General features: G+C 39.0%; 1 protein-coding gene and 1 long non-coding RNA gene across 4 annotated transcripts; one reads left to right on the top strand and one right to left on the bottom strand.

Moving 5' to 3' along the window:
* Positions 1–43,194: 43,194 nt before the first annotated feature.
* LOC136877141 (golgin subfamily A member 7) lies at positions 43,195–108,110 on the bottom strand. 3 transcript variants are annotated; one of them, XM_067150952.2, is made up of 5 exons: positions 107,924–108,110; positions 107,086–107,238; positions 97,775–97,927; positions 59,021–59,122; positions 43,195–43,657 (listed from the first exon to the last, which is right to left on the bottom strand). In XM_067150952.2, the coding sequence occupies exons 1-5, from the start codon at positions 107,930–107,932 to the stop codon at positions 43,613–43,615; spliced, it is 462 nt and encodes a 153-aa protein (XP_067007053.1). In that variant the 5' UTR covers positions 107,933–108,110; the 3' UTR covers positions 43,195–43,612. The 3 variants fall into 3 exon arrangements, with proteins under 3 accessions (XP_067007053.1, XP_067007054.1, XP_067007055.1); XM_067150953.2 differs by lacking the exon at positions 107,924–108,110 and adding an exon at positions 107,657–107,728; XM_067150954.2 differs by lacking the exon at positions 107,924–108,110 and adding an exon at positions 107,361–107,422.
* LOC137501500 (uncharacterized) lies at positions 86,223–87,681 on the top strand. The gene is made up of 3 exons (XR_011018579.1): positions 86,223–86,556; positions 86,879–87,037; positions 87,325–87,681. It is a non-coding gene; the product is annotated as an uncharacterized lncRNA (long non-coding RNA).
* Positions 108,111–144,179: the final 36,069 nt, after the last annotated feature.

The raw sequence follows: 144,179 nt of genomic DNA, 5'->3' as shown, positions 1-144,179 counted from the left end.
TCTTTTTCTGATTTTAATTCATTTTAAAATACACAAATTATAACCGTTTTTTCCACCAGGCGATGCCCTTGCTGGTGAGATGTAGTGTTTACAGTGCACTATGTCTTCTGGTATGGGCTATATCAAATTTGTTACTTTCATTGACCTATCTCAGTCTCATCCTTGGCTTTGACAATATGAAAGTGACTGAGGTATGAGTGATGCTAGTAATACCATTGCTTATGCAGCCAGTCCCTGTTATGAATGGTGTGAAGATATCGCTCATAGGGTCGGTCGGTGCCTCCATTTCAGTGGGCATGGCAGACTGATATGTAATAGCAGCGGCTGGCTCGGTGAGGAAAGCAACGGGAAACTACCTCACTCCTCATTTCCCTAGTACGCCTCTTCAGTGACGCCTAGGCTATTTATGACAGCTGTTGGCGGAGCTGCAGAGGATCAAACCAGCCTTCGGGCTGAATACCCAACATACACATTTCCACCAGGCGAATCGGCCATGCGGTTAGGGCGCGCAGCTGTGAGCTTGCATCCGGGAGGTATTGGGTTCGAACCCGACTGTCGGCAGCCCTGAAGATGGTTTTCCGTGGTTTCCTATTTTCACTTTCTTTCTTAATCTGTTTACCCTCCAGGGTCGGTTATTTTCTCGGACTCAGCGAGGGATCCCATCTCCACCGCCTCAAGGGCAGTGCCCTGGAACGTGAGACTATGGATCGGGGATACAAGTGGGAAGGAGGACTAGTACCTCGCCGAGGCGGCCTCACCTGCAATGCTGAACAGGGGCCTAGATGAGGGATGGGAAGATTGGAAGGGATAGACAAGAAAAGAGGGAAGGAAGCGGCCGTGGCTTTAAGTACCATCCCGATATTTGCCTGGAGGAGAAGTAGGAAACCACGGAAAACCACTTCCAGGATGGCTGAGGTTGGAATCGAACTCATCTCTCCTCAGTTAAGCTCCCGAGGCTGATTGGACCCCGTTCCACCCCTCGTACGACTTTTCGAATTTCGTGGCAGAAACGGGAATCGAACACGGGCCTCCAGGGGTGGCATTTAATCATGCTAAACAGTAAACCACAGAGGCTGTACCTTACTTGAAACCACCACCGTTTCCTTCCCACTCGTAGGCCTTTCCTGTCCCATCATCGCCAGAGACCCCGGGTTCGATTCCCGGCCTGGTCAGGTACTTTTACGTGGATCTGATGGCTGGTTCTACGTCACTCAGTCTACGTGATTACAATTGAGGAGCTATCTGACGATGATATGGTGTCCCCGGTCAAGAAAGCCAAGAATTATGACCAAGAGGACTCACCGTGCTTACTATACGACTCTTTGTAATCTGCAGGCCGGCTGAACACCGGTCACTTGGTAGGTCATGCCTCTTCGGGGATATTGCGCCATGGGGTTGGGTTGGGTTGGGTTGGGTTGGGTTGGGTTGGGTTGGGTTGGGTTGGGTTGGGTTGGGTTGGGTTGGGTTGGGTTGGGTTGGGTTGGGTTGGGTTGGGTTGGGTTGGGTTGGGTTGGGTTGGGTTGGGTTGGGTTTCTCAAAAGTTGTATTGCATAATGCATTAGATAGTATTGATTGAATTTCTGTTCTATTGAATAAATTATATTCTGTATCTCACAAGCTATTTTTCTTGCGGATTTCTCCAATCGACCCACGTTCCTTCGCGAGCCAGGGATTACAAGTGCAGCCGCTCGCGGCAGCTATAGTCATGGTGACTTTTAGAGGCTACCCGGAGTGCGGTACAACTCGAGATTTTAGCCCTAATGAATTAAGTAAATATTGTATAATTAAGTTACTACACGTAGTGTCTACAGACAGATCCACGGTAACATATACAGTCGAACCTCGATATCTCGAACCACCATTACTCGAATTTTCAGTATCTCGAAGTAACTTAATTTTCCCGTGTATTTACTCGAAATTGAGTTACTCGAATTTCTCGATTCCTCGAAGCAAACATTTCTTCCCTCGAAGGAAAAAATAGTCTGTAACTCGAATTTTGTGCAACATTAACTGTGCAATACGGCAATTGTAGTTTGTGAGGAACAGCTAACAAATAATGAAAGGTTTACAGTGATGCTGGGAGCTAATAAGTGGCTGCCTGGCCGAGGCGATAAAGGCGTGCTCGGTTCTCTCGGAAAGACGTGGGTTCGAATCCCATCAGGAAGTCGTAAAATTTAAGAAACGAGTTTCACTCAGCCTACGCCAAAAATGAGTACCAGGTTAATTCATGTGGGGGGGGGGGGGGGGCAAAGGCGGCCGGGCGTAGAGCTAATCACTCTACTCCATCAAGTGCCGAGGTTGCGGATAGTGGAAGCCTTTACCTTCCACCCCTCCAAAGGCCTTCATACCCTGTACGAAGATGACTTTGCTTTGCTTTGCTGGGAGCTAATATGACGGGAACCGAAAGACTAAACTTCTAATGATCGGAAAATCGGCGAACGGAACTCTTGCTGTTTCTCGGGTGTGAATTAATTACCAGTCACGTACGAAAGCAACGCCCCAAAGTCGCGGATGACAAGTTCCATTTACGAATCTCCGCTGAGTGGTAGGCTTATTGGCGAGAAGTTTCAACGTGAAGGGAGGAAAGGTTAACAGTAACAAACAGAAGAGACTAACAGATTTATTTTCTAAAGATGTTAACTGAGGTATGTTTCTTGCTTCTACTGTATGTACTGTATCCTGTCTTCTAAAAAGTTATAATTAAAGCGATAACGTACAGTAGAATAGAGTTTGTTTGTATACTTTTAAATATTGTTAAAAATAATGTAAAATAAGATACATACGATTCAATTATGTGCTATACATGCTCAAACCTCCGTGGCTCAGGCGTCAGTGCGCCGGCCTCTCACCGCTGAGTTCCGTAGTTCAAATCCTGGTCGCACCATGTGAGATTTGTGCTGGACAAAGCGAAGGCGGGACAGGTTTTTCTCTCCAGGTACTGCGGTTTTCCCTGTCATATTTCATTCCAGCAACACTCTCCAGTATCATTTCATTTCACCTTTCATGCATCAATCATTGCCCCAGAGGAGTGCGACAGGCTTAGGTAGCCGGTACAATTCCTATCCTCGCCGCTAGATGGGGTCTTCATTCATTCCATTTCTGATCCAGGCGAATTACCGGAAACAGGCTGTTCAATTTCATTCATTCATTACATGCTCAAAAACGGTATTCTCCATATCTCGAAATTTCGATATCTCAAAATAAAATTTAGCTCCCGAGGTGATTCGAAGCATGGAGGTTCCACTGTATGAATGGACAAAAGCTATAAAAGTGTTCGCCAGGTAGGTCTGTACACTAAAAAGCAAATATCGCTGCCCTCTTCCCCTGTTTCAATGGCTCATCACGGCTGCCAACTTGACTAGTTACATATTGAAATCACAAAACATAAACATCAACAAACTAACCTCAATGTATCAAAAATGGAGGTTCCCTTATCCAACAACATATCAATCAAGATATTCATAATTAAGTCGGCTTTCAAGCTCAGTGAGGAATTATAGAAATACACATTCTCTCTCACCCGTAAGTCGCAAAATTGCGAGTTTTGTGGCCTGTCAACCGATACCGGTTTTGAGAGCCCTATCTTAATAAGTGAATTCCCCTGCTTGCTTTAATTATGTGTGAGAAAATGGGTTCGATTCGTTCGTGAGGTCATGGCTGGCCAGTGTATGTCCTGGCGCTAAGCGCAGGTTTTAGACCAGGATGACCTTTAGCCTCGTATTTGAGGTCTTCAGTCTCGTAGTTAGCTAGCTGGCTGACAAGCGGGTTGCCTACATTAGGCAGCCTCTTGTAGAGCTTGCTAGCCATGAGTCTCCGTCTTTCTTCCAGAGTGACGATATGACGACTTCGATCGCTGTAGCAATTCGAATGTTTGGCGGGCCGTGTGAGGTGTTGCGTGTTGAGGAGTCCAGACTTAGCGCCATGCGATTATCATGTGTTCGGTAAGCTAAAAAAGGATCTCGGTGAACGACGATTCCGAATCGATGAGGGGGTGAAATAACTGTCTAGGTGGTTACATAGTGATTTCTACGCATCTGGAATCGAAACGTTGTTTCACCGTTCCGAGAAATGTTTACAGTCTCTTGGGAACTGTGTGGAAAAGTGAACTTATATTGTATTATATTGTATAGCCGTGTTGCCTATGTGTAGGTGGTTTCATGAATGGCCATAACTTGGAAGTGTTACTTACTTTCTGATTCGCCCTCGTACATGTACATATGCCGTAAGTCAATAAGAATATACAAAGGCTAAGTCTTCCAAGCGTACCAGAGTCGTGACAAGACAATATTATTTCCTTCCATTTCAACTATATTGATCTTTATAGATGAGGTAACGTTGCTTTCGTTTCCGGAGGAGTTCCTGCAAATTTGTCTTGCTTCTTGTACATCCTATTGAATTATATACATAAGAACCTCGTTTATCCGGCCCTCAATAAATCTCCGGTTTATCCGGATCGAAAATAATAAAAAAATGATTTTTACTTGTACAGTATTTCTTTTATGGGGTCGACTCTTCTTGAATGTCTTTTCCGCCAAGGATAGTTAAGGACAGGAACTGGAAGTAATCCGGCCGCGGTCTATCAAAGGTACCATCCCGGAATTCGACTGGAATAGAGAATGGGAAACCGTGGAAAACCATTCCCGGGACGGCCGAGGTGGGATTCGAACCCACGCTCTTCTGAATGCGACGCACTACTAATTCTCTAATGGTGAATTCGAAAATGAACCCGGCGCTCCATCAGAAGAAACAATGACTCATGCAGAGGCAACAATGCAGCTGGACAAACTGATGGCCTATTTAGAATCCTTGACTGAAACCACACCGGCAGAATTGATGATAGTATAACGTCTTCGTGACCGTGCTGCGAGCAAACGCTATGCAAATGTAAAACAGAAAATCTCACATTATTTTAGTGCATAAAACAGTCGTAAATGTAAGAAAAGTGTTCTTACATTTTTTGTACAATTGAAAAAAGGTACTACTGTACAACTTATGTTAATAGATTATGTAACATGTACTGTATTTGTTTTTTTAGTTTTTCCGGATTATCCGGATTTTCGATCATCCGAATCAGTTCCGGTCCAACTTAATCCGGATAAATGAGTTTGTGTATATACGAATTGGACGAAATAAGGCCGTATTAATACAATGCTGCGTCCGTTATTTAACACGAACTACGTTTTACATGCATTACTCGAAGATGCTACAATTCTACGTATCTGGGCATACCCTAACAGATTTACAATCCTACAGAAAAAGAAAATATGCTTTACTTATATCCGCAAACGTAACACTAGTGATTTCCACAATACGACAGTGGTAATACTGTTTAATCTCGCAAGTCCCAAAATTATCACGACTAGAAAGTGCCAATAGGCACAAAGACGTCGTATTGGTGAGTAGGGTTAGCGACACTGAATCGAACCCAACAATAACTATAAATCACTACCTTCAGTATTAGCAGGAGAGAAAGACTTAGTGTCTGATATTATATGGCAAGGACTATATCCGGGCTGATGTGATAGGAAGTGTCCCTGCGACCGAATAATAGGCGGCGCAGACGATGTGACATTGTAATAGTTCTCAACTGGGCCGCATGGTGACAGCACCGATCGCACCTCCTCTACAGCCTTGCAGAGAGCACCACCGGTCAGACAGCCTTTCGACAGAGAGCGCGCGATGCAACAATTCAAATAAAGAGTGTGGTCGACATAAATCATAATAACGCTGTTGATTAACTAGATGTTACTTTGAGAAGAGGTTTAAGAATAATTTTTAATACTTCCAAGTTTGTTTACATATCAAATTCCTAAATTTCATTGTATACTTGACCCTGATGACTAGGGCGATGATTTACTGTATAGGCACTAAAAATACCCAAACTAGGGAGGCAAAATCGCAAAATAGGCACTAAAATGGCAAATATTCGTGCCAGAAACCAACCCGAATATACCATCTTCGTAGCATTTAAAATTACTCAGCATATGTGGATCGTTCTCAGCTAAAGGTTTTATGCCAAGGGGCAAGTGGTCACGAAAATCAGGGAAAAGAAATACTGATTATTTTATTTTTATTTTTATTATTATTATTATTATTATTATTATTATTATTATTATTATTATTATTATTATTATTATTATTATTATTACAATTGAAGTCACGTATCTCTTCCAGACAATAATTACTCGTATGTCAACAGAGCACTTCAAATGAATCTTAGTCAGCACATGTTACAATGGACAACCAGATATTGTTCCAAATTTTGAACAGTAAAACTAATATATTGTTAAAAATTGAGAAAATGATTTTTCCACTTCATGTGAGGTCAGGGAACAGTATGTAAGAGTAGGGTGAAACATGGTGGTGGTGCTGCACCTTTCCCTTCCAGAACAGCAGCAGTGGCCAAAACATCCTTCCAGTCGGGATTCTTCAGCATTATACTGAGAAATTTGGCACTGATCTCATCTCCTATCGCTCCATGAAGGTTAGAAATGGTCGCCTCCACCTCACGAACAATCTCTACGGCCTTCACATGAGGTAATTCTCTCGCTTGGAAGGTAGCTGTTCAAACTTGGAAGAAGACCGCTGTAAGACAGTGCAGGGTGCAGATTCAAGGCTAGCGCGCTTAATGCAGAATCAGAGGACAGAAAGATCGCTGCTATCCTTCAATCACATTTAAGTGCCTATCACTGGTAGCTACCGGCAAAGAATGCCTGCTTTCAGTGGCTATCTAGTAAAGAAAACTAACAAAGTAGAGGTGGGTGGAAAAATACGATTTTAAAACATTATTTGTCCTTTTAGGCACTTAGCATATAAATATCTTCAAAATAGGCATTAATGCACAAAATAGGCAGTTATTGACACTATAAAACCCATGTATTCCTTCAAAAATTGATTGAAACAGGTTTTAGACTTATCAGCCTACAATAAGTACATATAATATCTGCAAGTACTTTTTTTTAATTCACCCGAATTAAATATCAAATAATTTTTCTTCAAAATCTACATATTTTGAGTTCAGCATTTGTATTCGCAACGCCTCATATGCCGTTTAATGATTTCACACAATAATGTGTAATAATAGCAGGTGGTGGTGGTGGTGGTGATTATTATTTTACGACGAGGTACAACTGGACAACCATCCTCTATATAACACTAATCAGAGAGAAAAATGGAAGGGATCCGACACTTTCTAAAAGGAAGATATCGGCCAAAGGAAGACAAGGGTCACGAAGGGCGTGAAAATGAAAGACTATCTAGGATTCGCAAACATAATACCGTCGGGATCGGAAAAATAACAAGAGTTGAGCGAGGGAGGTCGGACAGGATCGATGAAAGTGAGGAGCCTGGCAAAAGTACTTTGCTCTGAAGTAACTATGTCTAATAAATGAGGTCTTATTAATACTTACGACTAATGGTAGCCTAAGTCCAGTTTTTATGTGAGTGTAAAGATTACCATAATTAAAAAGAAAAAGATAAAATGTGTCTTGTAGTAACTTTGAAAAGTTTACCAGGTCTATTGATCGTCATCACCATCCACTCAAGGCCCTAAGGAAGACGAGGATGTCCCCTTCGTCGTTAAATTCTGATAGTGATATATAATTTCCTCCATCTGCCGTAATTTTACTAGATAACTTTCCTCGATAGTATATCGCATTTGTACGTATCCTGCCAGTAACTGCTGTGCCAGAATGTCATCATTTTTGGACTTTATTGTTGTATTGATCTAATTATTACCGCGTAACAAAAGAGATATTATCTATACATCACTTAGACCTCATTTACTAATAGACATGATTGTACATTAGACTTTATGTTCTAGACATATTTTTCATTAGCCTTCTGTAATTGTAAACTTTTCCTCCTTTAGGCCTTCTGCCTTTAGGCGTATGACTTGGAAGCATGTGCAGGCATATTGAGTTCACGCCAATCAGGCCATCTGTATATCAGTTTTTAACGTTTCGTTTTAAAATAGCAGAGAAACCAGAAGTGGTAATTTATTGCTAAATTTGACTTAATATACCGCAAGCTGATATCGAACGACATGACAGTTTCTTCCACTACTGTCTCAATCTGGATTGAATCCACGATCTTGGCTAGCGGAAGCCGATAATCCGCCACTGCTGTACGTAGGGTTCTTCATAAGGTATAATTTTCATGTTTTGATCCGTACTGAATTGTGATCATAATAATAACAAAAATTATGTCAGAAATGGTCCACCTTTTTCAGTACTACTGTATATTACGTAATGTTTACATTACATTTTTTAGTCAAGTAACTAGTTTCGGCCTTGCCTGACAATCATCAGGCATAATACAAATTTGCATAAACACATCTAATAAGCAAAACAAATGTACAAACCTACACAAATGACGATAAAAGGTATTAAAAGCATCCAGAGATCCTGAAATGAACAATGTGCACAACACGTAAAATATAAAATGGAATTAAATAGAGCTCTTAGTGAGATCTAAAATCCTTGGATGCATCGCACCGTGTTAGAAACATGTTTCAATAATGCTTCCCGTTAAAACTTTCTTGAGTGATTATTAGAAAATAATGAAAGGTTTCTCTATTGGAAGTTGTCAAATGGTTGAGTCAAAGACGGCGCACGAAAATATGTCTAAATAGCTGGCACATTCTTAGGTTACAAGGGTAGGGGTCTGGCAGTGGAGGTGATAATTGTTTTAAGGGGCAGTGCAATTATTCTACCATCCCTTCTTAATTATAAAGAGAAGAGAAAATGACCCATACAAGAATGAAGTTATCGGCAAAGTATAGCGAAGAGGGAAAGAAGGACATGTAAATGGAAGACTCCGTAGGCCTCAGCAAATGTAATGTCAGCGAGTTTGGAGGAGAATAAAAGTTTATTAAGTAAGGTCAAATAGTAAAAGTAAATAAATGGAATCAATGCCAGGTTCAGCTGGGGAGCCGTTTTCACTAATCCACTCTCCCAAGTTGAGATCCTCAAGGGGATCACTCATTCTTTCACTCACTTTATACCATGCATACGTCCTATGCCCGCGCAAAGTGGTTTGGAAGGGAAGTGTTCCTGGCCCTGGAGTTGGGGTGGGAACAATCAAACCCTATGGCGCTACAGCACTGTTGGACCTTAGCTTACAAAGCGACTGCTGCTCAGACTGAAGGCCTGCAGATTACGAGGTAGCACGTAATCAGCACGATGAATGCTCTCAGTCGTTATTCTTGGCTTCTTAGACCAGGGTCGCCTTCACACAGCTAGGTAGTTCCTCAATTATTCTCACGAACGCTGAGAGGACGTCGAAACAGCCCTCAGATCCAAGTTGATCTGGCTGGTAACCGAACCTGGGGCCTCCAGGTAAGAGGCAGGTTCACTCCCCTAGACCGCAGAGCCGGCTTAGTGTGGGATCTCACGAAGTGGGGATTTGAACTTGCGTAGTTCTCCCTCCACCTTCAATACCGGTAATTCCGATTCTGGCACTGACTAAGCACGGTTTAACAAATAACAACTCACTCGGCCTATAAGTAATGCCGGCCAAACGATGGAGTAGGTGGCAATCATTGGTACGGTGGCCTTAATTAAGGGGGCACCACCTCGACGAAAACGAATCTCCAGGCTGTGTTACATTAGGAATGAAATCGACTGTTAAAGTTTTACAAATTCAAAATCTGTCCCGCGTAGCGTGCTTGCCTCTTATCCGGAGGCCCCGGGTTTGATTTCCGGCCTGGTCAGGGATTTATACCTGATTCGGAGAGCTGGTTCCAGCTCCACTCAGCCTACGTGATTACTAGGGTTCGAAAGTTTATGACCTAAAGAAGTGCGAGGGCGAATCAAAAAGTAATTTACACTTCCAAGTTATGGCCATTTATGAAACCACCTACACAGAGGCAATACGGCTATGACAATATACAATGTAAGTTCACCTTTCCACGCAGTTCCCAAGAGACTCTAAACATTTCTCATAACGGTCAACCAACTTTTCGATTCCGGAAGCGTAGAAATCACCTCCAGCGGTCTGTAACCACCTGGAGACAGCTGCCTTCACCTCCTCATGGTTTAGGAATCGTCGTCCACCGAGATCCTTCTTCAGCTTGTTGCACGATAACACAACATCTCACACAACCCGCCAAACGTCCGAACTGCTTCAGCGATTCAAGTGGGAGGTATGTCAACATCTTCCATAAGTCCAGACTTAGCGCCATGCGATTACATGTGTTCGGTTAGCCGAAAAAGTATCTCGGTAGTGATTACTACGCATCCGGAATCGAAAAGTTGGTTGAGCGTTCCGAGAAATATTTACAGTCTCTTGGGGACTATGTGGAAAAGTGAACTTACATTGTATGTTGTCATAGCTGTATTTCCTATGTGTAGGCGTTTTCATAAATGGCCATAACTTGGAAGTGTAACTTACTTTTTGAATCGCCCTCGTACAAAGTATGCAAGCAAATATGTCCTAAAAACTAGCCAAATATGACAGAAAAAAGGTAAAATATAACAAACTTTCTTTACAAGTTGTTTTACGTCGCACCGACACACATAGGTCTTATGGGGACGATGGGATAGGAAAGGGCTAGGAGTAGGAGGAAAGCGCCCGTGGCCTTAATTAAGGTATAGCACCAGCATTTACCTGGTGTGAAAATGGAAACCCACGGAAAACCATCTTCAAGGCTGCCGACAGTGGGATTCAAACCCACTATCTCCCGAATGCAGCTATCGAGCTCAGTTCCAAACAAACAAACAAACAAACAAACAAACAAACAAACATTTTAGGGATAGGTTGCAAGTATCACAGTATTACTAACATTGATAAGCGATAATTCAGCAGACAGAGGTACAGTAGGTACGTTAAAACTGTACACATTAATTCAGTATCATAACCCCGATGCGCAGATCTCGCTGTCTTCCTAAAAGGGAACCAACAACGAAGTATTAGCATGCTTTTTGGTCTCTGTCGGCGTAAGTTCGTACATCAACTCTTTCTCGGAACCTGCTACTTATCTTTTTCGGGAAGAAAAATACAGTATTTTGAAATCCTGTGTTTGAAAATCGACGCAGATAAGATGTACCTTTAAACATGATATGGGCTTTTGGGCTTGTGCCGTGTCAAGAAAACAAAGTGGAACTCTTGACGTTTCGCAGAGAACTTTGCTCCGCGTCTTCAGAAGAAAATCTCGACTGTTCATGAGGAAGTCTTCTACAATAATGAGGGTTTGAATTCAAGAATATTTTATCGTTGGAGAATTGTAGTGGTACGCTCGTTTGTCACCAGGTGGTTCCCTGTATGCTGGCACAGCGCTCCAAGCGGGAGCTGACGACAACATTAAGCTCCAATATGGCATTAACAAATAGCTTGGAATGAACCAACTGGTGGGAAGAACGTACGAATTTCAAAAAAAAATCCGAAATGAAATAACAATATAGAAAAGATCCTTAATGGCTGGCAACCACGTAGGTCTATTATTTAATTGATATCCAGCGTCCCTGTTGATATTGTTAGGATATTTTACGTATTTCCACAGCTTTACACAGGTTAACATGTACCTTATTAAAAACGGTGCTTCATCTTAAACAAAAATGCTCAAAAATAACCAAATATGACCAAATATCACTAAAATGAGCAAATTAGAACAAAGCAATAAAAATGGCTGTAATCCCACAGGAAGTGTGTTAATGCAGCAATTTTGTGAACCTTTACTGTTCTAAATTCACGTTATTTTTCTGAACAGATCAGACAGTCTCGTCTTTGAGGCGTCCTCTCTCCTAATGTTTCTCCCTGGTGTCAGCTAATTAACATAAATGATGCAAGAACATTGCACATTAGACGACGTGGAGTCATTCTTAAGGAATACAGGATACAAGAAAACATTTACAGTGTCACTACTTGTATTATAGTGCAAATCATCCTGACCGCTATACCATGAAAGAATGCCAAACATTTATTACTTCACTGTGTAATGCCAATACTTGCGAATTAACACAGTGCGGATTTCTGTATGACACTACAATTTCCTGAGAACAATAATTTAATGAATAAAACAATCAATCAATCAGCCAATCACTACTGATCTGCATATAGGGCAGTCCCCCAAGTAGCAGGTTCCCTATCTGTTGTTTCCTAGCCTTTTCTTAAACGATTGCAAAGAAATTTGAAATCTATTGAACATCTCCTTTGGTAATTTATTCCAATCCCTAAGTCCCCTTCCTATAAACGAATATTTATACCCTCATAACCATGTGATCTTTCCTACTTTTAAAGACATCACTAAAACTTATTCGTCTACTGATGTCATTCCACGCCATCTCTCCAATGACAGCTCGGAACATACCACTTAGTCGAGAAGCTCGTCTCCTTTTTCCAAGTCTTCCCAGCCCGAACTTAGCAACATTTTTGTAACGCTACTCTTTTGTCGGAAATCGCCCAGAACAAATCGAGCTGCTTTTCTTTGGATTTTTTCCAGTTCTTGAATCAAGTAATCCTGGTGAGGGTCCCATACACTGGACCCATACTCTAGTTGGGGTCTTACCAGAGACTACTGCAACCCCTAAATACCCTCATAACCATGTACAGATATCTGTACCCTTTATTTACAATCATATTTATGTGATTTTAGATTAACTCAAGAGAGTGGCAGTGGTTTTTAGCTTTCATGTCTGTCTGTCTCTCTGTCCGGCTGTTCTATCATCACGGCGAAACGGCTGGATAGATCTCGACCAAACTTCATATTTAGAATAAACTCATCCAGGAGCAAGTTTAGATATGCATATAATTTAAACATCACTGAAGAGATTGGGAGTTGATACGAAAACTAGATTTTTTTTTTCAATTTTTTCTTATTCTATGGATTTTCTGAAAAATCCGAAGACATACGTGAAACTTCTCTACATTTCAAACAAATTTTGTTATGTAAGTTACATAATTTCACTTACTCTTCAAATCACGGAAAAAATTACTTTTTCCTGCGGCTTTCATGCTCTGAATTGAGTGACCGACAACCGGTTACCATGGCAACATCTCTGGCTGCTTGCCAGCAGGGAGGTAACATAAGGCCACTTTCGTCATTATTCCTGTAAACTCGTGGTTGTTCGTTGGATAGAAAGCGAGATAGACGTCAAGCTGCCATTCTGCGGGATATTTGCGAGATACCATTGGAGGTTACAATCGTCCGAATAGCTCTAAAGGTGGTTGTTAATATTTCAACAGTGCGCGGAGTGTAGCCCATTATTTCACACCGTAAAGTGCTTTCTGAGATTTGCTAAAAGATTACTATATTTCTCTTCTACTTCCGTTTCCTGCTTTCATTTCTTGACTCTGCCTTGCTTCAGTAATAACACCGTAAGTCATCTTTTTATCTAAGAAACCCTGCGCCTAAATTCTCCTCTGTTACCGCTTTCTTAAATCCGTAACTCACATCATTACAATTTAGTGAGGGACACTTCATTTTTGCAATAAATCCGCTTCATTTTTAGCTTTAGATAGAGCTGCATTTCTCGATTATAATAAAAAACCAACTCCATTCTGACTGGCATTGGGAAAAGGGGCCTGTCTTTATAATGAAAACTCCACATCTCCATCGTGAATGGCAGTAGGCAAGTGAACTCGATTGTGAATTGCGATAGGAAACGTAGCCTGCCATTTTCATCAAAACTTCCCAACGCGTACCTTACATCGGAACGACGTGTGGTCCTCCCAGTGGTGTTTCTCGGATTACACTAAGAGACATATCTTACTGCGTGTACATCAATTTACGTAGAAACCCGTCTACAATATGGGATGCTGCAGCCGAAGCACGCGTACATTTGCTAGTACATACATAAAGTTCCAATATAAAATATTAGAACTATTTCGCTTACATGTGTATCATTTCGTTATCGTGAAAAAAAAGTATTCTACGCGTGGTGTTTTCTTGAAACTATTCAGTTTTTTAAGAAAATCTTCCGAAAAGGAATATTTTCCATGTGATCTGTTTACGAGACACAAGACGCCATGATAAGTCGCTGTTAATGAATACAGAGGATTTAGTCTAATAAGATCAAGAGAAAATGGTACAGGTCTACAATGTTTCGAAGTGAATGTACGGTGCTGGTTTAGTAAGCACGAGACGACATGGCAAGTGGGGCTATCCTGTAGCTTTACATCCGCAACGCGCCGCGCCGGCCGGGAATTAGATTTGGTTTCCGGCTTCAATACACAGGCAGGAGCCAGTTTGGCTGTCATTCTCCAGCATAACGAATAACTTCCTTACGTTCGCAAAAGAAGGGGGAGTAAGTTTCCAGCCAACTTGGATGTCTGCTGAATATATTCCAACCGGTAACTAATACATGGCACTAACACAGGACAATAGACAAAAGCTTCAACAAGCATACCTAACGAACCATAGAACGAAGAATCATATGTTGCAACGTACCATATTTAATTTGAAAATAGAACATTTAAAAGCTATGAGTATTTTTTATTGTATGTGCATGATTAAATGGTTATAATAAGAATAATTCTGTTTTAAGGATCACAACTTACATTGTTACCAGTTGCATATGCTGGAGTCAAGACGTGAGCTACCACTAGACTTAGGTTACCCCTTTTCCATATTTGGTTTAGTGAATGCCAAGCCCTAAGCGTTCTGAGCTGCAACGAATAGCCAACGGAGTAGCCTGCTGTGTTGTCAGTGCTGTTCCACAAGCTGCTGCCCTGGCCTCTGCTTACTGTAATTAATTAACACCTGATCAGTGGAGATGGTAGCCTAAGGTTTAGCAAATTAAAGTCCGGCTCTATGGCGAAATTGATAGAATGCTTGCCTTTGGTCCAATGGGCCCGGTTCAATTCTCAGATTCAACCCCCTCGCACTCTGGCTTGGGGACTATGTATTTATTACGTCTTCGCCATTCATTTATCCTCATTAGGTCGCCACCAAGCCATGCACCATTTTATTATTATTATTATTATTATTATTATTATTATTATTATTATTATTATTATTATTATTAAATTAAAATTTTGAATTTTACAGCATTACCAGCAGTCGTACTCATCGTTCATGGCTAAATGGTTAGCGTGCTGGCCTTTGGCCACAGGGTTCCTGGGTTCGATTCTTGGCAGGATCGAGAATTTTAACCATCATAGGTTAATTTCGCTGGCACGGGGGCTGGGCGTATGTGTCGTCTACATCATCATTTCATCCTCATCATGACGCGCAGGTCGCCCACGGGTGTCAAATCAAAAGACCTGCACCTGGCGAGCCGAACATGTCCTCGGACACTCTAGGCACCAAAAGCCATACGCCATTTCATTTCTCTGGTTTATTAGCTTCCTCGGGAGATCAGTAGTGGTGTTCGACCCATGATCACAGGTTCGATTCCAACCAACCGAAGAGAACACTGAACCTGAAAAATTGCCTTTCACTTTAGCAGATCTACCTATAAAAAGAAAACTATATTACTCGTATAACAGTAGCTCTTCTACAAGGATGTAGAAGCAAAAGGGAGTGAACTACCAGCACTCTGTTATCTGTATAATTAAGTTGTATGAGGTGAGGAAGTATATACGACGAGGAACACGTGTCAATTCGGAAACTTCCGGAGAACTTCGAGCCTTTGAGCTATCTCTGCTTCGTTAGCAGTCGTGTCCTCCCATGAGTTCCGATTCCCGCCAGTTCCGAATCCTTTCGCGAATTAGCTATCTGCCAGTTACACTACCTGAGCGAGTCCCGTCAGTTCCGAACACTACCTGAGCGAGTTTTAGCTTAGTTTTCTACAGCATAATAGTATTAATGGCATCAAAATACTTATTAGATTGCACTTTCAAATAACGAACACCCACACACCCCTACTCACTCCCTCTCACTCACTCACCCTCTCTCGCTTTTGTACTCGACAGCAGAAGTCGAATGGGAAAGAAAGAAAATGCAGAAGTGTAATTTGAAGCATATATACATTTGGAAAAAGAAGAAAATATTCCCTTAAGAGAAATAAAAATATATATTTCACGCAAAGGCTGAATGCTTTAATAGATCAGTATCTCCCAGAAGAGCAATTTGGATTTAGGAAAAACCGGTCCACAATACAGGCTATAGAATGCCTTCAGAATGATATTCATGAAGCCTTTAGATTCACGAAGGGGAAGCTACATGTTATATTCGTGGATTATTCGAAAGCCTTTGATACAATTAGTCGAACACAAGTCATATCAAAGGATCTCATAGGAAGAAATAACCCTATACTGCAAACAATAAAAAACATCCTGGCATAAAATGAGGTGCAAATAAACGATTCTATCACAATATCCGATCCAATAGACCAGACGATAGGTGTACTACAGGGTGATCCTTTAAGCCCTCTCCTTTTTAACGTCGCAACACATGATGTCATTCAGGCTACGAAGACAGAAGGCACAAACATTTACATGTATGCAGATGACGTGGTTTTAGTGTCCAGATCAATACCTGCTCTGCAGTTGGCATTTGATCGGCTCGTAGAGTGGGCTAAAACAAGTGACCTTCATGTAAACAGAAGTAAAACCATGATTATGACCTTTAGGAAAGGAGGCAGACATGCAGCAAGTGATGTGATATATTCGGACGGAGAACCACTAACCAGTGTGAATAAATGTATATCTCGGAATAACACTGCATATACAAGGAACAAATTTCACAGCGCATATCAAAAAAATTAACCTCAGCAGTGATAGCTATTAATGATATCAAATATTTATATAAAATATCCCTTCAGACAGCGTTGTATTCAGAGTGAAAATAGCATCTGTAATAACCTACGGCATCTCCAGTACCTGGCAGCATCTGTCAGTAAGAAACTTAAAGGATATGGAGAAGATAAAAGCAACATTTTTAAAGAGAGTCCTATGTTTGCCGAAATTCACCTCTTCGAGACTGGTGTATGAGCTAACTAGGGAAATGATGTTTTTGGAGGAAATGCGGGACAAATTCTCTCTCCCACCAACTCCAGCATACCAAAGTTTATTTCGTGAACATCAGAAAAAGAAATCGGAAATCTGGTTGGACTTCTACAGTACGGAAGCGATGATGAATGACAAATGGAAAGAAGCCAACTACGAGTTACGGCACGTAACAACAAGGCTTGCTGTGCATGGTTTTCACTTCAAACTATTCCCCACGAAGAAGTATCACTCGCCAAATGTAAGATGCATGTGTGCTTTGTGCGGGAAGCAGTGTGATCGCTATTACGTATTAAGGTGTGAAGGAAGGAAAATTCCTCTAATTAAGTTCTGCATTTTGTTTATTCTTTGTATATGGCAATTAGCTGAAATAAATATATTAATAAAATAGTATTAATTTGTGTAGTACTGAAACAAATAAGACCCACTGTCAGCGCCAGCCGGGAGTGAGTGCCCTTTTAAATGAACTGGCTCCTCTAACAGAGGGGGCGAACGCCATGGACCAGTAGCTCCCATAAGCAGCTTTTCAGTATCTTCATCAGCATGTGCCTTCGTCAAAATAATCAGTTTTGAGTTATATTTACAAAGTTCTTAAAATAGTATCAGCATGTCGCTTCGTCTTTGAACTGTCTTTTATCTTATTTACAAGTCACTTAGTAATCAGCACGTAACTTTGTCAAATTGATATTTTAACTGAATTATTCTTCTCTTTATACTGTAATCAATGTGTAAAGCAAACGAAACATTTCTTACAAATACTGTTAAATCACCGGTCTCTTCAAACTGTTGAGTTGCTCTTTGGATTCTGTCATGCATTGCAACATATTTTCTTTTCCCTTTTTGTGGCTTGCAAATTCAACTCTGCCCGCATAACTTTTTCATATGAATGTTGAGACTCCTTCAAACACAACACCAAGTCTCTTACACGGAGATGTGATTTTTCGCATTTCAAATTCAGCTTATGGTTCCAACCCTCTACAGAGTTATTCGTTCCATGCCTCTTCCCATGGCAATTCCACATTTCAGTTGGAATATTCACGTTTTCAAGCCATTGCTTGACAAAGTAATCAAAAAGCTCGATTATCTTTTCATAGATACCCGAAAGCCCAAATTTCTTGCACTTTTCTCCAAACACTTTGGCTTAAGTGGAAAAAGCAGCCTTGCACTTGGACTCTTGGAAATAATTATTCCATCGCTTTGATAGCTCCAACCTCAAAATCCATGTTTACTATTTCAGGTGACCATTCAGGTATTACATCAAGGATTTTTTTTTTTTTTTTTTTTTTTTTTTTTTTTTTTTTTTTTTTTTTGAAGAGGCAAACATAAGTGGCTTTCTTCTTGTTTGGAAGCAGTGCGAAAATAGCAGGCGTAACATTTATCTCCTCTTTGTTGCTTCCCAGCTCTACATGAATGGTGTACACTTGACAAAACTGCTTATTGACACTCATAAATGTCCCGCCCATTAAGGTTTTTTTTTTTTTTTTTTTTAGTAATTCTTTGCCTCTAGGGCTCGAAAATATCAATAATCTGTCGCCTTCACAGACGTCAGCTAATAAGAAGTTTTTGCCATCGGGCATACATAGAGTTTCTTCAGCTAAATTTACTTCATCTCGATGCATTGGTTCTTTCCGCACTCCTTGTGCTTTACTCCGCTGTCTGTACAATGAACTCTTTAAACTTTGGAACTGAGGCATTCGAGTCACTAACTCGTATCCTGTCTGATGCAAGTGTCCGAATTCTTCGTCGAATATCTGAAAAAAATACATGGCGTTAGAATTGTTCACTTTACCGCTTGTAATTAGGTAATTAATTATTACAATATCCCACTGTCGGCAGCCCTGAAGATGGTTTTCCGTGGTTTCCCATTTTCACACCAGGCAAATGCCGGGGCTGTGCCTTAATTAAGGCCACGGCTGCTTCCGTCTAATTCCTATGCCTTTCCTATCCCATCGTCGCCATAAGACCTATCTGTGTCGGTGCGACGTCAAGCAAATAGCAAAAAAATTCACAATATTGTTAAATTACAAGAATTGTTAAATAAGTAAGCATATCTCATGAATCATATTAGATCCCTAAGTATGATGATATTATTCCTAAGAATATTAGATGATGATAAATATTATATTATTTAATCAATCATGTTTTAATCTTAGCCTTATATTTAATATAATAATTTAAAGTGGCTCAAAAGTCCAACAACCCTATGTTCATTTTCTGTATTTGGTTAATAAAATAACTTGTAAAAAATAAATAAAGAGATGCAATAAGAAAGTTATATGAATCATCCTTACCTGTGAGACTGAAGTGTTATTCTCCTCGCGAGCTCTTTTCCCGGCCATGGAAGCTGCTTTGAACACTTCAACGCTGGCCGCGTCAGGAACACAATCACGGTCCACTTCTTTAATCAATTCCCGATCTTTTTTTAAATCACTTTTCCGGCACATGGTTTTGCAGCACAAATCCACACTTCACTTGATTTGTTGTCGCGTTTCGTATAAAAACGGTAACCATTAAACATCAAAATTTAGTTTCCTTTAATGGTAGTTGTGATCTCCATGTTTATCTGCTCCACTCAAAGACACAAACATAAATGACTTGAAAATAACCCTTAAGTACCCAGTGGTAGGGCCATTAACTCTTCAAAGTCGCGCCGTACTATTATTAGCCGGTCAAACCTCAGAACTGATAGCTAGGTTTTCCAGAGACTTTCGGAACTAGTGGGCCTCATTAGCTTATTTACTCAGGCGTGAATACGCGTTAGGAACTCATGGGACTTTTTTCCTAAGCAATTTGTTTTCGGAACTCATGGGAATGGAACTCGTGGGACGGAACCGTTAGCAGTGACGATCCGACGGACCGAAGCCTAGCACACCTTTCTCCCCGCCCACGACAACTATCGGGCATTCAGCAGCAAGCCGCGAGTGGACGGCGATTGTCCCGGATTAGAGGAATAAAATATTTCATTTTATTTTTCTTGCCTCGAGAGAATATTTGAAAATTGGTAGTTTGCGTGGTTAATATAAATGAGATAAAAAAGACCCATCTCAGAACTTATACAAAAAAGTAGTCTTAAGAAAACACAATTCATAATGAGCGAAAGAGGAAAAGAAAACATAGTTCCGATGAATCCGAGATGCCTTACATTAAAGTGTCTTCCTAAAATTCACAAGGAGAATTATCCCATCAGACCAATAGTAAACTATCAGAATTTAAATTATCTACACTTTTACTTAAAAACTTACAAAAACATACTAACATAGGAAATAGCAACTCAGTATCCAATTCAATGGAAGCTATTGATAGGATATACAAGGCCATGAAGGCCCTGGGAGGTGTGGATGGTAATGGCTTCCGAAGGCTTCCACTACCCGTAACCTCGGCACCTGGTGGCGTAGAGTGGTTAGGTCTACGCGCGGCCGTCTTTACCTCAAGGAATTAATCTAGTACTCATTTTTGGTGTAGGCTGAGTGAACCACCGGACTATGTGCGCCTCCGGAAGTGGAAATCTGGTCTCTTATACTTTTCGACTTCCTGACGGGGAAACTGTTGATAAGATATAGTCAACTAACAAATCAACTTGGAGGTCTGTGCAGTGTGGTGTGCCCCAAGGGTCAGTGTTAGGACCCCTTCTTTTTTCTATTTACATTAATGATGTCTCCCAAAACCTAACGCACTGCAAATACCATATTTATGCTGATGATGTACAAATGTACCTCCATACATCTCCAAATCTAATACTTTCGGCCATAGACAAAATCAATCAGGATCTAACATCGTTTTCTTCTTGGCCTTTGAGATGTGGGCTTAGGTTAAACCCAGCAAAAACGCAAGCCATCATCCTTGGATACCCAAAACTACTCACGAAGGTCAATCGACCTGAGATTCCATCTATAAGGTTGTGTAATACTAACATACCATTCATTTCATCAGTAAAAGTCCTAGGCATTACTTTCGATGATGATATGTCATGGAAAACGCATATCACGAACATCACCCAGAAAATATTCTCTGCATTGCACATGCTGCGCGGGTATAAATACTTATTTCCTGAAAAACTCAAAAAAATGCTGGTAGAAAGTCTGGTTTTCCCTCATTTCGACTATTGTGACGAGATTTATAGAGACGCTCGAGGCAAGTTATTGAGCAGATTACAACGTGGTGAAAATGCTTGTGTGAGATACGTCTGTAACCTACGGTACTATGGCCACGTAACTTCTTCATATAACCATCTATCTTGGCCCCGACTAGAAATCCGTCGCACTGTGCATTCCCTATGCCATCTCCATAAAATCCTTCATTCTTCACAACCATTTTACCTTACTTCATATTTCAAATACTTATCCTCTTATCACAGTCTTAACACCAGATCCACTAATAATTCCATCCTTGCTTTACCTACCCACAGAACTGCCATCTATGATAAATCATTCACAGTAATTGCCTGCCGTGAGTGGAACCTCCTTCCCGAAAATATCAGGGGGTTAAGCGCTATTCGCACTTTCAAGGAAGCACTTTGGAGACATTTTATGCACTAGTAAGGATCATCTGTAAACTTGATGCTGCTACTTACAACCACTCTATTATTATGGATGTCCTGGTAGAGAGTCTAAAATTCTTATCCGATTTGTCTTTAAAATCAAATTTTATGTACTGCCTTTTTTTTTACATGTAGGATATTAGTTTTAAGAATTTATCCCTTTTTATATCTGATTTATTTAATCTTAATTTAATCTAAATTTATTAATTTAATCTTAATTCATTTCACCTTAATTTTTTTTGCTAGGGGCTTTACGTCGCACCGACACAGATAGGTCTTATAGCGACGATGGGATAGGAAAGGCCTAGGAGTTGGAAGGAAGCGGCCGTGGCCTTAATTAAGGTACAGCCCCAGCATTTGCCTGGTGTGAAAATGGGAAACCACGGAAAAGCATCTTCAGGGCTGCCGACAGTGGGATTCGAACCTACTGTCTCCCGGATGCACGCTCACAGCCGCGCGCCTCTACGCGCACGGCCAACTCGCCCGGTCATCTTAATGTAATCTCACCATTCTTGTATTATTATTAATTTAATTTGTATTAGATCTACTTATTGTAAGTAATACAATGCAATATATGTATATTTCAGTTCCTGGTTAGATCGAAGAGAAGGCCTTAATCTTGCCAGGTAAAATAAAACATTACTAAAACATTACTAACTAAAATCAATAACGAGGCCATAATCGTATCCTACGATGTAACCCAATATGTTCTCCAATATCCCCGTGAAGGAAACAATAGACCCGCAAGAGAAAATGTTGAAAAAATACAATACACTGAGTAAAACAGAAATTAATGCAACTATAAATTTATTAGATCTCATACTGCAAAAGAATGTTTGTCCAACCCTTATCCCGTTTCTCTGCGGGGTCAGGAATGAGGTGCGATGAATCTGTCGTGGCGGGTTTTTAAGACCGGATGCCCTTCCTGACGTCAGCCTCATCAGAGGAGTTAATGAGATGAAATGAATGACGCGACATATGATAGTAGGAAGGGAGAGGGTGAAACACGATGCCTGTCGAATAGCACCAAGGGGTCTGCTCACGGCTTAACGTCGCCATCCGACGGACGAATCACCATCAAAGGCGTCATATGCCCTCACTCCATTTGAGCACTGCGGAGAGGTTTGAAATTTAATCCAGGCTTTTGGCACGCAATCTAGTGATTATAAAGTGTATACCACCACCTCCCCTACCCTGGCGGCCAACATTCTGATGGTGATATTTTTTTTTTTTTGACCAACGGGACTCGAACCGGCTAACCACAGTGTCAGACCGTTTAGACTTCAACGCCTTAACGATCATGGCCATCGGGCGGACATTCTAACACTAAAAAAATATTATGTTAACATTTTATAGGAAATATCAACAGATAACAGGTTTACCCATGGGAGGACCTCTATCAGGTTTTCTAACAACTGCTTATCGTAACAAACTTGGAAAAATCCGTCTTAAGTAATTATTCTTGTTCTTTTTCGTCTACCGCTTTTCCAACAACAGTGGGGTCGCGGGTGCGAACTGCGGCGCGCAACTGGATAAGACCCTACTTTTACAACCGGATACCCTTCTTGACGCCAACCCTATATGGAGGGATGTAATCTCTATTGCGTGTTTCTGTGGTGTTTAGTAGTGTGGTGTGTTATCTGATATGAAGAGGAGTGTGTTGGGACAGACACAAACACCCAATCCTTGAGCCAGAAGAATTAACCAGTATTGCTTATAGGGAAAGTTTGAATGTTTTTGAGATTTTATTTCTGTTAGTAGACTTCAAGTTAAAAGGAAAATTGTCCAGCTCTTAAATGTAAATTCATTGAATCATGTGTGTAAGGAATGTGCTGTTATTTTTGTTGACAAGTGTTTTAATATGATGATAGAATGCTTTTAAATGAGAAAAAAGAAAATCTAGCCGTGAACGTTCAGGCAGGAATTCTAAAGCTAAAAAAGTAATGCATAAATGAAAGATCAAGCCCTTTCACAGCAGTCCATTTCACATCTTGATTATGTGTCTAATTTCAGTCTTTAAATAATAACCTGTTCAATAATTCTTCATTCATTTATCCAGAATTGCTTTAGGAACTTAGAAGTTAATATATTATTAACACTTTCTTTCTAACGTAATTCATTTATCCATTTCCGTATATACATTTCTATTGATATTTGAATTTTCAGGTCAAGCCACTAGGAGCGCCACTTGCGACTTGTCTCCCATTTTAACAAGGCTAAATCCGGAAGTGTCGCGTATTGCCTCTACTGTATTTGTTTCTACTTAGGTCAATCACGGTGCAGTCCACTTGATCTCTTGCATCTAAAATTTCTGCTATAACTTACTGGAAGGTTATAAGTTGAGCTTCAGTAGAATAACTTTTCCTAAATACAAACTGCCTTCTAACAAACCAGTCAGTAATTTTGCAAACTTGTCTAATATAATCCGAAAGAATGCTTTCCCAAAGCTTTCATGCAACGCGTCAAGCTGACTGGCTGTAGGATCTATTGACAGAACGCCACCCGGGCATCCAAATCATGACCATGGAGCTCCTGGTGTAAGTGCAGATGGTACGGCTGAAACCGGTGGGTATGCAACATCCGCATAACAGACGTCGGCTGACGTTCGTCTCCTGTGCAATGGCCCGTGTGCTAGTATGAGGGTTACGCCGAATAGCGACAAACACGACCTCTTCATTGTCAGCAGACGTCACGGAATGATCTCGAATAGGCCGTGTCCTTCCCAGGGATGCAGTATCCCGCAGGTGTCTTTCCACACTCCGAAATGTCATGCCCGTCTGTTGTCGTCTATCAGGTAAGCGTTCTTGGTACAGGCATTGTTCCTGGTATGCATTCTGTCTAGCTTCTCCATGTATAAGTAACATATCCACATACTCAAGCTGGAATACATCTCGAGGCAGTGCATAAACTGTGTCGTGAATTGCTTCGAAGGAGAGGAGTTCGCGCAGCTACATACTTACCTGCCATTGCATGTTGTTATCGTTCCAATGGAGCATACTTTGCCCTATATGTGGTCTGCGAAACTTGGATCATGTACAATGTCGCTAATCGGCCACAGACCATCTCCACATCATCGTCCAACCCTACACCATACCCAATGCAACGATACGTATGGTCTTTTACAGGGTCAAATAAACACATCAGTCCTTGGAAGCTATCAAGTATGCAACCTTACCACATCCAGGCAACTGTCAGTTAAAAAAAATTCATATGTGGGATTCGAACATCCTACCTCGAGCACTGTCCACTATCACATATCTCCCCGGCCGCTTGCCATGTGAGCTACTGCGACAGTTGACCTACGGCGCCCACTTCCCAGCCTATACAGTACCGTGTTCCCGGTCTGTGCGTCCACCTTCTGTGTTAAAGCACAGGTACGTGTTCTGCGTATCTGTACTCGTTTTACGGGTTCATTCGAGGTACCCATAATGAATTTATAGTAGTGTTCAAGCTTCCTGCTGTCTTCTAGCCGTAAACACACATTTCGTTATATTACCCCGGTTTAGAAAGAGGTACCGATGTCTTTCAGAACTGTAGTAAATGTGAAGGGATGCATAAAACTGGATCGCAAGGGACTGGTGGACAACAAAGAGGGGGCAATCACACAGCCTTGTTTAACACCGGCATTGATATGAAATGGCTCTTCAAGAGAGTTGGAACCGATAACAGCTGCCGTCATATCAGTGTAGAATAGTTTCAAGATGGAAATATATCTCTGTGGAACACCATACAATTCTAAAATCTTCCACAAAGCATCACGGTTTACAGAATCAAATGCCTTAGTAAGTCATAACCATGGGACATAAACGCTTGCAGAATTCGAATAGCAGCTACCTTGATTTAGTGGAAAACTAGCAATAAAGGTACTATTATGGGAAAGAGTGTACGTATGCATGCTTGAGAATGTCGATTTGAATTCTGACATCGAGGAATATTCCTCAAGGTGAAATATGAGAATCGATCCAATGTGAATAAGGAGAAAACCCATGGGTAAACCTATTCAGGATCACTGCCAAGTCAGTTTTGAGAATCAGAAGGCTGTTTAATAATACCACCTCTGTCTATGACATACGAAGGCGGATCAAATATTAACGGGAATTTGAATGGACGCTGCTGTTAGTAATAATTCTGAGGCGGGGCTTTGCCAGGATGTTGGTGAGGTTGTCTGGAGAAGGGGTTTGCGCGCGCGAACACGGTGGAGAGCTGGCTGCTTCAGTACGCCATGAGTGGGCAAGAGGTGCGCACGTGTTGCATGATGCGTCATTATCAAATTTATCGCAAAAAAGGTCACCAAGCCTTCCGAAATTTTGAGACACCGCACAAAATTTGGGAAAGAAACACTTTCGCAGAATCGAGTGTATGAGTGGGCTAAGAAATTTGTGGCAGGAAGAGAAGCTGTGGAAAATGAACCTCATGAAAGGAGACCACAGGCAAGCATCACTGCAGACAGCATTGTTGCCATTCGTGACATTGGTGAAGATCGGCGATTAAAAATTCGCAAATTGTTTCAGCCGTAGGAATAAGTTACGGAAGTGTTTCAACCATCATCCGAGATGAACTCAGTTTCAGAAAATTGTCTGCCAGGTGGGTTCCTCGTCTCCTCAACCAGGAACAAAAAACTCTACACCAGGAAGTTTGCCAGATTCCTACGTCGCTACGAGGAGGGAGAGGATTTCTTGCGTCGTATTGTGACTTGTGATGAAACTTGTGTGCATCATTACACCCCAGAGTCAAAGAAAGCAAGCAAGTATGGATTAGCGGCGAAGAGACGAAGCAGGTCCAGTCAAGGCCAAAACACGACCATCTGCTAGAAAAATACTCGCAACCGTTTTCTGGAACTCCGCGGACGTTTTGCTGGTAAATTTTCTTCACGAGCAAAGGGCAATTAATGCAGCCTATTACTGTCGCTTTTGGATGAAGCAAAAGCTGCGTATCGCAACAAGCGACGCCGGCAACCTATCCGAAACATCTGTCTTCTCCACGACAATGCAAGGCCGCATACTACCGCTTTAACGCGGGAAAAAACTGGAGGAAATTCAATGGACACCTTTGGTACACCTTCCGTACAGTCCAGATTTATCGCCCTGTGACTACCATTTGTTTTGACCACTCAAACAAGACCTAGGAGGACAGCGGTTCGATGACGATACAAGTGTAGGAGAGTTCGTGCGCAACTGCCTCCGCACACGTCCCTCTTCTATCAGGATGGCATCAAACACCAATCCGATGGAGAAAATGTGTATTGAAGGCAGGACACTATGTAGAAAAGTGATATCTATGGGTATTGTTTTGGTTCATGCAATACATTTTTTAAAATAATTCCCATTTACATTTGATCTGCCCTCGTAGGTTTCACCCAATTCCCAATTCTTTCAAAGAACTGCAATTAATAGGATTAAAGTTTGGCTGTGCCAGTACAGCATCAACACTTACATTCACTATCATTTGTTGACAATCAAGTATTTCTGGCACTAGTAAAGTAGAAGAAATTTAAATTCAATTCACAAACCCAAGGTCACTGTACCTCATTAGCTTGATCCAATGGCAAGAATAAATTGTGAAGAGTTAGTTAAGCTGAACAAATCAATTGCAACTGCTGCTCAACCTGTACCCAATAAAAAGACAATTTAAGTTAACTTTTCATTACAAAACACCAATCCTGAGTAGACTTACAACGTTAAATATTTAAAATGCAAAGCATTGTTTCAAAAAACGCTGGACTGTAGAAAAAAATGCTGGACAAATTAATAATTTCATTTAATTTATATGTGCAGAATACAGGACTGATGTGACACACTGTGTGAAATGCTAATGTTGCCTCAATTGCCTAAACTATTTTGTCTGCAGAAGACTGTTTACGGGCAAAAAGTGTAACACGTGTAACAGCACTGGAGATTTTTTTAAAGATTACCAGCATTTTTATATCTAACTGCCACAGTATGTTGCATATTGCCTCACTTTCATCACATCCAACATTAAAACCTTTGCCTCAGTTTGTTAGGAAATTTACATATTCTCTTCCAAGTTTCACTTTAACTACTTGTAGTTTTTAGACATGTTAGACACATTCCTACTATGATCTTACTTCAGGATATCATAAGAAATGTGAAAACTAGTAGGTAACATAAAAATGTTCCATACATGAAAAGAACAAATTGCATGCCCTTCATTAGCATTGATTTTACAAGTTGCTTTACGTCGCACCGACACAGATAGGTCTTATGGCGACAATGGGACAAGAAAAGGTTAGGAGTGGGAAGGAAGCGGCCGTGGCCTTAAGGTACAGCCCCAGCATTTGCCTCGTGTGAAAATGCAAAACCACATTCAGGGCTGCCGACAGTGGGATTCGAACCCACTATCTTTCCGATGCAAGCTCACAGCTGCGCGTCCCTAACTGCACGGCCAACTCACCCAGTTTTCCTATAATTAGTACACTATGTAAAGTTGTAGAAAATGAGTTTCATAATGATGATTCTTGTTGTTTAAAGGGGCCTAACATCTAGGTCATCAGCCCCGTAATAGTATGATGTGGAACAAAATGACATGATAACCAAAATTTTACAATGTACCCACTGACTAGACTTTAAAATGAATAATGAAAAAATGATTATGAATTTCAAATAATCAGTGGATCTAATTTGCAATGCCTTATTTTCTGATAAAATGATAGAAAATATAGATTACAGTAGAATAGGGCATTGCCTTGAAGTGTATTCATATATGTTATTCAAATTGGAAGTTAAAATAACATTAAAATATGCAATGTACAACAGAATCAATAGAATAAAACATAGTAAACAATTAAATAAAAATGAATAGAAAAAACTACTTTTATACACGATAAAATAGTCCACTATCCCTCACAAAATGAATGACGAGGTCTGCTGACTGCTTGTCATCTCAAAGGATGAGGGAGATGGTACTCTGAAGTTTTAGACCACGGTGCATATCGGAAAGGCTCACGCATTTTGTAAGGATGTGTACCACGGTAAGTACACACCAGGGGGCCTCTTCAATAAGTAGGAGGGCATTACTATACCGTGGCCAATCCGAAGACGACATAATACCACTGCCTCCCTCCAAGAAGTCTGAAGGAAGTCTTCCATACCTTTGTTGCTCCTTTTATCACCCTCAGCTGTCTTTGTAACTCTGGCCTGCCACTCATCTCCCAATGGGGCATAACTAAATATCCCAGCTGGAATCTTGAAAGGCAACGGGGGCAATATGACAGCCTCCTTGGCAGCCTTATCAGGTAACTAGTTTCCCTCTACAACCATGTGACTTGAGAGCCACATGAACGTGGTTCAGGTGCTAGCATCCCAACACCCGGCCAGCAGGTCCTGGGTCCACTGCGACACAAGGTGCCAAGGGAAATATACATCAACAGACTGTAGCAAGCTCAAGAAGTTCTAAAATGGAAATAAAATAATTCAGGACCCATATCGATATCCACATCCACTCTTCTTGTAAGAGTGAGGAATGTCATCCCTTGATGTTCTCAACCAGTGAAATTAATTACGGTTCCCTGTTGGGAAAATGTTTGAGTAAAAATCCAATTAAGAACTCTATAATTTCTGATTTGTTCAGTTTACAACCTCTTTTAATAGAAACTCAGAAGAAAACAGTCTCTGTAATCAATAATGAAAATTACAACAGCAGTACCATTCATTCTAATAAAAAAATATCACAATTAACAGATTTCTTGAATGTAATTATGGTTTATTGTACAAACCAGTGGTAATAACATTCATATTTATATAAAAAAATATTTCCACATGTATGACTTCTGTTTATAAAACTGAGAAACAATATGAAATATTACACTTTGTGTACAGTAAATTTATGGGAGCAATAATATAGTACAATCATTCAACAAAAGAAAAATCACATCTTCTCATAGAGAAACTAACTGCATGAGTTAACATAGCACAGTTACACACAAAGTTAATACTTTCACTTTTCACAATACAGACAAGAGGAAATTACAAACATAATATTTTTAAAAATTGTACAACATTGCTTATCTGTAGCATTACCACTACAATATACTTCCATATTCTTTGTTAGTTCATGGTCAACAAAGAAGTCAACATTTCAAGGAACACTTCTTGAATTCAAGAGTTGGATCAAAATCTTAGTCACAAAAAAAAGTACACAAATACAAGACACACTATAGCAACTCACAAGACAATTAATTACGACTGCATATAATAAAATAATGTACTTATACTATTAATGTTATAAAATAATATTTCTGGTTTAAGCCACACCCCAACCAAAGTTCTTAAATCTAATCTGCAAACATTACTCTAATAAAAGTACCTAAGTGGTGAATTACCCTCAACAGCACCTCATGGTTTTCTCTATTTTCTATCTTCAAATAATTTGAAAAGAGAGCAGAATACTGTACATCAAACACCCCATTTATGGAATTGTCCATTTCATAAAATATACAATCACATGCTTTATCCAAAATACTGTCAACAGCCTTCATTATCAAAAAGGAGAAAAATACATCCAGTTTGTGAAAGAATAACATTTTAAATATTGGTCGATTAATGCCATGCGTATATGAAAAAGGATGTTTTGATATAATTATGTTTACCTTTAGTTTTCAGGGGTACTGATGTGCCAGAACTTTACCCTGCAGGAGTTCTTTGTATGTGCCAGTAAATCTACCAAAACCAGCCTGGCACCAATACCACCAGACTGAGTCATAGTAAAACCAACCAGCTTGGTTTCAGAAGGCCAGCACTCAATCATCTGAGCTGTTCAGCCCAGCTTTTCAGATATATTAAATTATATATTTAAGGTGTATAGAATAAACAAAACAAATACTTCACATTCTTTACAAACTACATATACTGAAGTGCAGAGATTCCTCATTGTTTTCACTCATCTTACCGTCAAATATTTTCTGCACAAATTTACAAGAGGATACATAAAACAAAATGTAATATTTTGAAAAAAAAAATTACCACCTATTTGGGACATACAGTATAGCTTAGTTTATACAATCTTTAGTAATATATTTGTGATCAACAGATATGAGGAGCAGGCAACTTTACTTATATTCAATACTGTGGATATATATATTTTTTCAATATTGGTTTTACGTTGCACTGACAGACAGGTCTTTTGGCAACAATGGGATGGGCCATGGTTAGGATACAGAAGGAAGTGACAGTGTCCTTAATTAGGGTACAGGTCTGGCATTTGTCTGATGTGAAAATTAGAAACCACAGAAAACTATCTACTAAGAATATACAGCAAAGCATTTATAATTTACAGGACCAAAATGGTGCAGAATCAGAGTGATGAGTCTCATATCAGGGGACCATGTCACAGTGCTCAATGACTCCAATTTTTGACTAGTTCATAACATGGACAAAGCTAGAAGCCAGTTCACAGAATGGATAAAAATTGTACAATTCATTAACTGAGCAATTTCACATATGGGGTATTAAATATATCTTAGAAATCACCTCAAATCTACACACAGGGTGCGCATATCACCTCAAACTATTGTTTACAAGGTGTTTAAATTTATAGGTACAGACTGCAGAGGTGTGTACAGTGCGCTATAACAAGGAAAAAGTCATCATAAACATGGGTCCAAGATACGACGTAATTACATTTGCAACCATTAAAACATTCATGCTTTATGTTAACATCGATGCTTTCACGGTCCGTACTTGTAGACATGATATGGGCTCATGCTGTGTCAAGAAAACAAGGTAAAACTCTTTATATTTCACAGAGAAATTTGCTCCGAGTCTTCAGAAGAAAATCTTAACTGTTCCCGAGGAAGTCTTCTACAATAATGAGGGTTTGAATCTAAGATTGTTTTACCATTGGGCTGTAGTGGTACGCTTGTTCGTCATCAGGTGGCTCGCTCCATGCTGGCACAACGCTCCAGGTGGGAGCTGACAACAACATTAAGCTCCAATTAAGATGTTCTATCACACCGTGTGTACGGGAGGAGTAACAGAGAGGATATCAGACGAATCAGGGGTGAATGTGGTAGAAGAAATAAATAGAAACTAATAAAATGAAATGCAATGAAAGACACAAAGAAAGAATAGAACAGAGCTGATGAATGAAAAGTATGAGGAGAAATCTAGAGGATGATGTGGGACAGTGTGAGGCGGTGGGGGGCATAACCAGTGTACACATGTTATGAAAGTAGCCCATAACACATGGCTTGGAATGAACCAACTGGCGATGACAAACGTATGAATTTGGAAAACACCGAAACAAAATAACAATATAGAAAGGACAGGGAAGAGAACTACCTACGTAAATTCTTAATGGCTGGCAACCAAGCATTACTTAATTGACAGCCAGTGTCCCTCTTGAAATTGTTAGGACTTTTATGTACTTATGCTTTTATGTTCCAAGTAGCAGGCTCCAAACTGGATGTAAACACGTCTTGTATTTGTAGTGGCATCTCACACATTGGCACACCCATACATGGATTAGGTATCTACCAATTCTTAATTAACATTTTTGAGGTGCCAATGAGAACTGTTTAAAATGCACCTACAAATATAAAACGCTGTAAAAAATTGTACCTGAAACATAAAGCATGAATGACATTACAGTATTATTACATCATATCTCGGGAACAGTTTGTTTCTCAAATTATGTTTATTAGGACTTTTCTCCTGGTTTTGCTGTCCTTGACTCACCCCTACAGGTTGTACTTGTTATTTTGAAATACCTTATATGTCTAGCAAAATAAGTGTCATCATATTCATTATTTCTAATGAAGTTGCCTAGTATATTTGTTCAATACTGCAGTCTTTAAAGGCACACTCCTGTAAAGGAGTGAGTTAAGGTCTATTCACACATTAAAACCATCATTTAAAAAAAGGGGGGAGGGGGAAAGAAATGTATAGAAAGACTGGAATCTTTCACATTTTGTAACATAAAAGAAAGGTTTTTTTTGTTTTTTGTTTTTTTTTTTTCAATTTGCTTTACGTCGCACCAACACAGACAGGTCGTATGGCAATGATGGACAGGAAAGGGCTAGGAGTGGGAAGGAAGCATCCATGGCCTTAATTAAGGTACAGCCCCAGCATTTGCCTGGTGTTCGAATCCACTATCTCCCAAATACTGAATACTGGCCACACTTAAGTGACTGCAGCTACCGAGCTCGGCAAGTAAAATTTTGCTGCAGTCTCAGGCCAGATCAAACAGCCTGTAAGACTCAAATTCAACAGCTCCTACCAATGAATTTGTCAAATAACATGCAGGCAAAATGCTCCTTTCATTCATAGTGCACTGAAGAGACTGTAGACATGGAGCAAACAACTAAAATGTCAATCATTTACAGTGTTCGAGAGTTAACCAAAATCAACAAAACAGATTTAGAAGGGTTACAGGTGATCAAATTGTGGGGTTGTTTAGTAAGGCAGGATAGTAAATGGCACCTATTTCTTAAACCAATAAAAGCTGACAGATTATTATTATTATTGTTATTATTATTATTATTATTATTATTATTATTATTGATGTTTTAAGGGACCCAACATCAATGTTACTGGCCCCTCTAAAGGTACAGTTAATGTTCCAAGGTATGGAGACAAAGAAACGGAACCTCATGAGATATTTTATGAAGACCTGGTAGGTCTGGAGACATACATGAACTGCACATCTTCACAGAATGTAACTTGTGAAAAAATTTCTTCATAGGAAATATATCCAAAAACAGAACATGAGATGCCCTGTGGGGACAAATTGTATTCTATACAGTCTCCTCCAACAGATACTTTCACACTGCGTAGGACAGAAACATGCTGACAGAATATCTACACCCCCTCTTTTACATCCTTACTACAAATACTCTCATAAGCATATGAAGAGATCTACAACCTTTATCTACAACCTTGTTAATGTGATTACCCCAATAAAGATCTTTCCTTATGTTTCAAGAACTCATTAATATCTGAAACTGTCACCATTTAACATGATTTTAGGTGATGCAAAAGATTTAAATGCCATATTACTCAACAGAGAGAGGTGATTCAGATGTGATAGCTATGCAGATGACACGGAATTCGTGAGAAGTCATAACAAATGCCACAAGTTTTTTTTTCAAATTTACCTATTCAAACTTTAATTACATACAGTAAAAATAGAAGAGACTAGTCATTTTTAAATAGAATGCTAGTAGCAACTTATATGCAAGTCTTATCACCATGCAATAATAAGAAATGTTACTGTTACCCAAAGAATAGTTGGAAATAAAAACTGAAAGCTTCCTTCACACCAAAGCAACACTTAGGTTATGAGAAAACAACCGTGATTAGTGATGAATATTGACACCTGTCCATTGCCCACAAATAGAGTGCACAAACATTCCAGTTACCACAGGTTAAGTCTTACCAAACACATATACACACATTATGAACATACCTTCCCTTACCTAAGTGATTATATGATTGGTACAAAAGAAGAACTCAATCTGCACATCTGCAAAGAAAGCTAAGTCTATCCCTGCTCCTGTGGATCCAGGAGAAGTTTTCAAACTCTGCTGATTTATGCTGTCCATAAATTGGTTTATACCATCTACATAGCAAATATGAAGGATTGTGCCACAAGCCCACAAAAATAAAATGGAAATGAAGTCAGGGAATGCCCATGTGGAAAAAAAGAGGCTAGCTCAAACAAAATTAAAAGAATATCAACCAACAAATGGGGTTCAATCGAAGTAAAACCACTAAAACCTTAGATATCAAAGTGAACAAATTCAAGTCACCACAAAAGAGGTTGTTGCAGATGGGTAAATTATCGCAAAGCATCATTTCATTTTCCAATCATGGGTTTCTAATTTAGTTCACTTCTGTATTTATTCTTCACTGCAATAATTTATAATGCATGCTTGTCAAGTATTGCCCCATTCTGGTATGCTATAAATTAAAATGTGAAGTGATTAGGATAAACTTTTGGACACCATAATTATGGAACACATCAGTCAAGAAAGAAGTGTGATGTGTCACAAACAAAAACCACAAGACGACACCGGATTCAATAGGATGTGTCTGAGAAGATTCTCTCCTATTTCATTTCCTCCTATTTTTGTTGGGAGTTAGTACAGTTTTCTTTAATGGTGAGGCAACATTAGGTATCTTTTCTTCATTTTTAAGGAAACCAGCACTATATATGTATTACCCCTGCCTAAGCAATAAACAAGATAACAGGAACCATAGCAGTATGAACATTATCCCTTTCAGACCTGAATGATAACCAGGGTCTGCCAAATGGTACCTGTAAATTCTTATTGTAATCTGCCGGCCAAGCATCAACCAAGAAAAACATGCAAAGAACACTTTGTGCAACCCGCACAAATGTTGCAGTCTGGTCTAATGCAAAGAACGCATCAAATACAATCAAAAATAAATAAATCCCTAACCTGCACAATTACAGACCGAAAGGGACAAAGTGTCCAAAATATGTACTTGGTCTTCAAGTGATCATAACTCAGTTCATTTTTTGTTTGTTTTTGGTTCTAAACAGATGGGATGGATTGGCGAGTGTGCTATTTACCAACTGATGAGCCCAACTTAGCACACTGGGGTGAAACACTGGCAACCAGAATGAGTTAGCTGGAAAATTTATAATGTCCAATAACGGACCAATTATACTGGTATTACAAAGAAGTTGTGTCAAATTCCCTGCACAATGTCCTGATCTCAAAGACAATGGATTTTTAAATAACAAGATACCTCAAAGATAAGGACTGCATTAAACCAGCAACTGTTCAGGAGTTGAAAGAGGAAGTTAAAAAACTATCTTGCAATTCCATGTGAAATGGTACTAATGTTATTGAATCTTCTGGTCGGCATTGGCAACAGTGCCTTGAAAATAACATTGTCGGTTTGAACATGTGTATACATGTATATGCAGCGGACACTAGACTCGTCTTTCATGGACTTGTTTACGTTAATTTGCTTCAAGTAATTATACTGTTCTTTAATAGCTTTCATTTCAACCATTACACTTGTATCTTTGTTTATAAACACAACATCACTGTCATTCAAAGTGCAAGTACATTTTTGGGGAGGGCGGGGATGAGTGATTTAAGGCAATACATAAAAGAAACTTGCAACAGATTGGAAAATTTTTAAAAGTAAAGATTTTGATGTAATATCTTAAGACATGCAGATGGGTCATGAACCATCTTCTCTTGTTCACTCAAAGGGCAATATACATACAGTACAAAGAATGGAGACAAAATAGCAGTGTTACATTGGACTCTTCCTCCTGTCCAAACTAAAATATATACAAATTCACTAATCTTTAACATGCAATTTTTTTTTTGCAGAACATGGGAGTAAAAAAAAAAAAAAAAAAAAAAAAAAAAAAAAGGAAACCATGCAGACTCCTACCAACATTCTCAACTCTACAATCCTCTAGCAGTAGTAGTAGTAGTAGTAGTATTTCATTTTAGCTGGAGGTTTAACGTTACTCTAAATCAGATAGGTTAGGAGTGGGAAGGATGTACTTGTGGCCATAATTAAGGTACAATTCTAAAATTTACCTGGTGTGAAAATGGGAAACAACAAAGAACCTTTGTCAGGGTGATAATGGCTTACAGCTACGGTTCGTACCACGCAGCCAACTCGCTCATTATTAATCAATATGGAAACTGTATTTTCTATTATTGGAAAATTAATCTCTTGATAGTCTAAAGTCTTCATGAAATGTGCAAAGCCCCCATCAAAATAAACATATACCAATGCTCTTCACATTAAAATGATAAATGATTACTGTGTTTTTTTGTTTTAAATGTATATCTAGTGGGCAATAATAACAAACAAAAAATGCTAACAGTAAACATATGAATTATAAATATGGATTTAAGTAGAAAAATTGAGGTCATTATCATTAAATGCATAGTCTGGTGATGTAGGTATATTGTCACAATAATGTCATGAAACAGCTTAACAGAAAATAAACATAGGTGGCAAGATTGGGTCAAACTTAAAATAATTACTGTATTTCTATCTAATGAATAACTTTGCGTGCATTGAATAATACTGCCACACTATATCTACCACAGTGGTTTCCACTGAAGCATCATAGTTCTAAGTAATTACTGTACACGTTTAAAAAAAATTGATCATTTCTCTTTTAATATAACAGTATATACATTTTATACCATGTTATGTTATTAAAAGCAAATTTCATTGTAGCCAATGTTCAAAAAATATGTTTATTGTAAGCAACAATGAAGATTTCAAAACAGCCATTATCTTTTTGATCACCAGGGTTTACTGCATTAGGGACTACCTGGCCGAGGTGGTAAAGGTGTGCTCGGCTCACCTGGAAGAACGTGGGTTTGATTCCCCGTCAGGAAGTCGAAAATTTTAGAAACTAGATTTCCCCTTCTGGAGGTGCATATGGTCCTGAGGTTAACTCAGCCTACACCAAAAATGAGTACCAGATTAATTCCTGGGGGCAAAGGCGAGCGGGCATAGAGCTAACCACTGTACCCCAACAAGTGCCAAGGTTACGAATAGTGGAAGCCTTTACCTTCCACCCCTCCAAGGGCCTTCATGGCCTTGTACAGAGATGACTTTCCTTGTGTTTACTGCATTATAATAGGAACTAGTTATTCACCAACAAGTAACAAAATTGTGGTTTATGATAAATTCCCCTTGTAGAAAAGTTAATTTCAAACTTATCTTCTTGTTATCACTTGATAAATATTAAAAATTAACCTAATGAACTCGGATGACAAGGCACGCCAGCTTGCGAGCACATGGCCTACAACTCGGATGACGAGTTGGGCCCACGCATTGTCAGTGCTCAGATATCTTTCTATAGTCTGCTCAGTTTGCAAGAGATGGCTCTTGCGTTCAGATTTTCGTATACTAGAAGGCTGACGCGAGGGTATGTTGAAGTTTCCCCTTGTTTGACCTTCACACCACGTGTATAGGGTGACTCGTAAATATTTCAAATTCCTTTCAAGCTATAGTCAATATGACAACTAGCAACACACGCCTTTCGGAACACAAAGAATTAGTGAAGTTAATGAACAGTGCTTTAAATAGTGATTCAAACGATAGTGTAAGTAAAGATCTTCAGGAATTAGAAAGCAATAATTTGCGCAAGGAAATGTTGAGGGTAAATAGTATTAATAAGTCAGGAAATGTATATATCACTAGTGACTCATCGAGTGATGATGAGCAAAACCTTCGCGCCAGACTTCCACAACTAAAACGTGCTTTGAGGTCTACCACACGAGAACATCATTTTAGGTTAGTACATGTATTCGTTCACCTTATTACAAAATTTCAGGTTAATATCTGGTATGGTTTTCTTTTAACAATATATTTTTTGTTGTGCTGCACAAACAGCTTCTCCGGTGGGATTTAAATCTGGGTCAGTGTGACATGCAGGGTTATTTTAATGAGAGTCCATTTGGTTAAGATGTAAAACACATCGAACATTGAAAACTATAGGGAACGATTACAACATAAATGTCAATCACATTCAAGGTGGCCACACATCCTGAAGAATTGAGATTGTCACGATTGAGTGCAAAGATAAATACACATGATAAAAATCCAGATTTTTTAGTTTGCTTTGAGTGCAGATGTACACGATACCAAATTTCCCCATTAACCGTTTAGCACAACCAAAAAAATATGATATAAAATAAACATATGATTTTGTTTCTTTTTCAGTCAATCCTCCTTGTTTTTGTACATCTGGCAACGCTGCTTGTATGTACCCAATACCAATCCAGAAAGTTGTCTCAATTTCACTTGTTGTAAACATGTTATCCCTAAGTATATGGCACTTTTCATCTGATATGCATAGATTCATATTTATTTCATTTCAGCATGTCCCAAGTTCATCAGGTAAATTTCACTTTCTATAGGTGTTTCTTCAGAAGACCACCAAATATTAAAAACTGAGGTAAAATTACTTTGAACATGGAAAGCCACTGTGAATCATGTTTAGTAAAAAGAAGAATTCCCATAGCTATCATAAGGGTTTAACAGTACCCAGAGAAAGCTTTGCCACCTATACATGTGGACAAAGCTAACACAGCGAGTTTTTCTCATCGTTTGGCCGGCAGACACGCCCAGCTTATCTGTCTCCCATTGACTCACCATTTCCCATTACAAAATGCACCGACAACACGGGAATGCCCGCACTTCGCAGTTCAGGCCTATGCTTAGAACATGTATTAAGTGTCGATCTGTTACTCTAACTGTTCTTGAATTATAAAGTGTTACTTCAGGGTATGATTCTCATAATGCCTCCACATGTGTACACGGTATGGAAGGGGTATGGGAAAACAGAGCCTTAAAGGGAAGTTGTTACGCAATTTGTAATATAATTTCCAAGTGTACGCCTTGTACATCAAGAGACAATGTAAACAAATTGAGAGGAACTGGTTCTTTACTGGATAAGAAGTGAAGTGTTAAAAAAAAAATGTACATAACGAGGAAAAAGTAAATGAAATTGCAGAAAGATTAGAACATGCGCCTACAAAATACCTAAGACGACTTTGTCAAGAAGCCAGGGTTTCAAAGAGCTCAGCATGGCAGGCTACGAAAATGTTAAAATTGAAAACATATATGGTAACCGTAGTACATGAATTGCATCAACGTGATCATGATAAGCAGGTACGTTTTTGCAATTGGATGTTGTGAAATGTACATGATGAAATAATTGATCCACGCTTAATACTTTTGTCTGACGAAGCATGGTTCCTTTTACAGGGGTATGTTTCGTCGCAGAATAACAGATATTGGAGTACAAAAAGAAAACATCACATACATAAAATTCCTCTACATGACAAACAGATCAGAGTGTGGTGCACAGTGAATAAATACAGAATTATAGGACCTATCTATTTTCAGGGCACAATTAATGTACAAAGCTACAGGGATAATATATTCAAACCATTTTTTTGAAAAACTGACTGACGCTGACTGTCGAAATAGATATTTTCAGCAAAACTCTGCCACCGCGCATACATGTTGAATTTGAGGACATTTTTGAAGACCATGTTATCAATACAGACTTATGGCCATCACAGTCCTGAGATTTAACTGTTTGTGACTTATTAATGGGAGAGCTACAAAAATGAAGTGTATGCAAGAAACCCTCACATGTTGGATGAACTGAATGAACATATCCGGAGAGAAATGGCCTTAATTACAGAGAACGAACTTATGCGTGTGAATTGGAGTTTCCTAACACGATGTCAGAAATGTGTGGATGCAGGAGGAAAACATTTCCAACATCTCCTGTCATAAGGTACAAGCTTATTTTCTTAATTTTTAATTACTAGTTTTCTTAATTATTATTTTTTTAAAATTTTATTTGTTATCTCATGTCCTGCAAGGATAAAGTGAGCGAAGTGCTGTCCTTATTGCTATGCCGCATAGCAGGGAGCGATGAGTCAACGGGAGGCAGATAAAGCTGGGCGCGCCTGCCGGCCAACCGATGAGAGAAACTCACTGTAGTTTAAGAACAAATGACAACATCCTGTAATTATAAGATTTCAAAAAGCGTCCAAGTCTCTTCAAGTAAACTGCTCATTAAATTAGCAATCCTGGATTTAATTTCAAAAATTGTTTTAATGAAATACAGCAGTGTAAATTACTGGCAGTGGAAACAAGTGAATCTCTTAACAACAGGTCTTAGGAACTTCTGTGCTAGTCCATTCAGCTTGACTTTATCTGAAACTTAATCACTCTGGTATGCACCAAATACAAATAGGCAGCATTAGTGATTTCAGTCTCTAATAAAGGTGAACAACTGTTAAAGAAAGAAATGCTTACCCACATGTCCTATCACCAAGAGAAATGGGAAAGACACAAAGTCAAGCTTACAATCCATTTATTCACCAATTGGAAATCAATGTCTTGTATTTTCATAACATCGGTCTTTTGTACTTTGGATGGGCCACCTTAGTGGAAGAGCGGCTAATAGGCCACTAATGCACCTTGAACTTAAGATTACATGGCATAAACTAGAACCTTATTAAGTGCAGTAAGCTGCTCATTCTATTCATTAATCGAGCATCTGTTACATACTTACAGATAGAACTCTAAGATGTCATATTACATGATCATACACTTCCATTTTGCAGTAGTAGAGTTTGCTTTGCCCTGTTTTCCCAACAACAGCATTTTTCAAGGGCCTTCTACAAATTTATTATAGTGGTAGTTGTTTTTTTAAGGGGTACCTCAAGGGCATATCAACCCAATTCCTCTTACTATTAACTGAATCAGAAAAAAAGGAATAATTATTGTGAAATGGGGGTACCAGCAAAAGAATAAGGCAGGCCATAGACGGCAATAAAATGAGACTCTCTAGGGCTTGCAAATTCAATATTGTCTGGGAGAGCCTGACATAAGCAACTGGAAGAATTGCCAGATTTTGTTTGGGTCCTGCAGTCATCAAGGCACACGTGTAAGTTGAGATCCTCTGAAGGGTTTTGATCACTTCAATGGATGCACAGTACCTTTACATTTCATCTGCAGTACGATATAAGTAATCGTGGAATGATAAGCATCATGAACTACTGTATAGACTGTCAATTAGTGACTTGCTTCAATTCCCTTGCTACAATTTTCCCAAGACTCTACTAAACTTTACTCTCTCTCCTTAAGCAGCATGATTTGGTTTGGGTGATTTCTGAAAAAAAAAAAAGAGTAGTTTTATAAAAGTATCACCTGCTAGGACAAGCAACAAGATCACCATTTGCTAACCACTCTCTGCTAGCAGGCCATGACATACAGTACAGCAACACCAAAGTACAGTCAACTACTGTATCTTATCACACCCAGCTATAAAGGGAAGGCATTGAAATCCTGAAGCACACCAACAGGTTCAACCGTAAGGAGGAATCTGATCAGTAAACAAAGCCAGGCTTCCAGTCCTGAAAGCTTTAAATCCTGGAGGATACTATGGCTGCGGCAAACCAGAAAAAGCAACGAGTGATCAGCTGCATGTATCCGCAAGACAGGTACATCAGGCTCCTTAATACCTCAATCATTGGCCGAAGAACAGCCAATCAGTGACTGTCCCTCCAGCATGGGAGACCAATGGACGAGCAGCAAACCATAGACTGCACTACATAATGAGGTGGAATTGCAACATCACTCCATTCCACTGTGAAACGTCGGGACTATCGCAGGCTCCTGGACTACGGCCTACAAGCCCGTAAAAAACTGACATGAATTGAGAACAGGAATTACAAATTCATTTCAACTTGTGCTCGAGAAAGCAGGTAGTTTCAATTGCTACACCCTGTAAATTTAGTCGCTGAAGACCTACAAGATGAATTCATTCTACTATCTCATGTCTCTTGTCAAAGTGACAATATTTGCTCAGACATTGCTTTCACCAACAAAAGGCAGAGGTCTTTACAAAATGCCAGAATTAAAGCAATGTTCAGTTTTTCCAAGCTTTAACACAAAGGATGATCATATTGTACATTAAAACATGTCCCCATCCTGAGTCCCTCAGAGGTGTTATTCAATCCTGCCTACTTCTAATACAGAAACATTTCATCTTGTCTATTTTATTCATACTGCTTACAATGTTCCAACAACCAGATTCCCATTTACAAGGAATCGCTGATGATCGATGCTTCCATAAGCAAATAAGTCCCATGTACAGTATGTCACCAGATGGAAATGGAAAATCACAGGCAGAATGTGGTGAAAACAACATCACCTCTGAATTAAAATCTGTTAAAATCTGGGACTAGCATAATCTCCTTTTAGTAACTTTATGGTCCTGTAAGAATGATTCATCTTTCTATATGGTTCATGGGAAAAAAATAACCACATATTAGCTATACATATTACCTATTGCTAAGTATTTTCTTTAAGACATTGACATATTAGCAGCATCAAATGGCAAGAATTTGAAACCAAATGTTACCATACTACAGTATTTATAAAATTAAATTATTGAGCAATAATGAACCAAAACCTATAAGCAGGATATACAGAACAGAAGCAATTAGCCAAAATACAACTGGCTGTTCATTACGATCAGGTTAAATAAAAAGACAACCTTAATAATTACTACACCCACTGTGTCAATGATGATAAACTCTTCCCAATTCCCATTAAAATTCATTCTCAAAGACCAGCTAAAATTATATAAATCTGTGGCCCACATGACGCATTAAGGGCCTTGGACCTTTTGAAAACAAACTGCTGCCCAGTGCCAAGTGGTCAGCAAGACAATTTCCTCAGTCATATTGTTAGACATTTTCGACTGGTCTGTTTCAGCCAGCTCTACAGTTGCAACACCATGAGGATGAGAGGACCCCGCTTAGCTCTCATACCTAGATTAAAATACTTGATTAAGTGAAGAATCAAACCCCAAACCTGAGGATGCCACCTTCAACACCACAAGGGTGACCATAAAGACATATTGTTTTATGCTATTTCAATCCTGAAGTGGCAGTAAAAAAATTAATAAGTGTAACATATTATTACATATCTAAAATAACATGAGACACTGAAAACTGTCAGCAAACTTCATCACAAAATAACAACCGATTCTCACATGTTCTGAAAATGCACCCAAAATTTCCAGCTCTTTTGCTGATGTCATAAAGCTGTTTTCATTCCAGATACTCTGAAGATACTCTGAAATCATAAATATATACAAGTCAGAGCTAAAATCAACTTGATAAAGTAATTTCCATAATGAACAAAATCAGTTCGATATTTCTACCTACAAGTATGGTATACATAGCATTTTTCTCCGAAGGAATCATTTTTGAAAGTGAGTAATGCTACATGTAAGTGGTTGTACCAACATATTTTATACATTTCTGCCAAATCCACCTACATGCCCTTATCAAAAGGATATGCCAATCAGTACAATAAAAATGTTCTATCCCATATAAATAATAATAAATAAAGTTTAATTATTAAGGATATTAACATCTCTCTTTTTCATGGAAGAAATACCTCTAAAAAATCTCATATTGTACTGTTGGCTCAATATAAATGCTAGGACAGTACATATATACATATATCAATATTAATGCCACAGCTGACTGTAGTCAAAGATGCAGCAGGATCCTCTTGAAATTGCACTAGTGCAAAGATTCTCTTTCAAGAAATTATCAGCTAGAGGTAAGGACAGTCACATGAAGAATTCTTCTGTCGACTCAGACAGGGAGAGTCACGTTCGAGTTGCAGCAGGTTCATTTAAGATTGAAATTTCTATCTGGTTGTTCTAGTTAAGGAGATCTCTCTTTCCAAGCATTATACCTGCTCACTAAACTTCTCAAACAATAGCCATTTAGAAGGACAAAAGAAGTAAGTCTATTAAGGAAATTGTGGAATGGCAGGAGTACATTAGCTACATAAATTAAGAAATTGATTTTCCAAAATAAACTTTGAGTGGACCCTGTTAAGTCTCATATACAAAGATGTGTCAAATTCATAACATATGATCAATTAAGATAAAAGGAACAATACTGATTGTTATGGTGTTTTCCGTGGTTCGCAGAGGGAAGGAAGCGTGAGGGAGAGATTGGCTGGATAAAGAACTAACCAAACCTTAAAAATTGCTAACAAAATCAAATTTAAACTTTATTTCTTTTTTAGTCTCTTTAACAAACAGCTGAGAAGCTTGAGAAATTACAATTGAGAATCTCGTAAAATTGAGAAAACAATACAATTTCAGGAGTAAGGATCTCGTGATGGCCTTCGTGGACTTATGACCGTGTGTGTAGAAACAAGGCATGGGAAGCCTAACAGAGAAAAGGTGTCGAGGAACAGACCGTAGAAAGAGTGAAGATGATGTACAATGGGAGTGTCAGCTGTGTGAAAACAGGAGGAGAGAGAACAGGCTGATTTGAGCAAAAAGGTGGATTAAAACAAGTGCTCTATCACCTTTGCTCTTCGTAGTAACAATGGACAAGATAATGACAAAAGTGGCAAGGAAAATTGGAGAAGGAAAAATGAAAGTGATGATATTTGCAGATGACCTGTTAGTCTGGGGAGAAAAGGAAGAGAATATCCAGGAACAGTTAGATGCTTGGGCAGATGAGGTGGAACAATATGGAATGAAATTTAATGCCCAAAGAGCGAGACAGTGATCACAACTAGAAAGGAGATACCTACGAGAGGGATAATGCTTGGAGGGGAACAACTTACGAAGGAAGAGAGTTTCAAGTACTTAGTATCATAGAGACAAGTGGAAGAAATGATAAGGAAATAATCGAGGGTGGAAGACAAGCAGGAGCATTCCTGAAAAGTGTCAGAAGCCTGGTTTGGAGCAAGGATGTCCCTCAGAGAAGCGAAAGGGTGATATACAGGATGTACTATCTACCTATTACGACGTATAGAACTGAGACTTGGGTAATGAGGCAGAGTCATGAATAGAATACAGGCAAGCAAAATGAAATTTCTGAGAGGAGGATAGGAGTGACAAGATGGGATTAGATGAGAAATGAGAAGGTTCAATATATAGTAAAAGAAGAGCCACTACAGAATAGGATAGAGGCATCTAGACGTAGACACATGAAGAGAATGACAGAGGAAATCATACCGAGGAGGATGCACGAAGTGGAGATAACAGGTAAACGACCAAGAGTAAGACCAAGAGACAGGTGGATAAAAGGAGTGGAAGAGTGTGTACAGAAAAGAGGAGAGGACTGGGCAAGAGTGACTAGGGAGAAGTGGTGGGAAGACAAGAGGAGATGGAGAGGCTTATGTTCCAAGCAGACCCAGCGAACAACTGGAAACTGCAGATGATGATGATGATGATGATGATGATGATCAGGAGCTCGTACGCTCGGAAGTCTTTATAATTCCAGGAACTCAGAAAACTGCACTACTCTTGTTAAATGGAACTCACTTTTCAAGTGGAACTTGCAAAACATTTGGCCCGCAGGTCTCCAGAATTTTGCACTGTGAGAACAGGGGAGGCTAGCCTTTGCACATTTGGGAAAGTAGTGAAAGAAGCCTCTACAAAGTTTGAAAAGACACAGGCCTCAAACCCAAGAGCTTAATTTATGTTAATTTTACAAGGTGCCCATGAAATTACACACGTGACCACATCAGTCCCCACAAAATATCTGAAAGCAGTGAATAAAATGCTGTACAATTTACCCCATAATACCTACGCTATCCTCAAACAGAATATAAATATTCAGGGGCATAAAACCCACACTACGCAGCCATTAAAAAAGGAAAAAAGGAAGGTTATATTTCAAAGGCCGAAAACCAAATTGAAATGCTGCAAACACCTAAGTGGGTGTGAGGCCCAGTGACAGAGGCTAAGCCCATACTATGAGGTGACCAAGTGAAATGAAATTTAAAACTGAAAAGAGAGATATATATTTAGAAAGAACAATTTTGTCACTCAAAATTAAATTACAGGAAGTTTACGAGAGTAACCACTCATGCGTTCCTATTAGGGAAAGGAAAAATAGAAAGTCTGAAGACTGGCAATAAATCTACGTTTATTTTATAAGCAAGAAAAACCTACATTTTAATTAAAGAAAGAGCCGGCGGCCTAGCAGTTACATACTAATGGGGAACATAGAAATCTTCCCTAGCTTCATATATAGTAGTTTCACTTAGATAAAAATTTCTGTTGTTACCTTGTTTATAAACACCACGATGCCAGACCCCCGCCTCACATCTCCCCAAGGAGATCTCCTCCATCCTCTGTCAAGCAGAACACACACAATAACGCCACCGCAAAATCAGACAGTTTGAACTCAAAATCAAGATGTTTTTTGTAACCAATAATTTAATTGGGCCAAAGGATTTTACTATTAGAGATTATGATAGGTTAATCATTTTAATATCAAGTCTTTTGATAGGCAGATTAATTTAATAACAGTTTTGACAATCGCAGAGAATAAAAAAAAAAAAAAAGAATCTAGATAGGTTTCCCAACATCCAAATACAAACTTTCTCAATGGTCATTAATGGCTTTGAACCCAAGATAGCATTAGCAATTAGATGTCAGTGACATCTAGTCCTCAAAGGCTTCTAGGCTTTCACATAGTTCTCTTCTTTTTAATTAAAGATGGAATCTGGCTCCGTTGCTAAATGGTTAGCGTGCTGGCCTTTGGTCACAGAGGTCCCGGGTTCAATTCCCAGCAGGGTCGGGAATTTTAACCATCATTGGTTAATTTATCTGGCATGGGGGCTGGGTGTATGCGTCGTCTTCTTCATAATTTCATCATCATGATGCACAGGTCACCTACAGGCGTCAAATCCAAAGACATGCACGTGGCAAGCCGAACATGTCCTCGGACACTCATGGCACTACAAGCCATATGCCATTTCATTAAGGATGGATGCACCGTAAGAGAAGGGGTTAATTTGAATTAATGGAGAGACCTTACTCATGGTATACTGATATCAAAGTCTTATGTAAAACAGAGGATAAAGAAAAACACAATAATAATGTTATTTGCTTTATGTCCCACTACTTTCTTTTTAAGGTCTTCGGAGACGCCGAGGTGCCGGAATTTAGTCCAGCAGGAGTTCTTTTACGTGCCAGTAAATCTACCAACACGGGGCTGTCGTATTTGAGCACCTTCAAATACCACCGGACTGAGCCAGGATCGAACCTGCCAAGTTGGGGTTAGAAGACCAGCGCCTTAACCGTCTGAGCCACTCAGCCCGGCAAGAAAAACACAGTATCATGACATGGTATAGTGAACATCTAAACCTATATCATAATTTGAAAAAAACAGAAATCATTAATCTTGCAAGTCTGAACAGATTATTCTTCAAGAAGTATGCACAAAATGTGCCTTTACTAACAACCATTAGACTAAACACTACATTTTCTTGTATATTTATTGCCCATACATAATTTATACACCCCAATTTTTTTTTGTTCAAAGTGGGGAAAAGAAATGATTGAGTATTTGAAGCACCCATTAACTGGATGATTTAATGCACAATTTCAGATGCGTTTCAAGATAAAGATGTCAGTAGTAGCCTTCCTATTACAAAACCTGGCATACCAAGTATCACACAACTTCATGTATCACCTGTTAGAAAGTACCACTGCACTACGTCAATGAGTGAATCAGCACAGACCTGACTAGTGACTCTCTATTTCAGTCTGGTACTAACGTATTTTATGAATGTTTCTGTGTTCTGGATCTTAAAACTGTTTTTAAATCCACAATGAACAAGTAAGTACTGTACTTCATGTAAACTTGCAGTGATCAGTTACACCAAAACACAGTGCAACATGCGCAAATAGTGGAAACAGAAAACTGCACTTCAAGTGACCAACAAGACTTGTAAAGCATTTCATGGCCCAAACAGTAGCAAGTTTCCACAAGTACAGGATCTGCAGAAATATGTGATTTTGTCATGCAACAATTTTGAAGGACAAGAAATAGCTGTAGTACATGGGACCAGTGTCTTTGATTTTAAGATAGCCACAGTTGAATGATTAATTTTATGAAGAAAAATAGAAATGAAGGACATCATTATGCCAAAGAATGTCAAATGATTTCAACCAAAAAGTCATCGATTTTCATCACTTCGTGACTGCAAAATTTAAAATGAAGGATTTTTGTTTTCCCAAAGAGGAAACGCATCTCCCATAAGTCCAACCCCTTGTCCACGTCATGCGAGATGGGCAATGTTAGAAGTAGGGGAATGCCTGTAAGGGTTAAGTACAGTGGGGACCTTGTGTGCCCTGGGACTGCTACGGTAGCTGTGAAGGCCTTACAGGAACCCTGAAAATAGAGGCTAATGGAGGTCTGGTGAAGCTACCGCCTTGTAGTATAGGCAGTTGGTTCTCCAAAGGCTAAGGGAAGAAACCCTAACAGAAAATCAGCATGCCTAGATGCTATAGGAGGCAGCCCCTCCACTGGGCTTTGGGTGCTGTGGGCTAATAACTTGCACACCCAAGAATCAAGTATTGCTGAAACACATACCAAAGTAAACCGGACGGATATCTCGATGACAACTTTTGGAATGAATATCAAAACTGTGGCAGCAAATCGAGTCAGATGGAGAGGTCTTGTATGTGGTCTATGCTCCACCCAGGAGTAATAGGAATTAAGTAAAAAGTCAGAGAGGAAACGCAGATCAGACGCCAATCAGTTTTGATACGGCACAAAGTCGAACAATCTAAAGGAAGGGACATGCGAGATTTATCGTAGTACTACTGGAAGCGAAAAAAAAAGTGTACTACAATGCTTGCTGTAATAGCTGATGGCAGAAAGCTTGCACCTTACATTAATCTGAAGTGAAAAACAATGCTGAAAGTAAAATATCCATGAGGGATCCACATTCATATCCAAGAAAAAGGGTGAATGGACACGTCACTCATACAAGATTATATACAAACGGTTTGGGGAAATTGAGCTGGCTCTCTCCTTCGATTCCCAGATGTCCTCATGGTGAATAGTTTTTGTGGCCACCTGATGGAAAATACTAAGAAATTATTGGGAACCGATTTGGCAGTGACTCCTGGTGGACTAACATCAGTCCTTCAACCCTTGAATGTTTTGATAAGTAAACAATTAAAGGACAATGTGCAAAATCTCTATCAGTGCTAGATAGCAAAAAGTGTTGCGAACTTACTCCAACAAACAAGATTCGGAAACCACATGTGGAACCCCTTTGTGAGTGGATATTGCATGCTTGGGACATGAATTTGTTGAAGGGGATTGAAAAGAACTTCAAGAAAACAGGAATCTCAAATGCGTTCGACAGGAGTGAAGATCACTTCTTATGGAGAGATGTGAGCAGTGATAGCAGCAGTGCTGGCAGCAATGTCAAAGACAGTAGCTTATAAAAAGTTAACTTTTATTTTTCCCTTTTTGCCGATATGTCTATTACTTACGTGAATGGTACTCTAGTTAAATCATATTTATTTTACTTCAGATAGTATTATCAGCTCTTTTCTTCTTTATAATTTGCTTCAAGTCGCACCAACAAAGATAAGACTTATCGCAACGATGGGATAGGAAAGGAAGCGGCTGTGGCCTTGATTGAAGTACAGCCCCAGAATTTTCCTGGTGTGAACATTAAAGACCACGAAAAACCATCCCAGGGCTGCCGACCGCGGGGGTTTGAACCCACTACCTCCTGAATGCAGGCTCACAGCTGTGCACACCTAACCGCACGGCCAACTCGCTCGGTATTATCAGATCATAACGATAAGAATATTTTCTAGTGTCCACACTTCAAACCCAAGAGTCCAACTTGCTTGAAGTACTTACTCAAACTGACTGTTCAAACAAACTTTTGCAATAATTTTACTCCAAATGATAACTGTTTAAGTGTGTAAAATGATGTTGTCGATGGGGCACACTTTGCCCTACCAAGCTTGGAATATTTAAGAAGTAGTTAACTGGTTGCCTGTATCCTAGCCACAGACCATCCATCACATCCTTATCCTCATCCAACTCCAACTCTAAACAAAAAAACGATACAAAATGCCCTTTACAAGGCCAAAAATACTAATCAGTCTGTGGAAACTATGAAGTATGCAACATTGCATCATCCCAGGTAAGTGGCAGTAAAAAATAAAATACTTGCGTGGAATTCGAGCCTCCATACCCTAAAGCGATATCAAAGATCACATTTCCAACCGTGCCCCTGCTAAGTGAGCTATTGCGAGGCTTGATGTGCAGTTCCCAGCCTATACAATACCTGTTCCTGGTCTACGTGTACACCTCCTATTGTAAGGTATGTGTTCTCTGAATCTGTGCTCATTTTACAGGTTCATTCAAGGTACCCATATTGAATAGTGGCATTCATGATTCCTATCTTCTAGCCCGTAACCACACATCTAGTTATATTAAGCCAGTTTATGGACCGGCACCAATGTATTTCAGAATTGTTGTAAACCTACATAAAATTACATCGCAAGGTGCGGATGGACCATCCGGTATATTCCAAGGCAATGTTGAACAGCAGTGGTGACAAGTAATCTCTCTGTTGTAAAAATGTTTTTATGAGGAATGGCTCAGAAAATTTCCCACTCAACTTGATTTTAGATTTCATGTTTATTAAGGCGAGTTCCATCAATATGATTAATGATGCGTGGAGTCCAAAATTCCTTAAGGTTTTCAACATTGAAAGTCTATCGATGCAGTTATATGCCTTTTTAAAGTTCACATAGGTTACTACAAGAGACTTGTTTCCTGTAATATGCCAGGACTAATTTTAAAGTGATCTGTTCTGTGCAGCTTCTCCAAGTTCTGAAGCCTTCATGGTATTCGTCTAATTCTTGCTCTGGTTGTTCTTTAATCCAACCATATAGGATTCTAGAGAGAATCTTGTACGTTGTAATCCAAGAGAAGTATACCTCTGTAGTTGCCTGGATTGCTCTTATTTCCTTTTTCTGTGGAGTGGATAGATTAAAACTGTGGTCCAATGATCAGATAATTTTTCTGTCAACCAAATTTTTTAAACAGCTAAGTGTAGGGAGGCCTGAACTGTGTTGCAGGCATATTTTCACATTTCTGCAAAAAGATGAGCTTCTCTGAAGGCCTATTGAACCTTCAACTCCTTGAGTGCTGCTTCCACCTCCTGCACTGTTAAGAGCTTTGTGTGTTCAGGTATGGTCTTTATTTGGGTATTTGTGTTAATTTTTAAAAGTTCCTTGGGTTCTTCGCAGTTTAAAACACTTTTGCCGTGATTTTCACATTTTCCTTGTTACTGTGTGACATTTTCCGTCCTCACTTTTCAAGATTAACATTTGGGGGGGGGGGGGTCATTTTTTATAGTTGTCTTCCGAAGATTATGTAACAGTCTCTAGAAATGGTTTCGGTTTTCTTCTATATAACTGATTAGATCTTTCTGAAATTGTCTCTTGATTTGCCTGATCATTTGTATCATGATGTAACATACCATTAAAAGGTTCACGGCATTTTCTTTTTTGTTGGGGTGAAATTTTGATCATGCCTAGTGTCTTTCTTCATGAATTTTATAACATTCTCAAGACATGTCTTTTATATGGATTTAAAGGTGCTAAATTTTTAGCATGTTATTTGAGAAATGGTATTGGTTCTCCTAAATCGCCCATTAATTTTATGATTGATGTAATTTCTTGATATTTGCCATTTCTGATTAATTTATGTGGGTCATAATTCCTCTATTGTTGGATTTCTCTTTCTTCTTTAGAGGTGTGAATTTAATTTTGATTTTTTTATTATTATTATCATTATTATTATTAAAATTTGACAGTTGTATCAGCATATAATTTTTGGTTCAGAACTGGTTTTCAGACCCTTAGGTCCATCATCAGTGATTAAAGTTATTTAAAAACGTTAATCCACATAATTGTGTCAAGATAAAATGCAGCAAAGATAAAATAAACTTAAATTAAATAAGAGATCTGAATGACAGAGACTGTAAGAACCTAACGCTAGACCTTAAAAATGTGTATTATGATGTAACATACCATTAAAAGGGTTGGCTGATCATAACGTTTAAGCTGTTGGAGAGATACTCGAGAGATGTTCAGCTTCGAGCTGGAGTTTGCTAGTAACATGCATTATGTCATCTCGAGGTTGAAAACATGTTACTAAGAGGAGTTTCATTCAAATTCTCATCAGGTTCTTTTTCCTGCACTATAAATATTTCAATGTTATCACAGATGTTTAATTCTAAACTGTAGTTACCTTTAGAAATTAACTTTATGTCTTTTTCAATTCCTTGAAAATTATGGTTGTCACTGTAAACATGTTCTGCAAAAGCTGAATCCCTGTTGTTATGTATAGTCTTAAAGTGTTCTTGTTATTGCTGTATTAATGTCCTCCCAGTCCTTCCTATATAAGTCATTTTACAGTCGTTTCAAGTGAGCCTATATATTCTTGAATTAGTATAATCACTTGTATAATCCTGAGAATGGTTTCCCATGTTTTCCGTTCTCCTGCACCAAGACAAATGCCAGGACAGATCCTTTTATAGGCCATGGGTGCAACCCACTCGCCTTCTACACACCTTAATCACTGACACAAATCTTCCTGACCTCTAGGAGGCCCACTACCCCTCCAGGGTAATGAATGAAAACATTTTAAAAATAAAAAGTAATTTCAAAAAACGTGGTGTCAGACCGAGCTGAGTGGGCTTCGGCTCAACTGCGGTTAGTTTTATTGGCCTTCATCATCATTTCTTCACTACAGCAAGCCGGGTGCGGTTGTGTACGAGCCTCCTCCAGTTTGTCGTGTCCATCTGCAGATGTTGCTCATATATGAGATGCCTGTTTACTTTAATTTCAAGGTCCTTAAAAATCTAGTTCTCCCAAACATCACGAGTCTTCCTCTTGGCCTCTTCTCAGGAACACTGCAGTCAAAGTATGCTCAAGGAGTCCTCTGAGGAGCCATTCTTTTCATGTGACCATATCTTTGCAATCTCTTCAGTACTAGAGACTCAAGCAGGCTTCTTTCCAATCCAAGCTGCTGTCGGATATCCACATTCCTTATTTTATCCATTTTTTTTTTTTTTTGTAGTCAAGATCGGAGGAAATGAATTTCTGTTGCCTGAAGACAACTCTGTTGATCCAGTAAGTATTGCTGCTTTTAGACCATACATCAACATAGGTACCAGATATATTTTGTACAAACTGATCTTGGAAACTAATGAAAATGTTTCATCCCAAAGTATTTGATATACAGCATGATAGAATTTTGAAGTTTTCTATTGCTAATATCTTGATGTATGGTATTGTCTGAGGGCAGAGCACTACCTAAGTACTGGAAGTTGTTTACAGTATCTCCTTGTTTCCAATTTTTAGATGAACTGTTGGAGAGATTCTATTCATCACCGAGCCATCTGTCCTGGTATTGCTCATTTTAAGACCTAAGGGTGTAAAAGCTTCATGCCAAAGATCAAGTCTAGCTTGTATATCGGCTTCCGTCTCACCCCATACCATTACATCATCAGCAAAAACCAAGGCATTAGTTGTTGGATCATTTTTTAACCACTTTTATAATTTCATCCATTATGATTATGAAGAGTGGTGAAAGACAACTTCCTTGCTGGACTACACTCTTCGTTTCAAACCAACATGACCTTCCGCCCTGGATCTGTACACAACTCTTAGTTTCATCATATAATCGTTGGCTTGCAGCTCAGAATTCGGGAAGTGAAGGGGCTGTCCAGAGATTCTCTTGTATTAACGCGAGTGCTGGGACAAATCATTTTACAGCCCACAGTCACCGTTCCCCTCATCTTCTCTGCACCTCAAATCACCGCTTCAGATCTCCTTGACCTGCAAGAAAGCATAACCCGCTAACCATGCCCTTCAGGGTAGGGAACGAAAACACATTTTTTTTGTAGTTAGTAGTGGTGTCAGAACGGTGTGCTAGCCGACCAGATTCTTGGAAAGGTGCAGTTTCAAACCGATGAGCCCAAGCCACACTGGGGTGGAGCACTGATATGCTTTAAAATGAACTACCTGGATTTATAGATGACCATAGTGAGTAACTTTATTTCTTGTCCTCCAGCTTCCGTTATCGTATTAACAAAGATACACACACGCAATGCGTCAATTGTGTACAGTGTTTTATTTATAAATGATATGCACATTATACACACACATTAATGAACCACCATTTTGAACAAAACACTCGACTGACTCGAAGAAGAAGAAGAAGAAGAAGAAGAAGAAGAAGAAGAAGAAGAAGAACTGCCACACTAGCATGTCAACAAATTAACAACACAACAAAATCATAATACGAGTTCACACACTCGGCTAACGACTTGCACTAACAAGTCTCTTACATTCTGTAAATCTCCCTTGATGGTTGAAATCCGGTTTTCTAACCTTCCTTCAATGGCAGAAGTATGGCTCCCAAAATTTCCCTCAACGGCAGAGATATGGCTTCCAAAATTTCCCTCAACGGCAGAAATTCTCCTCTCAGCCTGACTGATGCCGGAAACCTCCTCCTTGAGGTTCGAGATGCCCCCTTCCAGCTGGCTTACCCTACTATCGATCTGCTCAACCTGTCCTAGTTTTGACCTGATGTTCAATATCTACTGCGTTAATTGATTGGTGACGTCACTAATTTGAGAATTGAACTGTGAAATTTTATCATCTATGGTTGAAATTTTTGATTCTAGGCACTGTTCTACTTTGTAAACCTGCGTGTACACTTGAGACATTTTTCTGGTTAAAACTGTTTTAGCATCAGAAATCTTGTCACCTACCTTTGAAATTTGTTCATAAATCTGTTCTGTTAAGGTGGCATTATGTATCTGTATCATGCTCATTATGTTGGAACACATTGTGGTAGTATTTACCTCATCTTCCAATGACGAGTCCGGTTGTTCGTCCACCTCGATAAGAAACTTTTTGGGATCTTCAGCGTTTTTAATGAGATCTTCTTCTAGACATGTCTTCAATGTTCTCTTACTACCATTCGTCGGAAGATTTAGTTTTGCGAGTTCGTCTTGAAGTTGTTTCACAGATATATTTTCCAGTATTTCTTTCATGTTATACCCATTTCCACTTACACTCTTATTCACTACCGAAAATTATTCTTGCGTCCTGTCACGGTTGCCAGTTACTGTATTGACAAAGACACACACACGCGATGTCAATTGTGTGCACTGTTTTATTTACAAATTACACATTACACACACACACATTAATGAACAGCCATTTTGAACGAACACTTGACAGCTACATTAGCATGTCAACCAACACAATAAAATCACAACACCCTCACGCCCTTTAACAACGTGTTCCAACATCTAATTATAATACATTTCATGGAGTCATGGAGTGGTGTTGTGAAGTTTCCTCCACACGGCTTGAAAACCACTTCTCTGTATTTCTGAGGTTCGAAGGCAATGAAACATCGTCTTTCCTAACAAGTGAAACAACTCTTCATCCATCTTCTATAAGTGACAATATAATTTTCCGTAGGAGAAAACTCTTCACTTTGGTGTACATGATTGCACATGATGTTCATGGTAGTACCAGGCTTGTTGCCACTTAAAACTCACGGGATTTGGATGAAATCAACACTGTGGAACTCAGAAGACAGATTAGTAAAGTCATTCATCATCCTCCATTGCTGACCCCCCCACCCCCTTCCCTCAATAAGGATTTTCATGGCACTGTCATCTCTATCCCATTTGGCACCAGCAAGGTGCAGCTTCCAAATTCATGATGAACACTCGACATCCTGCAGAGTATGATGAATATGTATTCTCACTTTGAAATCCTGTAACATCTATTGAAGGATTTCTGCACACATCTTTGATTGTAAAATGGGGGATAATTCGACCTAATCAATACAGCTTAGTAAAAGTACAATGTATGTATACTTAAAAATACACTATTTGCAGTACCGGTTTTGATCTGTGTCGATCATCCTCAGCTGCATTAAGAACATGAGATAAACAACATGTACAAATCATTGGACATTACTTAGTTTAAGAATGTGATTAAAAAGCATGATGAACAACTTTAATAACAAATTAAAATCAATTAAATTTGAATTGTATCTATAGGTCCCTTATAGTGCCCGTTACACCTGCTGTAGTTCTGTCAAGATATGAAGTGTTTACCCAGCAACACACTAGGACTTTTAAGTGCATCTCAACTATGAAGAAGACAGAACTACAACAGGTGTAACGGGCACTATAAGGAACTTATGGATACAGTTCAAATTTTATTGATTTTAACTTGTCCTTAATGTTGTTCATCATTGATTTTAACTTGTTATTAACGTTGTTCATCATGCTTTCTTAATCACATTCTTAAACTAAGTAATGTTCAAAGATTTGTACATGTTTTATCTCATTTTCTTCAGGCAGCTGAGGATGGATGCAGATCCAAACCGGTACTGCAAATAGTGTATATTTAAGTACAAATACATTGTACTTTTAATAAGTAGTATTGATTAGGTGGATTTATGCCCATCTTACAATCTTGAATTTAAACAATATGGACATGAAAATAATAAACTATAATAACACATCCTTGATGTTGAAAGTGACAAGCCTATAATTTCTGGAAGACTCAAATACCATGATGGCAGGATGTTTATGACCGATGACTTTCAGCTTGCGTTTGCCAAAAAGTGGACTGAAGAAAGATATCCACCGAAAATACATGCGAGAATACTGGGCAAAAGAAAAGAAGCTGTTGAAATGACATTGTTCATAGCTGACTGATATAATAATAATAATAATAATAATAATAATAATAATAATAATAATAATAATAATAATAATAATAATAATAATAATAATAATAATCTCCACCCTCTCACTTACAGAGAATTACAAAAAGCAGCAATACTGGCTACTTGCCATATAGTAAGAAAGTTTATTGGCATGAACCATCCACCATACATAGAGGACTAATGAAAATCGTCCACTAATAATTATGGCCATTTATATATAGTAAATATCTCATAAATATCTGTCAAGTCTATTTGTCAACAATGTTAAGTATATACCGATATGTATGAAGCATATGTGCGTATGTACCAAATAGTACTTCTTCCATGTACATTGTACCGAAGAAGCTCATAAACCCAATTGTAAAGTTGTGAATTATATATAATAATAATAATAATAATAATAATAATAATAATAATAATAATAATAATAATAATAATAATAATAATAATTATATATAATAATAATAATTATTATTATTATTATATATAATAATAATAATAATAATAATAATAATAATAATAATAATAATAATAATAACATAGCTGCCAACTTTTAGAAATCAAAAATACGAAGAGTTTCTTAATTCTTGGATTTCATCACATATATTGCACTACGGTCTAAGTGAAAAAAGGACAGGATAAAACGCATGCAGTTACAATGTGATTTGATCATTAAATTTAAAATCTTAAACTAAAAAAAACAAAAGAAAACATTAAAATGGTTACAAGAAAATGTACCTAATCACTCTCATTTATGACACTTACATACGAATAATAATACAGTCAAACCTCGATATCTCGAAACTCCATTACTTGAATTTTCAGTATCTCGAACTAACTTAGATTTCCCGGCTGTTTGTCCTGTTCTTCACGTGTATTTATTTCTCTATTCTCGAAATTCGGTTATACGAATTTCTCGGTTTCTCGAAGCAAACATCTCCTCCCTTGAAGCAAAAAATACTCTATAACTCTAATTTTGTGCAACATTAACTGTGTAATACGGCATCTGCGGTTTGTGAGGAACAGCTCACAAGTAAAGAAAGGGTTCCATTGAAGCTGGAAACTAATATGATGGGAAAACTCGAGCTTCTAGTAATCGGCAAATCCTCGCCATTTCTCGGGTGTCAATCACCGGTCACGTACGAAAGCAAGCCCAGAAGTCACGGATGACAAGCTCCATTTACGAAACTCAGCTGCGTGGTATTGATGAAAAGTTTCAATGTGAATGGAGGAAAGGTTAACCACAACAAACAGAAGAGACTAGCGGATTTTTTCCAAACATGTTAACAGAGCTATGTTTCTTATTTCACTACTGTATGTACTGTATCCTGTCTTCTAAAAAATTACTATACGGTAATAAAAGTTATTTAAAGTGATGCCATAAAATAGAGTTTCTTTGTATATTTTTAAGTACCAGTACCGTTAAACATAATGTATTCAGTAAAAGCCTCTAGATACATATGATTCAATTATGTGCTATACATGCTAAAAAACAGTATTCCCTATATCTCGAATTTTTGATAACTCGAAATAAAATTTATCTCCCGAGGTGATTTGCATAATAGTTTCCTTTATTATACTGTAAAATGAACAGAAATTTAATTTTATAGGTATCTCTGAACACTTGGAGATAACGTTTGTTATGTTTTTTGGCCATAACGTGAAGAGAAAATACCAGAAACTGTCACCAACACAACTCCCTGAAATACATTCAACTCATTAAATTTATAAAGTAAAAATAAACAAAAATGCAGTGAAATACGCGAAACTAGCACATTCAAAACAGATAAGTATGTCTCATACATTATTAACATACGACTTTGACACGGGGAAAAGCACAGAACCGCTAGAAAAAACACGTGGCATACAATTCCAACAAAATTACACACAGAAACGATGTTAATAGTGCGCAAACCACACAATAAAAAACTCAGTCTTTCGTCCCGATTAACTGAGTCGCTAACGCTCGCGAGCCTCTCTAGCTTGTAGGACGATTGCTGTCCCGAGTCCCCAGTCGTACAGCACACATGCTGCTTACCGAGCACGAAACACGATACATGAAGGCGACGGATGATACACTCACGAAATAAAGCATCAAATAAAAACGCTTGAAAATGAGGTTGGGTAAATTACACAAGCACATAAGAATTTATCCTTTATCCTAGGGAAGAGTATCGACTGTACTGGAGATTATATTGGTCAAAAATAGGAAGAATTAAAAATAAATCGGAAAATCGGAAGACAAGTTAAAAAACTGAAAGTTTCCGGGTAAATCGGAGGGGTTGGCAGGTATGTAATAATAATAATAATAATAATAATAATAATAATAATAATAATAATAATAATAATAATAACAATAATAATAATAATAATAATACAATACCACCCACAAACTGTTAAGTTCTGAAGAAGAGAAGAAGGTAGCAATAACTAAAGGATACAACTCTAAGTCCTCTCTCTGTAGGATCTGTGATGAGAAGACCTCGTGGAGCGTAGACTCGTTCATTCTGTTCCACAATAAACTTAGCCACCTTTCGTAGGCACTGGAAAAAAAGAAATTCTAAATCAATTAAACAATAACATAACAAAATGAACAATTTTTGTAAAGATTTCTGTATACACACAAAAACCAACTGGTACTCTGTCTAAAGTCCTCTTTTCTCCAAACACCGCAAAAGTCGTCGATTCACCATCATCTCAAATAGTTTACACAGACAGTTGGTGAGACAAATAGGTCTGCAACTTCCTGCATACGTAGGATCTTTGTCGGGCTTGAGGAGGGGAATTACTATACTCTCTTGTCACTATGATCGAAACTCACCCAGAATCGGTTGAACATCCCAATAAGATACAACAGGCTATCCTCGCTGAAGTGTTTCAACATTTGGTTATGGACAATATTTGGTCTGGAAGCTGCATCCTTGCAAAGCGCCAAGGCGCTGCAGAGTTTCCACTCCATAAAGGGCACGTTTCAATCCTCTAAAGTGTGAGTGGCAAAACACAGATGATGGCCTTCTGCCTCCTGCTTCAGAGCAAGGATCAGGATGGTTAATTCCCAGAAACAGACATCTGTCAAATGACTTGCCAGATGATAAGCGACCGTGAGTGAATCAATGAGCATACTGCCTGCAATGGAAATTCCTGGTACTAAGAATGGACCTTGCACACCCAAAATACATCGAAGTTTACTCCATACTTAAGATGACTATATGTGATGTCACTGATGACACATCTCTCCCATGAAGCTTTCTTACTCTGTCGAATAAGGACTTGCACCTTGGTTCGGAGTTTCTTAACTGTTATGAAGTTGGTCACAGTAAGCTGTCTATGATAGCGTTTATAAGTGTCATGTCTCTTTTATAGCTGCTGCAATTTCTTCGTTCCACTAAGAAACAAGTTTTCATCGAGGAGTCCCAGATAAAGACGGAATGGACACCTCAGCAGCAGCAAGAACAACTTGTGTTATATGGGTAATATCGTCTACGCTCCAGCTATTCAGATTGTTAAAGACAGCTAATGTGAACTTCGGCCAATCAGCAAGTTTTAGAATCCATCGGGGAGAATCCTTGATGGATTTCTCTTTCAACCAAGTAAGAATAATGGGAAAATGATCATTGTTACAGAGGTCATCATGTACATCCCACTGAAGCAGGGGAACAAGCGCACAGCTGCACAGACTAACATCAATGCACAAGAAGGAACTGTGCGCTACAGTGAAATTCGGGACAAATATTTCAGGTTCCCTATGGGAATTAACATCTATATCTCACTGAAATGTATCGGTTCTTTTGTATTCAAAATGCATAAATCCAGCTCTCCTATCAACTTCTCAAACTCCCTACTTCTGGCGCAAGGCATTTTAGAGGTCGCTAAAGGGTGATGGGCATGAAAATTTTCCAATGAAAGGAAAGGAGGTGAGAATAAGGTCAATTACATTATATATATTGAGAGGCTGGCCTGGTGGGAAATAAACATTACTAACTATAGATATGAAAGGCAACGAAACCGCTACTATCTCCAGCTGGGTTCATAGTGGAACCACTTTGCTTTAGGTATCAGAATAAGTGAAGAAAACCAATGCCACCAGGTAGCAAAATCCTAGTCTGTCGAGTATAGTCTAAAATTTCACAGGACCGTATGATGACTTGATCTGAGATTAGTTTCCTGAATACAGACTATACTTGCTGCAAACTGACTGATTAGATGGTGCACCTCAGTCAGAAGATTGTCATAACCATTACAATTCCACTGTAACAGTGCTATAGTGTGGACTTACTAAAAAATGTATTTAAGTTGTAGGCGGCGAGATGCTTTTTAACCTAAACACCAACGTCTATATCTGCTTACGATGGGAGTGCAAAGGTTTCATAGCAGATGGATCTGCTGATGCTGATGCATACCCTCCAGATGGAGGTCATGATTCCCCTTCTGCACAAGGGCTGGGGAAGCGCTTGGTAAGGGCTTCTGCCTTCCTCGCCTCTTTTTCTTGTTTAGGTGGGCTGGGAGATGCCGCATCCGCACGGCTCTTGCCTAGCTCTTCGGGGAGGGAGACTTGTTTTGTTCCCTGCTATGCCAACTTAGGTTTCTTAGCCAGCACAGGCTTCTTTGTGGTCAAAGGCCGGGTGCTCCCAGCCTTGCTCACAGGAGCAACTACCAACTCGCGTGCAGCAATTTTCACAGATCATGTTACTGGAATGAACAACGAACTTGACAGACTGTGTAATAATGCTATAATCTATCTGCGTTAAGGAAGCATTCATGGAATTGAACTTACACTGCACTTGCCAGTATGAGAGACCATCCGGGGTGTTGCTCTCCTGAATCATCTCACTGAGATAGAGAGAACAGTTTCTAACGCGAGGAGAATGAAGACCAGGGCAGTTGGTGCACATGTTTGGAGGCATGCACTGTTCCACGCCATGAGCTTCTTTTCCACATGTACCACATAGAGTAATTCAAACGAGATAACGAGTCTGAATCTCTGGCAGTTACAACACCGCATGGGAGGCTGGATATACGGCCTCACATCACAACGATAGGTAGTTACCCTGACTTTCTCTGGTAACACTGACAGCTTACAGGAGACACTGTAAGCACCAGTGGCAATGTCTTTGCCACTGACTGTGTGTAATTCACCGGGCATGTGTCATGCCACAGTTCTTCATGTCTTCCATCAGCTTATCGTCAGTGTTAAGAATCAACTCGCAGTTTTAAGATGACTCCACAAACCAGTTTCAAGGTTTTGTATTCCTTAACTTTGAAGGAGATATCGCCAAAATGGTCGCTCTTGAGCAACTAATCAGCCTAAACTCCAGTGCATGTCTTCAATAACAAGCTACCATTGCACATTTTGTTTGGTAGACACCTTTGATGTGTCTACAGAATAAATTAGACTTCACCAGCTTAAAATCTTGCCCATCGGTTCTGCTAGCAATCACGAACCTACAGAAGCTGGATTGCATGCTTTCACACTACGCTTGTTCTGAAGATGTTGCTCCCCCTGAAGGACTCAAAGGTTAAAGACTAGAGTGGCAGACCATCCTGCACTGGCTTTTGAAGTCTGCTTCTGGCCATGTCTGGAAAGATCCTCCCTGAATGCCACCAACTCCGATCAGGGGCCTCTGTAGTTGAACCAAGCAGCCAAGGCAATACCTACTCACCTGGTCATAGCAGGTATTATCCGGGGTCTGATAAAGGCTGATGCCTAATATGGGCTGAGGCAATGAGCACCAGGACTCCCTTCCTTAAATCAGCTGCAATAGAATGTACCCCATACAGAGTGTGATAACAATACACAGTAAAAATAAATAGCATTAAATTAATATTAATACTCTCTGTCATTCGGCTGTGCGAGGACCTGCACTGTCAGGTGGACACTACTGCAAAGTACTTGGCGTTCCCACCCGACGGGTTGTGGATACGATCTGGGCTCTTGAGCATAATCGCAAACGTAAGAGGCCCTTCCCCAAGCAGCATGCAGATCAAAGTTTGATCGGTCTACAACCAAAGAGAGACCGATGGCCACATGACCCTTTTAGATGCCTTATAATATAGGCAGGGATTACCTGTGGATGTATACAGATCCTCCCATCCACAGTGGATACAATTCATGATACCACAGCTACAACCCATTTCCGTACCTACGTCACCCCTTAGGACAGGCAGAGTATATTGTGGGTGTATTCTTCGTCTGTTTCCCCTACCCACAGAGGGATAATCTCCATACATAAAGATCTGTTTCTTTCAGTACTTTTTGAAAGTGAACAAATAGTCTGAAAGAAGAAGTATTTTGCAGTTGAATGTTTAGGTTAACCAAAAACTGAATTGAAAAAATAAAAACTGTATTAACACCCAGACTTAATGGTTACATTATATCTTTAGAGAAAGTAAAGATTCCCAAACTGGGAGAGCATTGGGGAGGGGGGAGGGTGGTGGTGGTGGTGGTGATTATTGTTTTAAGAGGAAGTACAACTAGGCAACCATCCTCTATATAACACTAATCAGAGGGAAAAAATGGAAGGGATCCGACACTTCGAAAAATGAAGATATCGGCCAAAGAAAGACAAGGGCCACGAAGGGCATGAAAATGAAATACTCCCTAGCCCTCGCAAACCTAATAGCGTCGGGGTCGGAAAAGAACAAGAGTTGATCAAGAGAGGTCGGACAGGATAGATGAAAGTGAGGGGCCTGGCACAAGTAAGTGGAAGCAATGCCAGGACTCAGCTGAGGGCCCCGTGGTCGCCAACCCACGCTCCGAAGTTCAGAGCCCCTGGGGCCCCTTTAAGTTGCCTCTTACGACAGGCAGGGGATACCGTGGGTGTTATTCTACCGCCCCCACCCACAGGGGGAGGGGGGGAGGGAGGCATGAGAGATTTAAGGGGGAGGGAGGGGCACAGACAACTCAGAACAAAACAGAAATGTGCAATTTGAAAAAAATGGAGAAATGCATTATGTCCTCCTCAATGTATCTGTCAACAGTGGCATCCTGGCATTATTATTATTATTATTATTATTATTATTATTATTATTATTATTATTATTATCTTTAGTGTGCACGGATGTAACTAGCTAATCCAATCTTAGTCTTGAATACTCATTTGAGGTTGTGACTAGTGAGGAAAATGGCAGCGAGGTAAGTGGAGCTGCAGCTGTTCCCCATTCCTCCACACGGGCAACCTATGTCTTGCACATGGCGTATCACCACCTGTTGGTAACCCTTACAGCACTACCTGCTGTGCAGTTGTGGAGAAGTGGGGGCAGTGCATGGCATCAATGTTGTTACAATTCCTCCCCTTTAACTAAAAAATCTGAATAAAAGTGATCAAGAATAAATTAGTTACCATTATTTTATATAAAGTCCAACGCATCCTAATGTCTAGCAATGAACAACTTATTTTGTTATCATCTAAGAAGCTCATCACCACAAACTTTTATACATAAGCTGAAAAAGACTGTATGCACTGTTCTGTATATGCAGTATTATATTTAACAGTATTACCAGCTACATGGCAACATAGAATAGTGGTTATAGCAGGTTTAGTTTATGCAAAAAGAATATTCCAGTTTTTTTTTTGTTAACCCCTCACTAATATATGATACTAAGTCATAGCGAAAAAAGAATCGCATTCTGTCATATTGTACTAGGACATACCTGTGTTTTAGGAGTGTATACTTCTGCCATCTTTTGGTGAATTTGATCAGTCTACTGGCCAGTTAACTACTGGCCCTCACAGCACGGAGTATTTAGAAAAGATTGTTATGAATCATAAAGTTTAGTAATCGTTGGATAGTAGTTAAAATGCCTTTGGAAAGATGTGACGCACGTATCGCAACAAGGTCGCACTCGATGAGAACAGAAATGGCGGCATGGTGAGCGGTGGGTTGTGTTGCTGATGAGGAAATACCCTATCTGCAGGACGAATGTGTTGATTTAGGAGGTTATATCAATGACAGTGATAGCTACAGCAGTGGTGGTAGTGATTTTGAAAAAGAAATTGAAGGATTTGAAGAAGAGGAGTGTTAAATGCAGGAAGATGATGGACCTCTGCCGGCGAAGATATCTCAATGAATTAGGTCTACGCCTGTAAAATAGTCTAATCTGGATTATATCGCAGCCGATCCCTTCACTGAATATCAAGGTGTTTTCCACAACTTACTGGTATGATCAAGTGTATTCGACTAGTTTTCATTGCATTTTTTAGAGGACTTTCTTCAACTTTCGGCAGAAAATACAAAACAGTACGCGAAAATGAAGCAAAAAAAATTAAGAGGATCAAGAATGGGAACCTACAAGTACATAATTTGTATTATAGTGAAAATAATCTTTTAAAAATTAAATATGCCCTTAGAAATAAAAACAAAACCGTTATATTTGAACTATAAGTTACGCCTCTCCGGTTGTTCAAATCGCCCGCTATAAATTTTCCAAATTATTTTAATCTGTCAGAATTAATCTGCCCAATTTTGGTCAGTGAAATGTTAATTTTCCTATGCCAGAAGTTAGATTCATTCCTCATAAAAATTACAGGTATGTACATAGTAGTAGTTTTATATTTATTACTGTTCAAACGTTTGCTCCAAATTACTGGTGTTGAAAAAAAAAAAAAAAAGATGTCTGGAAAGTTGTATTTGAGTAGCCTCAAAGATCCAAGGGAGAGGGTTAAGCAAGTCATCTAAATGAATAGGGAAAAAGCTGTATTATGAAAGAATTCATTAAAAGTACAGTAATGACATTTTTCTGTAAACATGTTTTGTATGTATATACAGAATGCAACAGAAAATTGTAGACATGGTAATAAACTTCTGAGCTTTTGCCATATCATAAAACAAGGTAAAATTATATACATTTCACAAAGAACTTTGGCTCTGTGTCTTAAGAAGAAAATTCTGTCTGTTCATGAGCAAGGTTTCTCTAATAATGAAGGTTTGAATTTAAGAATGCTTTACGTTGGTCTATAGTAAGTGTTACTCTCCTTTGTCACTAGAAGTCCCACTTCTCCTCGTAATAAATTGATATACAAATACCTTGCTCACCGTGTCATGAATTTTTGTTATTACCACTTAGTATGATCACATTTCTCCTAGCACTGAAAATGTTGTCATCCCTTGTGAAAGTAACGTGATTTCCGACTCGAGTAAGAAGTAGCCCTCGCTACAGTTGTGTGATAAAGGGAAAAGGCCTTGAATTACTGACCTTCACAGGACAAGTTGCACCTTCAGGAAGCAAGCTGTAAGTCTCGAAAGTGTTCAGTTTTTCTTGCTGGTTAGCAGCAAGATTGCTGAATAACACAGTGAGCTTTCTTGTGCTTGTATATTGCATTCCATTCAGAAATTAGAAATTGATTTTATGTTAAGTGGTGCAGTGAAGGGTAGCATATATTTGTCGCCTGATAGCCTACATCTGGATTAGAAACATAATCATCTGAAGTTGACTAGCGTGGTGCAAAGTTGTCTAGTGACAGCCTAGTTATGGATTTGGAGAAAGTTGTGAAATTCCTTACTAATGAAGACAAAATTAAAATCTATCCAAAAGTGGACTGGCACCCGCATCTTTAAGCATTAAGAGGTAATGCGAAACTCGCACCTTCCAGTTTACACTGTGTCAATCGAGTTCCTCAAATCAAAGTTTTTCAGTTTCAAAATGGCCACCAAAGTCACAAGTTGCACACAGTCGAGTGTGGCCTCAAATTCATAGTCTAAGAGTGTGACCCGAAAATAATGGTCTGAAATAAAAAAACTTCTACTACCATTTGTTTTAAAAGGAGTGTGACCTGCAATACTACTTTATATTTTCATGGCCCCTTGTGCAAATGTTTTCATATTTTTGCTGTCTGGTGTTTTTCACACATTTTAGTGCATTGTTATTTTATAATCCTCAGCAGAACACGCTTTTCATATTTGTTTTCTCGTGTTTTTCACACCTTTTAATATTCTCCTCTCAACTTTAGAAATGGCAGTTGTACCCGCGGATACACTGCGTAAAATGCTGTCATGTCTGAAAAAAATCGTATCTGGCATTTCCATATCCCTGTTGGATAGTTTTTATTCATGTATTCAGTAGTACATTTTTTCTCTTAACAAGTTCTTTTTCCTTGTCCCCTGCAGAAATATCTTAACGAAATTTTGCTGTGTTTAACTGACCTGTTGAAATTGTTAGGATTTTTACGTTATTTCCATAGCTTCTCATATAATCCTAGACCTGTATAGTGTTTAGTGTGGGCAAGAGCTCAAACATCTTGGAACATGACATCATGACCCTTTGATAGGGTGTGCTAAGCTACTGCTGACTTGTTTAGCTGGTTGAGATGGATATTTTGTTGGTGTTCCTTGATAAGAGTACCAATGGACCAGCATGTTTGACCAATGTATACTTTCCTCCAAGTACAGGGAATTTTGTACACCCCAGGGTGTAATAGTGGGGACAATATGTCTGTGCTTTTACCTAACTTGTGAGCAATTTTTGTGATGGTGCCAAACACAGTTTGTACTTTTTTCTTGCAGAGGACCTTGGCAATTTGATCTGTGGTATTGTAGATCAAAGGAAGATACGCAGTTTCCTTCACTTCTTCATTCTGTGAGTCGTTCCTCTGGGATGCAGAGTTCTATGAATTTGAACATTGTCGAAATCATTACCCCTGAACGTGACAGTGTATCCATCTCCTCGTGGATATTTAATGGCTCACAAATTAGTTTCACCCTCGTCGTGAGTGTCATGAGAATGCCCTATTTTTGTGCTAGATAGTGGTGAGTATCTGCACAAATATAGTGATTTGTGTGGATAGGTTTAGGATAGACAGTGTACCATATGTGCTGTCCAGTTTCTTTCTTACTAGAACATCTAAGAAAGGAAGGCATCCTTTCAACTCCATCTCCATAAAGAATTCAATCAGCAGCATCCTTCAATTAAATGCAAGCTATGCAACTCTAACCTCATAGCAAACTTGCTCGGTAGATGCGCTTTTGGTGTGATTATTGATTAATGCAATTTCTACCCTTCTACCAAAATTTTGGTGTTGGGGACTTTCAAGCATTTGAAGGGTACACGGCAAAACAGGGGAATGTCTAGGTAAAACAAAAAATGAATTATCATTACCCATATATGTTTTATGGTCAGGAGAATAGTTTAAGACAATGTACAACCAAGTAAAGGGAATTGTCACGGAAATATAACAAGTTTAAGAATACATCTATAATTGATGAAAGGGGAATGTCACCACAGAACAAGAAACAAAAGGGGAATGTCAGTTTGGTATGTGGCAATAGCAATGGATTTCCAAAAAAATTTATGCATACCTAATTTATCCACTAACAATGTGGTTACCATAGACAGCTGTCACTGTTCTCCTTCAATATACATGTTTTGTCCAGTGGACACTCGGTATTCTATACATATCCAGAGACAGTTTCACATAAAGCAGCAGATTAAGTGTGTTCTGTGTTACATCATTTTATATTTTGTGAACTTGGGGACGAGATAAAACACTTGACAATCTTCTGTGATTCTGCTTGTGGACAGAACAAGAACTGGACTGTTTTCAGATTTCTCCACTTTATAGTACATCATGCCAAACGCCTCGAGTCTGTGAAAATAGTATTTCCAACTCGTGGGCACTCGTACTTAGAGTGCGATAGAAACATGGCACTAATTAATCAGAAATTTGCAGCTGAAATGCCAGAAGACTGGGCGGATCATTTTAGAAGTGCCAGAAATAAGCCCTACCCTTTCCATGTAATCGAAGTTGATCAACTAATGATTCGTCTATGGACCAAGTATTTTATTCCCTTGTACAGAAAAGTTTGCCCTTTTAAAACAAGACCTATAAGGGAACTTGTCATCTCCATTGAGCATCCATGATTCATGGAATATAGAGACAGTTACAATGGCCATTGGGAACGACCTGTTGTAAATGCTCCAAAATCAACTCCACACTTCCCAGAAACACCAGTTAGTGAGTTTGTTCTTCTAGAGGCATATTATGAACGTAAGTGGAAGAGTTATTGTACATGAAGTTGTTCTACATTAGCAAGCATGCTGGCAAGATTGAGATTTTAAATATGTAACTTATTTCTATTTCAGGTTTACATCCAATCTCTACAGCAAAATTTTCTGATCTGCACGTCCTTAGATCATTTTGTGGACGAGAGCGAATATCATTCATTGATACACATTCTTACTATTAACTGACAGGTTATTTGTTAGGTTTTGTTTAAAGTGACACAACCCTCTTTTTCCGTGATAATGTGTTCATAAGACTGACATTCCCCTTTAATTTCGTGACAAATGTGTATTTACTTCATTTTCCAAATTTTTTTTCAATTATAAAACTTACATACATACATACATACATACATACATACATACATACATACACACATTATCATTATAGACTGTTATGCCTTTCAGTGTTCAGTCTGCAAGCCTCTGTGAATTTACTAAACGTCGCCACAATCCTCGATTTGCAACTAGTGTTGTGGCCTCATTTAGTTCTATACCTCTTATCTTTAAATCGTTAGAAACCGAGTCTAACCATCGTCGTCTTGGTCTACCTCTACTTCTCTTACCCTCCATAGCAGAGTCCATTATTCTCCTAGGTAACCTATCCTCCTCCATTCGCCTCACATGACCCCACCACCGAAGCCGGTTTATGCGTACAGCTTCATCCATCGAGTTCATTCCTAAATTAGCCTTTATTTCTTCATTCCGAGTGCCCTCCTGCCATTGTTCCCACCTGTTTGTACCAGCAATCATTCTTGCTACTTTCATGTCAGTTACTTCTAACTTATGAATAAGATATACTGAGTCCACCCAGCTTTCGCTCCCGTAAAGCAAAGTTGGTCTGAAAACAGACCGATGTAAAGATAGTTTCGTCTGGGAGCTGACTTCCTTCTTACAGAATACAGTCGATCGCAGCTGCGAGCTCACTGCATTAGCTTTACGGCACCTTGATTCAATCTCACTTACTATATTACCATCCTGGGAGAACACACAACCTAAATACTTGAAATTATCGACCTGTTCTAGCTTTGTATCACCAATCTGACATTCAATTCTGTTGAATTTCTTACCTACTGACATCAATTTAGTCTTCGAGAGGCTAATTTTCATACCATACTCATTGCACCTATTTTCAAGTTCCACGATATTAGACTGTAGGCTTTCGGCACAATCTGACATTAAGACCAAGTCGTCAGCATAGGCCAGACTGCTTACTACATTTCCACCTAATTGAATCCCTCCCTGCCATTTTATACCTTTCAGCAGATGATCCATGTAAACTACAAACAGCAAAGGTGAAAGATTACAGCCTTGTCTAACCCCTGTAAGTACCCTGAACCAAGAACTCATTCTGCCATCAATTCTCACTGAAGCCCAATTGTCAACATAAATGCCTTTGATTGCTTTTAATAATCTGCCTTTAATTCCATAGTCCCCCAGTATAGCGAACATCTTTCCCCTCGGTACCCTGTCATATGCTTTCTCTAGATCTACGAAACATAAACACAACTGCCTATTCCTCTCGTAGCATTTTTCAATTACCTGGCGCATACTGAAAATCTGATCCTGACAGCCTCTCTGTGGTCTGAAACCACACTGGTTTTCATCCAACTTCCTTTCAACGACTGATCGCACCCTCCCTTCCAAGATGCCAGTGAATACTTTGCCTGGTATACTAATCAGTGAGATACCTCGATAGTTGTTGCAACCCTTCCTGTTCCCTTGCTTATAGATAGGGGCAATTACTGCTTTTGCCCAATCTGAAGGTACCTTACCAACACACCACGCTAATTTTACTACTCTATGAAGCCATTTCATCCCTGCCTTCCCACTATACTTCACCATTTCAGGTCTAATTTCATCTATTCCTGCTGCTTTATGACAATGGAGTTTATTTACCATCCTTTCCACTTCCTCAAGCATAATTTCACCAACATCATTTTCCTCCTCCCCTTGAGCTTCGCTGTTCACAACACCACCAGGATGATTTCCTTTTACATTGAGAAGATGTTCAAAATATTCCCTCTACCTCTCCAGTGATTCCCTGGGATTATTATTATTATTATTATTATTATTAAAGCGTCTTTATTGTGGCGAAGTTAGGGCTCCCGGCCCTTTCTTACACTTAACCACTTCATGTATATACAATGTATATTTTACATAAAATTTAAACATATGAAATCTTTACAACCTAAAGTATAACTAAAGCAACTTAAGTATCACTAACTAAACTAAGGTGAGTAAAGTATAACTAAATTATATACAGGAACACATTGCAATAAACAACCATATTCACTCTCATTCATGCATCCCATTCACACTCAAGAAAGACTGGAAGTGCTTAAAAGATGACGCTGGCAAAGGATTTTAAATTTTGTCTTAGATTTAGCTTCCCTGATGTCATTGGGGAGTTCATTCCACCAGCTCGTGGCGGTGATAGTGAACGATCTATTGTAGGTTGCGGTTCGATGCACAGGAATTTCTAGCGTACAGCCTGACTGGGTATTGAACAGGTGCAGGGAACTAAGGTAGCGAAATCTGGTGGATAGGTAAGGAGGAGTGTTTTCAGAAAGCACTTGATACACCAAAGTAGTTGCGTGGAGTCTACGTCTGTCATTCAGTCGTAACCAAGATAATTGTGTATAGAATGGGGATACATGGGCGTATGGTTGTATGTCGAATGCATACCTGATGCATGCATTTTGGGCACGTTGCAGTCTCATGCTTTGCTCGTTATTGATATCAATAAAAACTGTATCACAGTATTCGAGAATTGGAAACAAGAGTGATTGAATGAGCTTTATTTTCAAGGACCGAGGAAATATATTTTTAAACCGCTTCAGAGGATGCAGGCTTTGATATACCTTTTGGCACACTTTCATCACATGTTGCGACCAGTTCAATGTTTCGCTTATAGCCACACCAAGATTCTATTATGAGTTCACCTGAATTACTCAAAACACTGTTCATTTCCTTTTTCCCTCCCTTCCTAAGATTCTTTATTACTGTCCAGAAAGGTTTCCCTGCTGCTTGATTTAGCCTTTCCAGGTTGTTACCAAAATCTTCCCATGACTTCTTTTTGGATTCAACAATTATTTGTTTCGCTCTGTTTCTTTCATCTACATACAACTCCCTATCTGCCTCGGCCCTTGTTTGGAGCCATTTCTTATAAGCCTTCTTTTTACGTTTACAAGCTGCTCTCACTTCATCATTCCACCAAGATGTTCGCCTTTTCCCGTCTTTACACACAGTTGTTCCAAGGCATTCCCTGGCTGTTTCTACTACAGCATCCCTATATGCCACCCATTCACTTTCTATATCCTGAACCTGCTTAATGTCTACTGTTCGAAACTTCTCACTAATCATATCCATGTACTTCCGTCTAATTTCCTCGTCCTGGAGATTTTCTACCCTTATTCGTTTGCAGACAGATTTCACTTTCTCTACCTTAGGCCTAGAGATACTTAGTTCACTACAGATCAGATAGTGGTCTGTATCATCGAAAAATCCCCGGAAAACTCGTACATTCCTAACAGATTTCCTGAATTTGAAGTCTGTTAAGATATAGTCTATTATGGATCTGGTACCCCTAGCCTCCCACGTGTAGCGGTGAATAGCCTTATGCTTGAAGAATGTATTTGTAACAGCTAAACCCATACTAGCACAGAAGTCCAGCAAACACTTCCCACTCCCATTAGCTTCCATATCTTCCCCACATTTACCAATCACCCTTTCGTATCCTTCAGTTCTATTCCCAACTCTCGCATTGAAATCGCCCATTAGCACTATTCTATCCTTGCTGTTTACCCTGACTACGATGTCACTCAATGCTTCATAAAACTTAATTCTATATTTTCATTATTATCTATTTACAATACCAATACATTAGGCTAACGTTACATAATATAATACTTTATGTACATATATTATTGTAGACAGTATTAAAGGTTGAAACTTTCAAATTTAATTATCTCAGTTTGTAGAAGATATGACATTCCCCCTTTTTCCCGTGTCCCCTTCATTTATGAATGGCTAGACGGTAATATTCTCGTGTCGGTACAGCATTCATTTCTGTTGGTTTAGGTAACATGGAATTTGCCAGCCTTCCATTTGCGTGCCATGGAAATATGGAGAGTAAGATGATGGAGTGCAATGTTACTGTTGTTAATGATATTCATGATGTATGGTTTGTGTTGCATCAACAGAGTGAAAGTGAGACCTGCAGTCCGAATATCCATGTTTTGACCCCAGTCTCAAGTATGTCATTATGAACGTTTGTTGGGGAGATTGCATGTTTGACTATGCCTCGTATTATTCTTATTTTTTTCTTCCCTTTATGTTCCCTCTTGTTTGTTGTAATGATTTTCACATAATAGATTTAGTAGGCTAACAACATCAGTCATCTTATCTATATACCTGGTTCCTGATAATTCTGTCACTTGTTTATTCTCTGCTCATTCACATTATAAGAGCATGTATTTCCTTCCATTTGCTTCTTTTCGTGATTTAACTAGAATCGCTAAAATCATTATTTAAAAAGACACACATTGGATTTTTTGAGACAAGTAAAAGGTAGTGGAAATAAGTCAGAAAACAATTCATGTAACACTGCAATTTATAGCATTAATTAAAACATTACATGAATTATATTACAGTAAAACCTCGATGCATCTTTTTCAAGGGGGAGGGTGAAAATGACAATGGATGCAGGAAAACTATAAATGCGAGTGACATATAAATTAGGGGAAAAGCAAAATAATAAAATATGGGTACCGGGATTGTATTTGGACATTTGTCTTGTAATAATAATAATAATAATAATAATAATAATAATAATAATAATAATAATAATAATAATAATTGCGTGTGGCTTCCGAAGCCAGGTTCGGATCTTTCTAGTTGTCACGTAATAGGTGATCTACGCGCTTACGAAAATGAGGCTCTAACTAAGATGAATCCTAATGCGTAAGTCGGTGCGCACACACAGCCCCCGAACTGTCGGAAGTAACCAACGAAAGTTAAAATACCCGAACAGATCGTGACCTCTTGAAGTGAAGGCCAACACGTGCTAACCATTTAGCCATGCAGCCAGACATGCTCATACTATTCGTTACGGCATCAAACCACTGCAATCATGATATACAAAATGAAAATAAAAAGCACGACTTTTACATCGTTTCGTTTCACTTTTCCTTATATTTCGTAGTAACTGGAAAATCTTCAAGGTCAGTTCTTATATTGCAAATTAATGATATACGTGGATATTAAGGTGATAGCCTGTATTTTGGTAAAGATTCTGTAGACCCTACACGAACGAGAGGATAGAGATTCCATATGGTGAGGCTCGGATGACGTCACAGAGGTTAGAAATTCAACGTGTCGCGCCTCGAACGATGTCACAGCGGGCTAAGCAATGTTGCCAACTTAGGAATTAGTTTCAAGACCAGGCTAGTGAAAAGATTATTGGTCTGCCTTGGTTAGGTCCGGTTTGTAACTAGACAACTGGGCAGGGGGCATCGAATTGGTCAACAGGCCTCTAAGCATCCCACACACATCACAAGGTACAATGCGATTAGTAACCCTGTGACTAATTAAAGGTACCCGGCGCACGCCGTGACTATTTAAAACTGCGCAATTTTCTCATTTTCAACTAAACTGGTAGCCCTAGCCAGCCAATAGCAACACAGAAAATGGTGGTAAATTTGAGTTTTACAGTGCCTCCGTTTTAATTCTTGTAAATAAGATTACTTCTAGGGGCCAGTCAGTGGGTCGAGGAGAAGCGTTGGCGCCAGGAGGCACCTAGTGAGGTTGCCCGTGAACAACCTGAGCACAGCACTCCAGCCTACGAAATCCTTGCTCAATACTAGCAACTCATATCACTTGTACATTCTTGCGTAACAGGTTGCCGCTATTATATGCTAGAGTATTCAGCTGTCTCTTTAAATTCAAAAACTTTTGGGTATATTCTTCTTACGTTTGATCGATCCATACTGGAAAATTGTGGCAGAGGACAAATATGTTTTTGACGATCGATGATATAAAACAATAGTTCGAGGAACGATAGATGCAGGGAAATTTAACACAGTTATGATCATATGCTTGGGATGCTGATGAAGCACATGATAATAACTGTACTGAGTTTTCCAGGTTCTTGGCATCAAGTAAAAGGAAATTGTGAAATTAAGAAAACGCAAGTTCAAGGAAAGTTTTGCCTTAATTATACAGACTTTCATTTTATGACATAAGGTCAGGGAAAAGGTCAAATCAGAGATTGTAAATTCAAAGTTTCACTGTAGTATCTCTTAGCTGCTTTACTGGTACCTTCTTGCTCTACCAAACTTCTTTAAACTCATTGCACAGTTCTTTTGTTCTTCTGGTGACAAACCACTTATATGCCAAACATCCTTCAAAAGATATGTAATAGCAAAACTCTTTCTTCTGAAGATAAGACATAAGGCACAGATAGGGCTCAAAAATAAACAATAAGATCAATATCATCAGCAACTCTAAGTGAAGCATTATTACTAATTACCAGGCTATGATCCCATGCTCGACAACTGAGATTATATCACCTGTAAACAAGAATGATTTTGTAGTAACCAAGCTCCTATACACTAAGTTCTAAAAGCATCACAATTCCTTAAACTACAAACAAGGTAACAGAATACATGCACATAAACTATTTAACAAGGCTGATGCACATGTTTATTTCTGAACCTGAATCAAGCAAGTCTAACATTCAAAGCAAGACTGTGTTGATAAAGCCATATCCTCAAGAACCAAATCTTCCTGATTTTCTAGATTGGTTCAATGCCATTTGGTCACAACTCTTGAACCAAATCTTCCTGATTTTCTAGATTGGTTCAATGCCATTTGGTCACAACTCTTGCTCAAAAGAAACACTTTCCAAACTTAATTTCACTCATTTCTGTCAAGCTATGAAGGCATATCATCCTTAATGAAATAGTTTTTCCCCTGCCAGAAACCATGTACTGACTTAAAAAACTGCCATCATTAGAAATTAAATGCTAAGTTGAACAATGTCCTGCGAGCTATAAAAGGTGGAAAACTATCCTGATGATTAAGGCCTGGGTGTTGATGGCTTGAAGAATACAGTAGAACCTCGATAATTCGAAATCGGTTAATTCAAAATCCCGCCTAATTCGAAGAAGCTCTCATTCCCGGAAACATTAGATACAGTTTTGCATGTTATTTAAATTGTTTAATTTGAAATACGGACAATTCGTAATTCGAAGTACAATGTCGGCCCCATTACCGAAATTAAGACTTTTAATTTGAAACTGCCTTTACAGTTTAAAACAATAGTAAGTTATGTTACAGAGTAATTTCAAATCGAAATTTATTCGCGTCATAATAGAACGCGTGTTCCGGAACGTGGAGGGGTAGCTATCCGCACTTACACTCACTTCGGTGGGTCTACAGTGCGCTTCATGATTGCTAAGTGTAATGAAATCGGAATTCTTTTGTATTCAACCTTTTAAGGAACGCCATAATATCACGCAACAGGCAGTGAGCGGAAAAACAGAATCCGCGAACACTGGCGATGCCGACAGTTGACGATAAACGTGGCTCATAAAATAAATTCGTAGGCACCGAACAATATTGTCATTGCCGATGAAACTGCAGTGCTTTATTTTAATGCGAGCCCAAATGGTCTTATGATTTTAAAGGAGAAAGTGCCAGCCGGGGAATCGTACAAAGGTCGGGGATGGGGGTCATTGTAGTGCGTTGCAATGAACATGGAAGCAAGAAACTTTATCCCCTCGTCATAGTAAAGTTCGATAAGCCACAATGTTTTAAGGACGTTGCTCACTATCCATGCTAGTACAAAGCATCTACAAATGGAAACAGTACAGAAATCCAAAAAATAATGCATTTGCACAGGGGAACCAGCATAATTTATCCTCGTCTTCAAATTGTGTTTTTTTTTTCCTTTCGTTGCGTGACGTTATGTTGTCAGCAATTTATCCAAGTTCATTATTTGAACATTGTAAATGCACCCTGTTGGACACATTTCGGAAATAGTTCTTTCCATGGCATTTGAAAGGTTTAAACTGTGAATCGAGGTGATTGCAGGTATTAATGGGTCTTAGAACACATTGTGACGTGGCAAGTGTTTACATTTCTGAAGTACGAGAGAAGTGCCATGGCGGGAAATCGTACAAGGATAGAGTCATAGGAAAGTTCAATTTTAAGGGCATCGGGTACTTTCTGCGTAAATACAAGGCATATAAAATGCATACAGTATAGTAATCCAATAAATAAAGTACTTGCAAATGGGAGCCAGCACAATTTCTCCTCGTCTTTGAATCGTGCTTTTTTTTTTTCTCTTCCTTTCGTTGCGTAAAGTTATGTTTGCCAGTGAGATATCCAAGTGCATTATTTGAATACTGTAAATGCACCTTCTTGAATACACTTTGGAAATAGTTCTTTGTTCATGGTTTATGAAAGGTATAAACTGAATCAAGGTTAACTGCATGCAGTAACGGACCTTAGAACATTTTGTAACGCGCCAAGAGTTTGTACTTCTGAATTGCGAATTGGCGGTTAATTCAAAATCACGTAATTCGAAGTCCGATTTTCAAGTCCCAACGACTTCGAATTAACAAGGTTTTACTGTAATTCAAAAGTGCTCTTACAATGCTAAAAATGACTTTAGTAAAGTTAACACTTTCAATACTATGCCCATATTCCTGCCCGCTTTCCTGGTTGTGGACGATGCCTGTATACCATACGGGCATGATTTTCTCATGGATTTTTACGTACCTGCACATATCCGACAGGCCTCAAAGCAGTCCTCCAAGCTGAATCTCACATCACACACCTAATACCTGCCTGCCTGTCATCAATAATGATATTTTCATTCATGATAATTTTTGCCATAACGATATCACCCACACCACTCGAACATCTACTATCAGTTTCTGATAGTACAGAACAGATTCTGCTAAATGTCCAGATCTTGGGACATTGCAGCTGTCACTACGGACTCAAGACTAATAAGGAGCCTCATTATCAACCTGCAGAGTGATGCAACCCTCAAATCAAATACACTGAGTGGCTAAAAGTCATGGGAAGACACCGAATGTGATGTTAATAACAAGCTGCTCCTCCACAACCCCTCAGAATGGCAGCAATACAGCAAGGCATCAACTCTACAAGGTGTTGGAATCGTTCTGGAGGCATCTGGACCCACGTATCTTGCACTGCTACCCACAATTTGTCCTGTGTAGATGGTGCGGGATTTATGGAGTGTAAACCAGCAGCGACAGCATCCCATACATGTTCGATCGGATTAAGATCGGGGTATGTGGAGGGCCAATCCATGGTCGTAACAACACTGGAGTGCTCCTCCAACCACCTGCGTGCCACCACAGAGCGGTGTCCTGTTGAAACATGGCATCTCCATCAGGGTACTCTAGGGCAAAAAGGGATGCAGGTAATGAAATTCACATATGTAATACAGACCTATGGTGTTTCGCACATAGCGGCGACATTTACAGGCAACGCAAACCTATGGTTTTCATCACATAAGTGTAATAACCACATGGACTCGTACTATCCCGTGGTGTTCCTTACATAGTGGTTACTAATCATAGGCAAGCCAGAACCCTGGTGTCACTCATATAGTGCTACTAATCACAGGTACTGTAAAAGCCTGACCGCACGGTGCTCCTGCATGCTACTAATCACAAACCTATTTGGTAACTAACATAGTGGTACTACGCGCAAGTAATAGCGACCCATGGTGTTCCCCGCATGGTGGTACTAATCACAAGTAGTTTCATGGTTCTAATCCAATTATCCTTTGGTCACCCCTTTTAGTCACCTCTTACGACAGGCAGGGGATACTGTGGGTGTATTCTTCGTCTGCATCCCCCACCCACAGGGGGTTGTGTGTTTGATACGCCTCAAGTCCACCGGCAAGCCAGTTAGGACCCCCTATCCGCCACCTGGGCCGCGCCACGTGAGGATAACAATTACACACTAAGAAAACATTACGATTCTGGCGCTTCAGGCAAGTAAATGTAGATAATGAGCTAATTTAAAATTGGTGTGAAGTGTAACATAGTTTTATACCACTTCCTGAAGTGAGTTCTATAATACTGTTTTATACCGCTTCCTAAAAATGTGGGTATTCCCTGTGTACAGATGACGACCTGCAGCAACTCAATGCAACCCCATCGTCAAACAACGAACAGTGGGAAAGCAAATTACTTGTCGTAAACAAGGATACCAGTATCAATTGACCTAGTAGGTTAGAACCTGTATTAGTCTTTCAGAAGATGTGTCCACAATATTAGACAGATTTCGAAATATTAACGGAACTAGTGTCCATAGCTGCGTCCGATTTTTTTCGTTTGTAAAACTTATCTTCATAAATTTATATTTACAAATGTCTGCACTATTATGATAATTAAAACTCATTTTTATGCAGAAGAAAGTGATCTTTTCAAATATTCCATAAGTTGTTATAATCATAGCTTACCCTAGCATTGAAAAAATTTCAAAAACCATTAAAAATCCTGTGATTTCTGGAGGATAGCACATTCAAATATGTCTCCAATGTGTTAAAGGCGAGAGTTGCAATTCTTGGTGATACTGCTTGAAAATCAATTATAGAATCTATTATTTTTAAACTCACTACAAATCTTGTTCCAAATTGGGGACATTGATTCTAAACTCCTTGGTCAGGTATCCTATTATAAATTCTATAGCCCTGTGATTCAAAAGGTTCTTCCATCATGTTTCTCATTTCTTAACGCCCACTATTAAAATCTTTTGTTTATCTAATTCATCTGTAAAATTCTTAAGTCTTCCAATTTTACAAAGAGAATGAATATTGTGTGTTGCAATGTAGTTAATTTGTTGATGTTTAATCCTCTTAAATTTAAGTTGGTTGCAAATGCTCCGACTCATTGCTGTCTCAGTTGGCTAACCACCGAATCCGAAGTAGCCTTCTCCTGAAGCCTGATTGAACAGGACGGTGGAATTATTTTTCCTAAAAGACTTTGCCATATTGACTATCGAAGGTAATGAACCCTATTGACTATCGAAGGTAATGAACCCTAAGTGGAGCAAGCTCCGATTTCAACCACAGAGGTTATTGTGTGTTTGGTCCGCGAGAACTATTTTATTTCGCTCAAGCCCATTGGCAAGCCGGTGAGGAGCCCGCTATTTGCCACCTGGGATGCGCCATGTCGGAGTATCATGTCTCCGCCTGCTATGACACCGTAGTAAGATGATGATGATAATAATAATAATAATAATAATAATAATAATAATAATAATAATAATCATAATAATTTTTGCTTTAGGTCCCACTAACTACTTTTACAGTTTTCAGAGACACTGAGGTGCTGGAATTTTGTCACTCAGTAGTTCTTTTACATGCCAGTAAATCTACAGACATAAGGTTGACGTATTTGAGAACCTTAAAATACCACCAGACTGAGCCAGGATCGAACCTCCCAAGTTGGGGTCAGAAGGCCAGCGCCTGGACCAACTGAGCCACTTAGCCCGGCAGTAGAGAAACTAGACAATCCTGCTACCATATTCGTACTCAGCTTAATATGTTTGCAGAAGTCAACCAGTCAATATAATGGTTCAGTCCAAGCTTACGCATGTTGCCCAATCAACTCTAGTAAAAATCAGGACTTTAAGGACCACTGATCCAGCCAAGAAGGCTGTAGAAGCCATCAGGTCATTGTTTGATCCTCGGCATGCATTTAAGAACATATCTCCTACAGAACTGCTCCACTTTAAGAAGAATGCCCCATTTCTTTTTTTTAAGAGGATGGAGTCTCAAAGAGTTATTAGAAGCTCACAGCATTCACCTCACTGCCATCAAGAACCAACTGCAACAAAAAGATTATGCAAACACTGTATTCCAGAGATCCTCATGGGATTAAGGCTTGCACACTGAGACTATGCAACTGGTGAAATGTGTGTTATATCCATGTTCAAATGTGGATTCTCAAAGGTCATTTTCAAAATATAGTCTCACAGTAAGTGATAGGAGGTGATGATTCAAAGCTGCAAATGCTCACACACTGACCATGATCTATGTTCAATGATTTCACTGCATCATCATCATCATCGATTTTCCGCTCCCAGGCTGGCACTGATTTCACTACAGTATTTATTTCAATAAAACTGAGGAAGGTAACTTATATTCATTTAAAATATGTTTCAAGATGCTGCATGAAAGTGAATGTAAAATAAAAATGTGACTCCTTATAAGGGCTTTCCCATTCTTCCATAGCCACATTTAATGGTTAACCTGCTATCTTCATTTCTACTTTATATTTTACTAATTTTATGTTTTTAAAAGCACTTATTGTACAAACCTAAATGCTTTCCAATTTTACCATTTTTTTCCCTGAGAATATAAAAAACACAAAACACATTTCGATTTTTAAATCAACAAATCTCTAAAAGGACAAAAACACTTTCTAACATCTCTAGTCATAAGTTTACTAAGTTTCGTTGAAATCGCACCAGTGGTTTAGGAGGAGATGTAATACATTCATAGATTAACATTTACATACATAGTAGAAGTCCATTAATGGCGAGAATTTATAACGGCGGAAAATTTACTCGCTATAGCGGATTGTCATTATATCCGAATTTTGTATAAAAGTCGGAAAATCCCCCATACACATTAAAGTCGGTATGAAACGACAATTACTTTGTTCAAAACTTGCGTTTCCATGGATGATATCCACACTATGGCTTACTTGTTTATTTTTTTGAAATCCGACACTACGTGAAAGTGAGTGTTTAATTTCATTCTGAAAAAATTACAGTACCGTATTTCTCCGAATCCAAGACGAACCCCACGTTTTCCTTCAAAAAATTTAAATCAGGCTCAAAAAGTGCTTTGTAAAATCATTTGTTGTACAGTACGCATTTTTAGACTATTTTTAGAGACTGAATATTGGCTTTCGTTATGCCGCATTTTTTTCAGCTGCACAATTATTCTTTATTTCGGCGGGTTTAATGACCATTAACTTAAAATTGGCTTTATAATACCTAGGGACCTGAAAAAAAAAAAGCATCTATTTGTTGCAAAATTAGCATCTATTTTTTCCAAAATTAGCATCTATTTACAAAGTTAAAATAATCGCATGTTGTTATTAATTTTAACGATTCCAAGTTTGATGATGATGATGATGATGCTTGTTGTTTTCAGGGGCCTAACATCTAGGTCATCGGCCCCTGATGGTACGAAATGAGACGAAATGTAATGACAAAATAAAAATCCAAAATCCTCCACTGACCAGAATGCAAAGCGTGAGGACGAAAAATGAACGGATGGATATGAAGTTAAAAACAATCAGTGGAGCCGACCCGCAATGCCTCAGTCTCAGAAACTGACTGAAAACAATAGTAATGCTGACCAAGGGAGTGCTTCTATAGCTCAATACTGAATCGATGATGCTTGCAAGCTAAAGAGGTCCAAAATATAGGTCATCGGCCTCTCATAATGGTACTTATCGCTTGGAAAGTAGAACCATGGTATTTGACATGGTGCGGTACTAATTAAAAGTATCTTAGACTCGCGGTATTCCACACATTATGGTACTACTCAAGGTAATGAAATTCGCACATCTAATACAGACCTATGGTGTTTCACACATAGCGGCATCATTTGCAGGCAACGCAAACCTATGGTTTTCATCACATAAGTGTAATAACCACATGGACTCATACTATCCCGTGCTTTTCCTTATATAGTGGGGTACTAATCATAGGCAAGCCAGAACCCTGGTGCCACTCATACAGTGCTACTAATCACAGGTACCATAAAAGCCTGACCGCACGGTGCTCCTGATTGCTACTAATCACAAACCTATTTGGTACCTAACAGAGTGGTACTACGCGCAAGTAATAGCAACCCATGGTGATACTAATCACAAGTAGTTTCATGGTTCTAATCCAATCATCCCTTGGTCGCCCCTTTTAGTTGCCTCTTACTACAGGCAGGAGATACAGTGGGTGTATTCTTCGTCTGCATCCCCCACCCGCAGGAGGTTGTGCGTTTGGTCCGCAAGAGGTATTTTATTTCCCTCAAGTCCGCCAGCAAGCCGGTTAGGATCCCCCTATCCTCCACCTGGGAGTATCACCTCTCCCCATGCTACGCCAGCGTAGTAGGTTCGTGGATTCCAAGTTTATGAAGTGCAATTATTGTCCTTGGTTCACTCACAATATGAATTCATTGTTTAAACGAAAGCATTGTCAATACTTCGGCATGACTTTTTTTCAAATTGCACCGTCTGTCTGTAACCACCGTGTTGTTGTGAGACAACACGCGTTCGCTATCTACATTGTTCGTTGGGGTCCACAACAACTCAAGACAGTATTCAACAAATATGCTGAACTCTGTCTATACTGCAGTTAATGCAAGCATGACATCACATTTTTCACTTTCTTTCATCTCGGTTTGAATTGCATGTTTCAGAGAACAGTAACCAGACCAGATATTGTTTCGTGAGAGATCTGTTACTCGAAACAATTTGTCAAGCTCATCAGTGTTATTCAAAATTATACTTTTTGGATACAAAGCTTGAGAAATTGACACAAAATGCTTATGGTTGGGGTCTTTGGCTTTCACTGTGGCTAGCTTGCACTGTGAAGAATGAGCAGCTTTGACAAATGTCTCTCTACATGCAGCCTGCTGTAGAGGAGTGAGCTTAATCAAAGCACTATTAGCTGCCGCAGAAAAATTCCCCTCGCATATTAAGGTAAAACTGGCGTCAAGGTTATGCAGTTTGGGGTAAAGAAGATGCGAAGTAGGATACAGAAACCCTTCAAGTTCAGTAAGGAGGTCAACCAATCCAGCTGCATGATCTGTGACAAAAACCATGTGAGAGTGAAAGCCTATTCACTTCTCGGTCACTCAGATCAGTCAGGTACTTAATACCACAGTTGATGTCTTTCATGTCAGACATCTTGAAAAATGGAAGAACATCAGTAAAGTAAGCACTCAAATAGAAGACAGCCTGAAACCAGCTATTCCATCAGGTTCGGGAAAAAGCTCTGCTTCCTTTGAAGCACCATACTTCGATGTTAAGAATTGTATATAATTATATTTTTGCCTTCTTGAGTTCAAAAATGCAGACTTTACCATCGCAACCACGATTTAAATCTGCCATCACTACGACCCAACTATTGCCAACCAAGCTGATCTTATGTGCATTAAATGATCCCTTATGACCACACTTAATGTTTCATAACACCGGGTCATGTACGGGGGCACTGTCGCTAACAAACACTTTAACTGCATCATATGGTACACTATAACTGCGCAGAGCTTCTAAAACAGCACGAGAGCAGTTTGTAGCATTTCCTGCATCAAGATAGTTCACAGACACAACGTGCAGCTCTCTTTTTGATCTGGCTGGGACTTGGAATATGATGAAAAACACAACGGCCCATTCTAACTGTAGTTTCATCACAGAGTATGTTGATGTTCTTCCCCACTAGAGCCTCTGCTGTTCTTTTCTGGTGGTCTGATGCAACTTCTAGAAAGGAAGAAAGACCTCAAATTATAACAAAATAATTTAAAATTACTGGATTAATTGGGTACTGGTAAGATAGTTCGATATGGAAATCGCACTCAAATTCGGTATCCTTCAATTTTGTGCGTGGTTTCGATGTCGTAATACCTAAACCGTGCCCGATCAATGAAATCGAAACTTACCCGGCAAATATATTTCACGCAGAGTTCTCACACATGGCAGCTCTTCATTTGAAAACTCAGTAATCCAGGCTCTTAGTTCTTTGCTTTCCAGTTTTTCCAGACGTATATTTGCTTTGGCAAATCCTTCAACTGTGCGTTTCAAGAAGTTATCTCTGGAAATTTTTTGTCTTTTACAACTATCTAACTGTGTAAGCACAGAAGATTGCTTTCTTTGAGACGTACTAGCAGCAGGAATTGAACTATCGTTATCGCGTCACTTACCCACGTGTTTTTCAGATTTAACGTGTTTCACAATGCCATCCTTTTTTTTTTTTTTTTTTCCCCACCCAACTCGGCAATTACAAAACACTGTCGCTAAAGCTGTGGCATATAAACCATCCTTTGCATATTGCTGAGCCCTTTTGTGCGCCCCATAACCTAAACAATCGCTTGACTCTTCACCAGTTTCAATTTTGAACAGGAAAACAATGCTGCGTCTATCTCGTTATTTCCGTGACACTCGATTTACGTTTCTATAATAATCAATACAGATCTTATTCCCATTGTAAATATCGATTAAAGTCACAAGCAGCAATTGATTGGCTAGGCCTACTTTTTTTCATCGATTGGAATGGTCGAAAGATTTATGCATCATAGTATTTCTGACGATTTTGAGGAAATATGTTGTTTTCAGCAGTAAAATAGCACATTTTTGCAGAATTTGCACCAAAATAGCATATTCATACTACATTCGCATTTTGGGTCACAATTCACATTTTGTCGCACTTCTGTTTATGCGTAAAAATGATTTTAGTCCACATTAGAATTACTGTAGCCTTGGATTCAGTACACGATTCAAAAATTTGCATTTATCGCAAATGCGATTTTTTCAGGTCTCTAATAATACTGAAGAGAACCCATTGAAAATTTGCCGGCAATACCTATTCCATGCGTTTGTTCAACACGGTGATCTGTCAGGAAAACATTCCTGCTGTCTATAAAACTTAATTTTACTAAGAGTCAGGTACAGTAGATTCGTTATAACTCTGCCACTAAGTAGCCATGTCCTTTCTAAGAATTCGAAGGCTCGCATGTTTTGATGCTATTTTGCAGATTTGAGAAACGTTTTTGTAGAAGCTAATAGAATGTCATTCTCTCTTCACTATTTCCCGAGATACAATAATGTTCCACACAGGCACTGTACAACCAGTTGTCACGGCTAGCGATGTACAATAAAGAGGCGGTCATTTGTCAATTAATTTTGTGTGTTCGAGCGCATGCGAGGGTGAAAAGAAGCAGTGTGGTTACCGTGGTAGTTGCCAGTGGTATTCATTACTGTTAGGCCGCGAATTCAAAACAACCCTAGATTTTTCGCACAAGATTCTGAGGAAAAAACCGTCGTCCTGGATTCAGAGAAATGCGGTATCACTCCAGGGTTTTCTTCTTCAAATGGCGTCACCTAACCTAACCGCAGGCCTACATGTGTCATGAAAACATATTTGAAACGCCATGTACAGAAACGAGTTATCCTCGCTAAAAATTTACATGTGAATAGCCTTCACGAAATTTAACTACACGCGAGAAAATATCAACTATTCTCTGAAATCAGTGATGTACTCTGCCATATCTCGAGGTGTATCACATTCTTACTTAATTTCAGTATATAACATTAAAATTGAGATCATTTACTTCAGCCGTTAATTTTAACGAATTAACAACTGCTATCGGCCACGTTATTTACACATTTATTACAAAAACTTGTTATCCTCTTTCATTTCGATTTTTCTTTAGAGAACAGCAGTTGTTGGGTAATACTAATCGACTCCAACATCGCCTTTGAATGTCAATGAGAGGGCTCGCAAATGCACAGTGAGAAAACTATACCATACCAAAGATGATCGATCGCATTTTGTACCAAACGTTTCAGTTTCCTTAGGGGGCTGTCACACAGGCTCGATCGAACGACTGCGATCAACCGACTAAGAAAACAAACCTACAGAGGGCAGTGGCACCAGTCACACAGCATCGATCGTCAGCGATCAACTACGAGCGATGAAGATCGACTGGTTTGTGAAAACAAACGTGTCCGTTTTTCAGTCGCAGTCGTTCGATGATGGCGGATGCAACATAGTCATCTGTTGATGAAATCGAAACATTAATTTGCTTAGTGTATGAAAACAAAGTGGTGTATAATCCTAGACTCCCTGGATATAGTAATAGGGAGACCGTGAATTTTGTATGGCATTCTATAGCGTCGAGAACTGGGACAAAAACTGGTAAGTAATTATTATATTTTTACGATTATCTTATGAATAGTGTTATCTTAGATTATTTATTGATAAAATATATTATACGGAATAGATTGGTAAAAAAAGTTATACTAGGAGAACTCGTAATTATCATTCTTGTAACTTAATTGAAGAACTGTTTGGAAAACATAAGCAGTGCTTTCCTAACCTCCATCTCGTACCGGTACCTAATGAAATGAATAGGCCTACCATTGTTCGCTTTAATGACAAATAAGTGTAGGCCTATGCCATAAGTAGGCCTACTACATGTATATTTTCTTTGTCACAATATTCTGATTCATTGTTTCAGGAAAAAGTTGTGCCAAAACAAGGCAAATTCTGAAGGCTGGATATCGAACTTGGAGAGATAACATCCTCCCTCTCCTCCCAGGTTCTGCTGTACAGAAAACATAAAATGAGTCTACTTCAATGCTCTCAACTTTCTGGAACTCTTCATTGCTGGAAAAAGGTACAATTCTGTAATATTTATTTTTAAAAGTAGGCCTACACTACAGACCAGTATTATAGTTGTGAAAGAATGAGGGGAAGATTCAGTCTGTAGGCCATAAGTTCCACCCATCTGTTCATTAATTTATCAGATATAACTGAAAGTAATATAATATAATCCAACCTAACAATCATCTTACTAAAATAATTATTGAAAGTAACAATTTCTTAAGCAGAAGGCTTGTGTCCAGACTAAAATATAGCTCCAATTTAGAAGAATTGCATTAATATGTTGTTCATTTTTTTCAGTTCTGTAACAAACACATCTATGGAAGTGGCACCTGATGTGTGAGAGCCTTTTCACCAAGCTGAAATAGAGGAGGAGGAAGCAGAAATAATTTGTGTTGGAGGGGTCTTACTCCTACAGATCAGAAATTACTGAAGGAACTTCAACTTCAAGTCCAGTGGCTTCTGCTTCCACAAACAGCTCTGCCAGCAGTTAAAAATAAAAGAAACAGAAATGTGAAAGTGACAGTGATGTGTTAAGTGAATATTTAGAAAAGATACTGAAAACTGAAAAGAAAATGTAATCAGTGTTATTTTTAGTGTCTTTGTGATGACATGGAAAGAATGAGTGTACTAGGTCGAAGGGTTTTCAAAGTTAAAATTCAGGAACTGTTGTGTACAGTGTTAGATCAAGAAAGAATCAAGTAAAATTTATGTTCTTGAGAAATGTTCTACTTTTTTAATTAAATCAGTTTTTGTTATACTTATCTATCAATATTTATTTGAATCCTCAGTGAGTTATGTGTATTAGCACCTGATGGGAAAGAACCTTAACTCCAATTTTTTTAAATTATTAGCATTATTACAACATCTTAATTTGTATATTTTATGTGGTAGAACATGTATGGTTTACAAGGAAAGGAGTATTTTGAAATACATGTAGTAGGTCCCTTCTGTGTGTATGTAGTAAGCAGTTGTACAGCACAGGTGGTCTGAAACCAGACCGGCGTATTGATAGTTCTGTCCAAGAGCTGACTTCCTTCTTTTGGTACCTATACTGTTGATCACAACTGCAAACTCATTGCATTAGGTATGTACAGCACAGGTGGTCTGAAACCAGACCAGTGTAAAGACATGAGTAGTTTTGTCCAGGAGCTAACTGTCTTCTTACAGAATACTGTTGAACACAACTGCAAGCTCATTGCATTGGGTTTACTGCATCTATATTCAATGTTGCCTACTATACTGCCATCCTGGAAGAATACACATCCTAAATACCTATTTGAAATTATCTACCTGTTCCAATTTTGTATTCTCAACCTGACATTCATTTCTACTACTCTTCCCTGCTGCCATCACTTTAGAATTGAAACGACTAATTTTCATGTCATATTCATTGCATCCTTTTTAAAGTTGCAAGATATTAGATTGCACAGTTTCAATAGACCAAGTCGTTTGCATAGGACAAAATTCTTACTAGAGTTATACCTGACAGAATCCCTCCCTGCCACCTTATACCTTTGTAACTTAGGTAGCCTTTATCTCCTCATTCCAAGTACTCTCCTGCCATTGGTACCTGTCTGCACCAGCAATCGCTACTTTCATGTCTGTTACCGTACTTATAATTTATTAATAACATATAGGCCTACAGGGGGCATCAAGGTAGACCGATTATTTTATTTCTTGTGCTGTATATCCATATAAACAATGAAAAACAAAGATGAAAAATGCATTTGTAACTATTTTGACAGGTGTTTCTACCAAAGTTTTGTAGATTTTAATCTACAACATAAAAAAACTGTATTTTGTGGGATGTGATATTAAGGGGATATGATGGCAGAACATGTACATATTTATAAAAAGTATATCCATATGACAGTTACATGCTTGTAATAAAAGGTTGAGTAGATTAATTACCCTGTAAGTCAATCCAAGATCTTAAAAGACCCATACACCCTACTCTGTCAAACATTAATTTATATAATTGGTATTTACAAACAGTTTTGACAGGCAATGTAAGATATAGCAAAATTAAATCATTTACCACCTGAGCAACAGGCCTAAATAACATTTTACTGTAGATGGCAATAGTATTTAGTTGTTAGAAAGGCACACTCTTCACTTCTAAAAATAGAAGGCAAGGTGCTTGTTATTAGCACCTATTATTTTTTGCAGTGTTTGGTTCTCATTTTGGGTTAAATTGAAGGCAAAGTTTTCATTTTCCTTGAACTGATTCATAAGGAAAGTATTTCAGGATGAATAGATAGGCTTGGTAGTGTTCATATCAGTAAAGAAGTTACATATGAACAATACACAGAAAGGCAAAATCAACATTGAGGTAAGAAAGAGAGTCCTACCAGACCTTTGCGGAAAAAGTTGTTACTCTGTACCAAGGAGTTTACCAGTAACTTGGATGGAAGTGCAGGATTTATATTAATTGGTTTATTATTGTCAAGTGAGCAATTAGAGCAGCTTGCCAGTGCGAAGTTTGGGGGGACAGTACTTTATGCTTAGTGATGAGGGTAATAAACAAGACCTTGTGTGTAATTTACATGTAGTTGTGACAAGTATCAGTCTATTACACTGCCAACTTATTAGAACAATATTCCAGAAGCTTTTCCTATAGTTATTAAGCTAGTGTAGAGCACTAGCCTCACCTGAACTCCTCAAGAAATGTACACATATGTGAATACACAGAACCCCAAAGAGAATTTACTTTGGAAGAGATGTCCATAGACAACCTTTCTTCACAGCCATTTGGTAAAATTAGCTGCTTTTGAAGCTGCTGTAGTCTTCAATGAGCCGTGCGCGTAGAGGCGCGCGGCTGTGAGCTTGCATCCGGGAGATAGTAGGTTCGAATCCCACTATCGGCAGCCCTGAAGATGGTTTTCCGTGGTTTCCCATTTTCACACCAGGCAAATGCTGGGGCTGTACCTTAATTAAGGCCACGGCCGCTTCCTTCAAACTCCTAGGCCTTTCCTCTCCCATCGTCGCCATAAGACCTATCTGTGTCGGTGCGACGTAAAGCCCCTAGCAAAAAAAAAAAAGTCTTCAATGATATAAATTAAGACAGGATTGTCATTCTTGCAACGTTTGGATATGGACCTGGATTATTTGCACAAAACACAGTAGGCCTACAGAAATTCAGCAACATGCTTGTCATGAAAGCAATATGATACTATTCTGAACATGGCACAATAACAAAGAAGAGGAGAGGCAACAAGAGATTTGCAGAGGATCATGAGGGAGAGAAACAGTGTAAGGAACTCCAATACTTTTATCATTTTCACAATATTCAGAGCATATGTGCATTTTTTTTTTCTTTCAAAATTATTTACAGGATTGTAATGAAACTTGACACATTATTTCTACATTAGGTAATGTAAATTTTGACTGGAAGCATTTCTTCATATGCCTATTGTTTTGGTAGGTGGGATCTCACCAAGTGGTATGGAAAAAAAAAGCTGTTAACCTCCATCTAATAAACACCTCAAAATATCATTTGAAAAGACAATAACTATGCTCCAAGATCCAGCATCATTAAAACAAATAAGCATAAATGGTATTAGTCTTATATTTGAAGTACAATGAGCCACTGTTGTGAGGCTTTTGTTGGAACTTTCACCCTGTCAAGAATTCTGGCTGTAGTGCTCTATGAATGGCATCACATATAATAGGAACAAATCCACTGATGTATTGTGAGCAATCCTAAATCTGTATGAGTCACCAATGTCCAGAAACCTGTAGGCCTAAATAAATATATTTCCACTGGTCATTGTAGCACCTTCAAATTATGAATTCAAATTGATGTAGGCTACATAACCGTTTTCAGTCCTTTTTTATCAATACTTTGTTAGAATCCTACAGAATGCAAAGAAATGTACCTGCCACTAATCCTTTATTTGATATATTTTGCCACGGACATACAGTAGTTGTTTCGGAGGTGAACATCACTTCTGACTTTAAACCTAAAAAATCGTTGTGAATATTGAATTTAACGATAGTGTCAGCCTTTCCTCAGAACTTATACTTTTCCTGTAATTTGTTTGCCTGATATTTATTAGTGACTACATTTTTTCCTCTAATTCCTTATACCGTAATTATTGATGAACATTCGGTACTAGTTCCTGAATTTTTCTTCGTCATTCCACAACGAAGGCACACTTTGGTGGAATTCTCCATGGCTCTTTACCTTGTCCACTGCGATCGTCTGGTTCTTTCCTTTCTCCTAATATATTCATAGGTTAGAATCATATTTCCACCCGAATTATCGCTTTCACAACACACTCTTTTTCTCCCGTGAATATGAATACGTCTGCAGCCTGTACGGTACTGGGCGGGAATATCAGCTGTTTCCGTGCAGTCGATCCCTCTCGATCGATGAGCAGTGTGACAAGGTAAATGAATTTAGTCGTTAGTACTCGATGCCAGTTGGTCGCTCTTGATCGTTCGATGCCCTGTGTGACAGCGGGCTTATTCAACAGAGTCACCTAACCTAATTTAACTGCACTATACATACGATGAAAACATACTTCAAGCGCCACTAGAGAAATGATAACCTTCTCGCTATAAATTTACATGATAATAACCTTTCCGTAATTTAACCAGATGCGAGAAAATAACTAACCTCTGAAATCAATAATGCACTCTACCATACCTCGAGGTGTATCCCATTTTTACTTAATTGCAGTATTTAGGATTAAAATTAAGCGATCACTTAGTCAGCCTTTATTTTGAACGAGTTAAGAACTGTTATCGGACATATTATTTATGCATTTATTACGAAAATATCCTCTCATTTTGAATTTTCTTTACGGAACAGCAGTCGATGGGTATTACTAATGGACTCCGACATCGCCTTCGAATATCAACGAGAGAACTCGCTAGTGGACATAGCGAGGAAACGATATCGAAAATAATCAATTGCATGCAACATAATCGCTGGGGTGCATACATATCGGTAACGGAAAAAAGCGTGTGCGCTTAATCACTCGTAATAACGGATGAGTCAGTAATAGGGCCCTCGCTGTAACCAAAGGATAATACACAGTTTAATACAGGAATTTTGAACGGACAGCAAAACATTGTCAGTAAACTTGCAGCAAATGCTTAAGTTTCAAGCTAGAGACTTCTGGTTTCAAGAAAATTATCACTATATTATGTACTGTCAACAAAATAACCAAAAAAATATTTTTTTTTTTTGACTTAAGGTATCATTTTTAGGTGACTGTCGCACATACAACATTAACTTTGTCCAAATATCTTCACCTTACAACTTCTGTTGCTTGAGGATGCTAATGAAGGTTGCTTGGTTAGCTAAATGCAATCACAAGGAGAAGAGCATAATGATTATGTGGCTTCCGATATGAAGTATGTCTTGAGGTGCAACCAACAGCTCGTGCTGCAGAGAGACAGAAAGATGTGGGTAATGGGGTAAGAGTGACAACTGCGCTTGGAGTGTTGATAGGCTAATCAATCTAATCTTAAAACATAATCATGGGACATACCGCTTGCAGGATTTGAATAGCACCTATCTTGCTTTGATGAAGGTTACTATTACAGGAAAGACTGTGTGTACATATGCCTGAGAATGTCAATTTGAATTCTAATGTCGAGGAATATTCCACAGGGCACAATACGGGAATCTGTTAAGTGTGAATGAGGAAAACACTCGTGGGAGAAAACTATTCAGAATGGTCACCAAATCAGTTTTGAGGATCAGAACGCTGATTAGTAATACTCAACACCTCAGTCCATGACAAAGAGTGTAATACTCAACACCTCAGTCCACGACACAGAGTACATCAAATTGCCGATTCTTTTAAAGAACTGCATATAATAGAATTAAAGTTTGGGTGTGCCAGTACAGCTTCAACACTTACATTCGATCAAGTACTTCTGGCTCTGCATAAGGATGATGCCTTGTTTCAAATAAGAAAGTTAGTGGATACATACAGACACTGCAGATTAACAGTCAATAGGGATAGAACAGAATGTTTAGCTGTTGAAATTGAGCAGGGTGAGATTTTGAATTTTGAGTTCGGCCAGACGAGAAATGTGGATGTATTCAAGTACTTGGATTCACTAATGGATAAGACTGGCCAATGTGATGTGCATACCGTACAATCCTGAATACCACCCGCCACCGAATAAGACCCGCACCCTAAATTTGAGACTGCAAAATATGGAAAGAAAAAAATATTTTAAATTCAATTTTCTTCAAATATACCACAAATATAAATTCAAACAGCTTACAATTAATAAAATCATCACAAAAATCGTAAATAAAATAGGCCCAATACTCAGATCTTTCACAATTCACCATCACCTGAAGTTTCACCATAGGAACTTTCGTCGCTGGCATCTTTCCACAAATAGTCGTCCTTACTACCGTCCACTGAATTTGAAATTCCACATTTCTTAAAGCTTTTGCACACTAGATCATTGGGAATGGGCGCCCATGCGGTCTTGATCCAGCTGCATATTAGTCCCACTTCAGGCCTCTTCACTCGTCCGGTTGGTGTCAACGCGTGATCACCATCAGATATCCATTTGGTGTACAACTGTTGCATTGCAGTTTTGAAAGGCCGGTTCACGCATATATCCAACGGCTGTAGAATAGATGTGAGTAGTCCGGAAATTATCGCAAGATCGGTTTTTCCTTTCCTCATATCTTTAACGGCGTCAGTTGCATGTCCTCGGTACACAAGCATGTTTCATTTTTGTAACAGCTCCCGGGCGACATTGCCAAACGCACTTCACCAAGTCCTCAACTAACGCACCGTCCATCCAGCCGGACTCATGTGTTCTAACAATAACACCGGACGGCAAGTTTCCTTTTGGATGTGTTTTCCTTTTCAGAACCACATATGGAGGGAGTTTGGTTCCATCCGCTAATACGCACAACATTACCGTGCATCGCTGCATTTCGTTACCACCTATTCTGATGGTTACACTTTCAGAACACTTTGTATCCACTGTATTTTCCAATGGCATTTTTAAGTAGTGTCTGGTCAGCATTCCCAATTGGCAACAAATAAGAATTTTTCTTCCTCAAATGAATAATGTCATGCTGAAAGGCCATTAATTATTCTTCATAAACCCCAGGGAGACGTGAAATAGACGTACGTCTCTGAATGCACAATCCCTTTCTCCGATAAAGTTTCGGATCCATCCGCGGCTTACAGTAAAACCCTGTGTTTTGAGTTCTTTTGAGATCTCTAGTGCTTTCAATTGGCACATTTCACTAGAAACACCATATCCTAACTCACGTTTTTCTATCACAAATATGTGGAGTCGTTCTTCAATTTTCAAAAACACTGCACTCCGCCTGCAGAACGCTCTGCGATCGCAGTCACTTTTTAGAAGTTTTTCCTTCTTAAGCCAATCACGAATACACAATTCATCAATAGCGTACTTTCTGCCAACGGCACGATTTCTGTATATTTCATTTTCACTTACAACTTTAAGTTTCTCAAGCAAAGTAAATGACCGCAGACGCCGTTTTGAATCCATGGCTTACTATCGAGACAGTATTTCCATGGGACAGATACGGAACTTGAATGTGAGCGAGGTAGAATTCCGTAACCAACAGTCTCGACTCTCGCAAAGTGATATCCCGCGAGATCACATATTCGCGCACCCAGCATGCCAGCAACACTTGTGAAACAAATGACGGTCAAGCATCCGCAGCAGCGGCTTTGATATTTACCGCATATTTACTCATATTCTTTGATTTACCGTATTTCATTACCTTACATTTCGGTTTTACATGCCACTGTAACCGTACTGAGAAAAAAAATCGATCTTGTTTTCTAGTACCAATATAAATGGTCCGTTATTGGACATTATAAATTTTCCAGCTAACTCATTCCTGGTTGCCAGCGTTTTGCCCTCGTGTGCTAGGTTGGGCTCATCAGTTGGTACCTAGCACGCCTACCAAGACGCTGGCTAGTGCATACCGGTATGCAGATATCAGGTACCAACTGATGAGCCCAACCTAGCACACGAGGGCAAAATGCTGGCAACCAGGAAATAGTTAGCTGGAAAATTTATACTGTCCAATAACGGACCATTTACAGTAAAACCTTGTTAATTCAAAGTCGTCGGGACTCAAAAATCAGACTTCGAATTACGTGATTTTGAATTAACCGCTAATTCGCAATTCAGAAGTACCAACACTTGCCGCGTTACAGAATATTCTAAGGCCCGTTACTGAATGCAGTTAACCTTGATTCACAGTTTATACCTTTCAAATGCCATGAAAAAAGAACTATTTCCAAAATGTATCCAATAAGGTGCATTTACAGTATTCAAATAATGCACTTGGGTATCTCACGAGCAAACATAACCTCACGCAGCGAAAGAAAGAAAGAAAGAAAGAAAGGAAGAAAGAAAGAAAGAAAGCATGATTCAAAGACGATGAGAAATCTATGCTGGCTCCCATGTGAAAGTGCTTTATTCATTGGATTACTATACTGTATGCATTTTAGATGCCTTGTATTTACACAGAAAGTACCCGATGCCCTTAAAATCGAACTTTCCTATCTCTATCCTTGTACGATTTCCCGCCATGGCAATCCTCTCGTACTTGAGAAATGTGAACACCTGCCGCGTCACAAAGTATCCTAAGACCCATTAATACATGCAATCACCTCGATTCACAGTTTAAACCTTTCAAGTGCCATGGAAAAAATCTATTTCTGAAATGTATGAAACGAGGTGCATTTACAATGTTCAAATAATGCACTTGGATAAATCACTGACAAACATAACCTCACGCAACGAAAGGAAAAAAATCAAAGACGAGGATAAATTATGCTGGTTCCCCTGTGCAAATGCATTATTTTTTGGATTTCTGTACTTTATGCATTTGTAGATGCTTTGTACTGCCATGGAAAGTGCCCAACGCCCTCAAAACATTGTGGCTTATCGAACTTTACTATGACGAGGGGATAAAGTTTCTTGCTTCCATGTGCATTGCAACGCCCTACAATGACCCCCATCCCCCACCCTTGTATGATTCTTCGGCTGGCACTTTCTCCTTTAAAACCATAAGACCGTTTGGGCTCGCAATTAAAATAAAGCAATGCAGTTTCATCGGCAATGACAATATTGTTCGGTGCCTACGAATTTTATTATATGAGTCACGTTTTATTGTCAACTGTCGGCATCGCCAGTGTTCTGTTTTTCCGCACACTGGCTGTTGCGTGATATTTCGGCGTTCCTTAAAAGGTTGAATACAAAAGAATTCCGATTTCATTTAACTTAGCAACCATGAAGAGCGCTGTAGACCCACCGAAGTGAGTGTAAGTGCGGAAAGCTACCCCTCCACGTTCCGGAATACGCGTTCTATTATGACGCGGATGAATTTCAAGTTGAAATTACTCTATGACATACTATTGTTTTAAAATGTAAAGGCAGTTTCGAATTAAAAGTCTGGATTTCAGTAATGGGGCCGACATTGTACTTCAAATTACGAATTATCCGCATTTCGAATTAAACAATTTAAATAACATGCAAAACTGTATCTCATGTTTCTGGGAACGAGAGCTTCTTTGAATTAGGCGGGATTTTGAATTAACCGATTTCTAATTATCGAGGTTCTACTGTATATTCGTATTATAAATTTACTCATTCGGGACAAATATTTCAAATTCCCTATGGGAATCAACATCTATATCATCTTATTTTCCCGAACGCAACTAAAACAAAATAAGACCTGAATGTCTGTTTACATGTGGTATAGTGAGTATGGTAACCGTATTCAAATCTATTTTAATACTCCATGTAAACGTAGTAAATATTTATGAGAATGAACGGCTTGAATAAAACCCAAGATTTAGAACCAATACTTCGGGGAAAAAAGTGCAGGTGGTATTCGGGATTATATGGCATATTCCACAGGATAACTCAACCTATAGTATTGTAAGCCATAGTGTTAAGCACTGGAAATACTTAAGTTGTGTGTGAATTTGTACATGATGATGCTAGATTTAGAATGTTAAACTAGTAGTATTTCTTGTAATATTTTCTTTCCATGGAATTGCTTGTTGTATTCTTCTTGTTATGTTTTAACTTTATTTTATTATCACACTACTGTAAGTGATCATTGCCACCAGGATATTTCCCAATTGCCATATATTTGTTAATAATAAAAAGTCAAGCAAGGGTAGCTATTAGTTCTTTAAATTGAGTCTTTTGGAATTGGCATATATCCACACTAACAAAGAAAGTGGTGCAGCCTGTTGTGCTTGAAAGCATTCTGATGTATGGCTCAGAGGGTTGGACAATGAACAACAGACAAAGGGGTAAGACTGAGGCAGTGGAAATGGGCGTGCTACAACAGAGCACGACAGCTACCCGCTTGGATTGGCTAAGGAATGCATAGGTAAGAATAGCAATGGATGCAGAAAAAATTATTATAGGTCGGATGGATGCTCGAGTGCTGAGATGGTATGGACATGTTTGATGATGGAGGAAAAGCGATGGCCACAGTGTTTGCACAACGGATCTCCTCCAGGGAGATGTCGAAGAAGATCCAGGGCAAAGTGGGTGGGAACAACAATTAAAAACATAGAAAGAGAAGTCTATCTGAAGAAGACTGGCAGGATAAGATTATGTGGCATCTGAGAACAACCAAGTGCTGAAAAGTGGAAATGCTTGTAGAAGTAATTAAAAATATGCTTCCAAGACTGATAACAAAAATGAAAACCTGGAACACAATTACATAGATCAAATTCTTATATCTCACCTTCTCATAGTGTGTTTCAGTACAGATATATACAAGGTAAGCAGTTAGACACGCCAAACATCCTTTGCAATACGTTGAACAGCCAGCCTTCTCTGCCTCTGCATATATGGCATTCAGTTGATTAACTGTGTACTCAAATGACTGACGGTCAATCTGCAACAATCCATGTAAAAAATTATGAATTTCAGTCATGTAAATATGTCACAAACTTAACATAATTGAAGATGAAAAAAAGAAAATGAAGTGGATCAATCATACAAATTAATTTCATTGATTATTTAAAATATATCTTCATCTGTGGTGAAGCAATTCCAGACTGTGCAACAATTTGTACGGAACTGAAAAAGAAGAACTGACTTTTTAATATTAATTGTTATAATATACTGTCATTTCCTTATTTCACTGACTTCAAATCTGGTACCGTATAATAACTGCACCCTTAAATATTATAAGGCACAAACATATTTCAATAAAACAATAGGCAGAGATTGACTCATAATACTTGCATAATGGAGCTTCAATATACTGATGACAATGCAACACCTGTCTATACACCTGAGGAGCTTCAAACATCCATCAACCGTTTTAATTAAGCTTATGAACGATTTGGACTGACCAACAATAAGACTAAAGTATTTGCACAGCCGGCACCAGGTGGTTTTATGAACACTCTCCCACCCTATTACATCTCGATTGGCCTGCAGAATCACCTCATTTGAACCCCATTGAAAATCTGTGGGACATGTTGGAAAAGCGGGTAAAACGCAGACATCAGCATCCCTGTAATTTGGTAGAATTGTGGGATTAATTCCTCAGCGAGTGGCTTAACCTGAACTAAATGTCACTATAGTAGGAAAACCTCTTGAACAGGTAGACCAATTCACTTACCTTGATAGTATTCTAATGACATGCTGCAACTCAGAAAAGGATATGGATTATACAGTATTTGAACTTGTAAGAAGAGAAAAGAAGGAGACTACACAAAACAGGTTAAAGGGAAAAATGGAAACAGAATCTGACTTGTTTCGTTGCCACGTGTGGCAATTCACTGCTTGTAGAAACTGTGAAACACCAACAAATCCAACAACTTCACGCACCACACGGCCATGATCACGGCCAAATACGATTGCCCGTTTTTAACGCTCTGTCACATCCTTACATCCACCCATGTTGACGTACACTGTCCGCTTGAAACATCAATATCTCATTGATCGCTACTGTCTTATGGTCATGTAGAGGCAGCGCACATGCGATTGAGCATGGGGCTCATTCCCTGCGCCATCTATACAGGTTTAACAGTCCATCTGTGCATGCGTGCCATAGGGTGACTAATTCTTTGTCCAGTGAGCTTACAACCAAAAGAAATAAGAAAAAGATGGCAGGATTTCTTCGATGAACTCCTCAATGTGACAACGGGTGTTGATGAGACGATAAAGTGTGAGGAGGCAAAACATCCAAGAGTAAAATCACAATGGAAGAAGTGGAAACTACTGTCAAAAAATGAAAGTGGGAAAAGCAGCAGGTCTGGATGAACTGGGTACGAAAATGATATAAGCAGCAGGACCCATCGGTCTACAATGGCCATATAGGCTGTTGAGGCCTTCACAACCGGCGTTATAACAAATGTCTGTATAAACCAGGCTTTTCAGTGAAATGTCGTGCTCCTGGACCACGGCCTACAAGCCTGAAAAATACAGACAATGTGTACGCTATTTAGATGCATTTGGAAACAAGAAAGTCGGTACCAAATGACTGGAGTAAAGGAGTAATAATACCTATATGGCGAAAAGAAGATATGTGATAATTGAGGAATCACACTCATATCTCCAGTAAAGAATATATTTGAAAGGGTACTAGAAATAATAATGTGAAGAAAGTTGGAAGGACAATTACAAGAGCAATATGGCTTTTGAAATGGAAAAATCAACACTAGACCCAATCTTCAGCATGGAAAGAAACATTGGGAATACAGAAGAGATTTTAAAGAGCTGTACAGCAGTGTGTCCAGAGCAAAGGTATGGAAAGTAATGGAACATAAAAGATTTGGAAAACAAATGATGGAATGTGTGCAAGCGATGTATAAAAATTTTTGCAACAGTGTTGGGACACATGGAAAGAACAGAGTAGTTTTGGAGTCAAATTGGACTACAATAAGGAAGTATGCTGTCATCACTATTATTCACAATGGTTATGGATGAAATTGTGAAGGAGACAAAGGTAGAATATGGGGGCAGGGAGCTGAAGGTAATGCTGTTTGCAGATGATATTGTAGTGTAGGGAGCAAACAGAGAGGAAGTGCAATGGTTGAGTGAGATTACTGACAATTATGGAATTAAAATCAGGATGGAAAAGAGTAAGACAGTGGTGTTGACTAGAGGAGACAGGTAAGGGAAAGGAATGACAAAAAAAAAAACTTGAAATTGTGGAAAGCTTCAAGTACTTGGGAAGCAAATTGATGCAATATACAGGGCTCGACATGAAGATCAGTAAAAGGATTCACCAGTTCACCAGGGAAATGCATTTTACCAGAAAATGAGAAACCTGGTGTGGAGGAAAGAAGTATCAATGAAGTGTAAAGAGTGCTGTATACAACTTGCTACTGCCCAATGCTGACATGCAGCAGAGACTTGGACACTGGAAAAAAGACAGAATAAAATCCAGGCCAGTGAAATGAAATTTTTAAGTAGTATGATAGGAAATACACGAAAGGACAAAGTAAGAAATGAGGACATCAAGAAGGAAATCAGAGTGGAAAAGCCTTACAACAGAACACAGAGGGATAAACTTACCATATTTTCTCACATAATTAATGCCCTTGCATAATTTATGCATCCCAATATTTTTGGGTCCAAAGTGGAGAAAAATAAATGTTGACGTATATGACATCCACTTCTTCGAACATCCATCACGCAGCTCCACACGAGTTTTTAAATAAAAGTCTCAACTACTCAGGTATCAGCCTTCCTACTGCAAAACTGGGCATTCTAAATACTTGGCAATATACGGTTATCAGCCGGTAGGAAATACCACTGCACTAGTTCAGTGAGTGAATCAGCATAGAAGCGACTAGTGACGCTCTATTCCAGACTGGTACAAACTTATTTTACGAGTATTTCAGGAATGAGACACGCTCTTTCTGTGATTTCCAAATTGTTTGTTAGTCCACAGTGAGCAGGGAATTTGAATAATACTGCATCAAATAAACTCGCATTGATCAGTTTACGCCAAAACATACAGGTATAGGGCAGCAGGCCGCAAATATGCAGTGTCTGAATGCAACATGCGCTAACGCGGTAACAGAGAAGTGCACTTCTAGCGACTAACAAGTCTTGCAAAGTATTTCACGAGCCAAAAGACGGAAAGTTTCCGAAAGTAGAGAAGGAGTTGCTTAAATATATGATTTTGTTATGCAATGTTGGATATGCCGTTTCTCACGAAATGCTGTATTTTAAAGAACGAGAAATAGCTGCTGCACATAGAATCAGTATCTCGGATTTGAAGGTTAGCCGAAGTGGTACAATTACTTTTATGAAGAGAAAGGAAGACAAAGAACAACATTATGCCAAAAAAATCCCAAATGATTTCAACCAAAAAGAAATTGATTTTCATCGCTTTGTCATTGAGACTACTACCAACTATCAATATGGACCATAATGAAATTCATAACTTATGATTGTCATTGAGAAGCGTAAAGTGAAGGAATATTTGCTCTCCTAAATAGGAACTGAAGGTCAGACGCCATTCAGTTTCCATATGCCACAAAGTCAAACAATCGATAAGGGGACATCAAGTGTTACTGTACGCACTACCGGAAGCGAAAACAATGTGCTGCAATGTTTGCTGTAACAGGTGATGGCAGAAAGCTTGCACCTTACGTTGTTCTAAAATAGAAATCAATGCCTGAAGTAAAATTTGCGCGAGGGATCCACGTTCGTACCCAAGAAAAAGGATGGACGGACACGTCACTCGTACAAGATTGGATACAAGGAGTTTGGGGAAATATAGCAGGGTCCCTCCTTCGATGCCCGGCCCTTCTTGTGTTGGACAGTTTTCTTTTTTTGCCGGTATGTCATGATTATGCACTTACATGAATTGTACTTTTATGAGTTCATGTTTATTTCACTTGAGGTCGTATTGCCAGTTCGTAATGGGAAGAATATTTTCCAGTGTCGATGCTTCAAACCCATGTGTCCTACTTACCTGATGTACCCTACCCTACCTGACTTTTCCAAAAAAAAGAAAGTCACGTCGGAATTTTACGCCAAATGACGATAACCAAAGACGAGTTGAACCAATTGTGTGTATATTATATTTGGTGTATCTTTAAAATGTAAATGAATTGTAATTTTTTTTAATATCTGAATTCCTTGAATAATCTACGCATCCGAAGTTTTTACCTGTATTTTTCGTCAAAAAAGTGTGTTAATTATGCAAGAAAATACGGTAGATGGTATAGGCATGTCAAGAGGATGGAAGAGGGAAGGATGCTGAAGCAGATGACGAAGACTCAGATAGAAGGAGAGAGGGCAAGGAGGAGACCCAGTCTAAGGCATTGAAAATGATCAAGAATAGAATAATTCAAAGAAACCTAGATTGGAATACAGTTAAGGAGGAATAATGGTGGTCGGATGGTGGAAGAAGGTAAGATGCCATAAACTGCCATGTCTGTACGTGGACCGAAAATATAACAAATTAAAAATCATCCAGAATTATCGAACACTAGCTATAAACATGCATTATGTACATAATATTAATTACCTAGAATACTGGATGTACTCCAACACAGAGGTCCGTAGGATATTATCGAATTTTTTTGTGGCAGCATGTTAGTGCAAAAATGGCATAAGAGTCTTTCCACACAGAAGTTATTATGCCAATCAAAGCCCTTATATGAGATAGTTTTGAAGATGACCAGCCTTTGATTCTACATGTTCTAGAAGGTGTTACCTCTTTCCATTTGTTTCCCTAAATTACTGTTTCCCGGTGAATTAGTCAAAATTTTGGCATGAAAAAGAAAGTGAAAAGTACTCTGTAGGCTCTGTCACCATGTCAAAATATGAATGTAAAATTGATCCTTGATTAATATTATATATCAGAATGGTACTTGAAGGTCCTGGGTCCAAGTTACTCACGTCAATCCTTTTGTCAGCTGTTTGGTTCTCTGGGGTACTTGAGACGCTCTTGCACAGAGAAGATTCACTACTTGAATTTCTGTCTTCAGACTCTTCAAATAAGAAATCATCATCTATATCCATAGAGTCTGAAACTGAAGCAATCTGTTGCTCACTGACTCTCTTCTTACTAACCATATAGCAAAATAGCTAATCACAAAAAGCCGGTCTCAAAACTCGCGACGCACACCTGACTGAATACGATAGCCTCTCACAGCCTGTAAAAAGCTATGAGGGAGATAACACAACTCTATTCAAGGAGTCTCTTTCCAGCAAGACCTATAAGTGTTGTTTACTGCTATCCGTTGAGTTTTTTTATTACTATGTTCGCAGGTGACACTGGATCACTGACCATTTAATATATTATATTCCACTTGCAGGCGACCTGTTATGGGATTTAATATACCGGTATTAAATTCCAATGTAGTCCCACCAACCCACCCCTAGAAATATATTTACTTTATAGAAAAACATCAGAAACAAAGCATCATCCGACATTAATAACCAATACCATTGGCTGAAATTTATTAAATATGGCAACACTCCCAGAATTCAACAAAGGTAGATGCCATTACAAACTACAAAACAATAAAAACTTCTAAACAATGTCTTGGGTGTTATGCCACTTGTCTGATACAAAACCTCCACAGGGGCACACTCTCTTTGAGAGGCTCTGTTTTGCACGCCTGATATGTTGGATTAATGAATTCTGTTTCTAGCCAGGACGTGCTCAGTCCGATAAGCAAATAGTGCTTCAGAAAAAGTTGGTAGAATTTTGTAAACAACCAAGTAAAGCCCTAGCAACAACAGAGCATCGCCTTCCATGCCATATGTATGCTGCCACAGCACACCCTAGCACTGCAGGTTGAGGTGGAGATTATTGTTTAAGAGGAAGTCCAACCGAGTAACCTTCCTCTATTAATACTAATCGGAGCGAAAAATTGGAAGGAGGTTGACACTTTGAAAAGTTAAGGTATCAGCCAAAGAAAGGCAAGAGCCATGAACGGCATGAAAACAAAAGACTCCTTAGGCCTCGAATAAGCCTACTCTAAAGGGCCCCATACACGCGCAGACTTCTGGAATACTTACCTGCACGGACTTGCCTCCGGGAGGTAAGTCGGAAATATGCAGTTGCCCACACACGCTCAGACTAAATGACTATTTACCGAGGAAGTTGAATACGGTACGTCACGCTCAGCTGTTTTCTGTTTAAGATTATGGGCTTCGGATGGTTGAAAAATGTATGCGGATCGAAATTAATTAGATACCGGTAGTCGGTATAGAAGATGAGTTGTTATCTGGACACAATTTAGCGCTCTGCACGAAAAAGACGCGCAAAAATAAATTTCAGTTTTCATATTTGTACGTTACCACATTTACATTTTCTGCCGCAACTCTGAGATGGCGCTTTCGTCGCAAAGTCTCCGGCTGAATTCAAGCAGCGCTAGAATGTCAGAGACTTGCCTGCAGACTTTTTGTCGGCAGACTTATCGGCCATACACACAGAGACATGTCTGAAGAGACTGGTTTGTGCAGACTTACCTCCGACTAAGTCTGCGCGTGTATGGGGCCCTTAATACCGGTGGGGTTGGAAAAGAACAAGAGCTGACCAAGGGAAGACGGATATGATGGATGAAAGTGAGAAACCTGGCATAAGTGGAAGCAATGCCAGGACTCGGCTAAAGGCTCTGTCGTCACCAACACACACTCCTAAGTTCAGAACCTCTGGGGCCCCTCTTAGACGCCTCTTACAACAGGCAGGGAATACCGTGGGTGTTTCTCTACCGCTCATATTCCCTACTATTCCCGACTTCTACTGTCTATGTTGTATACACACTCTGGGAAAATGAAAAAAGAACACCATAAATTCGTCAACCCAGCAGAGAGACAATTTCATTGACACACTCTTGAGGACGTATACAACACATGATCACACCAACAGAGCCATAAGCATCCGAGTACAGTCGACAGGGTGTGTGCAATGTCAGGACTAGTACCGTGTATACCCTATTTTTTGCAGCAATGCAGGCTGCAATTCTCCCATTGAGACGATCGTAGAGGTGACAAATGTAGTCTTGCGGAATGGCCTGCCATGCAATTTCCACCTGGTGCCTCAAATGGGCCAGATTTCCTGCCAGTCGTGCAGACTGCGCAAGATGAAGTTTCATTAAGTCCCAAACATGTTCAATGGGAGACGGATCTGGGGATCGTGCTGGCCAGGGTAGTTGACGTACACCCTGGAAAGCACGTTGGGTGGCACGAAATACATGTGGACGTGCATTGTCGTGTTGGAAAAGCACATTGCCTTGTTGGTGCATGAATGGTAGCACAATGGGTTGAATGATGGTTTGGATGTACTGTGCACTGTTCGATGCTCCCTCGACAATCACCAGAGGAAAACAGACAAATCTTCATTCGTCCTTCCATAATCGCCTATCGCGACACTGCTGGAGGCAGGCTGCACGATGTTGGGGCGTAACCGGAAGACACCCTAACAGCACACAGGATTGTAGCCCTGCTTCACAGACGCGGTTGCGAATGGTCGTCACCGATACCCTTGAAGCAAGAGTGTCCCCAATTTGTTATGAAGTCGCAGTGCGGCCCAATACGGCACATCGTAAGATGTGATGGTCTTGGCGTGCATCTGTGCATTGCCGCTTTCCAGGCCCAGGCCAACAAGCATGTGAACATTCTGCTGACCTCTGGCGACAACATCGATGCACTGTGGAGACCTCTTTCGCCCCACGTGTTGCACAATTCAGCGGTACGACCACCTGGCCTCCCGCAGGCCCACTACATGCCCTCGATCACACTCCGTCAATTGCACAAACAGTTCACATACACGCTATCGCGGCATCCTAACAATGTTGCAGGCACAGATCGAGCTTTGTATGCCACAGCAACCTGGCTGCCACTGGCTCTAGTGGTGACCAAACGGTTGTGCAGCTTGCAACATTCCACGGCTGATAATGCAGTCCTGGTGGATCCGCAGCGCTGTGCGTTTGATCATTGCATGCACTGCCCTCTCGTAGTGTCCTGTGCAAGTATGGCCGGCCTTATTCACTTGCACCAAGGCATTCTTTTTTCAGTTTCTGGGAGTGTACATATATACATACATACCTTTAAAGCTTTGTTGTACATTCCTTAAAAACAAATACTGGTCAATGAGATGAAATTCGAAGACCTTGGTGGAATTACTGACTGTGTTATGCATATTGTTATTGAAATTGAAGTTTCTTTAGTTTTCCACTGTTAAGATTAAGAAGCAATTGCTATTTTCTTGTGATCTTGTGTGTGTGTGTGTGTGTGTGTGTGTGTGTGTGTGTGTGTGTGTTCTTTTGTGCGTGTGTTTTCTTGGGCTAATTACCAAGCTTAAATCCATACCTGAGAAGCAAACGTGCTTATTTACAATTTGTTAATTTTACACTATAAGTTGAAATCAGTAATTGACTGCAAGTTTTTGCCAATTGCTCGTTATATAAATACAGTAGAATTGTAAACCATCTTTATTCCATAAATTCACTTGATTATACCATTATACTGACCACAAAACTATCTAAAATCACAAAAAATGGATATACGCCCTTTTGCCTTTCAGATAAGAAATTATTTCTCTCTTATTTTAAGAACATGAAGAAATCAACATCAGCAAATCCATCCTTAGTAATCATGCACCAGCCATTGACATAACTTTTGGTAATATGTAATACAAATCAAACTCATCAAGTCTTTTATGTCCTCAATGCACTGTTCATCACCCTCACCAGGTGATTTACACGCCTACCTACTTGAAAGCAAGTCATCAACTATCATGTTGACCTCCTTTCTACTAGGAAATGTACATTCATCCCTCTCTCTTTAGAGATAGTATTAACATTAAATCTATTGTTTTTTTTACCAAGTTCAACAACACTATCTGTACGAGAATAATGACCCTCAATGCAACAACTAAGCAAGATTAATGAGATATGGTGTGGCAAAATTAAATGATATTGAACAATGAAATATAAATTAGATTTCATAAAAACATGTAATGCACATCCCTACAATAAGTACAGTTTGCAATATATTGCACATCATACAGCGAACTAAACTTTTGTCAACAAGAAATTTTTAATCTAGGCTTTAGTGAACTCTTACCCGATCTTCCAGCTCAGCTGGAAAGCGTGTCTGGAATTTCACCAGTGTTCCTTCATTATAATCCCTCTGAACAAATACCTTCAAACACTGATTACTGGGATTGACTGCTCGAGCGGCAGACATATCTTCCAACGGCGTTGTGCTCGAGTGATTCTATGCCAAATTTTAAAAAAGAAGATTGTATATTAATGTCTGTATTGACTAATACACAGTACACAGGCAACACCAGAAAGTAAGAAACACACAAAACATTTATGGGAAAGAAAAAGACATACAGTAGCCTATATGAAACACAAACAGGAAGTGACAACAGTTTCATTCTAGGTTATACACGTATATAGGAAGACTTAACACTAATGGCATGTTCATAAGCAATGGGGTGGATTCAAATTAGTAATCTGAGGTCTAGTGTAAGTAAAATCTCATGCCAAGGCCAAAAAATGAAGACAACTAAACAGTAATGTAAATGTCACTAAGAAGAAATACTAATGTGGGATATGGTCGTACAAGAGTATTTTTAAATGGACTATGTTGTGCTGTTACGATCACTGAATGTGTGTTCAAATTTTACCTGCTTCTCAGGAGCCACCAATTTAACATTTTTTGTAGTTGGTGAAGTTGGGCTCGTCGGAGATGTTGACTTGATCGCTGATTTTTGTGCTGATGGCCGTTGAGCCATTCTAACATATTAAGTTACACAAGAGGGTAGCTTACTGAAACACTTCAAGTAGTGTCTAGAAAGGAATAATAAGGGATGTATAAAATCCAATGAAGATGGCATAGGTTAGGAAAGGCACTTTCTGGATTAATGTAATTTATTCAACTTAAATATTCTTACCATAGGCATGGCCTTTTCTCCTTTCTTACGACAAATCTTGACGCCGTTTATTAACTTCCTAGGCAGTGAAAATACACCAGGTATCGGTGACAAATTAAGTAGAAATATCCTGTATCACAGACAAAAAGCTTCAGAGGCTTCAAAACTGACAAGATTGACAAGCGCCAGAAAGCGCTACTGTACTGCTACTGAGCGCAACGTAGTGATGGGCGATATTTCACGAACTGTGATTTCACTGTTATCTAAAAATAACAAATAAGAACTGTTACTTCCCACGCTGTAGCTGTGATCCACCGCCGTCTCGATTCTCCTATACTGCCTGCTCTATGCGAGCCTTTTTGCGACTACGCTGCGACAACATTTCTCCGCTAGATGGCAGACATAGACGCACAATGTTCTAAACTTATTCTAATGACGACAGCCTACAAAACAATATGCAGTATGGTCATATGTTCACTGAAGCTCGTAAATTACATCAATAATATTAAGTATCGGCAATATTACATGTATGAAGTCGCAGTTGGCCTCTTCATGCACAATTCAAAGATTTGCCTGGACGAAGGCTTGGCGTGGTACCGAACTTTTTGTGTTCTTGCCAACGCAATATCAAATAACAGAGGTCTTACGAACTTGGTTAGGATAATATCACTAACAGTTTGCTGATGTTATTTGACTTCACACTGTAACAAAACACATTCTGAAAGGTTTTTTTTTTTTTTTTTTGCTATTTGTTTTACGTCGCATCGACACGGACAGGTATTACGGCGATGATGGGATAGAAAAGGCCTAGGAATTGGAAGGAAGCGGCCGTGGCCTTAATTAAGGTACAGCCCGAGCATTTGCCTGGTGTGAAAATGGGGTACCACGGAAAACCATCACCAGGGCTGCTGACAGTGGGGTTCGAACGCACTATCTCCAAGATGAAAACCCACAGCTGCGCCCTCCTAACCGCACGGCCAACTCACCCGGTATTCCGAAAGGGAAGACGTTGCAAGTCCTCGTATTACGCTCGTACGTCTGAAGGACTTCGACAATAGGGCACAGCAGCTTAAACGAACTCCTGCAGATGCTTCACCAGAGCAACAAAATAAGGTTTCGGGTATCGAATTCCTCCTTTGTCCTGATGCATAATCAGTTCCATTTAGCGGTGTCGAAGCTCCAAGCAGTGAGATGTTGCTGACACAAATGTCACAATCCATCCTCTCTTCAACAACACGAACCTAGTACCGGCAAATTAGGATTCGATTTCCTGTTTTTAGTTTGGTTGGAATATTATCGTTTGGATATCTGAGGTCGCCCAAAATGTCTAAACATGAATACGTTTGTTTTGTGATTGTCCGTCACAATTCTTATCACAAGGAATCCACTATCCTCCACGGCTTTAATCACTTTATGAAAAAAATCCGCAGCCTCTTCTGTCATTCGACCGGGTCAGGAATGGAATGAATGAAGCCCCATCTAGCAGCGAGGATAGGAATTGTGCCGGCTACCGAATCCTGTCGCACTCCTCCGGGGAAATGATTAATGAATGACAGATGAAATGAAATGATATTCGAGAGTGTTCCTGGAATGAATATGACAGGAAAAACCGGAGTATCCGGAGAAAAACCTGTCCCGCCTCCGCTTTGTTCAGCACAAATCTCACATGGAGTGATCGGGTTTGAACCACAGAACCCACCTCTGAGAGGCCGGCGCGCTGCCGCCTGAGCCGCGGAGGCTCCATCACCTTCTGAAATAAGGTGTAAAGGCACAGATACGAGCGTAATCTGAAGCTATCCAATTACTTCCTTTATTAGGTCCTTGCCTGGATAAAGCCGACAGCCGCTTTTCTCTTAATTCCCTTCTAGACGGTATTTCATTGAGTCTTATCTTTTCTGGCTGCGAACCACCTTGCCGAGATTGGCAAAATGGTACACAACAATTGAATATTTCGGGGAACAGTTTTAGTTCTGCGAAAAACATACCTTGCACAAACGGAAAGAAACAAGTACCAACACCTTAAAATCACTTTTGAAATGTCTATAAGCATAACCTGATTAATTCATTTAACAGTTCTATACAAAATATCTCTTGTACGAACGGAAGTGACCAGACACGTTTACTTATTGTACGAAATAACTCAGGTTTTCACTCACATTCATGCACCAATAACACAGTACTACACCCACACTGATAGCGAAGATTGTGCATCTACTGCTGCACTCTTACGGCGACTTGGAGAAATATTGGTAGTCGCGCCTTCCTGTGTTAAACTAGTGGCATAGAACAGGCAGTATAGGAGGATCGAGACGGCGGTGCTGTGATCAGACGAGATTTCAAGGTTTCACGCCAATATGATAATAGCGCGTCGAGCGTCTTCGTGAATGTTACCACTCAAGTACCGGTTTCTTCAACGAATGTTAAGTGTTAACTCAGCTGTCCAGGAGACTTAACACATAATTTAACAAAATGGTCGTCTAATCAAGAATTGCTTACAGAAATAACAAGAGTCTCCATTCTTCTTCTTCTTCTTCTTCTTCTTCTTCTTCTTCTTCTTCTTCTTCTTCTTCTTCTCTTCTTTTTTTCTAGCCTATTTCAATCCACTGCTGGATATAGGCCTCTTCCATGTGCTTCCATCGTCTTCGGTCTTGAGCCACTTGGAACCAGCGTGTTCCAGCCAACAGCTTTATGTCGTCGAGCCATCTCTTCAGGGGTCTTCCAATGCCTCTCTTGTGTCCCCATGGTCTCCAGTGAACAATCCTAGAGGTCCACCTGTTGTAGTCTTGTCGAGCTACGTGTCCTACCCATTGCCATTTTAGTCTTGCTACTATCTCTAGGATGTCTGTTACATTAGTTCTTCTCCTGATGTCCTCTGAACGGATCTTATCCCTAAGGCTGATCCCTAGCATCTGTCGCTCCATGGCTCGTTGTGTTCGCTGAAGCTTGCGAGCACTTTCCTTCGTCAGAGTCATCGTTTCCAGACCGTAAGTTGTAACTGGCAGCACGCACGTATTATAAACCTTGGTCTTCAGGTTAATTGGAACATCCTTGTTGGTGAGGATGAATCTTAGTTTTCGGAATGCAGTCCAACTCATACCTATTCTGCGAGGAATTTCTGCACGTTGGTTGTCTTTTCCAAGTTTTATCTTGTGTCCAAGATAAATGTACTCATCGACAGCTTCTATATATTGGTTTCCCATTTTAAGTGGTCGACTCTCTGGGCTTAGTATTTTCGTTTTATTAATGTTCATTTCCAAACCAATCTTAGCAGAAGCAGTTTTTAATTCTTGGATCATGCTTTCTAGCTCATCTAGATTTTCACTTATGAGCACAATGTCATCGGCAAAACGCAGGTGGTTCAAATATAACCCGTTTATTTTTATTCCTTTATTATCCCAATGAAGGTTTTTGAATACATCTTCCAAGGCAAGGGTAAACAGCTTTGGAGAGATTGTGTCACCTTGTCGAACTCCTTTGCCAACTGGAATTTTATTGGTGATGAGGTCTTCGTCCACTCTGACTACCATTGTTGCTTGATCATAAATGTTTTCCAAAAGCTTTATATACCTTGAGTTTATCATGGCATTTTGAAGTGTTTTCATGATTGCCCAGATCTCCCTGAGTCAAAAGCTTTTTTATAATCAATGAAGGCCAGATGAATCTTGATGTTGTACTCAGTGGTTTTCTCAAGAAGAAGACGAATAGCCTGGATGTGTTCAACAGTTGAGAAACCTTTACGAAATCCCGCTTGCTCGGCAGGTTGATAAAAATTCAGTTCTCTTGTGAGGCGGTTGATTACAATTTTAGTCAGGAGCTTGTAAAGGTGTGATAACAAACTCACAGGACGATAGTTCTCTAAATTTTCCTTATCACCTTTCTTGAAGAGAAGTATCACTTCAGCATTTTTCTAATTTTCTGGTATTCTTCCAGAGTTAATACACTTGTTCATGAGTATTCCCACGGCTTCTAGCAGATCTCTTCCACCTAATTTCAGCATTTCATTCGTTATTTTATCCTCCCCACGGGATTTTTATTCCTTAGTTGTTTAAGAGCATTTTCAATCTCAGCAGTGGTTACTTCCGGTGTTACTTCATGTGTATAATTCTGGGCTAGTTGTTCATCACCGGATGGTTTATTAATGGTTGATGTATACAGCTTGTAGTAGAAATCTCTAATAACTTCAGTAATCTTTTGCCTATCTATGACTATTTCTCCATTTTGGTTCTTAAGTTTTGTAATTTTTGGTCTTCCTGTAGACATGCTGTTCTTTAAAATCTTCATGTTTTTATTTTCTTCAATTGTCTGCATGATCATGTTATTATTAAATTTCCTTAGATCTTTTCTTATTTCCTTGCGAATGGTCTTGTTAAGATTTTTGTTTTCTGCTGTATCCCTGCCCATTGTCTTCCTGTCCTTAATGAGCTGCATGGTATTGAGTGAAAGTCGGCTCTTCTTATTAGTTTTCTTCAATGGGATCTCCTTTGCTGCATTTTGAATACTGACTGTAATTTTCTCATTAAGTTCGTTCACGTCCAAGTATTTCAAATCTTCTGTTGGGTTAAGTTTTTTGGTAAGAGCTTGTTGAAATGATGATTGATGTGTTTCTAAGTCCTCTACTCTTGGAAAAGTGTACCCCCTTGTCATTTTGGACCGTTCAAGTTTGAGGTCAAATGTAAAGGTTGCTCGAACTAGCCTATAGTCGCTTCCTGTATCAAATCTATTGAGAACAGTAACATCTGTACAATATTTCTTCTTGTTGGTCAGGATAAAATCTATCTCATTCTTGGTTTGTCCATCGGGGCTCTTCCATGTCCATTTTCGTTGGATGGGCTTTTTAAAGAAAGTATTCATGCAATAGAGATTTTCGGCTGTGAGATATTCTAGCAGTCTTTCTCCTCTTTCGTCTCGATAGCCTAGTCCATATGTACCAATGTTCTCTGGGTCTCCGATTTCCTTTTGACCCACTTTTGCATTGAAATCTCCAATGATGATACAGAGTTGTGTCTTTTCAGAATTTTTTATTGTTAAGTTCCTAATGAACTACATTCCTACTAAAACCGAATTATCTGGCAAATACAACCCAGGAAGTAAGAGGCTAATTATACACTATAACTACAGTTACTCTTAATAATAATGTTGTTCGCTTTACGTCCCACTAACTAGTTTTTTACTGTTTTCGGAGATGCCGAGGTTCCGAAATGTAGTCCCAAAGGAGTTCATTTACATACCAGTAAATCTACCGAAACGAGGCTGACGTATTTTGAGCACTCTCAAATATCACCGGACTGAGCCAGGATCGAACCTGCCACGTTGGAGTCAGAAGGCCAGTGCCTCAACCCGTCCTAGCCACTCAGCTTGGCACAGTTACTCTTGCCTCACTTGAATTGAAAATTTGCTCTCCTGTTTTTCATTGAATTAAGATGTTGGTAATATTGTGGGTGGTCTGGCATGGCGTAGAAAATAAATTACCCAGCAAGTTGGCCGCCCGGTTAGGGTCACGTAGTTGCGAGCTTGCATTCGTGGTATAGTGGGGTCGAACACCTCTGCCGGAAGCTCTGGAGATGGTTTTCCGCGGATTCCCATTTTTTTCACAGCACGCAAATGCTGTGGCTCTACCTTAATTCAAGCCACGGTCGCTTCCTTCCGACAAATAGCCTACAGTAGACACAATACGCGACACTACCGGATTTAGCCTAGTTAAAATGGGAGACAATTCGCAAGTGGCGCTCCTAGTGGCATGACCTGAAAATTCGCGCTAAATTCAAATATCAATGGAAATGTATATAATTGATAAATAAATTACGTCTAGAAAAAAAGTATTGCTAAAATATTAACTTCAAAGTTGCTAAAGCAATTCTGGATACATGAATGAAGAATTAGAATTATTTAACACGTTATTATTTAAAGACTGAAATTAGACATATAGTCAAGATGCGAAATGGACTGCTGTGAAAGGGCTTGATCTTTCATTTATGCATTACTTTTTTAGCTTTAGTATACCTGCCTGAACTTTCACAGCTAGATTTGTCTTTTTTTAAATTTAAAAACATTGTACATCACATTAGCACACTTGTCAAAAAGAATATTGGTACATTCCTTACACACATGATTCAATGAATTTACATTTAAGAGCTTTTAACTTGAAGCCTACTAACAGAAAGAAAATCTGTAAATGTATCCGCAAAAACATTCAAAATTTCCCTATAAGCAATATTTTCCATTACATTAGGGTAAAGCAAATTTGCATAATCATCACATTTCTTAAATCACCCATATTTTCTTCAGTGCTTGACAACGCATTACGGCATTCCAAATGGGCTAACTTGAAACACAACCAGCCACACATATATGCATGTGCATTTTCCTTAATTAAATCAAAACCCACAGGTCACACTTACAACAACACATCGGTATCGAAGGTTAACTGCTCCACTAATACAATAAAGTAAGCTTATTGTATTTTAAGCCAGTTAAAATATGGGTCGCACAGGTCAGAAGTTTAGGAAGTATGCCTTCTATAAAAATATATTTGTAACTGGAAGAATATATATGCAAACACAGTATTTACTTACATTTTCTTGTCACGAGGGAAACGGAAGAAAGACCGCGAAGCCTTCTACACTTCATAGTTATTGCAGCCAAACGCAGCACATAGCATTCCACTCATAGTGACAGGAGATATAAAGAAATGACACACGCTACTATTTACTTATGTCAACTTAATGCAAACGCATAAATAACCTCATAAACTTCACAAATAAATACACGTGCTCTTATGACAGAATCAGTAACTCTCAGGTCACTCCGCTAGACAGAGCTCTAATCGCTGTCCCTCGATATCTCGCAGAGTGTCGCGTATAGTCTCTAATGTATTTGCTTCCGACTCCTAGCCCTTTCATATTCCATCGTCGCCGTAAGACCTATCAGCGTCGGTGCGACGTAAGGCAAAAATTGTCAATTAAAAAAATGGAAATGATACTATCTTTGCGAGAGGAGAGAAAGTAGGAATGAAATGATCTCCGCAGAGTGGCGCAATCTAACGGGGACATTTGGATCTGTTTCTCGGTAGGGGACTTGCTACTCTCGTGCAAAAGCCTGAGACCGATACTGGCGAGCATGGTACCTGATGCTATATAGGCTTAGGCTCGTCCCTGCTGAGGTACATTGCGCCGCGCTGTCCGCTATGGAGTTGCCGTAGGAAACCAACCCCCCCCCCTGAGTTTGATTCGAAGCCAGCGGCGTTTATTGGTCAGTTACGAAGCATTAGTGCAGCGAACGATAAAAATGGTTGATTTTAGAATATATGTTAGCTTTATTAAACTAAAGCATTAGAAGAGAAGAGGACAAAAGACGTGTAAAGACATTGGGAGTTGTGCAACACTGCAACAATACCATGCACCGCCCCTAGTAGGAATAATACGTGGAGTTGACAAAGTTCTATCAGACGATGAAATTCTCCGTCATCTTAAATGTACGATCCGCGTCACATCGTCCAACACTTAAAGTCAAGTCTTTTCAATTGGGTGAAGTCACCTGTGTCCCTAGAGGCTCGATCAAAATTGTGTTTCGTTCTCAATTTTTTCCAAAGTATGTTTCCATATTTCAAGTCTATTTGCAAGTGCATCCATTTATTTTTCCCGCCGATGCGTACATTGCCGACAGGATCATCCAACTGGATCATCTGAATGTCAAAAATGCGCAGCGATGGTCCAATTCTACGAACTTGAAGGTCCTGAAAAGGACCACACATCTCCTTCTTGTTCGCTCTTTGACCGAGAGGACGTTTCCGACAGTTCGGTCTCATCTTATCACTGTTGCTTTCTTAGCACCACCCGGGGGACACGTGTAGGGCAGTGTAGTGGTTAAACCGACGGACGTGAAGCAACGTAGAAGAACATTCAGCAGAACCCCCAACTACCCATCCATCAAGATATTACGCACACTGAACATCAACGACTGAAATCAAGGAAACCACCCTGGCGTACAGCAATGGACCTTGAACGAAGCTCTTTTCATGTTAACAGTTCATGGAAAGCCCAGTGGGATCAGTCTTCAGTAGTGAACAAACATCTAGCTGAGAATCCTTCCAAACGAGTACAAGGATTTGATCTTCCAAGACGACAGTGGAGAATCATCAATCGAATAAAAACTGGACAAGGCAGATGTGGTTATCTGTTGTGCAAATGGGGTTGGACTAACTCTGCAGATTGTGATTGTGGTGTCTCTTCTCAGTCAATCCAGCACATTGTTGCTGACTGCCCAATTCGACCTTTCAAAGGAACGCTAATGGACATTCACCGGACATCGGATGAAGCAGTTGATTGGGTCAAAATGCTAGACCTAGAGTTATAGTATTGTACGGACTTGTGACTACGCACATTAATCCTGAACTATATGCATGTGTGTACATAGATTCCATATACGATAAATAAATAAATAAATAAATCTGAATGTCCAACTCATAAACAACAAATAGTAATTAAAAACTCATGTGTCAGGAGAACATTTCTTTTTCTGAGGCGTCTTCACGCATACTGCCACCGGAATTTAATGTCACTAATAATGTTCAACAATCCCCACCCCTTCCTACACTAAATATCTCTTTGCCTGCGGAAACACCTAGGAAGCGAAAATTGACTCAGGTGATCATGAGAGAGCCTACACCCATTCTACAGCCTGGTTATGTTATGACAGGTCTGGATATCTCAATATAATTATACCACCAGCTATGCCCAAGGATCCACACGTATATCCATCACAACCATCTACATCACCTGTGACGCCCGTTCCATCTACGTCAAGCCATGCTGAGTACCAGTACCCTGTACCACATCCAATGGTTAATACCAATGTACAGAGACAAACGGCACATTTGCAAAATAGTATCCATCCCATACTGATTCAACTGCAACATCATTAGAGAACCAACCCCACGTGACGCATGCTCTATTCCAACTCCGCGATAGTTTAAATACTGTGTTTACCTTAGAGGTTTCCAATACTACAGTGGAATGCTAGACCTATTATCGGTAAGACATATGAGTTAAAAATTTTGTTAGCAGAAACACGTCCTGAAATAATAGCATTGCAGGAAACTGGTTTTTCTCAGTGATTTCTCTCTTAAAGGTTTTAATATTGAACGCAATGATGGTATCGGTTATGGTGGCATAGCTATGTTCATACATTCAGTGATTCCATATACTTTAATGTCAATTTCGTATCACATTCCGCATACGTGTCATAGGTAATGTATATAATGAAATATATATTGTAAATATTTATTACCCGCTGGACATATATGTATATCACTCATTTTCAATGGATGCATTTTTCCAACATTTTTCTGATGCTGAAAAACTCCTTATTGTACCGTATCCAAGGGTAAATACCCTCTAAGACGATGCCTCCATTCCTGTATGAACATCCGACTAACTCGGGGTTGGACAGAGTGTGGATTGGTTGTCGGTTGGGTCAGGATAAAAAGTCGAAGTTCTACTCTAAAATATCAATCAATGACAGGAAATGGAGGTTAACACGAATGAGAAACAATCATAGGGGGTAAGATAGATTTATTGATAAATATCCTCGATCATATTACGAGAAAACAATTAAATCAAGAAAAAAATAATATGTCAAAATGAACTCAATATATAGAAAACAAATGGAAATTAAAACGTTACTTGAATGATAATACAAAATTTGAAATCAAAAATCGAGTTGAACAAAGAACATTATATACATCAAGACTGAACTTCTTCTTATAGTCCATTGTTTGTATTGTATGGCAACAAGTGTACGCAAACACTGACATGTGGCATTTCCGTATGGAGTTACACACTATCGCATCACAACGATACGGTTTCCAAATTTAAGTTAAAACGAGAGTCGCCGAAATACAGCCGTTAAATAAAAGTTACATTATAAAGAAAAGTTACGGCGAAAAGGAAAATAATTAAGACGCAATGGACGCTATGTAAGTTGTGCAAAATACTAGGGGCATATCCTATACTATATTTACAACAATTTAAATAATCAAACTAAACACATCTAAATACATCGGATATCGAGTAAAGTCTTAAATGCTACACAGATTCTAATGTGAATCAAGGTTCACTGCAAAAGATCTAGACAGAACTAGATAAACCATCAGTACTTCAGCACTCGGGCTGTTCCCTTTTAAAACAACGAGACAAGGTATACAATCACAAATAACAATGTAAAACATCATCCTGTAAGGGAAAAACATATAAATAACCCTTGATATCACGAAGAAAGCAATGGGCAACATTGCCTCCTTCTGCTGCATTTCAGCGCTCAACAGCGCGGTCATCCGTCATGTACTTCCGGGTTGAATACGAGCTGAAAAAAATGTTGACCTCAACACTATGCTAAAGTTTGGATTCTGTCTCCCGAGGCTGTCACAAGGAAGTATCAACTCATTCGCGCCTAGATAAACACAGGCCAGAAATCAGCTTGCCATGAGATAACGCCTTTCGCCGGCTACACGGAAACTCACGTATATTCATTCCTTCTTAGCATGCTTTTTACCATTGAATATCATCAGACTCAATAGTCTGGAATTATACTGTCCATTCTGATCACAATATACACTCAGAAGACACTTAGCAGGCACACACATCTGCACAATATTCTTTCTCTTGTCAGGCATACAATCAGCCTGCATCAATACATTATAATTCAGCATGCAATCTTTATCTCATTATTTCTCATAAATCCCATTGGCCTTCCACATTATGAGACTCAGTTCGTGTCATTTACAGACCATCAGGCAAACAGAATCCAACTTAACTCAAAGATCATATTTTAACAACGACGTTCTGCAGCTCCTTCAGTCACCTTCCGTAAAATCATGCGTCACGCAGAATATCTATACCTGTCTCTCTGAATAACCGAAATGAAATGAACTAATACGTATTGAACGTTGTATAAATATTAACCTGTCAATCTAGCCCTTCTAGCATATATATATATAAGGAAAACTCGGAATATCCTATACTAAGTAACATGCGTAAATAAACAACAACTAATCCTATCAATCCCTCATTTTCCCAATCATCTAATCATAAAGCAAAATGAAAATAAAATAAACATGCATTATTCTCGTATCCGAATCTAACATAGTAACAAATTAAAACAAACACATGCCGTCAGGCTTACTTTACATGAAGTTAAAAATTCTATCTACACTGCCCTAGTACCTTAACATAATTTACATATCATGCCATAAATAACACATGCATCTTAACTGAATTCCATCCGACGACTCTCGAGATACCAGGATAGCAGCTTACATCCCCGCTGATTGAGGGATTTACTCCATGTTAATCACAACATTAACATGTGCATGCATATCCATCATCTTGCTTGAAAATAATCCACTGGAACACCGAAGACTATGGTTGACAATATCTTCGCTGCTTAATGCTACGAGCCGAAATACCCTTTCTCTTTACAAGATCAGCTAAACACACTGATACATATATAATACACACTTCACTTAAAGGGTGAGAATACAGTTTTAAAAAGCAGCACACGGTTCGCCACGGAAGTTCCTCGCGAAACGCGCCCGTCGCGAAATAGTGAAACAATAGCACGTCTCCACTACACTTGCTACACATCGGTCACTAGGCACCGTCTTTATATATTGAAAGTAAACTCTGCCAAAATATACTATTCCAATTACTCAAGAACAGTAAAATCTTCCAACTGCACAATTTAAAATATCATTTAAAACCAGTTACTGTTACTGGAATAACACGATGTTAATCACGATCACCAATTCAGAGTTTGCGCTTCCGCACTCTCCAAGCATTTAACACAGAGTGACGCTCTCCAGAGCTTGGGTTACTGAGGAGGCTTCGGTGACGCCATTTCAATACTGGGGTTCCCGGGTGTCTGAACCAACCACCAATCAGAAAATGCGTCGTATATAATGACACAATATTCATTGTGATATATTTAAAAAACACAGCTCAAACACTAGCAAATCGCTTCTACCAATTTTTATATTACTTTTCCAAATATATCTGACTTCTGAAACTGTGGAAAACCGATTACCGACAGAAACTGACTTTAGCAACTGAGCACGTTGGTCATTCTGTAATTAAGATTTGGCGCGGTGTAGCCTCCATGTTTCCCAAGTCCTTAATTTCCCATTGGCTGAAATATCTTGCTTGGTCAGCATCTAATACACGTGTCGATCCTTGCCAACGCTTGGTTACGCCACCCTTTCTCACGGTCATACGAAAATATGAAGCAATGTCCAGCGACTCACTGTCTTGCTCAACATCCGGTATCAACTATCTCGGGATACGATGCTTTAACATGTTAGACTGTAACTTTTATGAATAAATTTTACATATTGGGTCAAATAATACTCTAATTATTATTATGGGCCGGCAGGATACGGCTCATCTTACTTGATGATTTCAATATACGAGTACATCATTCAGAATGGGGATGTAGTGTTGACACTTCTCAAGGTTCTCACCCTCTTCTTGTATCACAAGCCCATGACCTAGTTATCCTCAATGACAGGTCTCCGACTAGATTAACACCGCCTAGTTCCCCTCCTAGTACATTGGACTTATCATTATATCACTCCTAAATAGCCTCTGTAACTACATGGCGCACATTCTCAGACACTCATAATAGTGACCATTACCCTATTTTGATTACGTATGGTATAGGTCGGCCAGTTATTGACACCTCTCTTCCTGCCTCCACCACCTGAACTCGTTCCTTACGTAATTTTAATCGTAAATCGTTTACATCATTTATTATCCTCCAATTGGAGTCTATTCCTGACGGTGAGTTACATTATCATACCTCACTTAACATCCTCACAACGTAACTTGATATTCATCACCCCTTTAAATCTGGTCCTTACCGATATACAACTCATCCGCATAACTTAAAGTGGTTGGAAAATGAATGTCACCCTGATTATGTAGTGCCAGATTTGAATCCCCCCCCCGTCGCTTTCTCCTCCACAATTTGCTGTGCGTGTTGCGACCAATTGAGCGTAAAGAATTGGAGACGGTCCTTCGCCTGACGAACAAGTCAACTCCTGGTCCTGACTATTTCATATGGTATATTGCGTGCCTTCCCCCTACCTGCTACAACAGTGTTATTAAACTTATTTAATGATATTTTGAAGACTACAATTCCCCCCCCCCCCAGCATGGAATGACTTCTTTCTGCTTCCTATTCTAAACCGCGACTTCATCCTACTGACTCTAATAATTTTCGCGGCATAGTTCTTGGTTCATGCTTGATAAATTTAAAAAAAAATATTGCTCCAAAGGCTTATATGGGCTCTTGGGTGTTACTCGCTAATGCCCAAATATCAGCATGCTTATTTCAAAGGCCGTAGTGCTCAAGATGCTATAAATACGTTCATCATCGATATTTTATTAGCTAAATCCCGCAAGGATGGTACTTTTGCCCCTTTTTGTGGATATAAGAGGAGCATTTGATTCTGTACCCCTCCATTTGTTATGGAACATCCTTGCGCCGAAAGGCTCCCCTTCACATTTTCTACATATTTTACGCAATTAGCTAACATATCGGGACTTAATTATTAAGTCTATATGTCCTTCTCCGATGATTCGTCAAATATCCGTCGGAGTTCCTCAAGGTGATATCCTTAGTGGCTTATTATTTGCCTTATATATGAGTGACCTTGAACTTATTGTAACCCAATCTGCTCGTATTTTTGCATACGCAGACGACATAGTCATATATTGTTCTCATAAAGATATTGACACGTGCAGACAATGTCTATCCCGACTCATGGGTCAAGTTTCTACATGGCTTACTTTCCGAGGAGCAGAATTTTTTACCTCATAACCTTAGAGACGCACCAACACATAGGATATAACAACCCTAAACTCACTTGACGAAAATTATTAGAAAGTACGAAAAGAACTCCATTGGTGCCAGAAGTATTACCTTACAACTGTATGTTTGCATTGTCCAAATATGTCCTGATCGCATTGATGATATCGGGAGTAGGTTTATATAGTAAACAAGTCACACTCGTAGGTAGAGGATAGCGAATACTAAGTAGGCGCGAGAAAAAGGGGCGACGAACTGATTTATAGACAGGGCATTTGAAGATTAAATGATTCACATCTGCATCAGATACGCCACAGAAGAACAATGAATTTGAAATAAAATGGAATCTGTGTTTATACTGTGGGGTTAAGGCATGATTAAAACGAAGGCGGATTATATCGGTAATATGACGACATGTGTACGTGGCTTGTACATACCAAGGTTTAGACGGGATGATCGGTTGTAGATTATAGTAGAAAGATCGTTTAGACGCTGCAGAGTCACGCCATTCATCTTGCCAGTTACACTTTGTGCTTAAGCAGAGGATAGAAATCTGTCGCAGGAACAGCAACTTGTATCGAAGGTGTGGAAGAGAGAGCAGCACTCTTCGCCAACTTATCTGCTTGTTCATTTTCTAACATACGGTACCTTTGCGAGTATGAATCCAGACAAGAGTGAGACTAACCAGCGCCTCCTAGAGAGGCGCTGGACTAACTCCAAATTTATATATATATATATATATATATATATATATATATATATATAATAGCTTGTCCTGACTGACTGACTGATTCATCATCGCCGAGCCAAAACTACTGGACATAAAGAAATGAAATTTTGGGGATATATTCATGTTATGATGTAGGTGCTCGCTAAGAGAGGATTTTTGGATATTCCTTCGGTAAGGGGGTGAAAATGGGGGTGAAATTTTAAAATGAGTGTATCTATATCTCAAAACTTTAAAAGTTTACAGATGTAAAAGTTGGTATTTAGAATCTTCTTTAAAAATAAGGAAACACGTTTTTTTGTTTTCAGAAAATCCCAATATGAGGGATGAAAAAGGGTGAATATGGGGGAAAATGGGTTGAATGCCTTTAATTAGGATACCGGTACTTATATCTCTGAAACTGAAGATATTACAGACCTGAAAATTGGTGCTTTTGATCTCTTTTAAAAATAAAGAAGCACGTATTTTTTTGTTTTTGTAAAATACAATTAATGGGAGGGTGAAAAGGGGATGAATTTTTAAAATGAGTGACTCTATATCTCCAAACTTTTAAAGTTTGCAGATGTAAAAATTGGTATTTAGAATCTTCATTAAAAATAAAGAAACACGTATTTCTTTGTTTTCGGAAAATCGCAATAGGAGGAGTGAAAAGGGGTGAAAATGGGTTGAATGCCTTTAATGAGGCTACTTATATCTCAGAAACTGAAGATATTATAGACCTGAAAATTGGTGTTTGGGATCTCTTTTAAAAATAAAGAAACACGTATTTTTTGTTTTTCTGGAAAACCCAATTAAGGGGGGTGAAAAGGGGTAATATTTTAAAATGACTGTATCTATATCTCAAAACATTTAAAGGTTATAGATGTAAAAATTGGTATTTAGAATCTCCATTAAAAATAAAGAAACACTTATATTTTGTTTTCGGAAAATCGTAATAGGAAGGGTGGTAAAGGTTGAAAAACGGGTCGAATGCATTTCATGAGTCTACTTATATTTCAGAACCTGAAGATATTACAGACCTGAAAATTGGTGTTTGGGATCTCCTTAAAAAATAAAGAAACACATATTTTTCTTTTTGTGGAAAATCCAATTAATGGGGGGGTGAAAATGGGGTGATTTTTTAAAATGAGTGTATCTATATCTCAAAACTTTTTAAGTTTATAGATGTAAAAATTGGAATTTAGAATCTCCTTTAAAAATAAAGAAACATGTACTTTTGTTTTCGGAAAATCCCAATAGGAAGGGTGTAAAAGGGTGAATAATGGGTTGAATGCCTTTCATGAGGCTACTTATATTTCAGAACCTGAAGATATTACAGACCTGAAAATTGGTATTTTGGATCTATTTTAAAAGTAAAGAAACACATATTTTTTTCGTTTTTGGAAAATCCAAATATTGGGGGGTGAGTTTTTTAAAATGACTGTGTCTACATCTTAAAATTTTAAAATTTACAGATGTAAAAATTGGTAGTTAGAATCTCCTCTAAAAATTAAGGAACACGTATTTTTTGTTTCCTGAAAATCCTAATAGGAGGGGTGTAAAAGGGTGAAAAATGGGTTGAATGCTTTAATTGAGGATACACATATCTCAGAAACGAAAGATATTACAGAACTGATAATTTGCATATGGGATCTCCTTTAAAAATAAAGAAACACGTATTTTTTAGTTTTTGGAAAAGCCAATTAATGGCGGTTAAACAGGAGTGACAAATTGGGGTGAATTTTTTGAAAGACTGTATCTACAGAATATCTTGGAAACGTAAAATGTTACAGAGTAAAGAGTGAGTGTAAATCTCCTGTAAATGTAAAGAAATATAGGTGATTTGTTTTGGAAACTTCACTTAAGGGGAACTCAAAAGGGGTGAAATTTTAAAATGAGAATTTTTACAGTATATCTAAAAAAACTTAACATGTTACAGAAGTGAAAAATGGTATTTTTTTTATCTCTATTAAGCATAAAGAAACGTGTACTTTTAGTTATCGGAAATACCACTTGGGTGGAGGGGGAGTAAAAGTGACTGAAAATGGTGATGAATTCTTTTAATTAGGCTACTGATATCTCAAAAATGAAGATGTTACAGACGTGAAATTTGATATTTGCAATCTGCTTTAAAAGTAAAGAAACACGTATTCTCGAAAAATCCAATGAAGGGGGGGGGGGTGAAGGAATTGAAAAATTAATTGACTGAATTGTATGAGAATACATACATCTAATAAAAACTAAAGTTGTTACAGACGTGAAAATTCTTATTTGGACCTCCTTTAAAAACAAAGAAGAACGCGTTTTGGTGGGGAAACCATCTTGGAGGGCGGGAGTGTAAAGGAGTTGAATTCCTTTCATGAGGACACATAAATCGAAAACTGAAGAAGTTAGAGTCGTGATAATTGGTATTTAGAAGATCCTTTACTATTAAAGAAACAAGTATTATTTGCGGGAAAATTCATTCAAAAGCGGGGGGGATTATTGCGAAATGAAGTGAAACAAGCGAATTATTTTTTATCTCAAAACTGAAGGTAATAGACGTGAACATTGGTGTTTTTAATCTCCCTTAAACATAAAGAAACAAGCATTCTTTTAATTTTTTGGTGGGGGGGGTGGCGGTAAATAAACTTAACGGCGGTGGGGTGTAGAAGGAGGTGAGACCAATTGATTTTACTGTTATTAATGTACTTATAAGGATCCTCCGTTGCTCAGGCGGCAGCGCGCCGGCCTCTCACAGCTGGGTTCCGTGGTTCAAATCCCGGTCACTCCATGTGGCATTCGTGCTGGACAAAACGGGGGTGCGACAGGTTTTTCTCCGGATACTCCGGTTTTCCCTGTCATCAGCCATTCCAGCAACACATAATAGTAATAATAATAATAATAATAATAATAATAATAATAATAATAATAATAATAATATTCCGGACCGTCGTCAAATGTGCGGACCGCGCTGGAAACGGCTCCTGGACGGGTAATGACTAAGAATGCAGTCCGGCCGCGGGTTCAGTGCCGCCAAGGCACCCAATATGACACCACGCCGGATCTCCTGAAGGATTTTATCCGTATTAAAAATATTATAGGAAAAGGTGGCAAAGATTTACGGACCCAACTGACCGGGAGGAATACCTGAGCCTAGGCCGGGAAGTACGAAATCGATTGCTGGAAAGGAAGATTTAAAAGTGGGAGGAAACGTGCCGTAAAATCATAGAAAACCAGTCAGATCGAGAATTTTGGTGGATTCTCGCAGAAAACGAGTCAGATCGCGAATTTCGGCGGATTATATATCTAATACAATAAGCATTCAATTATAAATTTCAGTATAATACCGTAGCGAAGCACGGGTATCTTGCTAGTATATTATATAAAAGCTGTTTGACGTTATACAGATACCAGTTAAGGGAAAAATTGTTGGATGTAAAGACTGCAATACACTATGGGAATCAGAATATATGGAAGCTTGTTTAATGGAATGGTTCTTTATATTCAATAGGGCTTGGCGAATAGCAAAACGTTCCGCAGAAAAAGTAGAAAAATGTGATGGTAAATGATATGACTCATTGTGAGTAGTATCAATATAAAAAGCCGCTCCCATACCACTAGAATTTTTGGCTCCATTAGTATAGATATTAATACCTGGAGTATGAAAGGAGATACGTATTTTTTTCGAGTAGTTGGTATTTAGTATTAGATGAGAAGGTAACATATCAAAACAAGTTGCACGTGAGACAATAACTGGAGGAATGAAATAGAGAGTGTCAAAGAAACAGTGTAATGTGGAGCTACGGGGTTTCGTAGTATGGGCGACCAAAATGGTAGTAACGTTTGATAGGCATATAAGAAAGCAGGTGTTTTACAACGTCGCGCAGTTGGTTGGAGGAACTATTCATACAGAAGTTGCAATTTTGAAATCAAAGGATTATTAACGACGGCAAATCGTTTAAAGAGATACTTAGAGGTGAGCATAGTAATCATAAATAAGCGTTTCTGAGCGTTGTGAAGTGTTTCATTCATACAGTATTGGAACTGGGTGTTAGTTAAATACCGAGCCTAAGAGTGCATTCGTAGGAGTATTTAAAGTGTGCGGATAATAGATGGTAATACTCCAAGAGAGATACGTAAGGCCTGAAACTGAATAGTATAAAGATATTTCAGATAGGAAATAGGTGCAATATCAAATACATGGACACTATAATCGAATCGCGATCTAATTGTGGCCATGTATAACAAGCAAGCTATAGACGGATCAGCATCCCAAGATCTACGCGTAACAGACTTCACTATTTTAAAATACGCAGCAGAGCTATTAAGTAATTTTCTGATATGCTGTTTCAACATTAAATTTCGATCTAACGTTACGCCAAGGTACTTATGAAATGTGCGTAATGGAACTTCATATGGCTCAAACACTACTGTATAGGATCTGCGTTGTATTGCCTCTTATGTGTAAAGATCATAGCAGAACATTGAATGAATGAATATTTATTGCAGCAAATAACCAATAATTAATTCATTCATTCATTCATTCATTCATTCAAAGCTCAGCTGTGATGTGTAGCTACACCTTACCTCACGAACATAGATTGGTCTTGATTTTGAAAGTACAAGCCCATCAACCTTTCAAGGAGATGATGAAGAAGAAGATCTTGAAAGTATGGCCGATTATAAACAGCCACATTCTACATTCTGTCGCAAAATTAACCATCTACAAATTTTATTTTTTTAAATGCCTTCAATTTAGTGGTGTACACTGACGGCTACCAAGGCTATCAGTGAAGCCCAAACTTCAAATGAGAACGATGAAAATCTAAAGCACATACCACATTATATTGTAAACTACAGACGGCCGAGAAAAGAGCATGACTCTCTTTATTTACGAAACCTACACAAGTCCACCACACCAGAGATGGTAAAAAAACACCTACTGGAAAACGATATTGACGGTGATAGAGAAGTGGGAGAGTTAATCGTCATGGGAAGAAACAAAGCATACAGAATCAGAATAGATGTTCAACACTAGAAAATTACGGAGGACCCAACCTTCTGGCCCAAAGGAGCGATCGTACGGTCATTTCGTTTCTCAAGGCCAAGCACAAACGCCGCGCTATAAGAAGCAGGAAAAAGAAGTGGAAATAAAGACACTAAGCTTACTATGGAATATAGAAGGCCTAAGAAATGCAATCAACATGATACCGGAAGACATCTTCGACGAATACGACATAGTAACACTCACAGAAACATTCCTAACAACCTAATGGAGCACAAATAACTCCTACGCTGCGCACTCGTATGCAAGCCAGGGGGAAAGAGGCAGGCCAAAAGGAGGAATAACAGTGCTAATAAAACCAAGGTTAGCACCGTTCGATCATATGACAGTGTGTAGCGGTGTGGGGGCTAGACCTGTGGGCATGTACTATTTTTAATATTTTGGAAGATGAACGGCGACTTGTATTCCGCAGTAGAATAACACCCACGGAATCCCCTGCCTTTTGGTGTGGGGGGGGGCGGTACTACCACTTCTATGTAATGCCGACTTTTAAATCATTTTCTTGAAAGAAAAACACCTGAATAAATTTGATTTTTGCCTTTCCCTGAGAGCTAGTGGGGGGCGCCCCCCCCTTTCCCCATGAGCATGGGCGCCCTTGATAGTAAAGTACCAAATACCTACTTCCAGCCAGAACACAAGACAGAAGAAATCCAGGCCTTAAGCAAGACGGACAATGTGATAATAAAGGGAGACCTTAACTGCAGGATAGACGCTCACAAACACACAAAGCAAGAACTGTAATCAGCTACATAGAAAAAGAAAGACTAACTCTGGTAAAGAAAGGGGAAGAACACACATATCTCGGACCAAACGGGGCTAGTACAATCGACTTTGTGTTCACAAACAGCAACAAGACCCACCAGGAGATAAGAAGAGACATCCCAGTGAGAAAACATGTACCAATATGCACCGTCATATATGTAAAAGACCCGCGACAAAGAAACACCTCTAGAAAACAAACTGTCAAGGGAGATCAACAAGGACAAACTAAACACAGAAGCGGCAAGAAAAGCATTGAAGGAAATACAAGAAGGGAAAATAAATGAAGCACTTGACATGATCAAAGGACATATAAAACAGGCAACAGCCAAGAAAGAATGGAAACAGAGAAAAGCCAAGCCATGGTTCAAACAGGAGTGTTACGCAGCAAGGAGAACCGTGATCACAGCCCTCCACAAGGCACAAGGCAAGAGAAAAATGCACGAAGACCTAAGGGAGTACATGCCAGGAGAGCCTATAAACAAACACTGGAAAAACAGAAAAAGATATACGGTACACAGCGGAAGAGGAGAAAAACTCATTGAACAAGCAGAGGAGAAATGGTTCAAAGCAGCCCTATTGCCCAAGAGACCTCCCAATTAACACATGGGAAGAACATTTTAAATAAGTACTCTAGGCCAAAGAATCACGCCCAAAAAATCCCAAGTGGGAGGAAGAGGTAGAGGAATCCCGTCCTTTCTCCGGAGAAGAAGTACGGAGGCAAACTCAAAGAACAACAAAGCCTGCAGTCCAGATGGTGTTGCTTTCGAGCATCTAAAGGAAACAGCGCATGCTCTCGCAGACACCTGGACGGAGCTCTTCAACGAATGCCTGAGGCAAGGCAACATTCCAAACAAGTGGAGAGTAGCAACACTTAAGGTGCTCTATAAGGACAAAGGAGACACAAGGGACCCGAACTCCTACAGGAGAACCGCCCTGGAGTGCAAAGCCGTAAAAGTACTAACAAGTCTACTTACCGAGAGATTAAGACTGATAATGGAACACACTATACCGGAACAACAGTTCAGCTTCGTAAAAGGGAAATTGATGATTCAGGCAGTGAAATGCATTCAAGATGACTTTGAAACAGCTCGAGAAAATCCAAGAGAAAAACTGCACGCCATTTATACGAAGCGTGTTTTTTTAAGTAAGGTCCGTTTTGTTGTAGACACTAGTAGTTCGCGCGCATATCGCAACGAGCGCATGCGTCGTGTACCGGCATGCCTCGGGAACAACTGTGTTCAGTTTCAGCTCTGTAGCTAACCTGTACGGTTCTGTTCTGTGCTTTCAAGATGGTTAAGACTACCAACTCGCCTGCCGCTTGTGAGGTTGGGTCAGTGATACGGTTTTTGTCAGCAAGGAACCTGTCTGCTGCAGAAATTCATCGACAGATTTGCGAAGTGTACGGTGATACTGTTATGAGTGAAAGCGAAGTGCATAAGTGGGTATGACAATTCAAAGATGGCCGTGACAACATCCATGATGAGGACGGCTCCGGTCGCCCTTCTTTGATTACAGACGATTTGGTGGCTTCAGTTGAAGCGATGATTCGTGAGAACAGGCGCTTCACAATAACAGGTCTCTCAAACGAATTTCCTGACGTGTCGAGATCAGTGCTTTACAACATTGTTTCTGAACACCTAAAGTTTAGGAAACTGTGCTCCCGTTGGGTCCCGAAACTCCTAACAAAGGACCACAAAAACCAAAGATTTGAGTGTGCGATGAAGTTCTTGACTCGTTATGACGAAGAAGGTGACGGCTTCTTGAGTCAGATCGTAACTGGAGACAAAACATGGGTTTCGCATATCACGCCCGAATCGAAGCAACAAAGCATGGAATGGAGACACACACAGTCGCCTGTAAAGGTGAAAGCCAAACAGACTCTGTCTCAGCTCAAAATCATGGCGTCGGTGTTTTGGGATAGGCATGATGTTTTGTTGGTCGACCTCATGCAACGAGGAACCACTATCAATGCAGAAGCATACTGCCAAACCTTGAGAAAGCTACGCAGAGCAATTCAAAACAAAAGACGTGGCATGCTGACAAAGGGAATTGTCCTTCTCCATGACAATGCAAGACCTCACACTGCAGGTCAGACCCGCGATTTATTGGACAGTTTTAGACCACCCACCCTACAGTCCTGATCTTGCGGCGAGCGATTACCATCTGTTCCTCCACCTCAAACATTACCTCAGTGGCAACCATTACAATGATGACGACAACGTGAAAACGGCAGTGAACTCTTGGTTATTGGAGCAGGCGGCAAGTTTCTATGAAGAGGGTATTTTAAAATTGGTTACGAGGTATGATAAGTGTTTGAACAAACTTGGCAACTATGTCGAAAAATAGAGTGAAGTATGTACATTCTGAAAATAAATTTGCTTTTTTGAAATAACCTTTCGTTGTGTACTTATTTTCAGACGGACCTTACTTAAAAAACACGCCTCGTAGATTACACTAAGGAGTTCGACATTCTAAATAGGCAATTATTAAGAAGAATAAAAGAAATCACAGGAAGAAATCAAGAAACCAGACTCTACAAAGCATCTTATCCCAAAACCAAATAGAAATAGACGACAGAGTCTCAAGAACAGAGATGATAGAGCAAACGAATGGTGTCCTTCAAGGTGACCCTTTGAGCCCCCTGCTCTTCAAAATAGCCACTGCAGCAATACCAGAAGAAATAGCAACAGAAAATGTAAAAATATACACCTTTGCAGACGACATGGTAATCGTGTCCCAAGAACTTCAAAATGCCAAAGAAGCCTTCAACAAACTCACAGCATGGGCTGAAAAAAATGACTTGAATCTAAATGTGAAGAAAACAGCAAAAAGGACATTTAGAAGGGGCGGAAGACTAGTAGTGAACAACTACATCTATATATATATATATATAAAATAGCTTGTCCTGACTGACTGACTGATTCATCATCGCCGAGCCAAAACTACTGGACATAAAGAAATGAAATTTTGGGGATATATTCATGTTATGATGTAGGTGCTCGCTAAGAGAGGACTTTTGGATATTCCTTCGGTAAGGGGGTGAAAATGGGGGTGAAATTTTAAAATGAGTGTATCTATATCTCAAAACTTTAAAAGTTTACAGATGTAAAAATTGGTATTTAGAATCTTCTTTAAAAATAAGGAAACACGTTTTTTTGTTTTCAGAAAATCCCAATATGAGGGATGAAAAAGGGTGAAAAATGGGGGAAAATGGGTTGAATGCCTTTAATCAGGATACCGGTACTTATATCTCTGAAACTGAAGATATTATAGACCTGAAAATTGGTACTTTTGATCTCTTTTAAAAATAAAGAAGCACGTATTTTTTTGTTTTTGTAAAATACAATTAATGGGAGGGTGAAAAGGGGATGAATTTTTAAAATGAGTGACTCTATATCTCCAAACTTTTAAAGTTTGCAGATGTAAAAATTGGTATTTAGAATCTTCATTAAAAATAAAGAAACACGTATTTCTTTGCTTTCGGAAAATCGCAATAGGAGGAGTGAAAAGGGGTGAAAATGGGTTGAATGCCTTTAATGAGGCTACTTATATCTCAGAAACTGAAGATATTATAGACCTGAAAATTGGTGTTTGGGATCTCTTTTAAAAATAAAGAAACACGTATTTTTTGTTTTTCTGGAAAACCCAATTAAGGGGGGTGGAAAGGGGGTAATATTTTAAAATGACTGTGTCTATATCTCAAAACATTTAAAGGTTATAGATGTAAAAATTGGTATTTAGAATCTCCATTAAAAATAAAGAAACACTTATATTTTGTTTTCGGAAAATCGTAATAGGAAGGGTGGTAAAGGTTGAAAAACGGGTCGAATGCATTTCATGAGTCTACTTATATTTCAGAACCTGAAGATATTACAGACCTGAAAATTGGTGTTTGGGATCTCCTTAAAAAATAAAGAAACACATATTTTTCTTTTTGTGGAAAATCCATTTAATGGGGGGGTGAAAAAGGGGTGATTTTTTAAAATGAGTGTATCTATATCTCAAAACTTTTTAAGTTTATAGATGTAAAAATTGGAATTTAGAATCTCCTTTAAAAATAAAGAAACATGTATTCTTTTGTTTTCGGAAAATTCCAATAGGAAGGGTGTAAAAGGGTGAATAACGGGTTGAATGCCTTTCATGAGGCTACTTATATTTCAGAACCTGAAGATATTACAGACCTGAAAATTGGTATTTTGGATCTATTTTAAAAGTAAAGAAACACATATTTTTTTCGTTTTTGGAAAATCCAAATATTGGGGGGTGAGTTTTTTAAAATGACTGTGTCTACATCTTAAAATTTTAAAATTTACAGATGTAAAAATTGGTAGTTAGAATCTCCTCTAAAAATTAAGAAACACGTATTTTTTGTTTCCTGAAAATCCTAATAGGAGGGGTGTAAAAGGGTGAAAAATGGGTTGAATGCTTTAATTGAGGATACACATATCTCAGAAACGAAAGATATTACAGAACTGATAATTTGCATATGGGATCTCCTTTAAAAATAAAGAAACACGTATTTTTTAGTTTTTGGAAAAGCCAATTAATGGCGGTTAAACAGGAGTGACAAATTGGGGTGAATTTTTTGAAAGACTGTATCTACAGAATATCTTGGAAACGTAAAATGTTACAGAGTAAAGAGTGAGTGTAAATCTCCTGTAAATGTAAAGAAATATAGGTGATTTGTTTTGGAAACTTCACTTAAGGGGAACTCAAAAGGGGTGAAATTTTAAAATGAGAATTTTTACAGTATATCTAAAAAAACTTAACATGTTACAGAAGTGAAAAATGGTATTTTTTTATCTCTATTAAGCATAAAGAAACGTGTACTTTTAGTTATCGGAAATACCACTTGGGTGGAGGGGGAGTAAAAGTGACTGAAAATGGTGATGAATTCTTTTAATTAGGCTACTGATATCTCAAAAATGAAGATGTTACAGACGTGAAATTTGATATTTGCAATCTGCTTTAAAAGTAAAGAAACACGTATTCTCGAAAAATCCAATGAAGGGGGGGGGGGGTGAAGGAATTGAAAAATTAATTGACTGAATTGTATGAGAATACATACATCTAATAAAAACTAAAGTTGTTACAGACGTGAAAATTCTTATTTGGACCTCCTTTAAAAACAAAGAAGAACGCGTTTTGGTGGGGAAACCATCTTGGAGGGCGGGAGTGTAAAGGAGTTGAATTCCTTTCATGAGGACACATAAATCGAAAACTGAAGAAGTTAGAGTCGTGATAATTGGTATTTAGAAGATCCTTTACTATTAAAGAAACAAGTATTATTTGCGGGAAAATTCATTCAAAAGCGGGGGGGATTATTGCGAAATGAAGTGAAACAAGCGAATTATTTTTTATCTCAAAACTGAAGGTAATAGACGTGAACATTGGTGTTTTTAATCTCCCTTAAACATAAAGAAACAAGCATTCTTTTAATTTTTTGGTGGGGGGGGGGGGGTGGCGGTAAATAAACTTAACGGCGGTGGGGTGTAGAAGGAGGTGAGACCAATTGATTTTACTGTTATTAATGTACTTATAAGGATCCTCCGTTGCTCAGGCGGCAGCGCGCCGGCCTCTCACAGCTGGGTTCCGTGGTTCAAATCCCGGTCACTCCATGTGGCATTCGTGCTGGACAAAACGGGGGTGCGACAGGTTTTTCTCCGGATACTCCGGTTTTCCCTGTCATCAGCCATTCCAGCAACACATAATAGTAATAATAATAATAATAATAATAATAATAATAATAATAATAATAATAATAATATTCCGGACCGTCGTCAAATGTGCGGACCGCGCTGGAAACGGCTCCTGGACGGGTAATGACTAAGAATGCAGTCCGGCCGCGGGTTCAGTGCCGCCAAGGCACCCAATATGACACCACGCCGGATCTCCTGAAGGATTTTATCCGTATTAAAAATATTATAGGAAAAGATGGCAAAGATTTACGGACCCAACTGACCGGGTGGAATACCTGAGCCTAGCCCGGGAAGTACGAAATCGATTGCTGGAAAGGAAGATTTAAAAGTGGGAGGAAACGTGCCGTAAAATCATAGAAAACCAGTCAGATCGGGAATTTTGGTGGATTCTCGCAGAAAACGAGTCAGATCGCGAATTTCGGCGGATTATATATCTAATACAACAAGCATTCAATTATAAATTTCAGTATAATACCGTAGCGAAGCACGGGTATCTTGCTAGTCCTCTATAAAGGAAATCCACTATGAAACATACCAAACTTCAAATACCTAGGAATCACGCTGCAAAGCCGAGGGGACACATATGACGTACACATCAGAGAACGTGTCTCAACAGCCAGGATGGCAGCAAATAGTACAAAGAATCTGAGAAAACTATCTTTGGAAACGGCGATGACCATATTCCGCCCGAAGATTACACCAATTATGACCTACAGATTAGAGGTGATATGGAAGAACCTAAACAAGAAAAATCTAGAAGACATTGTAGAAGTCAAAGCTTGCTTCCTGAAAAGAATTCTAAGTCTATCAAAGTACACACCCTCACGCCTCCGTGCTAGCAAAGGAACAGTACTTCATAGAAGAACTTCGTTTAGACCTGCTCCTGCCAGCCACCGAAGCCTACAATGATCGACTAAGAGAACTCACCAAGAAGAAGCAAGAAATATGGCTGGAGTTCTTCGCCATGGATGTGATGATCTACAGGGACTGGGCTGAAGCCAGATACAACCTAAGACACATCATGATGAAAGTAGTGGTCCATGGGTTTCACCACCGACTATGCACAACAGAGTAATACCCATAACCCAGAAGATAAGTGCAAGTGCAAGCTATGTGGGTCAAATTGTGACCGATACCATATAATGTGGTGCAAAAACAGAGGAACCTCACTAACAGACTCATGTAAGACATAAAAAAGACTAAATATTTAAAAAAAGCAATTTATTCAATATTACATCTTGTAACATGATCTTACATCTATATGGCCATTGGCTGCAATAAAATCTATTATTACATTATAATGTAAGCAACTGACACATTGTTCCATTTACAAAGCGATGAGAAAAAACGTCACTCATATTTCTGAGTGCAAGGCATTGGAGACTGACATTGCAACCTGGGTGCTGCAGCCCTCTCCCCTCGCTTCGCCTCACCTTGCGCAGCTTGCTGTTGAATATCCGATCGGTGAGGGGACCGTGGGGATAGGTGAGCAAAGCTTCGCTCCGTCAGTTCGCCACTGCTAACAGTCCGGTGAAACCAGTGAACATGGGTACGACCACTGGTAATGCTGTAAAATTTTAATTTTTAATTTGATGATGATAATAATAATAATTTACTTATTTACACTGTTTATGCCCATATTGGAGCACCAAAATCAACCTTATATTAAAAAATCTTCAAAAAATAAGTACATCAAAAAATAAATTTAATTTTTTAACACTTGATAATTTCTTCTCTTCCCAAAACTTCTTCATTTTAGATGATCTTGCAGCCCGTTCTTCTGCTGATATAACATAATGCTTACATTTTGATGTTTTAAGTGATAGTCTTGTATATTTGTTGTTTAGAATCTTCCTCTTTATTTTCAATTTGCTCTCTAGTAATTTTCAATTCATCCAAATTTCTCTAAACCAAGTGTTTTTTGTTTTACTATTCCGAAAGAAGTCAAAAACCTGTTTTAGGAGTCTAAAATTTGGCAAATGGTATATGTGTCCAAAAATGCAATCCTCCATTTTCTTATCGTGTTAATAATTAATTCACTTTCCTTGTAAATTACTGAACTGGGTAAAAGTCTACACTGGCCATCAACCTGATGTTTTTTTAAATAATTGTTTGGAGAATTCTTCTATCCTCTGTCTGCAGTTTGTCTGTCATTGCTTGGGTATTTAATTTGAATAATAATAATAATAATAATAATAATAATAATAATAATAATAATAATAATAATAATAATAATAATAATAACAACCGGAGGTATACCCACTCCGTGCATTTAAAATGAGCACCTTTTTAAGGGCCATCTGTGATATGAACTGCAAAACTTCCAGTGGAAAAAAGTTTGAACATTTATCATCAGATGTCTCTACTGTCAACTTATGTGCTCCCTCTGGTGAGAGGAGGGACAACTAATTTTCAAGAGCGATTTTTTAGTCATTAGTTGGTAAAACTGAAGTGTTTGTAGATTGTTTTTGGTATTCTTAAGTTATCAGCACTCTTATCTCTTCCCGCTGGCTTCCAGTGTTCGACCAATCAAGAATTTTTTATATTTATTTGATTATCCATAGAGAAGTATTTCCAGAAGGGTATGCAGTCTATCGTAGAGACCGAGGAGATAAAAGGGGTGGGGGTGGGGGGGGTGTTTATTCTAGTGAAGGAAACTTATTGTTCATATGAATGGTTTACCGATGAAAGGGATGAAATATTAGGGATAAAATTAGTTTGTGATAATATGAAGGAGGTGGGAATTATAGGAACATATAGGCCTGGAAGAGAGGAAAGAGACATGGAAATATTTGAGAAAATAGATTATACTCATATAAACAATAATAATGATATGGTAATAATTGTGGGAGATCTAAACTTGCCTGAAGTTGAATGGAATGGAGCTGCAAGTGAAGCCCATGAACAGAAACTGGCAAATAAGTTAATTTGGGAGGGAGGATTTACACAAGTAGTACAAGAACCGACAACTTGCTAGATGTATTCTTGGTTAAACCATGGGAAATTGTTGATAAAACTGAGGTAATTGAAGGAATAGGTGACCATAAGGCTGTAATAATGGATGTAGGACTTAAACCAAAAATGCCTAATAAGAGGGTCACACAAGACAAGAAATTATACAGAAAAAGTAAAGTTGATGAATTTGGGACTTACCTTAAATCACAATTCAATTGTTGGATAAGTGAAGGGAGTAATGTGGATACACTTTGGGCTAAATTTAAAGGAATCATTTTGGAAGGAGAGAAGAGATTTGTACCTGTTAAGAAGGATAAAATGACCTCAGACCCTGTTTATTATACAAGGGATATAAGGAAATTAAAAAGAAAATGTAGAATAGTAAACAGGAAAATCAAAGAGGGTAGGGAGAATAGAGAAACTAGAAAACAGCTAATGAGGGAATTGAATAGAGTGAAAAAGGAAGCAAAAGAGAAATATATGAATGGCATACTTCAAGAGGGTAATGACCACAAAGGGAAATGGAAAAAGATGTATTCATATATTAGGAATCAAAAAGGAAAAGGAATCCAAATTCCTACAATGGTGGGGGAAGGGGGTGAACACTATTCAACAGATACTGAGAAAGCAAATCTATTTCGTAGGGAATTCAGAGATTCAGTAGAAAATTGTCAGGAGTTGGAAACAGTAACAGAAGATAGAGAGGGAGAGACACATAAGGAAACAAGAAGCTTCTCATTCACAAATGAAGATATTTTCAGAGAAATCCAACTGCTTCAGCAAGGAAAAGCAGCAGGAAGTGATCAAATTACTGGGGAGGTATTAAAGACAATGGGGTGGTACATAGTGCCTTATTTAAAATTTCTCTTTGACTATGTCATAAATAATAGTGTAATACCAAAAGAATGGAAGGAATCTATAATAATACCAATTTATAAAGGAAAGGGTGATAAAAGGAAACCAGAGAACTACAGACCAATCAGCGTGACCAGTATAGTTTGTAAAATACTGGAGAGTTTAATAGCAAAGTAAATCAGAGGGATATGCGATGATAAAAATTGGTTCATGAGGAGCCAGTATGGATTTAGAAAGAAATTTTCTTGTGAGGCACAACTGGTGGGATTTCAGTAGGACATATCAGATCAGTTGGATTCAGGAGGCCAGTTAGATTGCATAGCCATAGATTTTTCCAAAGCCTTTGATAGTGTTGAAAATATCTTCATTTCTGCTCGCTTTCACCGCGTTTAGGACAAAACTTATACCATTGAAACACCAGCTTCATGACACATCCATTTATTACGAGCTGTTGACTACAACTGACTCACACACACACACACACACACACACACACACACACACACACACACACACACACACACACACACACACACACAGCAATTCAAAAATGTCCAAAGAATAAAACAAATGAAGATAAACCACTTGACTAAATTAATATGAATTACATACACATAACCTCAATGTTGTATTCCTAAAATATGTACAAGATATGATACATGACATTTTATTTTTTATGAGAAAACTTCAACATTCCAACACTCCCCCCTTTTCTCAAAAAAATAAAAATACAACACCTCAATCAATTGTCCTCTCATCGTAAACCTATAAGCTTATACAAACTGTTAAGCTTGTTGCTTGATAAATTCTTTGTGAGCAAGTCTGCAGCATTTCTCTCTGATGCTACATATACAAACTCAATTAACCCCTTTTCTACCAGTTCTCTACATACATGGTACATGATGTCAATATGTTTTGACCTTTCACTCACAAAATCATTTTTACTCAATTTAATTGCTGCTGCATTGTCAGCAAAAACTTTACAAGGTATATCCATAAAGCTTTCCAGCCCTAGCTCTGATAGCAAATCTTTCATCCAAGTTACTTCTCGAGATACCTCTGCCATTGCCTTGTATTCAGCATCCATGGTAGATCTAGCAATACAACTCTGTTTCTTACTATACCATGATACTGCTCCCCCTGCCACAGTGGTTACATAACCACTCACTGATCTTCTAGACTTAGTATCTCCTGCCCAATCTGCATCACAGAACACTTGTACTGACTCCTCACAATTTTTGAAACACAACTTTAAATCTCTAGTACCACATAAATATCTCATGATATGCTTCACTTCTTTCCAATCTTTAATCGTAGGTTTTTGACAATTCTGACTAACTTTACTTACCGCAAATGCAATGTCAGGTCTAGTATTATTTGACAAATATAGCAAACTTCCTACTGCACTGCGATAAATGGTACAATCAAATTCCTGCTGATCATTTTCAGCTGCTGAATACCCACTTGGTAAAACAGTCTTACTTGGTTTACAGTCCCTCATGGAAAAATCAGCAAGTAATTTGTCAATGTATAAACTTTGACTCAACATAACCCCTTCTTTTGTCTGTTCTATTTTTATTGACAATAAGTTTGTTGCTTTCCCTAGATCTTTAATCTCTAACTCATCTGCCAACCTTATTTTAACCAACTTAACAACCTCTTTGTCACCTATTGCAATAATGTCATCAACATACAAGCCAATAATACAACACTCCTTTACATACACACATGGTTCTTTGATACATCTCTTAAAATCTAGTCTTCTAATTATAGCATCAACACAAGCATTCCAGTCTTTACTCGACTTAGGTAGTCCATAGATGCTTTTCTTCAATTTACATACATAGTTTTGGACATCCTTTTCTACAAACAATTCTGGTTGCTCCATGTATACAGTACAACTGATTTCAGTTACATCTAGATGTTCTACAGTCCAGCCTCTACGTACTGCAATACCTATTAACAGTCTCATTGTTTTCCTCTTTATAACAGGACTAAATGTTTCATCAAAACGAAGGTTCATCTGTCTCTTAAAACCTTGGGCAACCAACCTGGCTTTATATTTCTGAATGTTACCCTCACTGTCATATTTCAATGAAAACTCCCACTTAGAACTAATTATCTTGACATTTTCTGGTCTTTTTACAATTTCCCAAACATCCTTCTCTCTCATCTCATTGATCTCCACTTTCATGGCCTCCATCCAGTTACCAGACTCTTGGCTTGACATAGCCTCCTCAACTGTTCTAGGTTCTACTATATTTGCATGCCTAACTTCCATCACTGCCTTACAATCTGCACAAGTCTTACCTTTCCTCTGTCTTATTGACCTTCTCAGACTATTACCTGGCTCTTGTATTGCTATAGACTCAACCTCTAGTTGTTCCTCTCCGGTCGTTGGCTCAACAGCTAGTGTTTCCTCTCCGTCCTCTGTGTCTAACTCAGTTACTAATTTTATCTCTGGATCTTCAGTGCACAGTATGTCAAAGTATGTTTCACTACCCTCTGCCCATGGTACATTTATCTTTTCCTTGATATCAATTCCAGGACTTTTCACCTTAAAGGGAAATATCTGCTCCTCAAATACGACACTTCTCCTCACTATTACTCTTTCCCTTTCAAGACTCCATAACCTATATCCATCTTTAGTACCTGCCTCATACCCTATCATAACGCATGGCTCTGCTCTGGGATCTAACTTCCTGCTGTCTGCCCTCACAGCCCATGCCTGACATCCAAATACTTTCAATCTACCTATTTCTTCCTGATCCAACTTCCTATTGAACCACAGTTCATACGGTATCTGAAAATTTATTGCTGAGGATGGGCACCTATTTCTCAAGTACACTGCTGTCATTACCGCTTCTCCCCAGAATTCCTTTGGTAACCCTGACTGGATCAATACATCTAACAGTATCAAACATCGTTCTATTCTGCCTCTCTGCTAATCCAATTTGTTGTGGAGTGTACGGTACTGACCTCCTATGAGTAATACCACATTTTTGCAATTGTGCTTCAAACCCGCTACATGTATACTCTGTACCATTGTCAGATTGCACCACCTTAATTCCTACACCATGTAACTTTTCTGCATTTGCCTGATACCTATTAAACACCTCTAATACTTCATCCTTATTTTTCATACATACAGCCACATTAAATCTGGAGTATTCATCAATCATGGTTACAACATATTGAGCTTTCCCAAGTGATGGTGGACTAATTTTTCCAATTACATCAGTGTGCACAACATCAAGTGGTTTTTCTACCTTACGCTCACAAGACTTAGGTACTCCCTTGTTAGTTAGTTTCCCCTGAATGCATACAGAACAATTATTAATGTCATTACTCCTTTTCAATTCTAACATAGGCAATTTAAACAAGGCTTCAGAATGTGCATGTCCATATCTCTCATGCCACAACCTAACCTGCCCAACACTTTTAAATACTACATTGTTATTACATTCTTGATCTATCATTTGATCACAGTCACTCACAGCTGCAATATCATTTCTCCCCTCTATTTGTACTACATACACATCATTCCTCCTGTTTGCAACAAACAATGTTTCATCTCCATTCTTATCTACAACCACTGCTTTCTCACCTGCAAATCCTACTTTGAAACCTTTGCTGGTTAACTTACCAACTGATATTAAATTTGCACCTAAGTTTGGTACATACAACACGTCTGTAAATGTAATTGTCCATCCTGCGGACATTTTTACTTTTACCTTACCTATACCTTTAATATCTAGCTTACTGTTATCTCCTATTTCTACATTCCCGGTTACATTTGTTAACATGTCTGTAAACATCTCCTTTGTTGGACACATATGATGGGACGTACCTGAATCGAACAATCAATCTTTAATTTTCTCAGCTCGCACAGAAACGACCATGCTCATCGCCTTATCTACTACATGTATAATTTCTGAGCTTACCAGTTTTCCACTCGCATTCACTGATTTACTCTCCTGCGATGTTCGTCACTCTTCATTGTTGGACATACTTTTGAATAATGTCCTGACTTACCACAATTGAAGCACTTTTGGGTACTGCGACAATATTTAGATACATGTCCCTGTTTACCGCAATTGTAGCAACTATATTCTCCTCGTCCCACGTCTTCTTTCTTGATATCTCGCTTCCGTTGAACAACCATGGCTTGAGCTTCATCCTCCTCATGTTTTCCAGTGTCATAAGCCTTTCCTCCATTTTGCTGAAGTTTCCTTCTGCTTTCCTCCGTGATTAATCTCGCCTTCACCTTCGAGATGGTCAGTTTCGCCAAATCAGCTTCCAAGGAAGGTATACAAGCTGCATATTCCTCTGTAAGATTTCCGATGATCATTCCTGCAACTTGTTGATCTGTGAATTCGTATCCGGCTTTACTAGTTCTCCTCCAAAGTTGATTTATTTTTGCGAAGTATTCTTGAACACTCATGTCCTTCGGCTTCACAAAATGAGTTAACTGTTTCAAGGTCATAGCACCATTCACTAGCCCTCCGTCATTGCACAACTCGTCCAGTTTTTCCCATGCCCTTTTCGCTGATTCAATATCTGCAATGTCACTTTCAAAATCTTCTCCGACATATTTGAAAATAACCGCTAACGCGATCACATTGTTTCGCGCTCGTCGTCTCGTTTCTGTCTGAGGCAGTTGACAACCTGGCGTATCCTCATACCCTATTACTGATTCCCATACATCTTTCAACAACAGCTCTTGTTTCACCTTTAATGCCCACGAAAAATAGTTCTCCACTGTAAGCTTGGCCACATTCATATTCAGTGTTTCTTCACCGGTCCACGAGGTCGCCATTTTTACCGTCAATAGTGTCACAACTTGCTTCGTCCGACGTTAATTCACGTTGCTCCATTTCCACTTATATTGACCGAAATTTACTGCGGCGTTTTGGCACTCTGGAGCTCTGGGCCCATAACCTGTTGAAAATATCTTCATTTCTGCTCGCTTTCACCGCGTTTAGGACAAAACTTATACCATTGAAACACCAGCTTCATGACACATCCATTTATTACGAGCTGTTGACTACAACTGACTTACACACACACACACACACACACACACACACACACACACACACACACACACACACACAGCAATTCAAAAATGTCCAAAGAATAAAACAAATGAAGATAAACCACTTGACTAAATTAATATGAATTACCAACACATAACCTCAATGTTGTATTCCTAAAATATGTACAAGATATGATACATGACATTTTATTTTTTATGAGAAAACTTCAACATTCCAACTAGTGATGAGCGATACCGTGATTTGTGAGTCACAGCGTGATTTGATATCGTGATTTTCTGATATCAGTGATTTTTAGTCGTGACGTGATCACAATCACCGCATCGTCCGTGCTGCTTGGTGCTTGTTATTTGTAGCTTGTGATCAAGAGAATGCCTTGTTATTGTGACTAGGCTATCTCTGTGTAAACATTTATAAGAAAATCAGCAACCTAAGGGTTTGCATTTAATAAACAGCCTACATTTTGGTTGCATTACAGACACGGTCGTTGCCAATTTACTTCTAGGCGTACAAACATAATCATTTTATTATTTACATTCGTTTTTGTAGACATGCCGAAGTTCAACCAATATGTCAAGGAAAAAATAGGATCAACATTGGTAACAGTCGTGTTTTATACTGTAACCGATTATTTGGTATGTGCTAGGAAATGAAATTCTACACATTTATCTGGCACAAGTGAAAAATATAATGATGAATGACTATTCCCAGCCACCTAATAAGGTTAACGATACCAGTGCACCTTTCCCTAGATACCAGTACCGGCAGTAATTTAGAAAAATATATGGTATGGAAAGGCGTTGACCCAGCTGCGTGAGGGCAGTTGGGAAGCTACAATGAGGAGCGGTCTAAGAGGCACGGCAATACACTTGAGGGATGTGACGTGCTGACCACACGGCTATCTAATATCTGCAAGCCTAGAGCTGCGCAGTAGCTGTAAATGAAAGCCAAGACCTTTCGAGGCCTGGAGTGTTCTTGTTCTTAATTAACTTTAGAGTAGTAGTGGTTTAAATGAAATAATTCAAAATTACAAATTTTATTCATTAGCTATTCCTTATCTTAGTCTAATTTTCATCACATTATTGTGTTTTAGATTTCACAAGAGCATGCTGATAGTGCTAGTCACAAAGCAAAATCAACCATGAAAAGTAACACTGGACAGAGTCTGCTCACACAAAGTATACCTCCCACAATCCACAGTAGTTTCTATGCTCATATGTTTAGAGCCCTAGTTGCTGAAAATATCCCCTGGAATTCTGTGCATAGTCATGTTTTCAGAGATTTGTTTACAGAAATACACCAACAACACATACTTTCAACATCTACATTAAAGAAA

This window comes from Anabrus simplex, chromosome 7 (assembly GCF_040414725.1).
Source record: "Anabrus simplex isolate iqAnaSimp1 chromosome 7, ASM4041472v1, whole genome shotgun sequence".
Lineage (NCBI taxonomy): Eukaryota > Metazoa > Arthropoda > Insecta > Orthoptera > Tettigoniidae > Anabrus > Anabrus simplex.
This window is presented reverse-complemented; position numbering and strand designations above follow the sequence as displayed.

Coding starts and splice junctions, on each gene's coding strand:
- LOC136877141 (XM_067150952.2), bottom strand. Junction 97,928..107,085: donor CAGCTGAGCTGGAAGATCGG/GTAAGAGTTCAC, acceptor GGATTGTTGCAG/ATTGACCGTCAGTCATTTGA. Junction 43,658..59,020: donor CAGAGAGAGGACTTAGAGTT/GTATCCTTTAGT, acceptor TAGAACAACCAG/ATAGAAATTTCAATCTTAAA.